This window comes from Crocuta crocuta, unplaced genomic scaffold (assembly GCF_008692635.1).
Source record: "Crocuta crocuta isolate KB4526 unplaced genomic scaffold, BGI_CrCroc_1.0 scaffold48, whole genome shotgun sequence".
In the NCBI taxonomy this organism is placed as follows: domain Eukaryota; kingdom Metazoa; phylum Chordata; class Mammalia; order Carnivora; family Hyaenidae; genus Crocuta; species Crocuta crocuta.
The window spans coordinates 8,266,710-8,410,888 of NW_027533089.1; the positions used below are offsets into that span (position 1 = coordinate 8,266,710).

General features: G+C 39.2%; 2 protein-coding genes, 1 long non-coding RNA gene, 1 other non-coding gene and 1 pseudogene across 4 annotated transcripts in view; 4 read left to right on the plus strand and 1 right to left on the minus strand.

Moving 5' to 3' along the window:
• Positions 1 to 6,218, plus strand: part of F3 (coagulation factor III, tissue factor) — an 11,462-nt gene extending 5,244 nt beyond the window's left edge. Inside the window, exons 3-6 of the mRNA XM_077746183.1 lie at positions 306 to 496; positions 3,004 to 3,182; positions 3,722 to 3,881; positions 5,229 to 6,218. Of these exons, the coding sequence (XP_077602309.1) occupies positions 306 to 496; positions 3,004 to 3,182; positions 3,722 to 3,881; positions 5,229 to 5,365 (667 nt within the window). The 3' untranslated portion in view covers positions 5,366 to 6,218. The remainder of the gene's footprint in view (positions 1 to 305; positions 497 to 3,003; positions 3,183 to 3,721; positions 3,882 to 5,228) is intronic.
• A 22,220-nt stretch (positions 6,219 to 28,438) lies between these two features.
• ABCD3 (ATP binding cassette subfamily D member 3) lies at positions 28,439 to 100,875 on the minus strand. Its single transcript, XM_077746122.1, has 23 exons — positions 100,656 to 100,875; positions 75,458 to 75,494; positions 71,109 to 71,207; positions 67,135 to 67,223; positions 60,252 to 60,321; positions 58,870 to 58,967; positions 58,400 to 58,523; positions 57,800 to 57,856; positions 55,774 to 55,916; positions 52,388 to 52,457; positions 50,316 to 50,385; positions 50,133 to 50,230; positions 49,931 to 50,022; positions 48,260 to 48,351; positions 48,103 to 48,178; positions 47,910 to 47,973; positions 42,416 to 42,493; positions 42,252 to 42,317; positions 42,066 to 42,155; positions 41,469 to 41,588; positions 35,403 to 35,507; positions 32,305 to 32,361; positions 28,439 to 29,905 (listed from the first exon to the last, which is right to left on the minus strand). Exons 1-23 carry the CDS (start codon positions 100,763 to 100,765, stop codon positions 29,828 to 29,830), a joined length of 1,983 nt encoding a protein of 660 aa, XP_077602248.1. The 5' UTR covers positions 100,766 to 100,875; the 3' UTR covers positions 28,439 to 29,827.
• On the plus strand, positions 85,238 to 85,340 carry LOC144216760 (U6 spliceosomal RNA). Its single transcript, XR_013330745.1, has one exon. It is a non-coding gene; the product is annotated as a U6 spliceosomal RNA (small nuclear RNA).
• A 12,026-nt stretch (positions 100,876 to 112,901) lies between the features above and the next one.
• LOC144216650 (poly(A) polymerase alpha-like) lies at positions 112,902 to 121,951 on the plus strand (annotated as a pseudogene).
• A 17,883-nt stretch (positions 121,952 to 139,834) lies between these two features.
• The window catches only part of LOC144216736 (uncharacterized), a 10,213-nt gene continuing 5,868 nt past the window's right edge, over positions 139,835 to 144,179 (plus strand). Inside the window, exon 1 of the long non-coding RNA XR_013330732.1 lies at positions 139,835 to 139,952. This is a non-coding gene — a long non-coding RNA (uncharacterized LOC144216736). The remainder of the gene's footprint in view (positions 139,953 to 144,179) is intronic.

The following is a 144,179-nucleotide window of genomic DNA, read 5'->3' on the forward strand; positions in this document are numbered from 1 at the left end:
AATAAAGACATTTAACAAATGGTTAAGAGCACAGACCCAGCGGGCAAAGTGCTGTGTGGCTCAAAGCCCTGCTGTGGGACTCTGAGCTGGTCACCCAATCTCGCCTTGCCTCAGTTGCCTTACCTGGGAAAACTGAGTAATTACAGAGCCATCCCCAGGTTGCTGTGAGGACTCAGATACATCTAAAGGACTCAGCATAGCAAAAGCCTCCTCAAACTACTTGTGGGTGGTATTCATGGAACACGGCCCCACAGCCAGAAAGCATCTATCTCAGATGCAGATCATAATGCTCTTCCTTCCTGCAGCTCCAGGTTGGGAAACTGGAAAAGCAAATGCTTCTACACCACAGACACGGAGTGTGACCTCACCGACGAGATCGTGAACAATGTGAATCAGACATACCTGGCACGGGTCTTGTCCTATCCAGCTGACGCCACTGATTACACCGGGGAGCCTCCATTTACAAACTCCCCAGAGTTCACACCTTACTTAGAGAGTAAGTACCCAGTGTGTAACAGCCTTTCATCCTTGGTCTGAATCTTTTTGTGAGCTTGTGACTCGCAGGGGCCATTCCATAAAGAATACTCATCTGTTGAATCGCTGGAATCTACTCCTAAAATCCTTATAGCACTATATGCTAACTTACTTGGATGTAAATTAAAAAATAAATAAATAGGGGCGCCCGGGTGGCTCAGTCGGTTGAGCGTCCGACTTCGGCTCAGGTCATGATCTCACGGTTCATGGGTTTTGAGCCCCGCTTTGGGCTCTGTGCTGACAGCTCAGAGCCTGGAGCCTGCTTTGCATTCTGTGTCTCCCTCTCTCTCTGTTCCTCCTCCGCTTGCTCTCTGTCTCTCTCTCTCTCTCAAAAATAAAAATTTAAAAATAAATAAATAACAAAGAAAGAAAATTCATCCTTAAACGCAACCTCTTTCTCAGAGATCGGTAAGTGCCACAGCGCCGTTGGCTCAGTCCAGGTGTGCTAGGAGGTTCACAGAACGTGAATGATAAAGCTGCTAACGGTGTCATTGAGTAACTTTTTTCTGTCACTGGGCCCTGCTAGCAACTGGCTGGCTGGAGGCGCAGGGGAGCAGGAAATCCACCAAAGCTGGAGAGTCAGGGTCTAGGAGGATATTTAGGAGATTATATATTACAAGTGCTTCTAAATCTCCTGAATTTTCTCTTCCATTATCAGACCAGAAGTCCCCGTTCAGGGTTTTCCCCACCAGTCATAAATCCAGGGGGCAGGTCCGGTATCCCTCTGAGTCCACAGTCAGGCTTGCAGACCTTTTTTTATTTAACTTTTTTTAATGTTTTATTTATTTCTGAGAGAGAGAGAGAACGTGTGAACAGGGGAGGATCAGAGAGAGAGGGAGACACAGAATCCGAAACAGGCTCCAGGCTCTGAGCTAGCTGTCGTGGACCTTTTTAAATGACCTGACCACGATCTGCGGCACGTGACTCTGTGCCGGGCCGGCCCTCGGGCCAGCTCGAAACCTGCCTCCTTCGTGTCGGTTTTGAAAACGAGGAACGCTTTCCTCCCCAGCCTTTGTCCCAGTAAGCTGACCTGAGCATCTAAAAAGGGAATGCACAGGCTCACTGCCAAGTAGGAGATTGCAACTTTTTTTTTTTTCCGGTCAGGACTGTGGTTCTGAACTAGGTATTTTAAATAAACAGACACAGCACATCGCACTGGGTGAGATCAGCTGTGCTTTTCAGACGAATTAGAACGAAAGGTTAGAATGGACGTGTGTCATGTTTTTTTATCTGGTGCTTTCGTATTACCCCTTCGGTGGCCCAGTGAGAAGGCTCTCTCCCAGCGGGAGGGTAAGAGAGTGGAGGAGCAGTCAGCCGCCTTACCCCTCCGGTATCTACTTGGAGGGTGGAAATAGGGCGCAGCCTGACCCCCAAGCAAATCTGTCTGCCTTCCCTGATCCCCTCTTTGCCACAGCCTGCCTTCAGACTCCTCTGTGACCTTCGCTCCCATGTCCCCCCGGGCCCTCAGCTGGAGCGTGGCCACCACAGCCACTGTGGTGACGGTGCAGGCTCAATGACACTCTTTCCTCCTTTTATATTTCCTGAGTTTTTTTTTTTTTTCTTTACAAGTCGCTTCAAATCCTTTCTTGGTGTAAGATAGAAAGTATTTTATATATTAATTTTGCATGTGTTCACACAAACACACATGTATAATTGCATATAATTCGTGTTAAATTACTGGGATTATTTGACTGTCCTTCCTCCTAAGCACAGGAGGTAGCAGTTACCACTGGGTCCTTCAGGTACCAAGGACATTTCCTGGGCTTTCCCACAGCCCCTAAGTTACTGTATTTCAAATATGGAACTGGACACAACTGTATGTTTAATACAACAGTCACTAGGGGCGCCTGGTTGGCTCAGTCAGTTAAGCGTCCGACTTCAGTCCAGGTCATGATCTCATGGTTTGTGAGTTCGAGCCCTGCATCGGGCTCTGTGCTGACAGCTCGGAGCCTGGAGCCTGTTTCAGATTCTGTGTCTCCCTCTCTCTCTGCCCCTTCCCCGCTCATGCTCTGTATTTCTGTCTTGCAAACATAAATAGATGTTAAAAAAATTTTTTTTAATACAACAGCCACTAGCCACATATGCCACTGAGCACTCACAGCTAATGCTGTAAGTGTAAGATACACACCAGATTTTGAAAAATATCTCCAGAATTTTTGATATTGATTACATGCCAAATGATAATATTTTAGCTCTTTTGGATTAAATGAAATGTATTATTAAAGTTAATATCAGCTGTTCCTTTTCACATTTTCTAATGTGACTACAAGGAAATTTAAACATCTGTGGCTGTTATATTTGCATAGGGTGCCCCGCCCTGCAGCCACTGAGTGCCCGCCTGCAGGAAGCCAATTCTACTCAGCTGCTTTACGAGGAGGGACTGGCTTGTTATTAACCGCCATAACTAAATGCGATTCTACCTAGCATAGAATTCTTTGGTTCCAATGAAGTTCATTTTCTGTGTTTTAGCAAAGCTCGGACGGCCAATGATTCAGAGTCACAAGCAAGTTGGGACAAAACTGAATGTGACCATACAAGATGCACGTACCTTAGTCAGGATGAACGGCACATTCCTAACCCTCCGGAAGGTTTTTGGCAAAGACTTAAGCTACACACTTTATTATTGGAAAGCTTCAAGTACAGGGAAGGTGAGGATACTTTCATTTGGTTTTTGGACTTGTTTTAAATTGTGGATCCTTGACTTTACAGCCCACTTCTTCCCTCAATTGAAAGGTGCCAGAATGGGGTGGTTGTGAGAGCAGTGTGGTGGAGGGGCAGGGGTGCCTGCTCTCCGGGCTCTACCTGTGACTCTGGGCGGGGCCCCTCGCCAAGGGCTGGACCAGGTCATCTCTGAGGCTCCTGCCAGCTCGCCCATTTCTTCCTTTCTTGAGGACCCCTGAGACAAAGTCTGTTTCCCGTTCACAATGAATGCTTCCTTCTTTTGTCCCTTTATTGCAATATCTTCTAGAGGAGCTAAATCGGGTTGGATGTGCCTGAGTTGGGTATTTTTGATCTAGGAAGAAGCATCCTTAGCCATTATCAGGGGGCACTGATCAGCCAAGTCACATCTAATCCTTTATATGTCCGGTGTGCCCCTGTAGGCTTTTGCTTCTACAGTTGACTTTAGTGAAGGTGAGAGAATTCACTCTGAGCCCAGATGAATTAAGAACTCTTGGTCTTTTCACAGAAAACAGCCAAGACCAACACAAATGAGTTTTTGATCGATGTGGATAAAGGAGAAAGCTACTGTTTCACTGTTCAAGCATCGATTCCATCACGGAAAACGAACCAAAAGAGTCCAGAAAGTCCCATCGTGTGCACTAGCCAAGAGAAGGGTATGTCCAGAGGTGAGTGGCTCTGCCCGTTATTCTGCTGGGAGGCATCAAGACCTTGCAGAGTTCTGGCTCCGCCCTCAGAACCAGGAAGTCCTTTTCTTCTTTGGGGAGAAACAGACTTGTTTTTTTGTTGTTGTTGCTGTTTGTCTGTTTGGGTCATGTTGCTTGCGGGATACTCTTACAATTTGTGGCATCTGAAAATGTTCCAGTGTTGTTCCCTGGTATGAGCTAGTGTTTTCTTGAGCACCCACCATGTGCCAAGCTCATGGCTGAGCAATGGACACACAGTGCGTATTTAGGATTTAGCATCAAATCACACATTTCTCTGGGTATTTTTTTCATACTTCAGTTCTGATCCTGGGAGTTATGGGGGAGTTCTGGACCAGCTGCACCCACTAGACATTTGTGAGCACCTGCTATGGGCTGTTGTCACAGAAGACAGGATGTTTAACCCATGAAGGGAAGGGATTGCATCTAGCAGATAAACCTTCATGAGTGTGTGTGCACACACGGGGCCCAGACCCCTTGTGAGGACTGGTTCCTAACTGGAAATGCTGCTGGGGGTTCAGACTCACCCGTGAAGCTGAAAGCCCGAGTCTCCCCACAGCTTTATAGGGAAAGTCCTTTGAGGACAGTCTGGGATCTGAAGAATCACAGGATAGCTCCTTGCTAAGATGAGATTTGAAAATTTAAAAGCGCTTTTAAATAAGTGTTCTCCTGTTGCTTGACCATGACGGAAGAAAGAGGCTGGCCTTCCATCTGGTCCTGCTCCCCTCCAGACCGTCCTGACCCACGGTCCTCACAGCCATCTCCCTCAAGACAGCAGGAGTTCCGCTGCCTCTCTGTCTTCATGCACACCCAGATCGCTGCTTCCCTGCCTCTGCTCCATCTACTAAAATGTCTCCTTTGAGGACATGTCACATGCCTCCTCCACCAGGGAGCCCTCCCTGTTGCCCCAACCAATGATCACCTCTATGTCACCTGAACCCTGCCAGCACTGTGCATCTTGCTCTTTGCACTGACCATTCATCTTCTACTATTAAAATCGTTGCGAGCAAACCCAGCATTATTTTTAGCCACTTGTTTCCAACAGCTCTTCTTGCTCCCATTTCCTGGCTGTGAACATTGTCCGGTTTATTAAGTTAGCCCATTAAGTGATTTCGCCACTGTCAATTGCCCGAAAACATCTAGGGTTTGACCTTTCTTCCCTAATCAAAATATGTTGTGGAAAGAGCGGAGGAAAGAAATTTCAAAGTACACAAAAGCAGGCTGGTGTAATTTGTAGTTACACCCTTGGTTCTGCCCGCTGATGAATGGGATTCGGGCTGTCAAAGTTGACTGGGACCTTTTGTTTTCCAGAAATGCTCCTCGTCATTGGAATAGTGGTGCTTGTGGTCATCGTCCTCACCGTCATCCTGGCGGTATCCCTGTACAAGTGCAGGAAGGGGCGCCGGGGGCAAGGGGGGAAGGAGAGCTCCCCACTCAACGTTGCATAAAGAACACGCCCTTGGAGCCGCCGACCACAGCACAGTTCGTGTTGCACTGCGACCAAGAACTTTCAAGAGCATAGAATATATGCACTCACAGACGAGTATTTGGGAGCATGGAGACTCTTGGGCTCAACGATAGCTCTTTATGTGACCTAGTCTCACAATTAGCATTCTGCTTTCAACATCAGCATTAGACATTGTGAAATGTCATGAACGGTACGACCAATTACAGGTTTTTAAAATTTCTGTTTTAACACCATGGCGCCTTTTGCACATATCCTGTTCTAGAATATATATTCTGTACCCAAAATGAAACCAGGTTGTCTAATCAAAAACAAATGAACAAATGCCTTAAAGAAAATCCTGGGTAGACTTTTGGAAAGCTTGTGAGAAGCTGACTTCAAATCATGTGGAGAGTAAAATGGAAATTGGGTGGATTTGTCTAACCTATGTCTCTCCTTTTGTGATATATGGTGGTTAGGGTCTTCTGCTTCTTTTTTTGAGCTCTCTTGGAGGTTCAAAACGATTGGCAAACTTTTATGTGAATGTGTGAAATGCAGAAGATTTGTGTTTGGGGCACATTCCTAAAGCACCTTAGGGGTTAGCACTTTGACTTACACACTATTGATTAAGCACTTGACAGCTAACTACGTATTTATAAGACTACTATACAAACCACAGAGAGTTTATGATTTAAGGTACTTATAGCTTTTATGGTCAATACTGTATATATTTATATAATTTTTAAAGAGGTTTTATACATGGGGATTTTCTATTTATAGAATATTGTTCTGTTTGTATATATGGAGATAATTTATTTAATATACTTTTATATAAATAAAGGTGACTGGGAATTGTGGCTATTGTCTTGATTATATCTTCCATGGATTGTTTATGATTTGGCCTTTGTATCAGTTGGCGCTGCTACAGTAACAAATGGCCCGAAAATTCTCAGTAGCTCACATGGCATTACCTTGAATTCTCTCCTACATTAGTTTGGTGGCTGCAAGTTTACCATGGCTCTTCTTAATTAGGTTCTCATTCTAAGGCCCAAACCAGAGGCTTCACTTTGTGCGTGCACTTTCTCTCTCTCTCTCAAAAAAAAATTTAATTTAAATTAAAAAGAAATTGTTAAAAAAAAAATTCTGCCCCCATGCCACTGCCCCATCAAGACACCTGACCACGCCTGACCATACTTTGCCTGCAGGGAGGCACCGCCCATCACATGGTAATGGCAGGGACTGTGGTGTTAGAGGGAAGAGAGAAAATTATTCAATTGACTACAGATTTAGAGGATGCGATGTCTTCCTATGGGCATCAGTTTGAGTTGGAGAAGAAAGCTGGAGAGGAGAAGGGAAAAATTCTTAGGATTATTGTCTTCAAAGAAAATTGGATGAAATGACAATATAAGATGGAGAAGTGGAGTTTCTCGAGGTTATTAAAAGCAAACTAAATTGAGGGGCGCCTGAGAGGCTCAGTCGTTTGAGCGTCTGACCTTTGAGCATCCATTTGAGTGTTCAGGCCATGATCTCACAGTTCCAGAGTTCAAGCCCCGCACTGGGGGTCTCTGCTATCAGCTTGGAGCCTGCTTCGGATTCTGTGTCTCCCTCTCTCTTTCTCTCTCAAAAATAAAAAAAATAATAAAAATTTAAAAAGCAAACTAAATGGAGAGCTCTTTGTGGGTGGGATTGGGTCCGGCTCACGTTTACTGCCCCTTTATAGTGGCGGGGCCAGCAGGCTCTTAGTCGTGGCTCCGTCCAATTGACTGCATTACCTCCGTCTAGAGTAGAGAACTAGAAATATTCAAATATAAATAAAACAGAGCAGAACAGTCTTGATCTCACTACTGTATTGGAAGAGGATTCTAATCCGCGATGGAGGTGAGGTTCCCAGCATGTGGCAGGGCCACATCCGCTTCCCATGTGAAAGGCTGGGCCGGGCGGTCTAGGAAAAGCCTCCAGATGGCACACCCACCTGGGAGGGGCCCCACCAAGGAGACCTGAGCAGACACTAAAATAGCTGAAGAATCCGTTCACTGTCCAGCTGTTGATAAATTTTAAGTTCATCTGTTCCTCCTCTCCAAAGAACTCAAGTATTGTCAGAACACTCTAAACATGAAAGGTTTGCTAGAACAGCACTGTCTATGGAAGAATGGGCAAAAAAACCTGTGCCTTTCCCCTACACATGGCAGCCTGAGAGCAACATGGACGGTAGAAACTTTGGAGAAATCAAGGAGAATAGGGCTAGTTTTGTTGGGCTGCTTGCCTTCAGCCGTCTGTATGGATGCTGGAGAGGCTGAATGGCACACTTGGCAGCCCTTCCGTTGTGCCAGTGAAAGAAGGGGGTGCGTGTGCAGCAGAGTCAACAGCGGGGAGCTTGCCAGCGGGGCATGTCCTGAAGTAAGAGGGCTTGGGCCGATACCGGCAAAGCCTGCTCACGTGGACAGAGAGCTTAGCGCACTAGATGGGGGGCAGAACACGACCCAGAGAGGGCATCTGAAGGAGTGTTTCCATCAGGCTGCTCTTTCCCCGCCAGGGATAATCACAGCACTCCGTGACTGCAGGGCCTCCTAATCTAAGGAATTTGAACGGTCCCGCTGAAGAGTGAGCACGGGCTGAGTGAAAGCAGGTCTGGGTACTAATGAGGTGTCTGGCTGTTCACAGGGAAGGAATTTATGACCGATCCCAATGAGGCCACGTTGCAATGCTCGGGAGGCTTCATTCCGCACATTGCAGCCACGCCTCAGGTTTCCCCACCTGTCCTTTCCGCTGAGACTGAGCAGCTGCTGCTAAAATGAGCACAGTAGTTAGCGCCCTGCGGGGGGAGGAGGGGCAGAAACCCTCCAAGTCATGGCTGGCAGCTCTCCGGAGACTACTGCCCCCCAGCGGGCCAAAAACACATTACTTATCCCAGCCCTTAAAGCATCATAAAGCCAGTTGTTACTAAACTCAACTTCCTGGCTTTGAAAGAGATTTTTATGGTCTTAAATTATGGTCTTAAATGATTGATGAAGTTTAACTTGAGAACTCCAAAGGCATTTTTACCCTAGTTACAGCCGATGGGCTTATAATCTAAATCTCGGTCTCTTCATAAATGAACAATGATCTCTGTCCGTAAACTAGGAAATAAACTCATTCCCAAATGCAATTTTTACCTGTTCTAAGACATGTGTATTTAACATGTTATTGCTTCTCCAATGACTACCTGAGGTTTGTTACTGTTGCAATGTGACTTCCATTCAGAAGCTTATAGTGGATAATTGTTCTTCATTTTTCTTAACACTTGGCTTCGTTTTCACTTAGGCTCCCTTTGCAGCAGCTGGCAGAAACCATCTCGGGTGATGTGGCGATTCCCCGGGACATCCACTTTCCCCCTGGACTGGTGTCCACTGCCATTGTTCCTGCCTCGGATCCCTCCCCTTCCCGTGTCTAGCCTCTCCCTCCAGCTCCGGAATGTTCCCTGGGGGAGGGTGGTAGGCTGGAGGTGTGAGGAGTCTCGCCCCTTCCCGTGGCCACGTCCTCCTTAAATCTGCTGTCTGTGCACTAGCCCTGGCTGTCCAGACTGTCCAGAACCAGAGGAAACTCCACTTTTCTCTGCTTTCGGCTCGTGTTATCTCTCCTCGAGCAAGGATCACAGGCCTGCGGACTGACTGTACGGGGAGAAGGGTCAAGGGTATTTCAGAGCACATCATCCCACCGTTCCAACTATAAAAAAAAAAAAAAGGATTTAAAAATCATTTACATTAAGACGTCAGTGACTCATCATAATATTTTACCTAGAGACATACTCTTAAAAAGAATGAGAGCGCACTGGTGGCATTTCACTCATCAGCTGTTGTGGAGGCAGAAGAGGCGCTTTCTCTTTCCTAAATCGGGCCCCACGCAGGTCTGCGGCTCTGTAGGGCAGTCCCAGGCCCTGCTGGCATCCCTTCATAATATGGCTTACACTTTGGGGCACCTGGGTGACTTAGTCAGTTAAGCCTCAGACTCTTGATTTCAGCTCAGGTCATGATCTCAAGGACTTGTGGGATCAAGATGGTGCAGAGCCTGCTTGGGATTCTCTCTCGCTCTCTCTCAAAGCAAATAAACAATTAAAAGAAAAAAAATACTGCTTACACTTTGCTCCATGCCTGAGTTCCCACTTGTCCCCATTTTTAAAATCCTCCCTGGACCAACGGCTAAGCCACACTATTCCCTTTTAGAAGGCAAAAGATTTATACGATCTGAAGAGAAACCAGAGTATCACACTATTCCCTTTTAAAGGGAAACTGTCTGGATGTTGGCACATCTGATTCCCTGAAAGAAACTGTATTCATTTCCTTCCAAACCATTGCTGTGCTCCAAAGTTAGCTCCATCCAATGGCCCTCCAAGTGCGGGGATCCCCAAACCAGAGGTATTAGCATCACCTGAGAGCTTGTTAGAAAAGTGATTTTCTAACCCTGACCTCAGACTTACGGAACTAGAAATCTGCAGGTTTTTTCTCACAGTTTTATTGAGAAAGGATTGGAATACATCACTGTATGCATTTAAGGCGTACAGCGTGATAGGTTGATTTTCACATGTTGTGAAATGGTTGGCACGCTAGGTTTAGTTAACATCCACCATGTCACACAGGGAGGATGAAAAGGGAAAATAATCCCCTTGTGCTGACTGCTTCTAAGACCGACTCCCTTAACAACTTTCCTGTGCGCCTCATAGCCACGCTGCAAGTCATCCTGTTCCAGCCCGACCCTAGTGCACCTCTATCTTCTAACTGGACCTCTGTGCTTTTGACCACCTTCCTCCAATTCCCCTTTCTTGCCAACAACCCCCACTCTGGTAACCGCAAGTCCGATCTCTTTCTGTGATACTGGTGGTGGTGTTCTTGTGAGGGTCCACGTATAAGTGAGATCATACAGTATTTGTGTTTCTCTGACTTATTCCATCGAACATAATGCGTTCAAGGCACACCCATGTTGTTGCAAATGGTAGGACTTTCTTGGGGTTTTGCTTTTGTTTTTACGGCTGAAGACTATGTCATTGTACCACAACTTCTTTATCCATGCATCCATCGATGGACACTTAGGTTGTTTCCATATCTTGGCTGTTGCAAATAACCGCTATGAACATGGGGGTACAGGCATCTTTTCAAGTTAGTGTTTTTATTTCCTTTAGATATGTTCCCTGAAGTGGAATTGCTGGATTGTAAGGTATTTGTATTTTTAATTTTTAGAGAATCCTCCGTACTGTTTCCACAGTGGCTGCACCAATTTACATTCCCACCGACAGTGCACAAGGGCTCCCTTTCCCCAGCATCCTCACCTGCATTTGTTTTCTCCTGCCTTTCTGATGATGGCCATTCTGACAGGTGTAAGGTGATATCCCGCCATGGTTTGGATTTGCATGTCCCTGATGACCAGCGATGCTGAGCATCTTCTCATGTACCTGCTGGCCATCTGTGTGTCTTCTTTGGGAAAATGTCTATTCAGGTCCTTTGCCCATTTTTTTTTTAGTTTTAGTTTTGTTTTTTGATGTTACATTATATGAGTACTGTATATATTTTGGAAATTAGTTCCTCACTGGATATATAGTTTGCAAATATTTTTTTTCTCATTCTGTAGGCTGTCGTTTCCCTTTGTTGATGGTTTCCTTTGCTGTGGAGAAACTTTCTATTTTGATACAGTCCCACGTGTTTTTTATTTCACTGCTTGTGCTTTAGGTATCATTTCCATTTCATTATGAAGGAGCTTTGTTCCTATGTTTTCTTCTAGGAGTTTCATGGTTTGAAGTCTTACATGTAAATTTGTAATCCACTCTGAGTTAATTTTTGCAAGTGGGGTAAGACAGGAGTCAGCAATCTGTGTTGTAACAAGAAGCCCTCCAAGTAATTCTAATACTGGCCCAATAAAGTTTGAGAACCACTGGCTTAATCTATTATTTACTGCAGTTAGAGTAGCTCCAGACCCCAACGGGGCATTCCTAGCCCTTGAAAAGGTCAGAATGCAGCCTGCTGTGCAGCCAAAATCAAATTAACACTTACAGCATAGATAAGCTTTTCCATCTGTAGACTATACTGCCTCAGAGAACATTTGTTACATAGGAGTCTCTTAAGATTTTTCCTGTTGCAAGGAACAGAAACTCTTTCAAGAGAACTTAAAGGACACTGGGAAGCCTGTTTTCTCTTTTATCAAGTGTACTAATTGGCCTAAAGCTCTTCAGCTCCTTTTAGCCTAAATTACATGATTATACGTTATTAGAGCATCAATAATTAAAAATAACACTCTTCCTCTGGGGAAATGAAAATACTAACAAAAAAACAAAGCAGGAATATTGAAACTTCTCTTGAACGTGCAGAATTTAATAAACTTTTAAATAAGGTTCTAAAACAAAGCTTTAAGGAAAAGGTTCTTGACCTACCATTCTTTCTCCAACTTGCTTTTCAAACACCGCCAAAAAACTATGCTCCATCTGCAAAGTAACTTTTGTTCTCCAAGCACGTATCAGGCTAGAGAATAAGAACCAGCACATTCAGAGGGGCAGGAAAATGCTTTTCCCTCGCAGAACTGCAGATGGAAGTGTGGTTTATAACTAAGATTGTGGCGCCACCTTCAGTTCCTGAGGAGGATGGACAGCATGACCAGACTGCTGATAGACTGGGTGAAGATGGGAGTGGTAAAACCAAACACCTGTAAATGCAGGAGGAGTGGCCAGAATCACTGAACCACGGTACCTTCTCCAAGCTGCCGCAGCTCTACCTGGGACGGTCTCTGTGGTCCAGAGCTAGAGCCCCACCCCAGATTCTGCTACTTCAAGTGCTGTCGGGGAACAGCAGCTTGAGCATGCTTTGCGATCTAGTGAGAGCCCTACCTCAGACCTACTGAATCAGAATCTTCAGTTTCCAGGTGATGTGTACCCTCACTGAGGTCTAAGAAACTCTGTTCTATGTGCTTTCCCAGCCACTGAGCCCACTATTCCCGATTTCACAAAAGCAGGTTAGGGGACTTGGGGTGAAGAAGGAAGACAGACCCTCATCGACAGATAGAACTGTACAGTCTTGATGAGAGGATGCCATTTATTAAATATGATCAAGTTATTAACCCATTCCAAGAGTAAAAGTAGAGCCATGATATTACAAATGTTACACTTTCCAACGATGCACTTTGTTATTTTCCAAAGACAATCCCTTGAGGACCTCTGCCTCATCCGCAGTTGTCTAAAGGTCAAAAGCTTTCCTGCCTCAATTCCACTGATTCATGTGCCTTGCTTCTACCAACCCACCCTTCAAGGCAGTTCATAATATTTCCTGGATGTCAGCCAGAAGCTTTCTTCTCCTGGATTCCCAGCCCTTCTCCCTACCACCCCTCTACACCCTTACACTCCTTCTCAGGATGCTTAATGTTGTACAAAATAATTATTTACTTGTCTTGGCTCCTTTTCTAGATCATAACTGCCTTGAAAACAAAAAGCCATGATTATGCATTTGAACCTATTAATTTATTAATTTATTTGACTACCAAGCACCTAGTATGTGCCAGGCATTATGCATTTGATTAAAATACAATGGGCACAATCCCAGCACTTACAGAGCTCATATATTTGTAGAGTAAAATGTCAAATAATGATAAGAGAGTAATAGGGTAGGTAATCAATAATATGATGGGGAAAGTATAGGGTGTTTGGGGGCCATCAAACTTAGACTTGGAAGAGCTATTTAAAAATCTTGGCTAAAGGGACACCTGGGTGGCTCAGTCGGTTAAGTTTCTGACTCTTGGTTTTGGCTCAGATCATGATCTCGCAGTTTGTGATTTTGAGCCTGGCATTGTGCTGATAGCACAGAGTCTGCTTGGTATTCTCGTTCTCTCTTTCTCTCTGCCCGTCTTCCCCACTCAAACTCTCTCTCTCCCTCCCTCTCAAAATAAAGTAATTAAAACAAAATCAAATCAAATCAAATCTCCAGGAAGGGATTCAGAGTTAATCAGGCAAAGGAGTGGGGAGACAGGAGACTGGGAGAAGTACTCCAGAAAGAGGGAAAGCTTGCATCATTAAAACCATATGTCAGGCATCAGATAATGCCAGAAACAAAGTGTGTTTGACAATACTTGGCATTTGTGTTGTCTCAAACATCCAAGTCAAAGCCATTTGGCAAAATGGCTGAATAGAGTTAATTATCTTTAAAATATACCTTTTTAAGAAAAGGCAGCTCTTAAAGCATTGGCTGTAGGTATTTTTTACTTAGGATGATTGTTAATGTTTTAGAAAGTATTTTCAGAGAACCAGAATGATCAGATCATTGAGCTTGCTCTCCCATTCTAAGAACTAGCAAACGGAGCTTTACGCGAGGCAACAGTAAGTTCTATGAAACTGAACACCATGAATCTGCTGTACATCATCACTGTGAAACATGATGTTGCAAAGAACATCCCAGAATCAAGGCCCAGTCATCCACTTTGAGTTTTCATAAATATATTGTTCCTCTTATTGCTAAAACAAGCNGAGAGGACATGTGTTTCTCCTGTCCTTCCCAAGACCCCACTCATCTGACACTAAGTTAACTTAAACTATTTAAATCCATGGGGATGAAGAGAAAGATAAGAGGAAATTAATGGACTAATGATTTCAGTAAATCAAAGGCACAGAAAATGGTTTACATGGAAAAGGAAGCCATACTGTCTGTGTGCAGAGGAGGAAAGGGGAAGAAGAAACTTAATCTGTCTTCCTAGAGATCTGAAGAGACTCGGACACTGGGACTCGCCAGATATGGCAGGGGAGGATCTTGAGGAGTGTTGGGGTGGGGAGACAGGAGAAAAATCCTCAACAGCAAACTGGATATTAACAAAACAAATACAAGAGGCTGATGAATATACACATTTTTAAGGCAAAATGATCTTCAGCTTAAATTCAGCATTCCAGCTGATCATCCCACCAGGACAACAGAATAAGGATATTTTCAGACATGAAAGACTTCAAAGAATTTTCCTCCTGTACACCCTGTCCCAGAAAGCCACTGTAGGATGTGTTCCACTCTAAAGGAGTAAACCCAGAGTAGAGGAAGACATGGGATTCGATGCAGAGAGCCCAGCGTCAGGCTGGAAGGAGGAAGCCGGAAGACCCCAGGAAGAACACCTCTGGAAAGTAATAAAACACTGATACGGTGGCACAGCTGGAAATAAAGATTATCTGTTATGATAATTACGGCAGATAGAGCAAAGTTTAAAAAAAAGAAGGCTATCAGACACTAGAGAGAAAAGACAGTAAGAAACAAACACAGTTCTCTGCTTGGCTCTGCAATGAACCCTATGATACATTCATCAGAAAGCAAATGCCGATTATTCATTCAGAATGATTTAACTGAGGGCCACCTAGGTGGCTCAGTCAGTTGAGTCTGTGACATTTGATTTCAGCTCAAATCATGGTCTCGCGGTTCCTGTACTGATAGCCCAGAGCCTGCTTGGAATTCTCCCTGCCCCCCCACCAATCTCTCAAAAATAAAATAAATTTTTAAAAAATTAAATGATTTAACTGGAACTTCTGCTGCATTCTATTGGTTGCAGAAGTTCTCTATAAATGCACCCAAGATGGTCCCTCTGAATTAGTCTATAATGGCCCATTGTTTCTTTCTTCACAGCAAACTAGGACCATTAGTCCAAAGCTCACCAGTGCCAAACTCAATCCTCACAGCTCCATTTGCTTTAAATATAGTCCAAAAAAAAAAAAAAAAAAAAACACCCTCCCATATTTTTAGCTAATTGGAGCCTACTTACTGTACGTACCCCATGAAACTGCCTTGAACATCTGCCAACCACAGACAAGACAATACTACAGCTGTAAGAGACCCAAACGACTGCTGCCCTTTGGAGCAGTTGCTGCTGAATGCCATTACCTAGACACAGGAGTCCGTCTGATTTCCCCTCCACACACTCCCGCACCAGGAGACCCGTTGTCCTGGTCACCTCGTGGGTGCTGGCCCCACACCACCATCTCTGGAACTAATTTTCCCTTAGTTCTGTTGGTCTTATGGGTTTTGACCCTGTTACTGGAAGGAACTTCCCCTCTCAGGCAATTCTGTCCAAGCGCCACCCAAATAAGGCTTTTGTGTCACTGCCTCTCCTGATCCTGTCTCCCCGACCAACTTCCAAATCTCCCAACTTATCACAGCAAATTACAAAGGTTTCCAGGTTCGAGAGGAGGGAATATGGACCTCACCTCTCCACACTGTAAAGAGTATGTGGGATGGGATGTATATTCAGGGAACCATCCTTGGAAAAATACAGTCCATCACTAAGATCAATATACAAAAATTAACTACATTTCTATTCAGTAGCAACAATTAGAAAAAGAAGGGTTAAATAAGTCCAATTTATACCAGGAAGAACAAATATCAAATGTCTAACAACAGAGCTAATGAAAGACGTATACGACCTCTACACAGAAAACTACCAAATGTTACTGACAGACATTAAAGAAGTCTTAAATAAATGGACAGGTCTATCATATTCAGGGATTGGAAGAAATCTACAGTAGCCACGTACATAGGTCAGTTAGGTCAAGTTGGTTAACTGTGTTCAAGTATTTCTGTGGGGTTTAATTTGGTTTTTTGAGAATTGCTCATTGCCCTAAAGTCTATGCTGTCTGATCTTACAACATTTTTCTAATAAGGGACTCATACCTAGACTATATAAACATCTGTAATATCACTAGGACAATTTATAAAAGGCGGCCCAAAGATATACATGATCACGTCAAAAAAGAGGATATCCAAAGGGGCATAAACATGCAATGGAAGTTCAGCCTCATTACTGATCACGGAAATACAGAATGAAACCACAATATTTGCTTTTGATGGCTAAAAATACATAATTAAAAGAAAAAAGTTTTAAAAACACTAGCAATTAAAAACACTGGCAAGGACTGGGGAAACTGGAATTCTCATATACTTAATGGCGGGAGTGTAAAAACGGTACAACTACTTCAGAGAACAGTCTACAATACATAACAAAGCTGAACTCGTTCCATTCCAAAACTGCACACACATGTGCACCCAAAGATGTGCATAAGAATGTTTATGAGGACTATTTGTAATAGCCGCAAACAGGAAACCAATGCTCATCAATGGGAAGATGAAGAAAGCATGATCTATTCCTATGATTAAATATTACACAGCAATAACAACGAGGAACCTCTTGGCACATCTACGACGGATCAGTTTCACAAGGTTGAGGGACAGAGTCATACACACAAGGGTATCTAATACACATGCAGGTCAAAAACAGCCAAGTAATTTACATGATAAAACTAAAAGAATAGTGGCTTTTAGGGGCTGATAATTAGAAGTCAACGGGAGGGTGAGATGTAAAAGTGTTCTCTTTCTTGATTTGGAGGGTGGTAATGAGCATGCACGCTTTCTAAAAACTCATGGAGCTTAAGATTAATAAACTTTGCTGTCTATGTATTATGCTTCAATAAAGTGCTTAAAATTCATTTTAAATGAATTTAAATGACTTAAATGATTTAACTCTAGGTGGAGGATGTGGCGGACCAAAGTGGGTCCGCTCCTTGGTGAGCTATGGACACCAATTTCAGGTGGAATTGCCTCACAAGGTCACGTTATCTGTACAAGAAAGGAGATCACACGGAATGATGATTCCCCGAACTCACTGAACAAGGGAGAGCAGGCTCCTTTTATTAGCATTTGGGATGAAGATTCAGAGGGTCATTGTAACATTATAAGGCTGAGACACTTTCTGGCACCTTCTGATTCTTCTGCTCAGGTGCTTTCCTCAAATGTTTTTCTGTTTTCCAGCCATTTGTTAGTTTCTAAAAGGTAAGATGGACAGGCAGAAGCTTCTAGCAGTTTCCCGAGTTCAGGAGGTCAGGCTGGTGACACAATCCCTCCTCTAGTTTTATTCTGATCCTCGTCCTTAAGGGGCCAGGGCAAAGGGCCGTCTCCCGCAGCTACTTCCTGCCTGATGTGTGTGACATACCAGGGGTAAGTAGAGGAGCAGAACTGTTTTCCCGGCTAGACTGAGACATGTTTGAGTGTCCCAGGTTTCACTGCTAGCCGGTCATACCTTTGTGTTGTTACTACCATCTGCAGTTTTACAGCCTCCATACGCTTAATCACAAACTGGACCAAACAGCTGAGTATACAGGGTCCAAAAACTAATAAGAATAGCAGGATTACTGGTGGCCCCGGAAAGGAGAGGAACCATGTGATGCTGGCTGGGTTGGGCCATTCTGTCAGGCCTCATCCGGACGGTTCCCCTCTTGAGTTGAAGGTATGCAGCCAAGCTACCTGATCAAAGATTTTCTTAATGTTTACTTTTACTACAGCTGAAGTACTAACTCACATGCCTCGCGAAGTATTAATTACTGCACAGACCTTCCTCCCACTAACAGGTAGTATGCAGCCAGTCCAGTACCTCTTACTTAAATTCACCAGAGAATTTGATTTTTTTTCTATTTTATTTTATTTTTTAACAGTTTATTGTCAAGCTGGTTTCCATATAACACCCAGTGCTCATCCCAACAAGTGCCCTCCTCCATGCCCATCACCCCTCTTCCCCTCTCCCCACCCCATCAGCCCTCAGTTTGTTCTCAGCATTCAAGAGTCTCTCATGGTTTGCCTCCCTCCCTCTTCCCCACTGNTGTATTAAAAGTACAACCAATTTCCGTACGTTGATTTTGTACCCTGCATCTAGGCTGAATTCATGGATCAGTTCTAGTAGGCTTCTGGTGGGGTCTGTCGGGTTTTCTAGGTAGAGTATCATGTCGTCTGCAAAGAGTGAAAGTTTGACCGCTTCTTTGCCAATTCTGAGGCCTTTGATTTCCTTCTGTTGTCTGATGGCTGATGCTAGGACTTCCAGCACTATGTTAAACAGCAGCGGTGAGAGTGGACATCCCTGTCGTGTTCCTGATCTCAGGGGGAAAGCTCTCAGTTTTTCCCCGTTGAGGATGATGTTAGCTGAAGGCTTCTAATACATGGCTTTTATGATGTTTAAGTTCCTCTATCCCGACTTTCTTGAGGGTCTCTATTAAGAAGGGATGCTGTATTTTGTCAAATGCTTTTTCTGCATCTATCAACAGGACATATGGTTTTTATCTTTTCTTTTGTTGATGTGAGGTATCACATTGATTGATTTGGGAATGTTGAACCAGCCCTGTAACCCAGGAATGAATCCCACTTGATCTTGGTGGATATTTCTTCTTATGTGCTGTTGGATTTGATTTGCAAGTATCTTGTTGAGGATTTTTGCATCTGTATTCATCAAGATATTGGCCTATAGTTCTTTTTTAGCTGGGTCTCTGTCTGGCTTGGGATCAAGTAATGCTGGCTTCATAAGATGAATCTGGAAGTTTTCCTTCAATTTCTAGTTTTTGGAATAGCTTGAGAAGAATGGGTATTGATTCTGTTTTAAATGTCTGGTAGAATTCCCCAGGGAAGCCATCAGGTCCAGGGCTCTTATTTTTTGGGAGATTTTTGATAACTGATTCGATTTCTTCACTCGGTATGGGTCTGTTCAGGTTTTCTATTTCTTCCCGTGTGAATTTTGGTAGTGAGTGTGTGTTTAAGAATTTGTCCATTTCTTCTAAGTTGTCCAATTTGTTGGCATATAATTTTTCATAGTATTCCCTGATAATTGCTTATATTTCTGAGGGGTTGGTTGTAATAAGTCCATTTTCATTCAGGATTTTGTCTATTTGAGTGCTTTCTCTTTTCTTTTTGAGAAGCCTGGCTAGAGGTTTGCCAATTTGTTTGTTTTTTCAAAAAACCAACTCTTAATTTCATTGATCTGTTCAACTGCTTTTTGGTTTCTATGTTGTTTATTTCTGCCCTGATTTTTATTATTTCTCTTCTCCTACTGGGTTTGGGGTACCCTTGTTGCTCTCCCTCTAGTTCCTTTAGGTGAGCTGTTAGATTTTGCACTTGCGCTTTTTCTAATTTCTTGAAATAGGCCTGGAGAGCAATGTACTTTCCTCTTAGGACTGCCTTTGCAGCATCCCTTAGAGTTTGAATTGTTGTATTTTCCTTTTCATTTGTTTCCATATATTTTTAAATTTCTTCTCTAATTGCCTGATTGGCCCATTCGTTCTTTAGTAGGGTATTCTTTAATCTCCATGTTTTCGGAGGTTTTCCAGACTTCTCCCTGTGATTCAAGTTTCATAGCATTGTGATCTGAAAGTGTTCATGGTATGATCTCAATTCTTTTCTATTTATTGAGGGCTGCTTTATGTCCCAGTATGTGATCTATCTTGGGGAATGTGCCATGTGGACTTGAGAAGAAAGTGAATTCCATGGCCTCAGAATGTAGACTTCTAAATATATCTGTCAGATCCATCTGGTCCAATGTGTCATTCAAGCCCATTGTTTCTTTAGTGATTTTCTGTCTAGTTGATCTATCCATTGCTGTAAGTGGAGTATTAAACTCCCCTGTTATTAGCACACTCTTATCTATAAGATTGTTTCTGTTTGTGATTGTTTTATATACTTAGGTACTCCCATATTTGGTGCGTAGACATTTAGTTAGTTCTTCCTGATGGATAGACCCTCTAATTATTATATAATGCCCTTCTTCATCCCTTGTTACTGTCTTTAATTTAAAGTCCAGTTTGTCTGATATAAGTACAGCTACTCCAACTTTCTTTTGACTTCCAGTAGGATGATATATATTTCTACATCCCCTTACTTTTAATCTGAAGGTGTCTTCTAGTCTAAAATTCATTTCTTGTAAACATCAAACAGACGGATTTTGTTTTTTTATCCATTCTGCTACCCTATGTCTTTTGATTGGAGCATCAGCCCATTTACATTCAGTGTTATGGGTTTAGAGTCATTGTGTTGTTTGCTGGATTCATGCTTGTGGTGGTTTCTCTGATACCTTGCATTCCTTGGAACATTTCTCTCAGAGAGTCCCCTTCAGGATTTCTTGTAGGGCTGGTTTAGTGGTGACAAATTCTTTCAATTTTTGTTTATTTGGAAAGACTTTTCTCTCTCCTTCTATTCTGAATGACTGGCTTGCTGGATAGAGGATTCTCGGCTGCATAGTTTTTCTGTTCATCACATTGAAGATCTACTACCATTCCTTTCTGGCCTGCCAAGTTTCAGTAGATAGGTCTGTCACCACTCTGATAAGTTTCCCGTTGTAAGTTAGGGCCCTTTTCTCCCTAGCTGCTTTCAGAATTCTCTCTTTGTCCTTATATTTTGCCATTTTCACTATGATATGTTGTGCAGAAGGTCTATTCAAATTAAGTCTGAGGAGAGTTCTCTGTGTCTCTTGAATTTCGTCTACTTCCCCCACCAGTTGGGGAAGTTCTCTGCCATAATTTGTTCCAGGACTCCTTTAGCACCTTTCCGTCTCTCTTCCTCTTCTGGGATTCCTATGATATGAATATTGTTCCGTTTGATTGTATCGCTGAGCTCTCGAACTCTTCTTTCATGTTCCTGGATCAGTTTCTCTCTCTTTTTCTCAGCTTCCTTTTTCTATAATTGTGTCTTCTAAATCACGTATTCTCCTTTCTGCCTCTTCAATCTGTGCATTGGATACCTCCATTTTATTATGTATCTCATTTATAGCATTTTTAACTCATCATAACTATTTTTGAGCTCCGTAGTCTTTGTAGCAATAGTTTCTCTGATGTCTTCCATGCTTTTTTCAAGCCCAGCGATTAATTTTATGACTATTGTTCTAAATTCTTGTTCAGCTATGTTGCTTATATCTGTTTTGAGCAGTTCTTTAGCTGTCAGTTCTTCCTGGAATTTCTTTGGAAGAGAGTTCTTCCTTTTCATCATTTTTGTTAGTTTACTATCTCTTATTAATTTTAAGAGCTTGTTGTACACTCTGCCCCTGTGAGTTCTGCTGTATTAAAGAGGGCTCTTTGTTCAGGGCCTGTCCATTCAGGAAGTGTTCTTTCAATGGTGTCTCTTGGTTTCTCTTGTTCAGAGTTTGCTTATTTTGTTTCCCTACTCATAGTGGTATTTGGGACTCGCCACCATGTGTACTTTGGCTTGTTTCTTGAGGCAGCCCTGGAAAAAGAAGACAGACAACCATAGAGGGAGCAAAGGTACACAAACGCACAGACAAAACCAATAAACACGCAAACCCAGGCTCAGGTAAAAACAACGACAACAACACAGCTCTCTGGCAGGGATGGGTGTGGTTTGGTGTAGGCAGGTCTCGCCTCCACTGTGTCCACTGGCATCTCCCTGAGGCCCCGCCTGGGTGGTTGTGGGGAGAAGAATGGCATCGCCCCAGTCCCTTCTCAACCAAGCATTGCAAATCCCTCCTTCTGAGGACGTAGCCAAGGTGGGCTGAGTTCTATGCCCCACGCCCCCACCTCATTTCCCGGTCCCAGTCCGTGGGCTTTGTTTATACCGCCCGAAACAGTCCCTTGAGTTGCTGCTTCCCTGCTGCCAGGGGTTGGGTCGGGGAAGGGGGAAGTGTTGCAGCCTCAGATCTGCCGGGGTCAAGCAGAGATACAACCTGGGATCCAGGCCTCGGCGCCCTGCGTGTGTGCGTGAGGGGAACGCAGCAGCCTCACCTCTCCATATTCCCAGGGGTCAAGCCTGGGGAACGCAGCCTGAGGCCTGCAGCCCCCACGCCACTTTGCCACTTCGGGGATGGTGCCGGGATCGCTGCAGAGCAGTTTTTTCTGGCGCCTTCTGGGACCGGGGGCACCTAGTTCAAAGTCAGCACCCCAGCCAGAACTAAAAAACACTCCCTTTACAAGTCGAGGTTTTTCTCTTCTCCAGGGACGGTTCTATGAGCAATCTCAGCTTCTCTCTTCCTTTCCCCTGGACTCGCCGCAGCTCACCCCTGCTTGAGGTGGCTCATCACTAACCGCAGCTGCCGGCAAGTCATGTTCCCTCCCTTCTCTCTGTGTCTCCCGTCCCCTCCCTCTTTTATCTTCTCCGGTTCGCATGCACACACTTATGAGGTTTCCTTCCCAGTGTACTCTGTCTCTTTGTCTTCCCAAACTCCTGTGTCTCAGTGTCCTATGGCTTCAGGACTTCTCTGAGATGTGGGTGCAAGTAAAATGCACAGAGCTCTCTACTTCTGTGCCATCTTGCCAGCGTGGTCCCAAAATTACAAATATTCTTATTGAACATAGGTTCAAAGATACTCAACAGAATAGTTTCAAATAAAATCCTGCCGGAGGCCAGCTCGGCCAGGTCCAGGGGTCCCTGAAGGATGGACAGTGTCGAGGAGGGAGGGATGAGAGAACCATGGGAAATTCTTTCTGACCACCAGGCAGGCATCTCTGAAATTCACCAGAGAATTTAATTCCCAAGAGTGCCCCGGTATGTTGACAGTTTTAGATATCCCTAGAACGACTGTGACAAAAACTAATACCAGGAAAAGTGTTCATTTTGAGATCGTAAGGCTAAACCATCGTACTCAGTCTCTAGCACCCAAGGGACAGAGCAAAGAGAACCAGAAAAGCTATCCATATACCGGCTACCAACTATGATCTGTTGCATTCATTACTGAACAGTCACAGAGGAAATGATTTCACCCACTCAAGGGGTGAGACAAGACTGAAGAAACCACATCAGCAGAGCTAGTATTGCTCAGATTGACTCTCAGAGTACCAACTTGAGGACCTCTACCCATAGGGCCTTCACTTACCTCGCAGAGGCAGAAGAACACAAGTTACAGGCCTCTAACTGCCTCATACCTGTATTTGTTATCTGCTTTGGGAGTGCCTCCTCCTGAATTGCAGGTGTCTTTTTGACTCTGGAGTGGTGGATCCAGGCCATGACTCCCTCCAATTTTATTTTTAATGTCTATTTTTATTTTTGAGAGAGAGACAGAGGGGGAGAGAGAGAGAGAGAGAGAGAGCAAGCAGGGGACGGGCAGAGGGAGGGAGACACAGAATCTGCCTCAGGCTCCAGGCTCTGAGCTGTCAGCACAGAGCCCGATGCGGGGCTCAAACCCACAAACCATGAGATCATGACCTGAGCCGAAGTCAGATGCTTAACTGAGCCACCCACATGCCCCTTATTTTCAGTAGTCTTAATTACAATTATTAGAATTATAAATGCTTAGGGATTTTAATTTCTAGTAAAAACTAAGAAGTAAAGCAATTGTGAGCTGATTGTTACACCAGAACTATTTAGGTCGGCAAATTTCTGAAGATATTTCATTATTCCTAAAAACATTACTTTTCATAGTACTACTTTTCATAAAGCATAAGATATGTTTACTAACAGACCCAATTTATTGTTAGTCTCTCTGTAATAGGACAAAAGTAAATAAGCTTATTTTTAGTGATCAAAGCGTCCATATCTTATCCTACTTATATATCCAGTGAATTCAACCCGGTTTATCATCTAATCCCGCAAAGCTTTAAAGTTTTAGGTTACCACAGATTTTGGAAGCCAATTATAAGTTTACATACAGGCCTTTTTATCTCCAATCTATTTGTTCTTAACAATTTCCCAGACAAAAATGAACCATCAACTTAAGTCATTTTTATTGCCAAGCTGCACCCAATGCACCATAAATTCAGGCAGAATAAAAGTTGATTACTGAATCAAGTTTGACGTTGATAACTCCAAAAGATACGCTGATGCTCAACAAACTCGGACTTTAATTTCCAAGAGATTATCACAGATCATATGAACTTGAAAAGCACTTGGGTTAGTTTCTATTTTGGAGTTTTAGAATGCCCAATTTTTTTAAGTTGATTTATTTATTTTTGAGAGAGAACGAGCAGGGGAGAGGGACAGAGAAAATCCCAAGCAGGCTCCCCACTGCCAGCATACAGTCCAACACAAAGCTCGATCTGCCGAACCGTGAGATCATGACCTGAGCCAACATCAAGAACAGGTCATTTAACCAACTGAGCTACCCAGGCACCCCAGGAATGCCCAATTCTTACAAGCACTTGCCTTTAAATCAAATGGAGTTCTTTTATAAATTTCTTTTAGCAACCATCAAGAGGCCAAACATAGCACATTTCGACACAAACAAAAACCTTATTAAGATGTGTACTTACCCTTGATGACAAGTAACACTTTGGAAGTCACGGGCCAGTTTTGAACAAAGGTGCTTTGGTAATTTGGGCCCCGTTTCATAGATCAAAAGCTCTAGAAATCTTTTGGTCTCTTCTTTTCCTGAGACTCCCTTTATATTACATTTTTATTGGAATGGCTACCATCCTGGGTGATCCATGGAGAGAAGTTGGCTCCAGTATCAAGGAGAAACTCAACCGGCTCTTCTACTGCTAAGGCCACAGGTGCTCCGCATGGGAGATGAGGCTCTGATTTTCTATGAGAGGCACCTGAAATGATTTGGTTTTGCCCATTTCTCTCCCCTTCCCCGTGGCAATTTGGAAAATCCCATTCCCAGTGCCCCTCGTGCTTACAATATGCACACTGATTGTAACCCAATGTTGTCCTTGGTATCTTGGTCCCAAGACTGGTACTAGGGACACTTACCCATGGGGCCTCCCTTTCTTCTCCTGGGTTACCTCATGCAGCCTGGAGCTACTACCACAACAGCAGCTGGTCTTTTCATTTTCTTGTCTTCTTTTTCATCCTCTGTCCCATAGCAGTTATTAAACACCCTAAAAGCTGTCTCTGTCCACCGAGTGGAGTTAGCGTTGGGGCATATGGCCAATTTTTGAAGTTTCCTGCAGATATTTGGAGCACTTTGAAATATGAAATAGGTATTATGGGGTGCCTGGGTGGCTAGGTCGGTTAAGCGGCCGACTTCGGCTCCAGTCATGACCTCGTGGTCCTTGACTTCAAGCCTTAACACCAGCTCTGAGCTGATGCTAGCTGAGAGCCTGGAACCTAGGAACCTGCTTAGGATTCTGTGTCTCCCTCTCTTTGTCCCTCCCACCCTCGTGCTCTGTCTCCCTCTCAGAAATAAACATTAAAGAAGAAGAAATGGGCATTAAGGACCACTTGACTACCTTGGGCCTCAGGGTCCCAATTTATATGCCTTTTTACACAATCCCACCGCCTTTCTGGGAAGGCTGATGGGTTTTTAAACAACACAACAATGTCAGGTGTCTGACAAATAGGCCAACTAGGTACCCAGGCTCCACTCAAATGAGTCCAGAAAAAACTGTTCCCCGCTCCAGTGGGCCAGAGCTTCCGAGTCCCTAAACCGCCGGCTGCTGCAATCCTTCAACCCGGGGATGTTTAGGCTGGATTTGAAGGAGCATTCAATCCCCCCGCTTGACTTGAACAAACTAGGTGGCTAACGAGACTTGTTTTTCCCTCCCGAATTGCCCACATTTTGTGAGACGACTCAAAGGGTAACTCTTCTAGCTGTGCTGTGGGATCCGCAGCCACCTACCTCCACGGAAGGTCTGAACAAAAGGCTCAGCGCAGCGGCTGGGTCTCCCAATGGGGCAGCGAGGCCGCTCCAGCAACACGGGTGAGGCAGGGACTAGGGAACAGGCTCCAAGTGAAACACGTTATGCACCTGGGGCTGTTGTTAAACTGCTTCTGTTACAGAGCAGAAGGAGACGGTGGCCAGAATGGGGCCCCATACACAAGCCTGAAGACTCTTGCTCCAAAAAGCATCCACCTGAGTTCCCTGCCAATATCGACCAATCGGGACAAGCCCCTTCCAACCAATCAGCACGAGGCATCTTATTAGCGTGTCGGAGTGGAGTGGGAACTTTCTCTGTGTAAGCAGGGCCTTCCCCTTGGGGCGGTACCTCTCCTCAGCCAGAGCCCTAACGCCCGTTAAAACCTTGCAGGTGCCTTTGACTTTCGGGACCAGCCTCGTTTCTATGGAGTAGGGTAACACAGGCACTAACAAGGGAGAGTCCCCGCAAGGAGTCCTCATCTGGCCCCAGGAGCCTGGGCTAGCCGCTGTTGCCCACTGCTCTGCCCGTGGGAAACCAGGGAACCGGAAGGTGGAACCTCGGGACAAGATCCCATCCAGGTCACCAAGTCTGTCACCGGACCAACGTTGGTCCTCTTCTTGGTGACCTATAGACGGAGATTGCACCAGATAGGAGTTGCCTCACAAGGTCACCTTATGTGCACAAACAAAGGAGACCACAGGGAGTAATTTTGAAAGCAGTGACTCCCTGAACAAGAAAAAAGATAGGCTCCTGTTAGGTGGGCTTGGGATGAGACTGAAGCACTTTCTGATTCATCTGCTTAGGTGTCTTCCTCAGATTTTTCTTTCTGTTCCAGCAGTTAAGTTAGTTTTTAAAAGGCAAGACTGATGTAGAAGCTCCTAGGAGTTTCTTGAGTTCAGGAGGTCAGTTCTGAGTTCCGGGCCAGTGACAAAATGGGCAAGGGGAAATGTCTAAAATAGATAAATCAAAAAATAGCTGTAGGGCATATTATTTTAAAAATGAGTAATTACCACAAAACAATTAAAAATGGTTGCCCCTGGGGGTGAGAAGGGGACTCATTTTCAGTAATTTTTGGTAGTTTTGTTTAAGTGACATGCATTTGTTTATAGGTCAGAACATTTCAATGATTCGCAAAGGAAAAATGACTGATATAAGTAAAAATGTAAAGTTTCCTACAACTAACAATGCTAATGTCCATCTCACAAAGAATTCACTCTGCCTTTAGGCAAACTATACTTTTAAACACCAAGTTTCAAAGTTTAAAAATTATGTAAGGAAATGATACAAACTATAGTATCACTACAGTTGTAAAACAAATGCTAGTCATTAGGAGAAGAGGAAAAAGGTGAAGGGTGGCAAAATATGACGCTCCCAAACGTGCTTGCTTTGGCACAACCGCTGTTGTGATCTGAAGACACAAAATAAAAATAAAACAAACAAAAGCAGGTATAAGAAGGGTGCTCGGACTCTGCCCCTTTTCTTTCTGAAAACAAGCTAATACTTGTCATCCCCATTTGGAAAATGTATCCCTCAACCAGAAGGAAAGTACCATCCTCACTCAAGGGCAGGATGTTGAGACTGAGAAGATTCTATACAAAACCTTACTTCTTGGCTTCCTTTAGATTCCTCACATAGTTTATCTCCTTTCCCACAGTCGTCTCTCTTTGTACAACCTAGTATCAAAGCCTTTAGGTTATGCCACGTCTTTGAGTCATCTCCTTATGAGGTCTTCTGTGGCACCTAAAACTTGTATTAAATAAACCTGTATGTTTCTTTCCTGTTCATCTGTCTTGTGTCAACTTAATTCCCCGGCCCAGCCAAAAACCCAAAGAAGGTAGTACATATAAAATCCGTCCTCCCCTGCAGAGGCAAACCCTAGACACATTTTATTCTATTAATGCATAGCAAGCAACCTGAGTTGTTTACATCCCTATTCTCTGTTGTATAAAAAAGAGAATTATTTTTCAGATTAAACTCTTTCCCAGTGCAGCCTATAGACGACGTTAAGAGGAATTATGAGGGAAAAGATGTTCCATGTTCAATCATGTTTTAGAAATGTTTGGGGGCGCCTGGGTGGCTTAGTCGTNTCTCTCTCTCTCTCCTAGAAATAAATATTTTTTTAAAAAAATAGAAATGTTTGATTTCCTTATTGTAGGTCTTCTTAGAACCACCATCATGTTGATGTAGATGGTGACTCCCTAGGATATTCCTCTATGCCTCACATGGTGAGGCACCTCAATGTTTGTTAAATTTTAAAAGGAAGACAAAATTTAAAAAAAGAAACCCAAAATGGTTTGTTGATGGTAAGAATCCATTACAAAAGGGATCGAAGAGACAGCTATTAGTAAATTTAGGGTAATCTCGAAATCTGAAAATCTCAAACTTCCTCCACAACTTAAAAGCTTTCCCAGAACTGATAATATCTTTTAAGATCTCCTGGTTATCTGGTAGTATTTGTGAGGTACACTGAGGTTTGTAGTTTTCTTAACTATTTTTTTTTAAGTAATCTCTGTATCCAACACAGGGCTCAAACTCCCCGAGGATCAAGAGTCACATGCTCTACTAACAGTACTCTGAAGGTGTTATGTGGTTTTTCTAAATGAGAAATTCATTCTGTTAAAATCAAATTTAACAAAACTTTTTAAAAAGAGACATTGGGTGCTAAAAGGGATTTCTGAATGTCAACTTATTTTTGTGTTTTTCAAGTCAAGATTATATGAACTATGTGTGAATTACCCAGTTTTTAGATAGCAGAATAAAAAGAACAAGCAAAGGTTGTACAGGATATCTGATTCTTTTTAATCTGAACAGAAAATAAGTAAGTATACAAGTTTGCCAAAGAGAGTGGTAAAAACTGAATGTTATGTATTATTGAATCAGTACATCAAGTTTTACTTTGGTAGCCGGTGATTCTTATAGTTAATTCTGCAAAAAAACAAAATTGGTTATACAGAAATAAGAATATAAAACGCCCCTTTCTGAACCCTAGTTTGATAAAACTGACTTCTTATCTAGCTTATTGATAATATTCAGTTTCAGTTTTCCCTGTGCAAATACAAGTAAGTCATTAATGGTAGTTTGGTGAGCTGAGATCAATTTCTCTTAGGATAGTTCAACATAATAACCCAAATATAAAAAAGCTATTCAAGATTCACAGAGATAAACCAGTGCCTAAGAAACATAATTCACCCATGTGCGTAATCATATTACAAGATTTTTTCCAACATATCACGGTCAAAGACAGTGATAGCATTGCATACTCAGTGCATTCCTTTCTGTAGTGCATTCTTATGGCTCACCTGGAGTTTAACACCATGTAACCACCATACTTCTAATGAATGGGCTTCTAACATACACAGATCCATCCAATTCTTTTAAAAAATCTAACACTCTTAAAGACCTTGAGCTTGATATATAAGGACTTTGTGTTTTAATATTCCAAACATTGGGAAGATTAGGTGTGAAACATGGTAACCACCCCTTATAAGCAAGACTGCACATAAATTTTTGTTTTATCACCACAAAGAACCCTCAAAACAACTCAACACTGCAGACTGAGAGGGGCACATTTATTATTTAGCCAAAGAAAATTCAAATGGCTTTCCTGGAGTCAAATGTACCCCAAGACATATGCAAGGAATGAGTGTAGCAGTGGCAGCTAAAGAAATGTGCCACTGTGTAATAAAGGCTATTAGGCATTGATGTTGTACATTTTGATAATACAATGATCTGTTTCCCACTATCATGGAGCACAAGAAAATGAAACTATCTTGTTAGAACAGGATAATGATGACCCCAGTTTTAAATAGGGTTCTTCATTGAAGGAAAAGATAGAGCCATCAAAGTCAAATTAGCTGACTTCAAATGGTTTACATCCCAGGATGAATCAGGTTACACTGATTTAAGCCCAATTTAATTTAGGCAGGTTTTTAACCACAAGAATAAGGACATTCTTAGTACATATTAATAATTAAACCAACATATACACAATTAGCAATCTCCTATATAATATTAAATGTTTTAACAACTTGTTCTCAGTTATTTCATAGCTAATTTGTTGCTTTGTTTAAAAAAAAAACAAGCTCAACTTTATTTTACAATGTACTGTATATTTCTAAGTGTGTTCTGTAATGATCTCATTGAAGCAGTACAGCTCTCTGGATTCTAAGAGCCAAACTCAACTGTATCTTCTGTTATCTGTTTGAATTCATAATTGCCTCTGCCATCCATATGCAGGTAGAACTGTAGGAAAGAAGTGGGGGAGAAAAAGCAATGACCAAGAGAATTTCCTTTTTGTCAGGAATTTAATGTAGAGGTTATTATGCAACAACATGATTGGGAATTACTTTAAGCTTTACTAAAACCTTCAAAACTTTTATGCTCAGAAAGGTAGTAAGACTAAATGAAGAAGTCTGCTCTTTTTGAAAACAGCAACAATGTAATTCTGCTTGTAGTAGATATAGTACTTTGCTTTATGAGAACTAAAATACCAGAATTCCTCATTATCTTGAAGGAACCAAATGTGTACGCCTCCTACAAACCAGAATGCTTCTATAACTCCACATAACCAAGGATCTATCTTGGTTGTGTAAAAACAGGCTGATCAATAGGGCAGTCTTGACTACTTCCTTCATCTGGTTTCCTGGATCAGTCTGGAACCTCTAACTTAAGGCTTCTGTTAGTTCTTGGTCTTAGTGGAGGAGGAAAAGAGCTTTACAGAGTGCCTATATACCCCATCCACTGACGACAAATTAGGACAGCAGTTACAAAGGCTTCTGTTTTATTTGGTGGCTTTTTATTTACAGGAAAGACTTGTTTTTCTATCTCCTATGTTGCTATTTCTTAGCTACTGTGGCCTCTGACACTGTCATGGGTTCACCCCTCCTTCACATAATCACTTCTTGTTATTTTGCTGCTTGTGCGCACCACCAGAAAAAGAGGGGAAGTCAAGCCCAAGTCTTCTTATAGCCCTATGGTTGTAATGCCTATGAACTCCTGAGAAAAAACAAAGGCTTTGCCATTTTTTAAACTGCTTTGTTATTCACTTTCTCACTTGATTCATGAAAAAACTGGACAAATTATAGTATGTCATAAGATAATAAAACGAACCTTTTTTTAAATTTTTTACTGTTTTTATTTATTTCTGAGAGACAGCATGAGTAGGGGAGGGTCAGAAAGAGAGGGAGATACAGAATCCGAAGCAGGCTCCAGGCTCTGAGCTAGCTGTCAGCACACAGCCCGACATGGGGCTTGAACCCACGAACTGTGAAATCATGACCTGAGCTGAAGTCGGACGCTTAACCGACTGAGCCACTCAGGCGCCCCAATAAAAAGGACCTTTAAAAGTCACACAGCTAAACAGAATTCCATTATTTTTTTATTAAACACTTTCATACAGGCTCTCTCTCTTATCCTCACTGTAATCTAGGAGACAGGAGCATAATGATCAGAAACTTTATTATATGAAGAAAGGAACTGATGCCAGAAAACAGTGGTGCTTAAACCCAGGGTTTCTGACTTCAAATCCTACGCTCTTATTTGATCATTTGTACACAATCACCTAAACTATAAGGTTCTTGAGGGTAAAGACAGTACTCTGTAGGGGCGCCTAGGTGGCTCAGTCAGTTAAGCGTCCGACTTCGGCTCAGGTCACAATTTCACGGTTCGTGGGTTCGAGCCCCGCATTAGGCTCTGTGCTGACAGCTAGCTCAGAGCCCGGAGCCTGCTTCAGTTTCTGTGTCTCCCTCTCTCTCTGACTCTCCCCTGCTCATGCTGTCTCTCTTTCTCTCAGAAACAAATATTAAAAAAAAAAAAAAGACAGTACTCTGTATCCCTCAAGGACATTTAGCCCAATGCTTGGTGAAAAAGTTGCCCCATCAGGTTATGTATTTTAAGGCACAAGATACCATATACCATTTTTCTAGTTTTTCCCAAACCCTTTCTTTTACCTAAAATGTCTGTATCATTTAGGAAGGAAGAAAGAGAAAAAGAAAGAAGAAGGAAAATGAATTAACAGAGTTTAGTTTGGGGGTGTGATCACCTTTCATCACAAGCTGGAAAGAACTGCCACTGCTCAAGCACCAGAATAAAGTGGGTTTTGTGCCAGTGCGAACGTCACGCAACCCCAGTGGAAATTACGGCGACTAAGTAATGATTCTATTTTATTACAGTGCAATGATAAACATGGCAGACATTATTCAGTCTCCCCTCTATAGCCATGATCTCACTAAAAATGTCCCTAACCCTTCTGCCATCTAATCCTTAAGATTCTTTCCCCTCCTGTCAATACTGGGTGGGGAGAAAAACTCTGCTTAGCCAAAGCTGTGATAAGGTTGTGTAAGTTTTAGTCAGTTATGATACAACAGTCATTTATAAAAACAGAGAACCACATAGTTCTCTAATATCTCCCAAATACGATGAGGGCTTGTTTATATGTGTTAGAACTTTCAAAACTGACAGCTGCCATAATATTAAGAAAAACCTATTTGATTTTATATAACTGAAATCGAATCACCTTTTATCCTTCAAGGTAAATATTTATAAGGGAACATACACCAAGAGATCTAAGAGCATATAATCACCTGAATGCACATATCTAAATAAGATAAAATTCCCCCATACCATTCAATGTTAATACAAACCTCATGGTGTTTCCAAAGAGACTTTCTATGTGACACAGTGAAGAGAGTGATGCCGACCTAGTAGAAAGAACATGATTGACGTTTACATCGATAACACAGAATCACAAATTAAACCAGTATATATTTTTTAAGCTATTAAAATGATGGTCTTTAGAAGCTACGGTTAAAAATCAATGTGAAAGAGAAAAAATTACAGTGGACACCAGTGTTCAAGGTAATGCAAAGTACAGACCATCGACCACATAATAAAAACAAACAAGTTTAATAAAGTCTTTAAAAATAAAAAAAAACAACTAACAGGTACTAGCATTAAGTGTACTATTTTGTACGGGGCAGAAAATATACATCCCAACACATTTCCTATTTTACTGTGAAAAATATGTGAAAAGAGTGCAAGAATAGTAAAAATAGCAAAAGGTCAAAATCAGGAAAATTAAATCAATATAGTGCTGTCTACAGTCCATTGGGAGCCCCTGTTTTAGAACAGGTCTTGGAAGTCAGATTTTGGAAAAGTAGCAGTATCATCACCGGAGGGTTCTGGGGCAGAACGTGTAATGAAGCACATGAATGTTTCTGTGGCGACACGTGACAACACTGAGACATCTAAGAGTTTAAATATATTTTGTTAATTCAGGCAGGGTTTGGCTACCCAATTGAGCTTGCTGCAAAATAATGAAAAACCTTACGGTTTTAAAAGCTTACTGGTTTTCATTTCTTTATTTTGTTTTTAAATTTTTTTTGAGAGAGAGAGCAAGTGAGCGACAGTGAGCATGAGTCGGGGAGAGACAGAGGAGGAGGGAAGGAGGGAGGGACAGTGAGAGGGAGCAAAGGAGGGAAGGAAAGAGAGAGGGAGAGGGGGAGAGAGAGAGAGAGAAGGAGAATAAGAGTATCTTAAGCAAGCTCCACACCCAGCTCAGAGCCCAATGTGAGGAGGCTCAATCTTCACACACTGGGATCATAACCTGAGCTAAAATCAAGAGTTGGATGCTTAACCAACTGTGCCACCCAGGCACCCCAAAAAGCTTATTGGTCTTTAAACTGTAAGATTTAGAGGTCTGTAATAAAGATTAAAAAAAAAAAACTAATCAATATAACTATAGGTGCTTTGGCTCTGTAGTTCTCAACTGGGGACAGGGGAGGATTTTTGTCCCTTTGGGAACACCTGGCAATGTCTTGGAGACATTTTTGATTGTCACAACTGAGACAGCTACTGGCATCTAATGAACAGAGGTCAGAGATGCTGCCAAATATCCTGTAACACAAAGGACAGCCCCCCACAACCAAAAACTATCCAGCCCAAAATGCCAGTAGAGTGGAGACTGAGAAATTGCTCTAGGGGCACCTGGGTGGCTCAGTCAGTTAAGTGTCTGACGTCGGCTCAGGTCATGATCTCTCGCGCTTTGTGGGTTCAAGCCCCGCATTGGGCTCTGTGCTGACAGCCAGCTCAGAGCCTGGAGCCTGTTTCAGATTCTGTATCTCCCTCTCTCTCTGACCTCCCCTGCTCACGCTCTCTCTCTCTCAGAAATAAATAAAACCTTAACATTTTAAGAAATTAAAAAAAACCACTTTCAATGTGCCATAACTTTGGATGTCATGTGGAAAGGTTCTCAAATTGGTCAGAAACTGTATGACAAAGTAAGTTACTAATAAAATATATTTCAGTGGTACAACATTTATTTGATTTTTGAAAGCTCACTTCAGAAATTATTTATTTTTATGATTCCACAATAATTGGATCAGATCAACTTAATGAAAGCATTCTTTTTATTAGAATTACTTAAGATACATAAACAAAATTCAAAATATACGGTCTGGACTGCAGACTGTATCTTTCCATAATTAAAATCCCAAACTGGTGGTTTGGTTTCAGCAGAACAGTATTTAGAGGTCTCTTTAATGTTACCAACTTGAAACTGTGTTTTGTCTTCTATTTAATTTGTAAATTTACTAGCTTTGTGGCTGTAAATCAGCTCTAAGTTCAAGGGTCTCATACTTCGTTTCGTACTTATACATATTCAGTTGCTATTATAGTAATATAAGTTAAATTATCTTATGGGGTCCCATAAGAACTTTTTCTTTTAAATGGAATCTATGCTTTCTCAGAGAATCGCATCTTATGTGGGGACTTACGGCCTACAATGAGGTATAAGGGGAAGTCACATAGTCAAAACTACCAGCCTCTAAAGCATTAATCAAATGGACTCCAATACCTATAGCCCTGAAAGTTTATATGAACAAACACATAGAAAAATTATAAATGATCAAAACTGACTCAAGAATAGAAAACAAACCATTACAGAAGTAAAATCAGTAATGCAAACCTTCCTGCAAAGATGAATGTAGTAAATGCATTGTTTTGTCATTATGCCAGTGCTTCTCAACCTTCTCATCTGAGCCCTCTGGGAACCTTGTGAAGATGCGGATGCTGATGCGGCAGGGCCAGCAGCTCTGTGCCCTAACAAGCTCCCGGGAGATGCTGCTGCTCGATGCAGCACTGAACAGCAGCAAGTCACACTGTCCACACGCACCATGACCTTTGATATGGACTAAAAACCCCCAAAGAACACTTACAAATTGCTAAAAGACTCCTGTACTTCATTCACGTACACAGGAGATACTGCTCATAATTACTCAACAGTTACTTAAAGAAAAGGCTACTAAAAGAAACCCTGGTAAAAGGTTGTCCAGGCCAGAGAAAAAAATGGGCAAATTGAAATTACCACATGATTATTGTCAAGTTTTCTTGATTAAAAAAAAACAAATGATATTTAGGTAAAGTTAACAGAACAAATTAAGAAAATATCAGTTTATGAGAATAGGGAAAGATGTAAAAGGGACATAAACTGAAATATACTATTTGTTTCAAATCTGAGATATGGCTAAAGAATTATGTACAGAATTCATTTACACTTGTTTTTCTTTTATTCATATCTGTTAATTATCATCTGAAATACTTACTAAAGAAGATACATCATCCTTTGATAGTAATTTTATTACTTAATTGCTTGAAATCTTCTCTTTGGATGGATATTTCGTTGGACACAGAGTATAAGAGAAGAATGACACCGAGCCTGAAACTGGGAACCCGAAATGCTTACCTTTCGACAATGACTGTAAATGTAGCCTTCCACATCCACACTAACCGCACTTGTGCACTCATCCAAAATGGCAAACTGGGGCTTATGATAAAATAATCTTGCCATCTGAAGCATAAAAAAAAAAATTTTTGTGTAATCACATGCAGAAATTCACAAGCTAAACTTTACTTTAAATGAAATTTGCACTTAGTCTTGTAAAGCAAGTATGAAAATTATTTTAACTCAAAAAATCTATTTCCCCATAACAGAAACAATATCAAAAAATCTAATTGTTTTTACTGTCTTCCCAGAGGGGAAAATGTAACACACAGGAAAGGCTGTTAAGAGTTAAAGCATTTAAGACTGATGTGAAATGAAGTTGAATTTTAAACTATTAGAGAAAATTCTCTAAACAAGATGAGAGGGTACATATTTTAGCCAAATCTTAGAATTCAGACTCTAGATGGCTCAAGTGCAAAAACATATTTCTAAATATTCTGTCACTTAAGTCATGTCAATTAATATTAAGCTCCCAATTAAGATTTCCACCAATAATTTTTGAGTGCACCTGTTTTATATCCCTGGGTCAGTACTGAGTGTGCTCAGTTTTTAAAGGCTCTGCTAACTTTATAAGTAAAAATTAACATCAAGATTCTTACAACTCCCATTTCTTTGGCAAAACTGTTGAACATTTTCTCATTTATTTTTCATATATATTTTATTTTCTGGGAATTATTTACTCTGATCCTTTGTCTAACAGATATTCCAATTGGTCATCTGCCCCTAATAACGATCGCCATGTTGCAAGACCAATGGACACTTTTCCATCCTTACCCAATTTATCTTCTCTGCTACATACAACTCAGATGACCACTTCCTCCTTCTTGAGAAAATAACAGTGAAACCATAGTCCTAACGTTTCTTCTCACTTCTTCAACTGCTTCCTCAGTTTCTTTTCCAAAATTTTCTTTTCCACTTGACCACTGTTAGGGTTACTCTGAGCCAATTCCTAAGTCCTCTCCTCTTTTTCTTATATTGTCTCTGAGTGATCTCACTGAATCTCATTATCTCAAGTATTATTTACATTTGTAAACTCTCAATATATATCTCTTGCCCATCCTTCTCTACTAATTACCAGATTGGTAAATAAAAATCCCTATCTGATATTTCTACTTAGTTATCTAATTTTCCCCTTAAAATCCATTCATTTACCCCATCCCCATCTTAAACATTTCAGAAAATCACACTATCAAACAGCTGCTCAAGCTAGAAGGCCAAGAGTCCTCCTTGATCTTTCCCTTCCTCTCCTTCCTTTCACACCCCTACCCCTAATTTTTTTACTCCATTCGAGTAAGTCCTTCAGTCTTTGTAGGCCGCTCACTTTCCCGCATCTCCGAAATCATGCCCAGAATACAACCCTCTCCTGCCTAGAGGACCACAAATAGCCTCCTATCTCCTCTTTCACTCCTCTCCAATCCATTCTCCCTGTAACCAGAAAGGATTCTTCAGAAATGTAAATCCGAGAAGTTCACTCTTCTGCTTAAACCCCTTCAACAGCTTCTCACTTGACTAAGAACAAAACTCAAACTCTTTAGCATGGCCCAGAGGTCCTGCATAACTGGATTCCTACTTACTTTCTAACCTCAACATTCTAGCCAAGGGAATGCCCAGGACACAAGCTGTCTTAGGCCAAAGAGGCTTAGCACATGTCATTTTTCTTATGTCTCAAACACCATGCTCTGCTTCTTGTATCTTTGAAATTTCTGTTTAGGCCACCTCCTCAAACCTACCCTGACCCCTCCCCACAACCTAGGCGGGTCATTCCTTACCATCTCTGCAGTGCTTCATATGTTTTGAACTGTGTGTTGTCTGTTTCTTTGTCTACTCCCCTAGGCTATTACACTCACATAAGCAGAGACTGTATTTTAATCACTACTATACACCCAATATTTGCATGAAGGAAACATTTAAATATTTGACAAGTTAATGGCCACAACATAGGCAGCGCTCTTGGGGTTTGTATCTATTTGATGAGGTGAGAAGTCGGGAAGCATCAAGTATAGACTATTAACAAGTTCAGCTGTGCAGAGAATGAAACGTATGGACTACAGAGGACCTGTGGTTAAGGCTGAGTTTGCTTTTTAGATCAGGGAGACCTGAAATGTCTTTCTGAAAGAGAAGGACCAGAAAAGATTAAATACAGGCTGCGTGTGTGTGTCTGCACATGCGCATAACCGAAGGAAAGAATAGGAAAAAGTCAGAGGAGAGAGGGTCCAAAAACATGGAGACATTTAGCCTTTCTCAACAGGAAGGATGACACATCCTCCACAGACAGACGAGGGAGGTCAGGACAGCCTAGTGCGCACTTAGTTAAGAGGACTGGTTATCTAAAGACGTCCCACAAACGGCCCCTCCTGTGTTCCAGTGGAACTCTCTGCATACCTCCCTCACCACACCTGGCACATCATGTAGCAATTTTCTCATGTGTCGCTCCCACTCTGCTGTCAGTACATGACACCACAGTACAGGATTGTGACGTGAATAAGTCCACGAACACCGCAGCTGTCCTGCCTGAGCTTGACATGCCACCGCCTACGCCTCAGTAGCAACCTACACCCCCAGCCTTGCTTGGCAGCCTACCTCGCTGTGCCCCAGCTCACTTTGCTCTGTACACGGGGTGCTCGACAGTCCCTGCCTCACAGGACTTGTGAGAACTGAATGGAAGGGGCTTAGCCTACTGCTTATCATCTATTAAGCACTCAATAAAAACGAGCTCTCATCTGACTGACATAACAGCTTCTCTTCTTCCTTTAAGTAGGAGGTGAGTTGTTCTGCAGGTCATGGAGTAGGCTATGGGGCAGAAAGCTCGAGTCGATAGTTTGTAAATGATAATCATGAAAAATGAGAGAGAGGGGCAGAAGTAAGTAAATGACCGCCCGACCATGCTGTGAGCCCCTGGAAGACTGGAAGCCATTAAAGTGTGGTGGCACCAACCCCGTCACCCGGATCTTTCAGCTGTGCTCAGGAGGCTACGTGCACAAATGCCAAGGCAAACAACTGCTCATGCGCCGAGGCTGAGGTAGTAAGAGGAAACAAAATGTGGGAAAGGAAGTGAGGGGAAAGGATCATTTGTTTATTCCTTTAAGAAATAATACCGGAGTACCTTCTATGTGCCACGCCCTGGATTACTAAGTCTGTACTGAATAGGAAAGGAGGCAGAGTCAGAAGGGGACTTATCAATAATAAAAAAAGGGAGGGGTCAATATTCAAGATATCAGTGAGTCTGAAGAAAGGAGACAGTTGCCAATTAGGTAAAAGAAAAAGAATTACAAAAATGGATTTTAAAAAATACTAAAAAATTTTATGACAATGGTATCTCTGGTAAGGGGGGTTTTGGGCTCTTCTTTATACTTTTATAAATATTCCAACTTTTGTATCATACATACTTTTTCATAACTTAAAATTTTAAAAAACTTTATTAAATATGAAAAACAAGAATACCAGAGTGGGAAAGTAACTATCAATCAGAGAAGTAAGATACTGCAACTTACAATACTGGGTAGAGCAACCCTAGCTGGTAATAGCTGGGCCCAAACGAGTGCAGTAGACCTAAGGCATACGTTACTTGAGACTTTGACAGACAGCGAGAGAAGAGAAATGGATAGACAGCCCACCTCCACACTGGAGGCTGCCTCAGGTACTGGTCAAGAGCAAGAACTGTGGGGGCGCCTGGGTGGCTCAGTTGGTTAAGCATCTGACTTCAGCTCAGGTCATGATCTCACGGTTCACAGGTTTCAGCCCCACATCGGGCTCTGCGTTGACAGTGTGGAGCCTGCTTGGGATTCTCTCTCTTTCCCTCTCTCTCTCTGCCCCTCTCCCACTTGTGCGCTTTCTCTCAAAAATAAATGAATAAATTAAAAAAAAAAAAAAAAAGAGCAAGAAATCTGGTGTCAGACCCATGTGCACCTGAATCTCTGTTCTGTCCCTCGGTAGTCCAGGGTATTAGGAAGCTGCTCATGCTCCTCGAGGTTCTCCCTGGTCTACATCTTAAGTGACAGGCGTGTCAGGAGAGTTACAGAGTCTGCCACTCAAAACCAATCCTTCCCTCATGTGATCCCAGTGCACTGTCTTTATAGTTGTCAATGAAGATTGCCTTGTGTGAGACTTAGTTGAGAATATCTAGATCTCCTAATTAGATTATCAAGGGCAGGCACCTATCTCAGTGCCTGCACAGAGTAGACTCCCAGCTAATAGTGAACTCTGTGGAAATTACACCGTAATTTAGTTTTTTCACAAGATTATGGAATAATGATCTTATTTCCCTACATTTATACTGACTTTTTTCAAGGAACTTTTAGAAATGTGTTCACCAGACCTCCCTTTATTCAAAGGTATTATTCTGTTCCCTCAAATTCAAATCTGACTTTCTTCACCCAAAAGTTCCCTTGGTTCATCTATTTATATCAACCTTCACTCTTACAGAGTCACTGTTTGGGGTGGTTAGACCTTTCAAGCTTATTCCTCCTAAAAAATTATAATTTTTACAATTTATAAAAATTATGTCTTCTCGTCCCTCAATTTTTTACTTTGAAAATTTTCAAGCCTACCCAGAACTGTAGAACAGTAAAGTAACCACAAAGTCTTCACTCAACTTCACCAACATCAACATCTATTGCATTAGCCTTCTCTCTCTCCCCACAAACCTTTTGAAGGTAGCAAAGCAATATGCTGTTTTAAATTTCACAGTCCATTTGGCAAACACTGGTCTACACAGAATGCACCTGCCAATGGGTAGGCCGTGCAGCACTGTCATGGGTAAATTCCATTTCCCAACCAACTCTAGAGTGGCTCATCTGGTTTTACAGGGCTCCTTCTTCGGCTCTTGCCCTCTCCCTGACATATTCTCTCTCTCCTCCGGACCTTGAACTTCTTATCTTCAAATAAGAACTATCTCCTCTGTGCCCTACACATAGGAGTTCTTAGTTAAGCACATATTTTTCTTTCTCTGGATTTACACTGTGTCCATTTGTGAATCTTGACTTACCCATTTTCTTTGAAGTCATGGTAATAGGAATTTAACTTTGTTCTAGTGACTTGCAGTTATCTCTACAGTCACTTACTAAATTGATTCCAAAAATCCCAATCACTTCAAATACTCACTCCTACCACCCAATTTCCATTTTGGGGATGGCTGACATCTCTTTTCTTTTGTTTATGAGTCATTCTTCATTCTATAAATTAATCTCATGCTATATAGCACTAGCCAAATCATTATTAAGTTCATATAGAACTGGCATGTTCTAGGAAAAATAATATGCAGTATCGAGGAATAGGAGGCAACAAAAAAAGCAAAGAATATAATCTAAAGATAATGACTAAGCAATTCAGCAATAAGCCATTTCTTTTGCTGTTTTTCCTTAGCCACAGTTTTCTCTAATTTCCACAAGGTTAACACTGGAAGAAAAATCTCTCTGGATCTGCTCAAACTATGGTATGCATAGTTAGAAAGTGACTCTTTAAAAGCTATCCCTCTTAACAGAGTACTCAAGGTATCACTTTTAATATGCAGTGTCCTGTACTCAAGTTTGATCAGGAATAAGTTTAGACAATCATAAAATTAAAACAGTTTCTTTCAAACCCTTCAATTTTAGGAAGCAGATACTGAGCCCTGAAACCAGGATATATATAATGGTAGAGGGAAGGGCAGGAACAAAGTTAGAGTTGATCATCTCTACTACCTTATGATACTTCACAGAGAACAGCTTCAGTGAGATGTCAACAGGAAAAAAATACTAAGACATCTTGGACTACCAAATAATTAAAGTTTCCCCAACTTTAATTAATTCCCAATGGATTAATAGTAATATAATGGGGAAAGTTATGACTTTCTCAAAATTCTAAATGTACACTGAGGTTATATATTTTCAAGCACTTTTATTATCATTTAAACTAATCCACACAATAACACTTGCTAAATAAAAGATTAAAATAAAACTGTGTGCCTTGATTAACCAAAATATTAGACTGTAAGAGTGACCATATGCAACCAGTTGCACTGTGATGCAATGTATTCCGAGAATAACTTACCGCCATTCTTTGTTTTTCTCCACCACTGAGGACATCCATCCAATCCTGAACACTGTCCCAGCCTCCTTCACGTTCAAGGATATGACCCAACTGGACATTATCCAAGTATTCCTTTAGTACCTTTCGGCAAAATGATTAATGATTAAATCAAACTTAATGTAAACCAACATTCACTAGCTTGCTTTATTTTTTAAAGTAGAATCACTATAATTCTACTGCCAATAGTACTTAAAAGGCACATTTCACAAAAGAATGTGGCACAAAGAGCCCTGAATCCTTTACTTCCTATCTATACTAACTTTGACAAAACATATCTGGTAGCTTAAAGAGAATAACACTATCGCACATAATTAAAAGGTAAGGGCAATGAGAAAAAAAAGTCATAGGGTAAAGACAAGGTTAAATACTCAGCAAACCACATTTAAGCAAAGTAGTTAACATCTTACCTCAGCTTGCAAAGTTATAATTAATGACAATGTTTTGGAAGGCTTTACAGGTTAGGATAACCTACCTGGTGGTTAAAATGCTTAACTGATTAAGATAAAGAATCTGATATAGAGGACTGCCAGCAGGTCTAGTCCATAAACATTTCCTTACTAGGTCAGATATCCCCTTCCTTTTCTGATCTTCTCTTCCATCTGGATATATCACTTGGTCTCGAAGTGTTCCAAGGGTCATGTAAGGTCTCTGATAGTGGCAGAGCAAAAATCATTATAAGTGAATTCTTTAAAAATAAATTAAAAGATCTTTAAATCAAAGATTACAAAATAAACAATGTCCTACCTGAGGAACATAGAATAACTTTCCTCTCTCAGGTTTAGTTAGACGTCCTCCAAAAAGAGGCCATAACTATAAAAGGAGAAGGAAGGGGGAAAGGAACAATTATAAATTTCACCATATGGTAGACTGTGTGGCAAAACAATATCTCAAGGCCAATTTGTACTTACTTCACCAAGAACACGGAAAAGTGAACTCTTCCCACAGCCATTTGGACCACAAATTAAAACATTGGCCCCAGATCGAACCTGAAAGAAAATCAGTCTGGAGTTAATAGTGAATATATACTCAATGAACATTTCCGTTGAGTCAAATCATTCCTTGCTAATGATAAGCTTTCTAGTTCATCTATAATGTAATAATAAATAATAAGTAGAAGCAGTGGAGGGTATGGTTGACTTTTCACTTTTGTTTGCGTTCAAATTTTACTCACTTAAAAAAAATTTTTTTAATGTTTATTTATTTTTGACAGACAGAGACAGAGAAACAGAACATAAGTGAGAGGGGCTGAGAGACACACACACACACAATCTGAAGCAGGTTCCAGGCTCTGAGCTGTCAGCACAAAGCCCAATGCAGGGCTTGAACTCACAAACTGTGAGATCATGACCTGAGCCAAAGCCAGACGCTTAGCTGACTGAGCTACCCAGGCACCCCGAATTTTACTCACTTTTTTTCATTTAAAGTCACTGGTTTACATCATCAACTTAATTAGAATACAGAACTACAGCTTATAAATTTTGAGAATACTTGAATACAAGTATGTGTGTATGTGGGATTTTTTTTTTTAATGGACTCATACTATGTACGTTCCACATATTATTTAATAATATATCACAAATATTCTTCCAAGTCAGTATACTCAGATTCCTCCCATTCTAATTTTTTAATGTCTACAGTGTATTCCACTCTAAGAATGCACCATAGGGGTGTCTGGTGGCTCAGTCGGCTGACTTCGGCTCAGGTCTCATGGTTCATGGGTTTGAGCTCCATGTCAGGCTCTGTGCTGGAGCTAGCTCAGAGCCTGGAGCCTGTTTCATATTCTTTATCTCCCTCTCTCTCTGACCCTCCCCTGCTCACGCTGTCTCTCTCTCTTTCTCTCTCTCTCTCAGAAATAAATAAAACATTAAAAAAATTTTAAAAAAAGAATGTACCGTAATTTATTTAACGACTTCCTTTTTGTTAAATATTTTTTTTTAAAAAAGAATTTTGCTTTGCTTTTTTAGATAATACTGCAATGAACTAGAATCAGTGAGTAAATTTATGCATTAGGGAGAAATGTTTCTACAGGTCAGATTCTTAGAAGTATATATACATTATTAATACTTACAAGTGCCACCAAATCGTTCTGCAATGATGTAAAGTTAAATGAGAAAAATGTAATCAAGAATGGTTAAGTCCTGAGCTATGGTCTCATGTAAGTGTTAATCAACCCTGTGAAGAAGCAGAAACCTGGGTTTCTGCTCACAACATTATAGAGCAATGTATCACAGCAGGAAAGAAGACAACAAAGATACGAGTTACTCTACCTGTGGAACCTGCCTCTGACAAATTTTTTTAACTGCTGAGGCCTTACGTGTTGAACGAACACTTACTGAATGCTCAGTGTCAAGTTCTACTCTAGGTAATGGAGCTATACTAATGAATAAAAGAAACAAAACAAAACAAACAACACCAGCTCTTACCAATTTACATTCTAGTGGTAGAGACATAAAATAAAGAATACACACAATAAATGAGTAAACTAAATAGTATCTTGAAAATAAGTGCTATGGAGAAAAAAAATACCAAGTAAAGGAAATTTGGAAGCGGGTAGGGGAGGTTACGTTTTTAAGGTGGCCAGACCAGGACTCAATGGAAATGACAACTGGGCAACTTTGAATGGAGTAAATTAGGAGTTTATCTGAAGGAAGACTGTTCTAGCCTAACCCTACCCACAGAGAGCTGGCTCAAAGGCACCGAGAAAGGAATGTACCTATCCTTGTCAAAAAACAGAAAAGAGGTTGAAAAAACTGAGAGGGAGGACAGAGTAGTAGGACACGAGCGGAGAGAGGTAAGAAGCAGGGGAAGGCAGTGCAGGCAAATCCTACAGGGCACTGGGAGCCACTGAAAGAATGGCCTTTTACTCTGATGAAACAGAGCCATCAGCATTAGTCACAAGAGCACAAGGCAGCAGCAACCCAGGACGATGAAGGGATAAAGAAAATGTGGACCATATATACAATGCACTAGGATTCAGCCTTGAAAAGGAAGGAAATTCTGACAAGTGCTACAACATGGATAAAACTTCAAGACGCCACGCTAAAAGAAATAAGCGAGACACTGTACGATTCCACTTATATGAAGTCCCTAGAATAGTCTTACCCATGAAGTAGAATAGTAGTTACCAAGGGCTGGGGAGAGGGGGGAAATCAGGAGTTACTGTTTAATGGGTACAGAGTTTCTGTCAGTCATGACAGAAAGTTCTGGAGGTGGTGAGTGGTGACGGCTGCACAACACTGTAAATGAACTTAATGCCACTGAATTCTTTAATAAAAAATGGTTAAAAGAGTCAATTTTATGTTATGTGCATTTTGCCACAATAAAAAAATTTTAATGGTAGAAAGAGGTAAATTGTATGTTATATACATTTTACCACAAAAACAAAATGAGCTTCTAAAAAAAGTTGAGAATGACTAGTCTACCACATAACTGATCTATAATAAAATACCACATCTTATGTACTTCAGTGTTAGAAAATAAACTATACTGAATGATTTTTCCAGAAAAATAAACTCCCTTTTTTTGAAGAATTATTTTTTAAAATGTTTTATTTATTTCTGAGAGACAGAGCGAGAGAGAGAGAGAGCGCGCGTGAGCAGGGGAGGGTCAGAAAGAGAGGGAGGCACAGAATTTGAAGCAGGCTCCAGGCTCTGAGCTAGCTGTCAGCACAGAGCCCGATGCGGGGCTCAAACCCACAAACCGTGAGATCATGACCTAAGCCGAAGACGGACGCTTAACCGACTGAGCCACCTAGGTGCCCCAAGAAATTATTTTAAAGAATCTTTTTGATGGACTTCCTAAGGAATTACTTATTACATTTTCCTGTGAAACTGAATATAGTGAATACTTCTGATTATATATTATAATTTTACTTTACTGTAACAGTGATTCCTTAGGAGCTCCTAAAGTTCAGAGCTGCTAATTAAATGGTTTCCTACTATTATGCTTTGAGTCATGTCAACCATATATATTTTCTTCTGTTCCTAACTGTTCATTGTGGTTTTCACTGATATCCAATACTCCTCAACGCTATTTGGTACAATATGCCAGGAACTCCAAAAACCAAATTTATGATGACATACAAAAATAATAACTAGACTTACAGACATATGTAGGCATTCTCTTCTGCTCAAACATCTTAGATTCAGCATTAACTTTACCTCCATGGCTTTAATAATGGTGGGCAAATTTTCATTTATGACATCAGTCATGAGAAGCCAGCGATCATTTTTCCATGGTAAAGATTTATAAAAATGGCCCTCCACCCCAGCTTAAATGAAGACTAAACGACAAGGGTAACTTTCACTTATGGCCTTTTATAGTTATGTGGTTCTTAATAACACTGTTATTACTGAGGTACCTGGGTTGGTTTAAGGGGTCAACAAGTGCTTTGTACCACTATATTTTTACCAATTAAAATATTCCCCCAGATATAAGACTTCATCAAAAACAGTTCTACACATAAAAATGATTTAAGTAAAAAAGAGATCATACAAAAGTATGCTGCTTATGAAGATGCATAGGCTTCTTCAAACATTATAAATGTGCCTTACTAAAAAGGTAAAAATCTGAATAACTTACAAAGTATTATTTTAATGCCTACCTTATAATTCACAACTCCTTTATCTCTTAGGGTCTCTTCAGTCTACATCTGGATAGATAAAGACGTCTGTGCTGGGAGAGTTTATAAAGGAATGAGGTATAAAATCTCCTATCCTAAAGAGGTATATACTATTTTGTTATTATGTGACCCAAAACACAAAATAATCATAAAGCATTAAATATTTATTTTTTTGGTGGCCAAGTCTGTTTTATTATGCTTCTTTCCAGGATAAAGGAATCTTTGTTTTCAAGTAAGCCAAATGGGTAGAAAAATAATTGAAGGTTACAAAGAAGTGAAGGATGTTTGTCAAATAAAGGAAGGCTACATTAAGGAAAATGACAGACAGAATAAACGAGAAAAAGCCAAGTCTAACTTACAATAAGTCAGAGAGAGACAGAAGAAGAATACATTACAGTAGGCCCAAAGATTAGAAATCAAAGAAACAGTTTCCATTGGAAGAGAAAACAAAATAAGAATCATCAGGAGAGTTCACAGTGGTATGAAACATGGTCACAAAGTAAAAAACTTGAACAAGGAAGGGGAGACATAGAATCTGAAGCAGGCTCCAGGCTCTGAGCTGTCAGCACAGAGCCCGACGCAGGGTTCAAACTCATGAACTGTAAGATCATGACCTGAGCTGAAGTCAGATGTTTAACTGACTGAGCCACCCAGGCGCCCCAACTATCAGCTGTTTCTAAAATAAAAGTAGTTGGAAAGTAGCTCCACATACAACACAAATTATAGAAGGCCACTTATGTAGGCATGTGGAGAAGAATTCTAGAGCTGTGCTGTCCAATATGGTAGCCACTAGGTCAGTCACGTGTAGCTATTTAAGATCTAACTTATAAAATTAAATTTCAAGTGTAACTACTATATTGGACAAAGCAAACACGGCACATTTCAACCACTGCAGACAGTCCTACTGGACAGTGTTGTTCTAGAGAAATGGTATCCAGACCTGGGGAGAGGGCCTCCACGAAGGAATCTGTTAGTAATCAATAGGATTTTCAGATCTGAACTATTCATAAAGTCGTAATAGACATATAACCTAATAGTAATATTACTATTACTATTCTGGGAGTGTCTTATAAATCACAAAACTACTCATCTTGTGCTTCTTTTTAATGGGGTCTGCCATATTACCATTTGATTAACAGACCACGCTGAATCAGTGTCACTATTCACTTGGCATGAAATGTCACTGCAGTGCTACTGTGCTGCTCTTTCAAGTTTTCAGTTCTAACAAAGTCTGTAGTTTGTACTTTGTCTGTATACGTATAGACCCTCCTGCACAGTCAAAACAATACAATACCAAACCATAATTTTTTTTAAAACTTAGACTAAAATTATATTGCATGTTTAAATATTCATTCCTTGGGGCACCTGGGTGGTTCCGTTGGTTGAGCGTCCGACTTCGGCTCCAGTCATGATCTCACGGTTCGTGGGTTCGAGCCCCGTGTCAGGCTCTGTGCTGACAGCTAGCTCAGAGCCTGGAGCCTGTTTTGGATTCTGTGTCTCTCTTTCTCTNNNNATAGATTACAATTAACTATATCTTCTATGGCTTTCTTGAGACAGACTTTCTTTGCAGAAGATTTTTTCATAGTAATATTTGAAACTTTAAAGTCCTGACAACTAAGAAAAATAGATTTCTAAGTGTTTCAAAGAATTATTTTTAAAACAATTTTGCAGATTCAGAGACTATGTCAAGCATTACAGTTATTTTAAATATTCAGAAAACAGTTTTTCATTTCACATTCTGAATCTGATCTAAGCTTTTACATGATCATTTAAAAACTTACTTCAAAATTAAGGTCTCGGATCAAGATATCTCCATTTGGCGTTGCTAAAGGAACATGATCAAATCTATAGAGAAAATTGATTAAAAGAAATTAAAATTTTACATTAAACACTAAGCAAATGTAGCTGAAAGAGAAAGGCTACTATGCAGTTTAACAAATGTTTATGGTGCTAAAGACCTTTTTCGATACATACTTTATAATGTTATCAGCATTGATGATCTCTCCAGCACCAGGTATCAAGGGAATGACTTGTGCTCCTTCATCAATACCTTAAAAGGAAAGTAAGTATTAAAGCACCGCATTATGTCAGCCGAAATTTAAACTATGTGACCCAGTGCATTCATATTTACCCCTTTCCTGTTGTGAGACCATTGTGCGTTCATATTTGCCTTGATTTAAATCCTTTAGTACTTGCGTTAATTCTGTAATCCGAGCAGTAAAACTGAAATTAAAAAAAAAAAAAGTCCTAATGAAAACTCCAAAGGTCATCATATCTGTTATTTGTTATTTATCTGAGATGTAATTGACATGACATTATATAAGTTCAAAACTTTTATTCAAACTGAAGTTTCCAGAAATATAATTTAGTTTAAATGAAATAACCTAAAGAAGTCTCATCATCAGAAAGTATAAGTGATAATAGGGTATGCATGCTTTATTATCATCTTTCAGTAGGACAACAGGAACAGGATAAGGGAAGAGGTTTCATAGGATCTCCACCTCAACACATAGTTACTTCCTTTAACAGGTGAGTCAAGAAAGTTGTATGCCACTAGAATTTTAATGAAGTTTCTAGTAGATACTAGACTAGTAGAATAAGGACTGGTACTAGTGCAGTCTTTAGACACAGGAAGTATGGACCAAGTTCCTGCTAGAATGAGCTATAATGCCAAGTAGAAAGTTAGCTTCCATCTGAGGAAGATATTTATTACAAGTATGCCAAATGCCTGCTACCTCTCTACAAACTGAACAAATATGGAAGATTCCTCTCTTTCCTACTTTGAAAAGGGAGAAAAGATGAATTGTTCTTAATATTAGATGGAAATCACTGTGGCAATAGAGAGAAATCAAAACTAATGCCAAGACGTTAAGGAAATAAAAATAACATGGTGGTCAAAGAGAAAGCAATCTACATCAAAGCAGCAAAAGAGTGAAAATCAAGCAGAAACCTTCCAAAGGAAGAGAAGCACCCCATCTACCATGAACCATACAGGCATGAGAAAAGTTATTAACAAACAGGAAGAATGTCTGCATTCTCAATAGAAAACAGACTCCTCATAGTAGTTGATAATCTCTATCTCGCAACAGAGCCCTAAACTGCCATAGACGATAAGGAAGAATAAAGAAAAAGAAATATGCAGATGAGTCACAGGTCTGGGAAGGATCTGACATGATTCAATTTCTTCAGATGTACTTTTTCCATCATGGTGTGTTTTATACCACACCAAGCCCTTTATATTAGAGCTTAAAATACTGAAATATTTCATTCCATTTTACAGTCTAAGAACAATTTCACTAAATAGACAGTATGACCATAATTACAACTGCACCCACAGATACCACGAAGCAACTTTTCACTTTTTGCCCATTAAAGTCAACTTCATCTGTGTCTAGCCTTTGCCAGGTTGTCAGTAACAAGACCTACGTGGAAAAAAAGTACAGCAGAGGACAAAAAAGTTCAAATGTGAAAATTCTCTTCATTAATTTAATTTTCTGTGAATTAAGAAAAGACTGCCATGACTTTACATTTCCTAATTTATCGAATACAAGTGTCCATGGAGCAGACAGCTTGAGAACCACTAACCGGTTTGAAGGCTCAAAACAGCTGTCTTAAGGAAACATGAAAAGTTCACTATCAGAGAAAAATGTTCTGTAATGGCCCTATCAAAATCAGCATCCAAGAGTAGGAAATGGGGCTTTAGTTGCCCCTTAGCTTAACGTCAACTGGGCACAATCATGAAATATTACACAGTTTTAAAGCTTCTTCTCTGCAACTGTTCATCATGATTAATCTTACTCACCCAGCCAATCTCGTCATCTCACGGCCAGCCAAAACTATCCGACCCAGAGCTTGAGACATTCGCAAAAGCATTCTTCCACTTTGGTAGTAATCCTTAAAAAGAAATATATACTGGTTTTTATTTATGTTTCTAGACAAAAAGTAGCTTTTGTTTTTATATTGAAATTTTCCATTTATTCTAACAACTATCACTAATACATTACCTCTAGAAGTTCTGAATGTGTACTCTTGAGATGTCGGGGATGAGACAAATCTAGGAAAGGACGACTGACAACCAGGTAACCGACGACAGTGGCAAAATCTGACACAAGACAGGAGTAAGACATTAATAACACTTCAGTTCTTCCACAAATCTCATTCCGCTATCTCTTTTAAAGCATACTTACATTTGGCAATTATGCTATCAACGAAACCCATAGAAAACCGAAACAAAATGAAATTATGTAGGTGCTCCACCTGGCAGAAAGCAAAAACAAAAAATATATATTTTATATGTATATAAAAATACGAATCTACCCTGAAAATTAAAAAATTGTAAGATTGATTTATTCCACGAATATTTAGAGCACCTATGATCTCTGATCACAATGTACATCACACTTCCTTGTGCACAATGCTGATAACAGAGCAGATGCCACACAAATACTCTATGAAACCATTTTTATGCAAACAGAATGGGAATCACATCTAAATGATAATGTCGTATTATTTACATATAATATTGTATTCAGAATATGGTCAGATACATGCATGCTGAAAACGATCACTAATCAAAACAATAACAAAAAAACAGAAGGATGAGCTAATTTAGGTAAAACACTAGCTGTCTAGATTGGCACTCAGTGCTTTGCTTTAGTCGGAGACATCTGGTCTCTGCTTTCTCCAAGCATCATAGTACATTCTATATGAACCAAGTGCTCATGTAATCAGTGCTGCACAGCCCTTCTCTGTAGCTTTAATCGGAATTAAATGCAGTACCTTAAAACAACAAGTCTAAAAATGTTTTGTATTCCTTTTAATCAGATTATTCAAGGCCTTACATGATCTGGCACTGGGCTCTATACTAAATTTACTCTAAATTGCTCTTTCTCCCTGAGTTCCAGAAATACTGGTTCCTCAAACATGCTCCTGCCTTAAGGCTTTCCTTCTGTTCTCTCTGCCAGGAACACTACCTTCCTTGATATTTCTATACTGTGACTAACTTTCTCACCCCATGCAGCTCAGGGTGGCTTACTCTTATGATCTCTTGCAAAAGGTACAATGACTGTAACATTTATTCAGTGAATGCCATGTGTTACATGCTATGCTCCCTGAGCTCATGGAATTTACATCTCATGAAAGCAACAAACTAGAAAACAAATAAGATAAATGTGAATTGCAAATATATGCTTTCAAAGAAACAGATCGTTAAATCAGGAAGGCCATTTCACATAGACTAACCAGAGAAGGCAAGGCCACAATAAGTTGTTAGCTTTGGAGCTAAAATCTAAGGAGAAGAATAAGCAAGCCATGTAAAGAGTGAGCTGGTGAACAGCAGTTCCCTGGAAAATTATCTTAAATGTGTTTTATCAGTAAGCACTATCAAAGTTCCGTTATATTAAACATAAATAAGGCAAAATCCAATTTCTGAAATAATTAATTTAAAACGACTTTCCTTAACCTTTTTAAATCACTTCAAATATATATTTATTTCACAAACTCCCACTAAAAAGTAAGCTCCTTAGAGGCAGGAGTTTGTATGTCACATCCACCACTAATATTACTAGCACCTGGAATAAGCATGGGCACCCAGATGGCACTCAGTATCTTTTAAATAAATAAAATTCCTTGAATTTAAACTTTCCAAATGGCAAGAGAAAAAGAACTGACATATGTAGTTTTCACAAGAAACAAAGTTTATAACCCTACATCAAGTGTCAACCAACATATATGGCCCAAAGTACAAATCCAGCCTGCCCCTTATTTTTGTAAATAAAGTGTTATTGGAACATAGCCACACCCACTCATTTACATAGAGTATACCGCTACTTTTGAGTGGCAGAGCTGAATAAGTACAATACAGACAGACGGTCTAAAAAGCCTAAGCTGTATATGTACTATCTTGTCTTTTGCAGAAATAGTTTGCCAACCCCTACTCTAAATAATAATCATCATAATATCTTCAAGAATGCTACAGAAACCAAAGAATTTATCACTAAATAAGATGTCTGAGCAACTTCTAAAAATACACTGACAATTATTTTAATAAATAAATAATGTTTGCAACAGGTGGCTTAATATACTGATAGGATAGTTTTTATTCTTATGTTTTTTATAAAAATACGGCATAAAAATACTTCACAGCTATTTAAAAATGAATAGCCGAAAGGATTAGGAATATATACTTATAGATATAGATAAGCAGAGACCAAAAAATAATCTTTCCATAAATACATGAGCCTCAAGCATGTTATCTTACCAGTTTTCGGAAGACTGAGTAGATTGTCTGCTTTTCTCTCTTATTCCCATTGTAAAAGGCAACTTCTTCACTATTAAAGAAAATAATTTAGTAATTTTAATATTATCATGATTGAAAAACAACTGAGATACAATATTTGATGAATGAATATTTTATTTAAATGGAAATTTACGGGATGCCTGGGTGGCTCAGTCGGTTAAGGATATGACTTAGGCTCAGGTCATGATCTCACAGTTTGTGGGTTCAGGCCCCACGTCGGCTATATGCTGGCAGCTAGCTCAGAGCCTGGAGCCTGCTTCAGATTCTGTCTCCCTCTCTCTCTGACCCTCCCCTGGCTCATGTTCTGTCTCTGTCTCTCTCAAATATAAATAAACATTAAAAACAATTTAAATGGACACTTAGGACTATAAGCTTAATGGACATGTCTTGCCACAGTTCTGTGCTTGAGACCCCGCTCCCGGCTCAGCTGAGCAGAGAGCACAGGAGCACAGAGCTAACTGGACCACAGACTGAACCGCAGCCATGTGTTGCATATGCCATCTGCAGCCCAGGTAAAAAAGATGTGCCGGGCGAGTCCTTAGAAGTTTAATTAATTTCATTTCTTTAATAAGAAACAAGAAGGAAGCTGCTATGATATATAGGAAGGCAGGGCTTGGACAGCCTTTACAGACAGATGGAGTACAGAGCCTACATATAGGAGGGAGAGGAGAAACAGCTAGAAGCAGCTACCGAGCCATGCCATGACATACAGCCTTTGAAAGACTGACAGCAAACCAAGACCAAATGCCTTCACCATGCCAGCTTCCAGGAGGCCCAGCTGCACAGACGTTCTTATTCTGGGAACCCCACCATATCCTCCCAACAGCTCTCCTTTTCTTGAGCTGGCCTGAATGGGTCCATAAGGGCCACAAGAATCCTGACTAGAAGAGAAAGGGTATTCTTACGGATGAAGAAAGGTTCAGTGTAGTTAAGAAAATCTGTCAAAATCATACACCTAGCAAGTCAAGCAGATAAGACTGTAAACCATGTCTGACCCTCAAGTCTAGTCTTCCTACTCTCTATTCAGTATGATGTAAACATTCCCAGAAAAGTAACTCTTACAGCAGAGAAAAGTAAACATTTATAGAATCTAGAAGGCACAGTTAAAAAGCCTTCAATAAACACCCAAGATTTCCTTAAAGTCTCTCTTTCCCTTAAAAATGTATACGAATTGTATATTCTACTCCAAAATGTGCCTGCATTTTTTCCCATTATAAAAACAAGGAAGCGTTTGCCTCGGCCCCTTCAAGTAAAATTAACTTCATATGAAAATGAATCACGTTTGACCTGTGTTTCACCATTTCCTTGACACAATCATACAGAGCTCCAGGGTATCAGAGTCCCAGTTGAAAAACAATTCTGTACCTATAATTAGTTTTCTCACTTCCTTTTACTTCTTCTGCACATTTAAGTCTATGGAGGAAGATAAAGTGAACATTCTACTTCTGAGTCATTTTAGCCCCAATCTAAAAACCTGAAAGGGCAAAACTATCCTAGAACACGATAGCTGGCTATTTACCATTAATTCTCTTCCACATCCTTCTTCCTAAGAGAACAACAATTTTCTTAAAGTTATCTATCTCCAAGGAATGAGTTCCATTTGGCCTCAGGCAACCACTTTCTGTGACTACTTCAGACATGGGCAAGTGATAATTCTGGCCAACGAGAGGTGAAACGAAGTCAGTCGTGGGGCTTCTGGGAAAGTTTCCCTGCTCTCACGAACAGATGGCCTGTTCTTTCTGGCCTCTTTACAGGGGAGGAGGGCTGGTAAGATCTGGAACTGCTCTGCCATCTTGTGATCACAAGAAAACTTAGGCTGAAGAAAGAGGGAACATACAAAGGAGGGCTGAGCCAAGAGAACATAAAAGAAGAGCCAGAGCCCTGATCATGCTGTGCCTGGATCAGGCGCTTTTAGAGTTCTTATGTCAAGTAGTAAATGTCCTCATAGTTAGAGGCACCTGAGTCCGGGTTTTCTATTTCTTGTAAAAGAAAGTATTCTAGTTGATATCATCTCTCATTCACTGGGCAAATCACGTCTGTACTCAACCAATCATCTATTCCTTGGCCTCACTGTAGCACAAAATTCTATTTAAAATTGGTACCATTTAGCAATCCAAGGGAATAAAGAGGAAATTAATGAAAGAGTAATTTTCTTTTTAAAATTTTAAAGTTTATTTATTTATTTTGAGAAAGAGAGAGAGAAAGCAAGGGAGGGGCAGGGCGGAGGCGGGGGGGGCGGGGCAGAGAGAATCTAAGCAGGCTCCACACGGTCAGCACAGAGTCTGATGCCAGGACTCAAGTCCATGAACCGTGAGATTATGACCTGAGCTCAAGAGTCAAACGCTTAACCAACTGAGCCACCCCAGCACTCCTAAGAGAGTATTCTAAGTAACTTTGTAAATGCTTACAAAGTACTATATAAAGATTAGGATTCTCAAAATGAGTTAAGGTTGACAGATAAATACAGGAGAAAACTTACTGAGTACCTACTACATATCAAAACCTGTGCTAGAAACTTTGTATATATTTCATATTTAATCCTCACAACAGTCCTGTATTATCTATTATAAACAACAAAAGTGAAGCTATAACTAACTTGCCAAAAGCCACATAATATATAATTGATAAGCAGAGGAGGCAGATTTTGAAACTAGTCAGGCTGGCTCCAAAGCCTAATACTTTTTCTTCCTATTTTGGAAACTAGCTGAAAAACAAGAAAAGAGAGACAGATGCAGGAAGACTGAATTACTAAGTATTCCAAACACATCCTCAAAAGTATTTGTGGATAAGCTGAGACAGAATTTTCTTTGAAGAAGTATTATAAGTAAATCAGAATTTGAATTATATTTTGAGTATGCTTAAAGTGAAAGTTAGCAGAAAATTAGTCAATAAATGATACACAGAGGTGAACCAAGGATACTACACAGTTAAGAAAAAGTTAGAAATGTAAAAGATTACCATTTTATAAACTGATTATCTTTCATAACGTATATTTTCAAAAGAGGGAAATACACAAACACAATTTTAGTAACAGTGTCTACCAATACCTTTTGGAGTTAACTTCTATGACATCAATACTCATAAAAACACATTTTTAATACAAAGAAATTCTTTTATTTTTTAAAGATTTTTTTAATGTTTATTTTTGAGAGAGCAAGAACAGAGGAAGGGCAGAAAGAGAGGGGGACAGAGGATCTAAACCAGACTCTGTGCTGACAGCACAGAGCCTGACGTGGGGCTCAAAACCACAAACCACAAGATCATGACCTGAGCCAAAGTTGGACGCTTAACTGCCTGGGTCGCCCAGGTGCCCCACAGCTAAATTCCTTTAATACATTTCTCCTTACCTGTTTGTGATGAGCCGGGAATTAACATATCTATACTCTCCCTCATACTTTTGCTCAGTTACTGTCATCTTACCAATGGGTCTTCTAAGTCGAGTTAGGAATAGCCCAGAAACAATCAAGTAGGCCATCATAGTCGCTGGGCCCTATTATTATTGGAAGACAATACACAAAGTTCAAGCATATCATAATAAATTCACCGGATGCAACATGTATAACTTTTATAATTAGTATAATTAGCTCCAGTGGCTTTCAGAAAAACTGCTCTTTTGGTTAATTTTTTTCTCCTTAACTCTTTTTTGAGAAAGTACACACTGGGCATTTCATGCTTTTAACTGCTCATCAATTCCTCCTCCAACACTTAGTTCATCCCCCAGCTCTCCTGAATTTGCTCACCTAAAAACTCCTAACTGCAGTCCACACTCTTCCTAGAGCATCTAAAACTCTTCTGATGAAACTCTTCCTGATATTCCCTTAAGAATGCACAGAAAGCCTCAGACCTCTTTTTTGCCTTCTCTTGGAACGTTAATATTCCTTGAGGTTTCTTCCTTAGATCTCTTCTCCCAAATTTTTATCTCTACTCGAGTCCATCACTCTTAAGAATCCAAGACAGTATCTCCAAGTAAGTGCCACACACTTACACCTCACTAATCTGTAAGGCCTCAAGCAAAGTCCCCCCAAGCTAGCTCCAACTGCCCTTCCCTTCTACACCCTGCCTGCAGCTGCCACACCTTCTAACATCATGAGTCATCACATCACCCACTGACCAACCCATGGGAGAAGCTTTAAGCTCACCTCTCCAAGCTCATCACAGGCACTCCCTCACTCCCACCTATGTCCTATGTTCTGCCATGCTGAAAAAACAATTTCCTGAACACGCCATTCAATGAAGTTGTTCTCAGGCCAGGCAAACCTGACATATCTACCGGATGCCTACTCATCCTCCTCAGAGGAGCTCAAATATCACTTCCAATTCTTCCAGACACTAAAGATTTTATTCAAACTTCTGTTACTGAACTTATCACTCTACACTATAAAAATCCGAATATCTATTCTTTCATTAGATTGTAAACCTTCTTCAACAGGAACTTTGTTTTATTCATCCTTTTTATCCCTACCACCTAATACAAGATGTGTGGACTATAATGTGTATTCTACATCTTTTAAATTAAATATGATTGATTCAATGCAATTCAACAATTACCACAAGAATGGGCAAAGGAAAGAACTAAAACATAGTTTCTACCTTTGAGAATCAGAATCAGAATATAGGGATACATGGAAAAATTATTTAAGTATAAAAATGTAGTAAGTACCATAAAAATGTTGGAGCATATAGACAAGAGGGATTAGACCTATTCACTTGCTTATAGTAAAAACAAACTAGAATGATTAAAGTTGGATCACAGAGTAGCAAAAAGTTAGGAAGGTAGATAAGAAAATTCAAATAAAAAACTTTTTATTTGCCAGTATTCTGGCAAAAAGCTAAATCCACTATATAAGTTATATATTAATCAACTACAAAATGTATATATATACACATGTGTTTATATATATATATATATATATAAAACNTACCAACATGAGTTTCAGAAAGACAGGGTAATAAGGCTCATGAGATAGTCAACCATCTACATTTTATAAAATTATATATTATATAATAAACAGCTACAGCCATCCTAAAGGCTGTATTTCTGACACTTTAACATTAAAATTTCATATTAAAATGGCTGCCTCTAAATCTCTTTTTATGTAGACATTACTTTACAACAGTAAGTACATGTATGTCATTGCTTAAGCACTTCTGGTTATAAACATCACCGAAACTTTTCAAGTATCTGACTTAAGGAAAATTAAAACACCAAATTAGAATACTTTTTAAGTCTCTAGTACAGAATGATTTTATAAGTAGACTTTACTAGGTACATGTTGTAAAAGCACATTCTTTGAGATATATAAAAATTCCTACAAACACTCCAGCTATTTACAAGACAGTATTATAGCAATTTAAAAGATAGATTAAACTCACCTGAGCTCCTATTGCACTTGTTAACTTGAAAATATACAAAACTATGTCTAAAAATGGCTGAAAAGTAAATATTAGAAGGTAAGGAATTAAAAAGAACTAGAATGCATAGATTGATAGCTAATACAACACAATAAATATAAAATATTATTCAACATTTAACACACTCTTGTCAACACGCAGAGTTCCCACTATATATAACATACTGTAACAGTATACAGATCAAAAAATACATAAAAGAAACAGTTCTTCTTCTCAAGAAACTTAAAATAGAGACAGAATGACCAACGTCTACCGACCATCAAGTGAGAAAAACATGTATCACGTTTCATCAACTAAGGTAGCTCTACATGATAATTAGCTATTAGTAACTTAACTCAGTAGCTTCTCAATGTAAAGACACTGTATACAAGAAGCTAAGATGTAACCCCAAATCTAGTACCACCTTTTCTGCTTTCTATATATCTACACTTATAAAACAAGAGGCTCTTTCTACTGTAATATTGTTTAATTCTATTACTTTATCACAACATCCATATGTTGAAATAATTGAATGAGCCTATAATTTTCTGATACTTTAAAAAAGAAAATAAAGAAACTTACCTTACTAAGATTTGAATACAGATCAACTACACTGTTACAAAACTTTTCTACATCTTGCGTAAGCAGCTGGTCTGGATTGGCTATTCTGTTGTCCAGATTTCCCATTTTATAATATGTAAAAGCTCTAAAATAGCAGTAAAAAAAAAAATGGCATTAAAACAAAAAAAAAATCACATTTTAGCACATAGTGCAAATTCATAGAAACAGAAAAGTCTGGAAGTGGAAGAATCCCTAAAGATTGTCCTAATTTATTTTAGAGTCAAGGAAGAAAGTCCAGAGAAGGATGACTTGTCAATTAAGGAAAGAGCCAGGAGTAGAGTCTAAATCGCTGATGTCTTTCCCTATACGCTTCTGGGTCTAAGACCAATTTCCTTTGTATTCAATACAAAGATAAAACTTCTATATCTCAATATCATAAGCATTTCTATTCACATTAAGTATTTTCAATATAAAAATAGGTTATCACTTACTGGAGATACTCCTCATAGAGGTATTTAGTTAGTCTTACACGGAAGCACAGTTTGAGCTCATTTAACCCAAACTTCAAGAAGTTATTAACCAGAGAGATCTGAAACAAACACATATTAGTGGTTTTACTACATTTCTACTTATAAAATTATAATTCATTTCTCTTTCATTGGCTATGTCCCCAAATCCTATGATTTTTATAACCAACAGTCCAAATTGATATAATTCAGTTCTGTTTTACTTAGAGTTCACAAAGATACAAAGAGAATATGCTAAACCAAATACAATTGGCTGTACTACCCTGATATATTAACATCTAACTGTGACACTCAATTTTAGAATATGTTAGTATCATTAATTATAAGAAGCATCTTGCTACCTTTTTTGTAAACAAACAAAAAGCCTAATCTGTCACCTTTGTATCCAATGTAAAGGAGTCCTGACATATATGTTTATATTTTGTTTCCTACTACAAGCACTGACAACCCTAGACAATGAAATTCTATTTGCATTTGTTTAAAAAAAATACTCTAAGTTTCACACCAACTAATACCATTTCCAGAGTATTTCTAGAGTACTAGAAAATTCTAGTTCTAGCTATTCTTCCACAGTTCCAAACTCACATTTACACATTTTCTCAAGAAAACACTGGTTGTCTACTGAATCTCAGTCTTTTACTGATATCTATACTACTCATCTCAATTTTTTTAAAGGTCTAAAAGCCATGTATGTGTATCCTCAAGCTTTATTAAATTTCTGACATATTTTCTAATTAACTGGATTTTACAATCAAGCTTTTTTCTTACTCTGATATATTTATAATGTTAAAATTCTTACAGTGACAATAAAATAAAGAACCAAGCTAAGAAAATCACTTATGATTTAAACCGAACACTGACCTATATTTTTAATAAATTCAGATAATAAATTACCATTTAAAATAAATACATACATACATAACAAATTCCAATTTAACTTAAACTACATTAGTGGTTCAAGTTACTATAAATGGCCTAAAGCAATGGTTCTCAATCAGGGTGATTTTGCCACCGTGTCTACCCCCACCCAGCCTCCATGGAACATATGTCAATGTCCTAGAGAAATACTTGGTCATCAGAACTGGGGGAGGGGCACAACTGCCATCAAGTGGAATGTTACTAAACATCAGAGATACTCTGGCCTAAAGGTTAAAAAAAAAAAGTACACATCAATCCAATTATTTTTTTCTACATTGAAAGATTCTGCTGTAAGTTACAAAACTAAACTCAAAATAGAAACTTAGTATCATAAATCTTTAAAGTTAAGAAGTAAAAATCTTTGAAGATTTTAGTAAGATACAAATTTGTCTGTATGTAAATAAAGATTTTTAAAGAATTACACTTACGAGAGGCATGACAGCGATGAAGTTGAATAAGTACCTCTTGAAATCTTTCCTGCTACGACCAATGATACCACTGCAAACCACCACATGCAATGCATTAGTTGCAAAAGAAGCAATATTTCACACTAAAAAACCTGTAAGGCTCTAAAATTACTCTTGGAAATTTTCCCTGACTCAAAAGAATCAATAAGAAACAAAGATCCTGAAAAACATTTTCTTGCAAAAACATGTTTCTAACTTTTGAATTTAATCATTTTAAATAGGCTACCTGCAAATCCCTCTATAAATGGCAAAATTAAATAAGAATAATTTCCTTAGTAAAAATGGTAATTTTTTAAAAAGGCTTAAACTGCCACTAAAGGAGCTTAAATGGCAAAACAATTAACAACTTTATAGAGCGAGGAATGGGTTATTGTGGATGAAATAAACTACTATTTCTTTGTTTTTAAATATTTTAATACCCTGATTCTCATTTGTATGAACTAATGCCAGAGACAGACTAATGAGAGATCAGCAAACTCACTGTAAAAGGTCAAGAGTAAATATCTTAAGCTTTTGTGGACAGGAAGGTCTCTGTTCCAACTATTCAATTCTGCAATTGCAGAAGCAAAAATGGCCAAGAATGAGACTGGCTGTGTCCTAATAAAATCTTCCAAAGCAGATGGCAGTAGGATTTGACCTGCAGAGCCTTGCTTGCTGATCCCAGGACTAAATCATAAATCAGAGAGTAAATTAGTGAGGTTCCTCAGAGCCTCAGGATGCTTCTGCAGAGGCCTCAGATGTGTTAACACACTTAAACTAAACCAACTCTTCTTTCACGTGAATTTATTTTACATGTTTATCTGTTCTAAAAATATCTATTAAAAAACTTATTTAAAGTAAGGGTTCCACCACTGTTAAATAAGGATCTCTGAGTACCATGTGTCTATGATCTACTAAAAAGATACAACTCATCTGATCACACACTTTTTTCAAATAATACTTACTAGTATTCCCAAATATAACTAAAATATATTTTGAAAAACAATACACTAAATGATTTAAACCTAGCTCCAGGGGGCGCCTGGGTGGCTCAGCTGGTTAAACATCTGACTTGATTTTGGCTTAGGTCATATCTCACAGTTCATGGAATCAAGCCCAGAGTCAGGCTCCACACTGACAGCACAGGGCCTGCTTGGGAATCTCTCTCTCTCTCTCTCTCTCTCTCTCTCTGCCCCTCCTCTGCTCACGCTCTCTCTCAAATAAAATAAACTTAAAGAAATAAGAATGCGCTCCACACCACAAAAAAAATGATACAGTAATAATTTTATTTTTTTTATGAAGGAGTAGGTGAATAATGCCAAGTAATGTTAACTGGTTTTTTAGAGCAAAAAAGTTGCATGGTCAAATAAATTTGGGAAAATTCAAGTTAAACAAAGCTAGCAAATGTCTTTACCAAAGGTCTTCTCATAGCTCTTACTGTATGATGTAAAGAGAGAGCTCTGTAGCATGTAGCATCTACTCTGTCACAGACAGAACATACTGTGCAAAATGCTCCGTTAGACTGATAAAAAATTAATAGTCCAATTTTGGTAGAAGTGCTAAACAACTTGTTTTTTTAATTTTATGTTGAACTAGAAAAAGCTAAAATAGAATTACATAAAAATGTCTGTAGAAACAAAAATATTAAGAACAAGAAGCAATTAAGACAGTACAAAAAGTTTAGAGGTTTAAATTAAAATGGCTTGAACCAAACTTTACATAAAACCAAAACGCTTTAGTGCTGCCCAAGCTGTGAAACACACAAGATTAAAAAATCTGGTAAAGCACATGCTCTCATTCAGCAATGGTTTACCATTGGAGTAGCAGCTATAAAGTTAAAAAATGGTTTCTTGAATAAAGCCTTATTTCTGCTTATTATTCCACTGCAAAAGAAAAATAATAATAAAGAATAATTTTACAGTTTACATCACTTTACTTCTAAAACATATAAGCATCTTATAAATGATAATTTGGTGATTTTAAAATGCTGCCTGTAGCCAAATGGGTGAAAATAATATATATCTATATGATTCCATTATAGCAACAACAAAGAATGAAGGATTCTCCTTCAAATCATGGAATTACCAGTGTCTACATTAAAGAAGTCTGTCTTATTAAAATTTCCCTTTACTCCAAAGTCTTTAGCCCACTGCTAACAAATAAACCTAAAAGGTGTAAAGGACATTAAACGTACATTAAGAGCCATAATGAATCTTTTTGAGACTTTTTTTTTTTTTTTAAAGGAAAAATACGTGAATCTAAACTTCTTTGGAGAGGCAAAAAGGAAAAGACAGATAAACCAATTTACAATGTAGCATTAATAGCCAGTTAGAACAATGTGTTCTTTCTCAAATAAAATTTTCATATTATGAATTCACATGTTGAAAAATGTTAAATGTAACCACATATCAAAGATCTCATACACAGAGGCTCAAAAATACTTGTCAAGGAGAAAGTTAACAATTAACTCTAAAATTACCATTTCACAATTGATGAATATGGGTTAAGAGTATAAGGATGTTTCTTGCACTGTTCTTGCAACTCTTCTGTAAGTTGAAATAGTATCAAAATAATATGTTATTTAGAAACTTTTAAATAGGGTTATTTTTCTTTTTATTCTACATTGCAAAACTACATTTTAAAACTGAGTACCCAACAAATTGATTATCTAACAGAATTACAAGCTGGCTTATGCCAGATAATAACCTTCCTCCTGTCCATCGTCATCAATTAATGTACCACCTACTCTTGGCAATGCATTTTCTCCAGGGCATTAAGTCTGCGAGAAAATTATAATCAGTGTCTATTTAATCAAAGTTGGAAATCCCTAGTTTAGAAGAGTAAATATTATTCTTTTGGATTACAAAAACATGAAATCACAAAATGTGAATAAAAGGAAAAAAAAGTTTAAAAAACAAACTACTTTTCTATACTATACCAAGGTTGTGCAAGATTATTTATATATAATATGTAACTTTCTACACAGATAGCTAACATGTTCATAGTGGATATAACCTGCACACTTTTGCTATAGGTATTTAACAATGCTATAATTGGTGAACCTGTATTTTTATTAACAGATATGGCATTTAGATAATAAAGCCATCAAAGGAAAAAATATAAAATTCTATAATCATGTAGAAGGGTATAAACGTCTTCTCTACATTATACAAAAGACTCAAATTACTGATGTACACAGCTCATTTAAACAGAACTGAGCAATAAAATTGATCCTCCAAAGCTGATACGCTAGCAGCAATGAATAAACCCTTCAATTATGTTTATGACAAACTTCTTAGAATTTGTTAGCGAATTCCGTACTAGGGTACAAACACAAAAATGACCAGACTGTCTCTAAAACACTATTCAGGAAGACCCAACAATCAATACGCCCTCAACTTGGCTTTTACCAAGTTTCTCACTTTTAAAGGTGAATAGACAGACAAGAGTGACAGACTTGCTTACAAGGAACAACAAAGATGAGAACAACAAAGAACCAAGAAGTAAACAGAAACAATGCAGGCAGGCAGGCAGGCAGAGAGAGAGATAGTGAGAGAAAGTGAGAGAGAGAGAGAGAGAGAAGGAAGGAAGGATAAGAGAAAAGGAGAGGAGAGGAGAGAAGGAGGAAAGAGAAGAAGGAAGAAAGTCACACCCTTGAAAGAATGATTGCTCTAAAAATGAACATCCAAACAAAAGATAACTCTTGGTAATAAAATTATGACAAAAACAGATTCACTGGATGATACAGTAAAAAGAAATTTCCTTGAAAACGTCAGAGGTGAAAACAACAGAGAAATTATAAGAATCAGATGATCAGTCGAGTGTTCCAACACTCAGGTAATCAGGTAATAAGGATTCCAGAAAAAATACAGAAAAAAAAAATGGAGAGAAAAAAAATTTTTTTAAAGCACAAGAAAATTTCTCAGAACGCAGAATGAGTTTCTCAATAGAAAAAAGCCCACGTATGGAGCACCTGGGTGGCTCAGTCGATTAAGCATCTGGCTCTTGGTTTCAGCTCAAGTCATGATCTCACGGCTTGTGAGTTAGGGCCCTGCATCAGGCTCCATGCTGACAGTGCAGAACCTGCTTGGGATTCTCCCTCTCTCTCTGCCCCTCGCTTGTTTCCTCTGTCTCTCTCAAAAATAAATAAATACATTTTTAAAAAGGAAAGAAAAGAGCCCACCTAGTGGGGCACCAGGGTGGCTCAGTCAGTTAAGCATCCAATGAGCTCTCAGCTCAGGTCTTGATCTCAGGGTCATGAGTTCAAACCCCATCGTTGGACTCTGTGCTGGACTCTGCACTGGGTGTGAAGCCTACCTAAGAAGAGGAGGGGCAAGAAGGGAAGAGGAAGGGAAGGGAGAAAAAGGCCCATCTAGTGCTCAGAATAATGAAAAAAAAAATCACAGCAATATCTAGTAAAATTTCCAAATACCAACAATACGTGAATTTAAAAAAATGATAATGAGAGCTTCCACAGGGGCTTAAAATAGAAGTACTGCTAAAGACGGGCAATTGGCACAGGAATGGGCGCTGCACCCAACATGGCAGCTAGATCAGCAGTGTTTAACCACGGCTGCAAATGAGAATCACTGGGATGTTTCAAAAAGTAATGACTAATTGAATCAGAATGTCTAGGGGTGAGCCCAGATATTAATCGTTCTCAAAATTCCCCGGATGATGCAAATCATCCTGCAACCAAGGTTGAGAACTGCCGAGCTCTACAGAAGACAACAAACAGAAGATGCTTTCGAAATTCTAACAAAAAATGAATTTCAAGTTGGAATGCATTAATAGCTAAATTATCAGTCAAGTTTAAGAGAAAAAGAAAGACCTTATCAGATCTACAAGGCCTCAAAAATTTACTTGCCCTGTATCCTTTCTCAGAAAAAGACTGCACCTGCCAAAATGAGAAAGAAAACTAAGGAAGAGGGAGACAAAGGATTCAGGGAAATAGGTTATTTAATGCAAAAGAGAAAGATAAAGGAAATTCCCAAGATCATGATAAAAGCAAATTCAAACAGGACTGTGATTTAGTGAGCTTAAAGTGCAATCAATACTGATTAGAGCAGGAAGACAAGAAACTAACAAGAGGTATGAGGTGCAGTGGAAACAGAGAGATAAAAATCAAATCCTGGTGTGTAGGACCATATTATAACACAAAGATTTTACAGGGTTGTCAATAAGCCTGAGCTGAATCAGTAAGAAGTAGGCAAAGAACTAAGGCAAACACACAAAAACTTATAATTTTTAAATGCCAGGAAAAAAACCAAAGAGTTGTATACAAAAGAAACTACCAAAGCACAGCATGTACCTCAGCTGTAAACAGTCAAATTCACGTAAACAGTAAATTCTGACTTAACAATAAATACGGTAGAACAGGAGAGGGTAAGCATGGGTAGGAGTATAAAAGAGCAAATTCTCAGGGCGCCTGGGTGGCTCAGTCAGTTAAGCATCCGACTTCGGCTCAGGTCATGATCTCACGGCGCGTGGGTTTGAGCCCCGTGTCGGGCTCTGTGCTGACACCTAGCTCAGAGCCTGGAGCCTATCTTCAGATTCTATATCTCCCTCTCTCTATGACCCTCCCCTGCTCACACTGTCTCTCTCTCTCTCAGAAATAAATAAAACATTAAAAAATTAAAAAAAAATAAAAAAGGAGCAAATTCTCATCTTCCAAAGTAGGAAATAAATGCATGCTCTCTAACACTGAAAAATCTAGGACAGTAACATGAGTAAGTTACACTGAAACGCAGAGACAGAGATGAAACAGTAAAAAGAAAAGAACATGGCTCTGGGAACGACAGTTAAAGTGGAAGAACGGGGCACATGACTGGTGTACATATGATGAAGACCAGTTCATGTATTCCTTCTTAAGCTGTTCATGTATTACTTTGATTACAAGAAAAAGGCAGGAGACTGAGCACAGGTTTCAGGGAGACCTGTGTCTACTCCAAGAGCCTACACAATTACACATTACACGTGTTCTGAGACATGTAGTTGGGGCTTGAATCCTATGCATGTAACTTTCTGCATTCTCCTAGAGAGCAGAGTCAGAACACAAGTGCATAAAGCATTCTTCCTCATCCTTAAGTCCTAAGAAGCAAATCAAGACTATGAGGGGAAAAAATTATCAACCCTTATTTCACAATCTGGGAGCATTCAAAACTTCTAAGTACTGTCATTCAAAAAGTTTTTAGATTAATTACTTTAAGAAATTCTCTGATAAAATATTGCATACTAGAAAACAGAATTCCAAGAAAAATGTTTTACTCTGATGTTCAAATTGGTATCATGAGGAGCAAAATCTTTATCAACGGATATATTAATATCCCAACTGTTATTGTAAGTTTTTTAAATTCAAAATTATCAAGTGTAGCAATAATATGTAGAAAGACTTAACTGAAAAAAAAAAAAAGCACTAACTTCAGAAATTAAAAGACATGTCCAAGAATTGTTTTCTTCCTTCCAGTAAACATTCTCAGTGTGATTCCCCGAAATGCTTTGATCTGTTCCTCCAAATTATCTCATTAGTTTCAATATCCAACTTGGTGACTTTTTTAAATCCCTATTACAGCATTTAATATACTGCCTTTTAATTTGTTTACTTGTCCTGAACCTCTATAAACTGTCAGCTCTGCAAGGCTCAGTACAGGGTCCCTCCTGCTCACCAGTATATCCCTAGCACAGAGCAGCATGGTGCCTGGCATATGGGAAATACTCAGTAAATTTCTGTTAAGTTAATGAACAAACACAAAACCTAACTTAAATATTTATATGTAATTTAGAATTTCTTTCTTTCTTGAGATAATGTTAAATAGGAGACAAAATAGTATTTATACATACAGGAGGAAGGTGAATAGAAAAGTACCTTTCAATGAGTGTCCCATTTTGAATCATCCAAACATCACAGTACGTTCGAGACACCAGCATAACAGCAATAAGTATCAAGTAACCTGTCTAAAATAAACCAGTATAGCAAATTAAATAAATGCATTTTTAAAAGTTAAAAGAAACATTACCTTGGTAAAGATTTTTGGTTTCTAAATTCAAATCTTTATTCTAGCCTTAATACAGTAGCTGACATTTTACCTACAGGCAATGTTTAAATATAAAGGAGTTTAAAAATATAAATGAAAAAAGCCTTATAGATCATTTAATCTAACTCTTGTCATCCAGAATTCAAAAGTGAATCTCAGCAGGTCAAACGACCTGCCTGCATATAATCTGCCAGTACCAGAAGGTAGCGGCATAACTTAAATTACCTACGTCACAGTGTATTGTGACTGTCCTGTATTTTGAACATACAAGTGTAATAAAGAAAAATGATAGTAATTGATAATGTACAGTTAAATAACTAACAAATATTTAAGGCTAAACATTTGCCTAGTGGAATAAATTTGGTTCAATTTGTTAGAAAAACCTCTAATACTGCCCCTGCCCTCGATTTAGTTAAGGCAAGATTTACACATAAAATAAGAAATAAAAAATAAGAAAACAGAGCATAGTAGTTAAGTATATTTGCTTCATTTCATGTGAGAGTGGTAGGACAGGAAGGGCTGGGGTGGCAAAAAGAGAATTATGACATTAGAAATACATTAAATAGACCAAGTAAAACAAAGAAGAGAATGAGGATTATGAGTAAAGAAAGATGAAAGATTTCATGGGAAACAGAAAGTGGATTAAAATCATATGAATAATGGTATTGTATATCCAGCAGAATTTAGCAATATTAAGCTACTGCAAGCTTTTAAGTAGAACAAAATGTTAAAAGGTGTCATTTAGGGGACATTACTTAAGCAGTGCTGTGGAAGACAGATCACCGAGAGGAAAAGACGAGAGACTGAGTGAGGAGTCAATTCTCTGTGAGATGAGAACCTACCCTCCAACCTCCAACACACACATACTCAAAGCTGATCCTCTTAAACCTTCTAAACTGGAAGAATAAAGACAGTAACATAGAAGCTCAAGTCAGGGAAGAGGACATGTGGCAGCAGGCACATTTGTTGGATAATGCATTTAAAGTCAAAGTTACAGAGTTGAGTGGCAACTGCAACTATTATTTATGTAATTTTTGCAAAACAAATCCTTTTTTAAAAAGGCGAAGGTACTCAAAATACAGCGTTTTATGTGAAGACGAAGCAGGGAGTCATAAACACAGAATAATGAAATCACAAGAAAGACACTGTCAAAGAAAGTCTGTGTCTGAACAGTGAAAGCTGTTACCCCAACGTTTGCCAGAAAGCAAAGATACCATCTTCCTACACTATCCACCATCTGAAAGTTAGGTATGCAACTGGCAACAGAGGAACCTCTTAATTTCAATAAACACTATCTGCAGATGTCACATTCACTGTAAGGCTAACTTTCAATTCAGATCTTAAACACGGTCTCAATCCTAAATTAATCATTGACATAACAAGGTAACACTAGACAAAGATAGTTTCTTTTTTCCTTCATTTTATGTCCTGGCTTAATTTTTCCCTGAAATATGTACCAACTTTACTTGGCTCATTTTAGCAAAATCTGGCAAACTTTGGTTACTGACACTCCTGAAGCACCTTTCTACAAAAAAAGTTCTTAGAATCACTACTATTCCCACATTTAATGGGTCTGTGACTATGTCAGAAACTAAGATCTACACTGACTTAGGCAGTCCTTTACCTCATGATATATATCAACTCCCATACATTCATATGCGGTATGATCATTTCTCTATTTCCTAAATCAGTTAGTCTCTCTATCCCTACCTCCAATCTCCTGTGATTTTTATGGGAGTTTACTTCACTTTGGTGAACTGGGGTTAAACTTGGATTTTTAGATTTCTCAAAGACGGTGTGTAAAATGACTGCAGCATGGCTAGGCCTAGACAAAGCTGGGAGGGTGAGCAAGTTAGGCCCTTCTACCTTCCTTACTAACCCCCAGAGATCTATCCAATGTCTCACATTCGTTTTACACTCAGCAAACCCTTGCTAAAAGGTCAAATGAGCACGAGCTGCTACCTGATAAGAGGCGAATATATAAATCTTTCCAGAGAAGCTGGTATTTTAAATAAGAATTCTTCAGTCAGATGGGTTGTGGAATGAGAACACTTCACCAAGAAGGTAATGAGCATTAAGCTATTTTTTATCAATATCTGTTTTCGTTTGGGGTAGAAGGCAGGGTGTCATAGACACGAAGTCATGAAAACACAAGAGCTTAGAGCCTGACTACAAAATAGCAAAGAACATTCTAAGCAGATGATACTGAAAGGAAAGCCAAAGTCAAGTTGTGATTTACCCTACAAGAAAAACGAAGCCAAATGTTTTTATTAGATTTTTAGAAAAAAGACTACTAAGAAAAGGAGAAGAGGCAAAAGGACCAATTAAGAGATAATGATAATCCAGGTAAGAAAGATACAGTGAGAACAGCAGGAACAGAAAGGGAGACAATGAAAAACTCAAGGGCAAAACATTTAAAAATAAAGAAGGGAGATTTAAAAAGTGTCAGTGTGATCTCATTTTTATTAAAATATGTGCTACACACCAAAATAACAACTGAAGTTCTAAGAGATTAATAGGCACCAAGAAGAAAAAAATCTAACTGCATTTTCCAATTTTTCTTACAGGAGCATGTATTATCTCTATCTTATTAGGAGGAAACATGTTACTAAATTATTTTTTAGAGTTTCATAAGTGCAGAATCCACAAGCCATGATGCCGAAGCGAAGCAGAAAGAGAGCAAGTCCAGAGTGACAGAGGAACGGACATTCTCTTTGGGTGTTACAGTGCATTGGGAACATCTTCTCTTTTCTTGCTATTCACAGATTACAAGGCTAATGGTTTTTAAAATGTGAACAACGGAAAACATGTTTCAAGAAAATAAATTTAGCAGAGAAGATTAAAAAAGGGGAGCTTCTTTGAAATGAAACTAAGGAACACTACAATATCCAGGTTAAGAATATTTAGAATGAAAAATGATCCAACCCCAGTGACTGAAAAGATGAATTATGGGGAGAAGAGTGAAAGGTGATGATATTTCTAGTTGTATAAAAGGTGACTGAAGATGGAGAACACAGCATTATTCTATTTTTTAATCATTAAAAATACTCCTCAAATAATGATAAAGGTAATCTTGATTAAAAAAGCAAAGGAAAGGAGAATAAAACTTTATTCCTAGAACCAGTTCACTTCCTGAAACTACCAGAAGAATTTATGTATCATTTTGGGTATCTCAAAAACATATTCAGTCAAATATAAAAACATAACCCTTAAATATTCCATATCAACATCTCAATAATATAAAAAGGTATGTCTTTCTAAATTTAATCTCGTTTTTATTAACAGAATTTAGCTATAATAAAACAATACAGGGGAACCTGGGTGGCTCAGTTGGTGAAGCATCGGACTCTTGACTTCAGCACAGTTCATGGTCTCACAGTCATGGGACTGAGCCCCATATCAGGCTCCTCCAAGCTGGGTGTGGAAACTTTCGGATTCCCCACACCCCCCACCTCTGTCTCCCTCTTTCTCCCTCTGCCCCTCCCCAGCTCACGTGCACACATGTCCTCTCTTTCTCTCTCAAATTAATTAATTAAAAAATACAACACCACCATTTTAGGTATCTGCAGTGAAGCACTCCAGTATTTCACACAAATATAATGAACTAATATTTCATAAATAAGAGAAAACTATTTAAAAACTGGCACCAAACAACAAGAGCACCTGCATGACAGGAGATGATAAAAAAAAATTTAGTTGTCTTCATTACCTACACAGAAAACATCTGACCTGTAGAATAACAAAAGCTATTGTTCTGATCTCATGTAACCTTAAAAGTTAAACAATATAATTTCATAAGACTTACCTCTTTACAAAATGTTCTAGGGACCATGATTTTCAGAATCCGTGTGAGTCTTAAAAAAAACACCTTGTCCACCACAGTTCGCTCTTTTTTTCCCTCTTTCTACATTAAAACAAAAAAAATTATGACATTTATAACAAATAAAATTAAAGAACCACATTTCATCTAAGTCAGTAAGAACAACTATCAAAATGGAAACTGCATTCAGAGAGTGCAAACTTGCACTGCTCGTCAAACGTGCTTTCAAGAAAATAATATGTTATCAGAAACTGAATAAGGAAGTGAGTTCTGGGGCCATGTGAATATCCAGGAGAACACTGCAAACAGAAGAAACAGCAAGTGTAAAATGCCAAGGTGAAAGCTCATTTAACTGCATGAAGAACAACAAAATGGCCAATCTGGCTGGACCTATAAGCAAAGGATAGAAGCAGAAGATGAGATCTGAGAGACAGCTAAGAAATGGCCAAGCACTTACTATTACCACTTTCTGATTAAGAGTAGAAATTTTTTAAAATCCTGAACAGGTATTTTCCTGATATTAATTACCAGGAACTTTTAGTTTCCTATATTTATCATTTAGCATTTCCAATATGCATTCTACCAACTCACTCTCTCCTCCTCATAAACTCTAAGACAGACCAGATCCTTTACTCCTACAGCTCACATTCTAACAGGAGAAATACAGATAAAAATAAATGAATAAATTGTTACAGATACACTAGGCAGGGCCATAAGAAAAAGATGGATCCAGATAGTATGAAAGCAAGAGCTCTTTGGGGAGGTGAGACTTAAGCTGAGATACAAAGTGAAGTCATGTGATAACCTTGGGACGGGAGAGTAGTCAAGCACAGGGAATACCAACCACAAAAACCCAGCATTGAGAAGTAAAATTAGTGCATACACTGAAGAGAAAAAGTGTAGAATTGCTAAAGCAAAGGGAATAAAAACGAAAGAAGCTGAAGAGGTTGACAGGGACTGCAAAAGACAGACCCTTGAGGCCACAGTAAGGATTTAGAGTTTATTGCCAGTGTAGTGGGAAACCACGGAAGAAACTTAAAAGCAGTAATTAATCTTATCATTCTCAGACATTTCTTCATTTTAAATGTTTGCAAGGAAAAAGAAAAAGTGAGATGAACTGGGTATGGTAGAGGCTATTTACTTTATTACCCCTGGACTCTTTGGAAGAACATCCAGGATAAACTTCTTGCAGTAGGCGGCACATACCAGAAGGACCCCATCCCCTGCCTAGACCCTTCCCCAGCTCCCATAATCACAGTTACTTACTTGTTAACTACTAGGCTCTTGATAAACAATACCCATGGAATAGTAAATTCTACAGTTAGATAAACTTTAGTGTAAATATGTTTCATCTAAGTTGATGAACCTGAAATCAATAGTTTGTATACGGAATTAGAATAACAATAAACTTCCATCTGTATGTCAGACGCTGTGCTAAGTGCTTTATATTCATACAATCCTAACAGGCACTGAGTGCATTACAGAACTGTAAACCAAGAAAGGAAGTCTGAAGGCACAGTGTTTGTACAGTTACATCAGGAAGACTAAGATGGATAAGAATCAGCCTACCCTGTTACTACTGGAACAGAGCTTACGTCTTTCAAACCTTACGAAGGTTGCAAACCTCATTCTACTCAGTTAAAGGCCCAGTCTACCATTCACACATGCATGCAGTCAGTATTCACTCAGTCCCAGGCACTGATCTGAATGATGCGGAAAAACCAGTTAATAAAATAGACCAAAAATGCTACTTACAGTCTATTTTTAAAAATATTTTTATGCATTTTTGAGAGAGACAGAGAGAGTGCGAATGGGTTTGATGTTTCTTATAATATTACTGTGGTCCTTAATAAAGAAATATGAACCAGATTTTGTTATAGTTGGATATAATCATAGCCAAATAAACCATAACCGAAAACAAGCAAACAAATAAAGATTAAGAGATGTTGGAGTAACTTCCTTAGTCCTAACTACTACATAGTCAATACTATCAGCAATTCTGAAGAAGGAGGAGAAGGCCAATTTAAATTATTGAAAATGGTGCAAGTGGATGGCCCAGGTCATGCTCTCACAGGTCATGGGTTTGAGCCCGCATCGGGCTCTGTGCTGACAGCTCAGAGCCTGCAGCCTGATTTGGATTCTGTGTCTCCCGCTTTCTCTGCCCCTCCCCAGCTTGAGCTCTCTGTCTCTCTCTCAAAAATACATAAGCATGGGGCACCTGGGTGGCTCAGTCAGTTAAGCCTCTAACTTCAGCTCAGGTCATGATCTCACAGTTTGTGAGTTTGAGCCCCACGTTGGGCTCTGTGCTGACAGCATGGAGTCTGGAGCCTGCTTCCAGTTCTGTTTCTCCCTCTCTCTGCCTCTCCCCTGTTCATGTGCTCTCTCTGTCTCTGTCTCTCTCTCTCAAAAATAAAATAAACATTAAAAAACTACATAAGCATTAAAAAAATTTAATCACGGATAATGCCTTCTACCTGACATACTAGACATCAGAATTACATTCAAAATTATACTAACAGTACAGACATACTATAGTATAGACGAATAGTACATATCCAATAAGCTGCCATATATAGAAATAAGTTAATATTTATTTAAAAGAAATCAACTAAGTTACCATATGATCCAGCAATTCCACTCCTAGGTATTTACTCAAAAGAAATGAAAACATCGGTTCACACAAATATTTGCACATCAATGTTCATAGCAGCATTATTCATTATAGCCTAAAAATGAAAACAACCTAAATTTCCCTTACTGGGGCACCTGAGTAGCTCAGTCGGTTGAGCGTCCGACTTTGGCTCAGGTCACGATCTCATGGTTTGTGGGTTCGAGCCCTGCGTCAGGCTCTATGCTGACAGCGAGCCTGGAGCCTGTTTCAGATTCTGTGTCTCCCTCTCTCTCTGCCCCTCCCCCATTCGTGCTCTGTCTCTGTCTTAAAAATAAATAAACTATAAAAAAAAAATTAAATTTCCCTTAACTGATAAATGGATAAAATGTGGTAAATCCATACAACAGACTATTATTTGGCAATTAAAAGGAATGAAATACTGATACATGCAACAACACAAATGAACCTTGAAAATATACTAAATAAAGGAAGCAGTCACAACATACCACATATTACATGATGATTCTTTTTACATAAAATTTCTGAAGTAGGCAAATCATAGACATAGAAGTTACTGGGGTCTAAAAGAAGAGGTTAATGAGGAGTGATTGCTAATGGTTATGGAATTTCTTTTTGGGGAGAGATGAAAATTTTCTGAAATTCGTCCACACAACTCTGTGAATATATTGAACTGTATCCTTGAATGGATAGATCTTATAGTCTGTGAATTATACCTCAATAAAGCTATTAAAGAAGAAATTCAACTGGTGAATACAGATGTAGGGAATCTGTCAATAGAGTTGTTCAACAGAAAATAAGTGAAGGCGGGATGCCTCAAACAGTTAAGTGTCCAACTTGTCTCAGGTCATCATCTTATGGTTCCTGAGTTTGAGCCCCAAGTTGGGGTCTGTGCTGATAGCTCAGAGCCTGGAACTTGTTTCAGATTCTGTGTCCCCCTCCCTCTCTACCCTTCCCCCTCTCGTGCTATCTCTCTCTCTCTCTCTCTGTCTCTCAAAAATAAACATTAAAAAAATTTCTTTTCAACGGATAACTGAAGGTTACAATCTACCAAAAAGTCAACTCAATGTAAACAGCAGTTAGGAGTAAAGAAGAAAATGTAATTCTAGGCTGAATTTTAGCAATACAGCTTTCATATTAAGAGAGGTGACAGTGCTGATGTATTCCATGCTAGCCAAATGTTCTAGTCTAAGAATAATGTCTAGAGAAACTAACCAATGCCGGTCCAGAAGAACGTATATGGAATTGAAAAAGGATTAGAAACCATGACCAATAAGAAACAAGTGAAGGAATGAGGGTTGCTTAGCATGGAAAAAAAGACTTGGAAGATAAACTATCTTTAAACAATATGAAAGTCTATTAGAGAAAATAGAGCAGGCTTGTCCTATATGGCTACAAAAGACAAAAGAGAATCAATCACTAAAAGAGTAGAGGGGAAGATTAATCTGATTATGGGTCAGAACGACAGTAATGGCTGCCTCCTATGTGTTACTCCTCATCATATGAACAGGTTCAGATAAATACTAGAAGTCACCTACCAAGGAATCCTAGTTCAAAAAGAATTCCTGTAATATACAGTGGACTGAATAATTAAATTCCCTTCTCATTCTAAAATTATGTGATTTTATCTTAATTCAAATTTCTGTAACAAAATAAATGAAATAAATACATGAAATCCCAAAGAGTAGGTTATTTAAAATTTTACCTCATTGTTCTGTAATGGTGGTTTTCCACTTTTCTTACTGCAGAGGAAAAAAGAAAAGAGAGGGAGCTTTATTTGCAAACTGTTCCCATCATAAAAATTATTTTAAGACATCAGAAGAATATACCAAATTCTCCAAATGAGTTCCTTCTTTTTCATATCAAAGATAGAATGTATTAAATATAATAGTCCAGCTGCCCCTTACTAAGTATTAGAGAAAATGCTCAATAAATGTTAACTACTACTATATCAAGCATTGTATTATTAATTTTTTACGCACACACTCATTTCATAAGTTTTCCCGTGGAGAGGCAGAATCTATTTCTCCATCTTTGAATCAAAGATTGGCCATGCAAAAAACCTGCTTTGGCCAATGGGATATTAGCAAATTGACAGAATGAGGGCCTGAAAACTGTGCCTGAAAACTGTGCACTGGGCCCTCTCTTTTTTGCTGCAGGGAATCTTCTCCCAGCCATGTGAGCAATTCCAGGTTAGTAGCCGAAGGACCATGTGCCATTCCATGTTACAAATAAAAAACTGGCTTGGTAAGTAAGTGGCATGGTTCACGCTACTCAAAGCGATTCATTTGGCCATTATACCCATGTCTGACCACTAACTTAGGTTACCTCCCTAAGCAATACAATAATCAGGCTTGGGTTCTTTTTATAACACACTACCATAGAACCCTATGATTCTGTACAACAACGATCACATTTTAAATCTCTTATTTGATGAATACTTCCTCCCTATAAGTTAGTTTCATGAGATCAGGAGCTACTGCAGGTTGGTCTCTCCAAAGCAGACATGAGGTGGTGCTTGGAGTATAAAATGTTTATTGGGGATCAATGCCTATGAAAGGAAGGCAAGGAAAGCAAGTCTGGACAAAGCTCAAACTGTGATGCAGGCCCAATCAAATTTCAACCAACTAGGCAGGAAGCCCTGTAGCAGGTACTGTACCTGCTCTGTGAAAGGTTGACAAGGCTGGGTCTTTCTACCTTCTCCTTGTTCAGTCTACAAATGCATGCTGGTCCAGAGAGGTCATGAGCTTGGGGAAGGTGACTCTAGGCAGACTCTAAGGTGCAGGCAGAGGGGTTACTTGGTGATCCAACTCCTCACAGCTGACAATAAGCCCTTCTTTGAAGGGGAATGTGGGTAGCAAACTGCCATGTCTACTATAGGGGGCATATATTGTACAATACTCTCTGTTCAACACTTATCTGAGTTCCAACAATCTAAAAAGAACACTTTCTTTAATAATATACCAGATCACTGAACAAGGCTAGCAAGTCAAACTTAATTACAGTTTAGTAAATGCTCTTATTCTAAGAGTACTTGGGTTTATTATTTTTTCTATTTTCAATTGTATTGAAGGACTGCCTTTCTGTTTTAAATTTTTTATGAGAGTTTAAAATTGTTTCAGAAAATGCCTTTATATATATGTTCAGGCAGGTGTAATTAATTATGAGCTCCCTTTTATAAGGATTTCTTTTAATATTTTTTTTTTAATGTTTTATTTATTTCTAGGAGAGAGAGAGACAGCGTGAGCAGGGGAGGGTCAGAGAGAGAGGGAGTCACAGACTGAAGCAGGCTCCAGGCTCTGAGCTGGCAGTCAGCACAGAGCCCAACGCGGGGCTCGAACCCACGAACTGCGAGATCATGACCTAAGCGAAAGTCGGACGCTTAACCGACTAAGCCACCCAGGCGCCCCTATAAGGATTTCTAAATTCCTTTTTTAAAGAATTCTTTAAGGAGTGCCTGGGTGGCTCAGTAGGTTGAGCATCTCACTCTTGATTTCGGCTCAGGTCATGATCTCAGTTTCATGAGTCTGAGCCTGGCATCAGACACTGACAGCATGGAGCCTGCTTGAGATTTTCCCCCTTTCTCTGTCCCTCCCCCAGCCGCAATCTCTGTCCCTCTCCAATTAAATAAACTTAAAAAAAAAAAAGATTTAATGTGTTCCATGAATTTTCTCAATATTGAAGACACTAACTACATAAATATATGTAGATCATTTAAGATAAAAGAGAATAGTATGCTGGAATCCTAATTATTGAGTTACATTTTTTTCACTTGAAATGTCATGCCACAGCCTGGAAAGAAGTTAATTTACTTCCAAAACATGATCTACTTACCAGCAGGCAGATTCAATTCTAACAAGTATTCAGTATTTACCTTTTCTTGATTTTTATCCTATGAAACCAAAAAAAGGCTCTACGACAGATATGTCTTCTACTTTTGTGTATTCTTTGGCTACCAAAAAGATCTTACAAGCTAAACGCATTACAATAAAGTTAAGTATGTTAAAAATATATTGCTGATTTTTACACTAATGGCAAGGAATTTGTAATCTACAATAGTCATTAGTCATTAGTTGTCTTATTACATTTCAGGGTACAACAAAATTCTTTTAAAGATAATATATATATTACATGTTAAATAAAATTTTTATAAAAATAGCTATATTTTCCCAAACAAAAAAGTTAGTTAGGAAAGTAGCCCTGTCTTGTATTTTGGAAAATCTCATTAATGCCTGACTTAATCAAAGAAAACTGGGTTCTCATATTAGAGTCATTCTTTCTATCTATCATCATACAGATAGTTGTCAAATGGGAGTATTTTCATAACTGGGGATATTCTTCCCTGATACTGTAATGTTACAGTGCAGTATGAAATCAATGAACCTTTGAATCTATACAATAAAATCCATTGGTCTATATTACATTACTTTCAGTGGATCTCTTATCCATGCAAAATTGTGTAACATGTATTAGTCTTTTGTGAAATACTGACTCACTGAGTTGTGTAGCAGACCTTCCAAATGTAATAAATTTTATTATGCAACATTTTGAAAATGATATGTTAATAAAGCCACCAATCTCACCAGAAAAGTCTTTTGTTTTTAATTTGAGAGAGAGAGAGAGAGAACGCGTGCAAGTGGCAGAGAGGGGCAGAGAGAGAGAGAGATTCTTAAGCTGGCTCCACACCAAAATCAAGAGTCAGATGCTCAAATGACTGAGCCACCCAGGCACCCTTAGCATCTGACTCTCCATTTTGGCTCAGGTCATGATCCCAGGGTTGTGGGATCCAGTCCCACACCTGGCTCCACACTGAGCATGGACCTTGCTTAAGATTCTCTCCCTCTCTTTCTCTCTCTCCGTCCCACTTGCACTCTAGAAAGAAAGAAAGAGAAAGGAAAAGAGTCGGACTCTCCATCAACTGAGCCACCCAAGAGCTCCCAGAAAAGTCTTAACCATTGAAAAGGCATCCAGCTCATGGTGGCAAAGACAAGCTTTCCAAATCCTAATTTTCATATGAAAGCTCCAATTGTAACATTAGCAACAAACATTGCTGTTTTTCCTTGACAGTACTATAAGATGTCTGCATCTTATAGGCCAACGAATCACAATTATTCTGTCATTCTTTCAGGTAAAAATAATGATGTTCTAGGGAAAAGTGGCTAGTTCAGCTCAGGATTCAAATGTCTGCAAGTGCACTCCCTCAGAACAACCTCTGCATTTTGGCATGCTGCCAGAAGTGCTCTGTGCCAACTTCTTTTTATTTGGCAAACATGTTAAAAAAAAAAACAAAACACCAATAACCAACTACTTACAAAAAATATATAAGAGATTTATCCAAGAAATGGAAGTTCAGGTTCACATCTGAAAATCATCTTAATTCATCCATATTAACAGTCAAAAAAATAATAACCATATGATCCTATCAACAGATACAGAGAAAAGGCCCTTGACATATATATTCCAACACCTATTCATCATAAAAACTCTTACCAAACTAGGAATAAAAAGAACTTCTTCAATCTGATAAAGGACATAAACAAAAACCTACAGCTATTATCATACTTATTAATGAAAGAATGAATCTCTGTAAGACGTGGCACATGGCAAAGATGCCAACTTTCACTACTTCTATTCAATATAGTTACTGGAAAACACAGTGCAATAAGATAAGAAAGACAAATAAAAGGCACACAGTATTGAAAAGAAGAAGTAACACTATCTATAATCATGTATATAGCAAATCCTAAGGAATCTATTAAAAAGCTAAGTGAGTTCAACCAAGCTCCAGGATACAACATCCTATACATAAATATCAATTATATTTCTACATATATGCAAAGAATCATTGGAAATTGAAATTCTAAACATATCATTTACAAAAGCACCCAAATATTAAATATTTCACAATAAATTTGGAAAGGAGAAAAAGATGTGCAAAACCTATATGCTGAAAACTACAATACACTGTAGAGAAATTACAGATAACTAGATAGAGATATGCTCATGGATCAAAAGACTCAATATTGTTAACATGTCAATTCTCTCCAAATTGATTTAGAAATTCAATGCAATCACAATCAAAATCTCATCAGGCTTTTTTCCAGAGAGTAACAAGGTAATTTTAAATTTCACTTGTAATTGCAGGGGTGCCTGGGTGGCTCAATTAGTTAAGCATCTAACTTCAGCTCAGGTCATGATCCCACAGTTCATGAGTTCAAGACCCACGTCAGGCTCTGTGCCGACAAGCCCAGCGCCTGGAGCCTGCTTCAGATTCTGTGTCTCCCCCCTCTCTGCCCCTCCCACGTGTGTGCTCTCCCTCTCTCTCCCTCTCTCTCCCTCTCTCCTCTCTATCTCGCGCTCTCTCTCTCTCAAAAATAAGTTAACATTTAAAAAAGTTTCATTTGTAATTACAAAGGACCTAGAATAACCAATAAACTTTGGAAAAGAACAAAGTCAGAAGAATTGTACCTCATTTCAAGGCTATAATAATCAAGAAAGTGTCATATTAGAGTACAAATAGGGATCAAAGGAACAGAAAAGCCCAGAAAGAGACCCATACTTATATGGCCAATTGATTTAACACAAAGGTGCTAAGACAATTCAATGCAGAAAGAATAATCTTTTTAATGTAAATTTTAATGTTTTATTTATTTTTGAGAGAAAAAGAAAGAGCACAAGCTGGGGAAGGACAAAGAGGGAGATACAGAAATGAAGCAGGCTCCAGGGACTAAACTGTCAGCACAGAGCCCAACATAGGACTCGTACTCACAAACCACCAGATCATGACCTGAGCCGATGTCAGACAGTTAACCGACTGAGCCACCCAGATGACCCAAAAACAATTGTTTTAACAAATGGTACCAGATCAACTGGATAGCTATATGTAAACTAAATTAACCCCAACACTTATTGCATACCATATACAAAAAGAATTAACTTAAAGTGGAACACAGACCTAAATGTAAGAGCTAAAACTATGAAACTTCTAGAAGAAAACAGGAAAAATAATCTTAGTAACCTTGAGTTAAAACAAAGATTTGTTGGGGTGCTCAGACAGTTAAGCGTCCGACTTCAGCTCAGGTCATGATCTCACGGTTCATGGGTTCGAGCCTTGCATTGGGCTCTGTGCTGACAGCTAGCTCAGAGCCTGGAGCCTGTTTCAGATTCTGTGTCTCCCTCTCTCTCTGACCCTCCCCTGCTCACGCTGTCTCTCTCTCTCAGAAATAAATAAAAAAATTAAAAAAAAAAACCCACAAAGATTTGTTAAATAGGACACACAAAGTACAAGCTGAACCAGAAAAAAAAAAAATCAATACCTTGGACATCATCAAAATTTTAAATGTTTGTTCTTCAAAAGATGCTAGTAAGAAAATATTTATAAAGCATAAGTCCAGAGACACCTGGGTGGATGTTGACCATACAACTCTGGACGTTGGCTCATGTGGTGATCTCAGGCTACCAGTGCGGAGCCTGCTTGGGATTCTCTCTCTGCCCCTCCCCACCTCATGTGTTCTCTCTCTCAGAATAAATAAATAAACTTGAAAAGAAAACAAAACATATATTCCAGAAAAAAACATACTCAGAATACGTAATAATCTTACAGTCAAATAAGAAGACAATTCATCTAAAGGTTTAAACAGACAATGTGCCAAGGAAAACATAGGGATGGAAAATAAACACGAGTCAAACTCAAATGTTCCCTTAGTTCTTAGAGAAATGCAAGTTAAGATCACAGTGAGAAATTACTACACACATCTACTAGAATGGCTCAGATTAAGAAGACTGATCATACCAAGAGTTATCAAGGATGTGTAACAACTGCAATCCTTCTATATACTGTTGATGGGAATAGAATATGATACAATCACTTTGGAAAACAGTTTCTTAAAAAGTTAAACATACACCCACCACACAACCCAGCCATTCCTGTTTGCTCAAAGGAAATGAAAGCATATCTCTGTACATATACTCTACAAAAATGTTCACAGCAGCTTTATTTTTAATAGTCAAAAACTGGAAACAATCCAAATGTCCATCAATAAACAAGTGGTATTTCCATAAAATATACTCAACAATTAAAAAAATAAACTATTGCTACACACAACATGGATGAATCTCAAAAGCAATGTGCTGACAGAAAGTAGCTAGACACAAAAGTATATAACGTATAGTCCACCTAGGGAATTCTACCTAGAGCAACTAAAACCAATCTATAATTACAGAAGGCAGATTAGTGGTTGCTTCAAGGGCAGGGAGGGGACTGACTACAAAGGGTCACAAGGAACTTTGGGATGATGAAAATGTTCATTACCTTGACTGGAGCAATTATTTCAGAGGCGTTACATGCCAAAATTCATCAAGTTGTATACTTTAAATATCAGCAGTTTACTGTATATCAGAATGTTTCAATAAAGCCATTAAAAAAATACTAACATACCTAGGTACATTTCGTTCATTCTTTATTTTTGGAGAGGCGAGGGAGATAGAAAGAGTTAGCTGTTCCTTAATACTGCCAGCAAAACATAAAATTAGCAGGCAGGAACTTCCCCTAAAGATGGGAGGAGACAACTGTAAGACTAGGAAAAAGAACTGTCAGTAATTAAAATAGAGAAGTTTTTAGATAAGAGCTTTCAAAGTAAAAAAGGAAGAACATAATTCTGAAAACTTTAATCAGGATTTATTTAACCAGAACAGTAATTTTGTCCCTAAAGCTCTTCTCATCTATTTAATTCTTCCAGGCCAGTATTTCTCAGACGTGGGATAATGTATGAACCTCTTCTGAAGGAAAAAATAATTCTTACAGATCCCATCATTACCTTAAATGAAATTGGTACTTCCTTAAATATGCAGAAGCATGAAATTAAGCATATGCTACTTTTTTTTTTTACAGCTCTTCTACAAGTTTATCATTTAAAAAACAGCCAAAAATTTTAAGGTCAATAAAAATGGAATCAACATTCACTTACAGTGATAGGTGAAATAATATTGCTACAACTAATCACCAGTGCTGGGGGTAAAAGACTATAAAGAATTATTTATTCCAGTTAATGTCCAAGATTTTTTTATATTAATTATTTTTCTTTTGTAAACAGTAAATTGGTTTTAAATCATTGATTCATTAATGTTGATGGAATAATCTATCACTATATTCCAAAATAAAATTCTAAAAGTTAAATAATATTTAATACTTCTGAACTTACTTTTCCACCTCAAATCTAGTCTTTCATCTTCTCATACTGAACCTGGGCTCTAACTCAGTGAATGCAGCTTCATCTGAACACCAACCAAACCACAAACGTGGGAACTATTCTTAAGCATTCTCCCTTTCTCATACTCTTCATATCCAATCGCTCTCTTATGCTCTTCTTTTCATCTGTATTGCCAGGACTTCAATTCAGGCCATCAAAATTTGTCACATAAAGTACTATACTCTTCCTACCTCCTTTCTAATTAGTTTCCTTATCATCTCTAACCTCTTTCAATTCAGTTCCATAGCCATATCAAATAGTGTGTGCATGCGTGTGTGTGTGTTGTGTGTGTGTGTGTATATGCGTGTGTATACATAGCATACACCCAAATTAGGCTAATTAGGGCTCAAAGGTGAAGACCTGAACATAGGCAGCTGCTATGGGAATGGAAAGAAAGAGGAAAACTGCTAGAAATGACAGAGTGAGGGAATAGATCAGAGCTGGGACTACAGCCAACCCTCAACAACACAGGTTTGAACTGTGCGGGACCACTATACACAGATTTTTTTTTACAGTACAGGACTACAAAAGCATTTTCTCTTCCTTACGATTTTGTGAGTAATGGTTTTTTTTCTCTGTCTTACTTCATTGTAAGAATACAGTACATAATGCATATAACACACTAAATATGTGTTCATCGATGTTTATGTTACCAGTAAGGCTTCTTCTGGTCAGTTAATAATAGGCGATTAGTTAAATTTGTGGGAAGTTCAAAATTATACACAGATTGTCAAATGCGTGGGAGTTCAGTACCCCTAATCCCTACATTGTTCAAGGTTCAAATGAATATGGAAATAAGTGGAGAAGAGCACAGACTTTAAAAACTGTGTAAAGATGGAGGAGATGGTAGAAACCATCAGCTCCAAACTGATGCCATGAAAGGCAAAGATCATTTTCCTCAGGTTTCACCAACAATTTACACCATGAGGAACTAGAGGACAGTGATTCTGTTAACCATAAAAAGAATAACAGTAAAAAAAGCATTCAGAGGGGCGCGTGGGGTGGCTCAGTCGGTTAAGCATCCGACTTCAGCGCAGGTCATGATCTCACAGTTCCTGAGTTCAAGCCTTGCATCAGGCTTTGTGCTGACAGCTCAGAGCCTGGAGCCTGCTTTGGATTCTAGATCTCCCTCTCTCTCTCTGTCCCTCCCCCCACTCAAGCTTCAGAGTCTGTCTGTCTCTCTGTCTCTGTCTGTCTCTCTGTGTCAAAAATAAACAAATGTTAAAAAAAAAAAAAGCATTCAGGGAAATAAGAAGTGGACTCATTGTACATGTCCAATTTCAAGTCTCCATAAGATAATCATGCGTAATTGTCCAGAAGACAATTTTTTTAAAGTTTACATTTGAAGTTCGAGAGTAGTTATTAATTTGAAAGACATTAACATGACAATAATGTGATACATAATGATATGACTCCTCTGGGAAACAAAAATATAGACTCTGAAATGTCAGTTCTGCGTCTGTTTATTAAAATGCAGTACTAAAAATTTTAGACTGTGCTCTTAAGGAATTTGGTTTAAGTTGTAAACCTGAATGATAATGCCTCCAGCTACTGTAAAAAGCAAACTTTTCTCTTAAAGGAAAATGTGCTTACCATAAGCCTCAAAACTATTCCTACAAGTAATTTTAGTTTTTTTTTAACTTTATTTATTTTGAGAGAGAGAAACAGAGAGTAAGCACATGAATAGGGGGAGGGGTGGAGAGACAGAACCCCAAGCAGGCTCCAAACTGTCAGCACAGACCCCAACAGGGGGCTTGAACCCACAAACTGTGAGATCATGACCTGAGCCAAAGTCAAGAGCTAGATGCTTTACCAACTGAGCCACCTAGGCACAACCCTATATGTAATAAAATGTCCAGAGTATAATCAAAGTAACCAAGCACACAGCAAACTGACTCCATAAACAGGAACCAGAAGAAATTAAAGAAAACAGGAGACCCACAAAGATTTCAGATGCTGGAATTTCCAAACACAACCTAAAAGAAAATGACTACATTTAAAGAAATACACAAAATAAACATATCTACCAAACCAAGTAAATTATAAAAAGCAACACAAACCTAAGAGAACCAAATGACATTTTAAAAAATAACACATACAAGTGAAATTAAATATCTAATAGTTTTAGAAGATTTCACACAGCTGAAGAGACAAATTATAATCTCAGAGCTAAATCAGAATTTACTATCCAGAGTATAATGAAAAGTAAACAAAAAGATGAAAAACAAAATAAGACATTGCTCACATGAGCAGCACACGTACTAAAATTGTAATAACACAGAGAAGGAAGATCAGCATGTCCTCCACACTAGGATGAAACACAAATTTATGAAGTGTTTTGAAAGGGGAAAAAAAAAAAGTAAGAGACTGTGGTTATAATGGGACTATCTTAGTTGGTGTCCAGGAAGAAGATAAAAAAAGAGAACAAGGCATATGGCTGAGAATATTCCAAAATGGAAGAGAAACCAATCCATAAAGTCAAAAAGGCCCAGCAAATCCTAAGCAGGATAAAAATATCCACACCTAACCAAATCATAATCAAAGATAAAGATAAATCCCTAAAAGCTGGAGCTAGAGGAGAAAAAAAGACCCATTACCTTCAAAGGGGCAACAGTTACAAATTGGTAGCTGACTTCCCAATATTAATAATGGAAATCAGAAAATGGTGGAATCAAATATTCAGTGGATAGAAAGACAATCACTGCCAATCAAGAATTAAATTTTCTAGGAGCACATGGGTGGCTCAGTTATTAGCATTTGACTCTTGGTTTAGGCTCAGGTCATGATCTCACAGTTTGTGGGTTCAAGTTCCACCTCAGGCTCTTTGCTGACAATGCAGTCTGCTTGGGATTCTCTTTCTCTGCCCCTTCCCTGTTTGTGCGCTCTCTCACTCTCTCTCGCTCTCTCTCTCCCCCCAAAAAAATAAAGAATTATATATCCAGGGGGAAAAAACACTTCCATGAATGAAAGTAAATAAAGATACTAACTGACAAAATGGAGAAAGTTCATTATCAGTAGATTTGTACTAAAGGTCATATTGCTGGTGGTGGGGAGAGTGACTCTGCTTAGAAGGTGCAGATTGCAAAAATGAGTGAAGAGCAAAAAGTAGTAAATATAACTCTAAATGAAAATTACACAAAACAATGTCTTTTAGTACTTTAAAAAAAAAAACCCACCACACCAAATGCATATAAATGAGGAGGAAACTAAGTGGAGCCACTGCTCTAAAGTCATTTTACTGCTTAGGAAAATGATAAAGTATTATTGACTAATGGTTAACCTTGAAATTTTTAATACATGTTAAAATTTCTAGGGTAACCAGTAAAAGAAAAAAATTAAAATAAAGAATAATTTCCAAACTACTAGAAGGAATAAAAATAATGAAAAAAAGAAATACTAACTTCAAAGCAATTATGTTGTTAATTACATTGTTAATTAAATAAAAAGAAAAAATACAAGAAAACTTTCCAAATGTCCTCAAATTCTGGTAAATTAAATACAAGACACATTCTTTGTGTTCTTAAAAAGGAGGAATCTGTCTTCTCATCCTTGAATCTGGGCCAAGCTTGTGGCTTGCTCTAACCAAAAGAATGTGGCAAAAACCTTTCTACTTTTACTTTTTCCTCTTGGAATGCTGACCTGAGACTACCACATGAGGAAAGTGGTCAAGCCTACTGGATGATAAAAAGTTACTTAGATGAGAACCAAGGCACCTACGCACCCCGCACCCCCCCCNTGAGTGACGCCATCTTGAATCTTCCTGTGCAGCCAATCCTCTAGTTGAATGCAGCCTCACAAGCAAACTGACAAAACCAGCAACCCACAGAATTGAGGCAAAAAGCCATTAAGTTGTGGGGTGGTTTTTTATGCAACAATAGATAACTGACATAAGTAAAAAGATAGACTTGTGAAAAGTCATAGGTCAGCAAAATAAAAATATTTTTGAAATGTATGATATACACATGAAATATGTTTACAAAACAGTAAAGTTTATAGATCAAAAAACCTGTGTGCTGCAATTAACGAGTGCTTAGAGAGGACTTTATAACCTTAACTGCACACTTTAGAAAAAAAAGTCTGGAAATTCATATCTCTCAGAACATTAGAAAAATAAAATTAACTGAATAAAGTGTGAAGAATAAAAGAATACAGAAAGAAGGAAAAAATAATGAAGTAAGAAACAGACACTAAATAGAGGTAAAGCAAAACTGAAAGCTGGATTTTTTTTTAAAACTTCACACATCTTACAAACTTACTGCAAGACTGATCAAAAAAGAAAAAAGAAGGCAATCATACACTGATCCAGATCAGAAACAATCCTCATCAAAATCCCAACATGCTGCTCCTAAAATTTATAGAGAATACATAGTTTAATAAGTTGATAACATTTTATATTTCCTTTATAAGACCCAGTACATTCATAAAACAGGGTTTTTCCAAAGCACGTATAAAATCAAGGGCATTAAATAGATATTTACTTGTAGTAAATCAATAGGTTCATAATGACACTTAAGAACGACTCATTGGTCACCATCAGAGAACAGGGAACTGATGGATTATTCTGAAAACTGGCAAATTAAGAAGAATAGATCTAGCTTACCTTTCCTAATTGAGTTGGATCACTGGGTAACCAAATAGTAAAGAAAAGTTTCTTTTTATGGAAGCATTCTACCTTATAAATGAAGAATAGCAGGATTCAAATAATCACCATTTTGCAAGGCATAATAAATGTACTGATCAAGGCATCAAGCAATAATAGTTGCTAAAAAATCCCAAAAAGAGAAACGAGGCACTACATATATCTTGATGGAGAACATACCACATCGACACCTAGAAGTATTCTTGTCCAAAAAAATAAATAAATAAACAAAATCTAAACTTTGATCAAGCTTTTAGATCCAACTACTAATCTACAGGAAATACAGAGAATGAAGAAAAATTTATGCAATCAGTGTAATCTACAAACTGTAAGAAAGAAAGGAGCAAGACAAACGGCATGTGGGACATGTAGATTAAGAGAGAGAAACAAGAAAACACACAACTAAATTACAATGCATTAGGAATGCACGTTTGGGCAATAAAATTAAAAAAAAAAAGTACAGATGCAATTACTCTAGAAGTTAGGATAACCATTATACAGCAAGGGAGAAGAATGGGCTATGGCTGGGAAGGGGCACACAGGTTTCCGGGGTGGCTGGCAAAGATGTCTTTCTAGACCTGGGTGGGAATTACAAGGGTGTTTATCTTAAAAGCAAAAAGTCATTAAGTTATACGTATTTTTATATAATTTTCTTTATTTGTAGGATAATATACAATAAAAAGGTATTAAAATCTTAGACTATTTCGTCATGACTCCAATATTTTAATATTAACATATTAACATAAAATTTTAACAATTAGCTTTGCATTTACCCTAAGACTTTTTTTTTTTAACTCCTGATTACTCACTGTTCTTTTGAATCTAAGCCTACCTGAAGGATTTGATAAAAATGCTTTATTCTGTCTTTTACCTTCCACATGGTTAATTCAAACTTAAACACTCTCATCATCAGGTACCATTTTTACCTGACTCCTCACGGTTAAAACAAAGATAATAAAATAACTATCCCAAAAGACCGTTTGTGAGGAATAAATATAAAATACTTAGAACAATGCTTAAAATATGGTTAAGTGCTCAATAAATAGTTAATAGTAATACCTCCAGCTTCATGTCTTCGCAGTCCCTTCTCAGATCATAACCCCATTAACTCCATGCCTTTTTCAATGCTGTTTTCCCCACACAGAATGCCTTCTACCCATTAGCAAAACACTAAAATCTCTTAAAGTCAGACTCAAATGTGAAGCCTCCCCAGGTAACAATAGATACCAAATTGACTGAATATGCTTTGATGAGCTTTATTTTCAATTCTGTACTAATTTAATTGCATTAATTCAGGACTGCAAATCTAGCAAAAGGATTACTAGTGCATGTTTCTAAAAAAACAAAAAACCAAAACACTTAAGGGCGCCTGGGAAGCTCGGTCAGTAAAGCAGTGGGTCAGTAAAGCGTCCGTCTGATTTATGCCTCAGGTCATAATCTCACGGTTCCTTGAGTTCAAGCCCCATGCTGGGCTCTGTGCTAATAGCTCAGAGCCTGGAGCCTGCTTCGGATTCTGTATCTCCCTCTCTCTCTCTGCCTGTACCCCACTTGCGCACGCTCTCTCTCTCAAAAATAAACATTTTTAAAAATTAAATAAATAAAAACAAAAATAAACACTTTTTAAAGACACTTGCTATGGTTTTACTTAAGAAGACTTCAAATTCTCTCAATATGCACAATAGTTCCCACTGAAGGGCACAACCAGGCAGTTAGCTAAAGAATTTTATCCTTGCATTTACGAAAGGCTGTATCATTGACAGAAATGCCTAGAACAAAAGTGGTTTCTTCATAAAAAGACTGTCATAGGAGTGCAATGTTCTTAAGCAAGGTCCTGATAAGAAATTTTTTGTAGAAATTACTATAAATGCCATTTTAAACAACTCTAACATTCCATACAAATCATTCCAAAAGAAATAACAACAGAGAAATACAATACCCATTTTTATGAAATTTAATTTGGCATATATATAATTGCAAAGAAAACTGTAAAGAGCCTATCTTCCTTCTTTATAATTCCAGCTTGTATTCTATTGTAATAGATTAGAAGGTAATAATATTCATCAGGTCATGGATGAAAATGATAATGATCCTGGGAAAAAAATTACAACTTATTTATCCAAATGGACAACATGGCATCAGTACTTAGAGGTGGTAAATTCTAGGAACAAGCACAAGTTCACCAAAAAGTCATATTGTACCAAATTCATTCCCTTCTCTGAAGGGATCATGAAAATTCTGTAACCTTCATTTATTATGGTACAAAGCATTTGACGATGGCCCAAATCAGGACTTCTCCACCTTTTCCACTCAAAAGACACCTAATGCCACATACAGCTCTAAGATCTCATTTTCACAGCTCCAAAACCAGAAAAGAAAGACCCTCCAGCAGTAACATCTCAAAGGACTTTAACTGGCCCAGAATGGATTAGATTCCTTGCCCTACTATCAGAGTGCCAGGGCGCTGCCAGAAGGACAGGTGTGAAAAGTGCTAGGTAAGTTGAAGAGTATCAATTAACAGAAAGGTTACAGAGATATAAATACACTGTTCTACACTTGGTCCTGTCCAATAACTTAAATTTATTGAGAAAATATACAGAAGGAATAGTAATTAAATGTGCAGGATCAAAAAGAATTTAGAGGAAGTGATATGACCAAAGATAAACGTAAATACCTGCACCCAGTTTTAATTAAAAAGAAAAAAAAAATCAAACACAACAGGTTAAGGAAGGCAATGGAGGGAAAACAACTGTGTAGGCTAAATATGAGCGAAGAGTATGGATGATTGTCACAAAAATAAATGTAACCTCCCCTATTTTAACAAAAGCTTAGGATCTATAAAGCAGGTAACAGGCCATTCCACTCACATAAAAGTAACTTAAATACCTTCCAAACCCTGAGAGTAAATGATTCTATCAATTCAAAAAGGCTTCTTTAGGGAGATTTTCATGGGCACACTTGAGGAAATTTTGAGGAAGGCTCGACAGTTTTTAAGAACCCAATAGTGGCATGTTTTGCTGTCATTTTAGTTTTCCTTTAGCAAGTATAGGGAACTAAAGCTATCTTTTATTTATTGACATATGTTCCAGAGACTACTAAATTAAGGCATTTTCCAATTTCATCCTCACAACTGCTGAGTTAGGTAAGTATTATTATCCCTGTTCTACAGATGAGAATACTGAGGCTCAGAGGCTGAGTAAACTGTACAAGGTTACAGATCTAGTGAACAGCTGCATAAAACCTGAACCCATGTCTAACTCCAAAGACCATGTTTTATATACTAAGCCAAAATGTCTCCACAATGAAGATCAAGTTACTGCATGTAAAAATGTGCATTCTTGCAAATTAAAATAATCGTGTGACATTATTTTACACCTCTCAAGTTCTAAAAAAAATTCAAATACCCTTTAATGATTAGAGAATTAAATTTGCACTCATTCCATAGTATTCTATGGCATAACTCTTGAAAAGTAACACATGTACTTTGTGTAGCTCCAGAATGTTCACAATCTTTCCACAAACACTAAGGAAAGTTCATAAGCTTTAATTGTATAATCCCATTTCTGGCATTTTGTTCCAAGGAAATAATTCTGCAGAGACAGAAATGTTCACCTGCAAAAATATTTAGTATTATCTAGAAAAATTACAGAAGCAAACTAGATGCCCAAAATAAATTATGATAGTCACACAAAGGAGTATTTATGTACTTTAAAATTATAGTTACAGAGTTCATGATGAAACACAGGGAAGATAGCTAATTGTTAAATAAAAACAGCAAAACACATACATTATAATTATGTAAAACTATATGCATATAAATGAGAAATAAGAAGTAATAAAAATACTATGTACAGTATAGTGATGACATTATGGATGATTTAATTTTTTAATTGTATTTAATGTTTCCACTGTATTGTTAACTGTGAAAAGCAGATTATAAAACAATAATACCATTTTTATAAATTTTTAAGATTTGTTTTACCAATGCATAAAAAAGGGCCCAGCTCCTAAATACCTCATAATATACTTAACAGACATTTACATTCATAGCAAGAAAAACTTGTTATTTAAAAGTGACCACAGCCCTAAGAAATGAGCATCTCAGAATCAGTCATTCAACAAACTTTTCTGAGAGGCTACTATATGACAGACACAGTTCTAGCCCATGAGGCTGTTATCAATGAACAAAACAGACAAAAACTGCTGCCCTCATGAGGCTTACATCCTAGCGGTAGAGACATACAATAAATAAGATAAATATGTAAAATAAATATCACATTTGATGGATAAGGAAAAGCTGGGAAAGTGGGCAGTGTGTGAATCAAGAATGCTTTTTTAAACTGAATAGCAATGGAAAAATCTCCCTGAGAAGTTATCTGAGGAAAGACTGAAGAAGAAGAGAGGGTTGGCAATGTGAGTGTCTGGGGAAAGAGCATATCAGGCAAGGCAACAGCAAGAACAAAAAGCCTTGAGAAAGAATGCCTGGGGTTGCCTGGGTGGCTCAGTCGGTTAAGCGTCCCACATCGACTCAGGTCATGATCTCACAATTCATTGGTTCAAGCCCCACATTGGGCTCTGTGCTGACAGCTAGATTCTGTATCTCCCTCTCTCTCTCTGACCCTCCCCTGCTCACGCTGTCTCTATCTCTCTCTCAAAAAAATAAATAAATAAAACATTTAAAAAATTTTTTAAAAGAAAAAGAAAAAGAATGCCTGGCCACTGACACTAATGTACCAAAACCTGAGAAGAGTAATTAGTTAAACAGTTTGTATTCAGTCCCTGCCCAGAAGACCCCAGACAGCTCCACAGTTCGGGCCACTGCTTCTGGACTTGACCTGCATCAATTGGTTTCAGTTACACAGATGTTTTTCTTGGCAAATTCTTTCAGGTCTTTTGCTTAACCACCCTCGTTTTATTCTGAGGATCCAAATGGGGCCTAAAAAATCCATTCATGGTTTATCCCAAGAGTCTTATGCAATTCCAGCCCCTCACCTGACTCATGCTTGAACTCTGCAAAACATTTAGTGAGCCTGTCAAACTGAGCAAAGGGAAGCCAGACCCTTCTAATTTGAAAGGAGTAGATCTCGGGAAGGAAAGAAAGCTGAATCGAAGTATGTAGGAAAGTTGTAAAGTTAGTGGGGACAGAGTACAGGGAGTAGAAACTAGAGATGAGAATATCCAAAAGGTACAGAGAAGATCTAGCAACAGGCCACATGGCTGATGCTCTTGGAAAAACAGTCAACGAACTTACAACAGTGGAAATATCATAGGAATATATAAATAAAAGAATGTCTCCATTTTAAGCTATTCCCTATGCTGAGATATAATCCCTGCCACCACTCCCAAATTTTCGATAAAACTCTACCACAATTACCTGCTTTGTAGCTGATGCTTTATAGGAATCAAGGCAGATACTAAAAAGACTAGCTCAAGAGACAAAGATGAAAAAAATAAAAAAGACAAAATGAAAATGGGACCTAAAAGAGCAGAAGCTTTTGTAAAGCAAAGGAAACTATCAACAAAACAAAAAGGAAGCCTACTGAATGGGAGAAGATATTTGCAAATGATATATCTGATAATATACAAAATACATTTAAAAAAAGCTTCTACAGGGGCGCCTGGGTGGTTTAGTCGGTTAAGCGTCTGACTTTCGCTTAGGTCATGATCTCGCAGTTCATGGGTTCGAGCCCCATGTTGGGCTCTGTGCTGACTGCTGGCTCAGAGCCTGGAGCCTGTTTCGGAGTCTGTGACTCCTCTCTCTGACCCTCTCCTGCTCGCGCTGTCTCTCTCTCTCTCTCTCTCTCTCCTAGAAATAAATAAGACATTAAAAAAAATTTTTTTTAAAAAAAAAAAGCTTCTACAACTCAACGCCAAAAACAAAACAAAAAACAAAAAGACAAAAACAAATAATCCAATTAAAAATGGGCAGAGGATCTGAATAGACATTTTTCCAAATAAGACATACAAATGGCCAACAGACACATGAAAAGATGATCAACATCACTAATCAGGCAAATGCAAATCAAGACCACAAAGAGGAGCACCTGGATGGCTCAGTTGGTTAGTGTCCGACTCTTAATTTCGGCTCAGGTCGAGGTCTCAACGATTTAGGAGTTCTGGCCCGCATGTGGAGTTCTGGCCCGCGTGTGGCTCTGTGCTGGGGGTGTGGGGCCTGCCTGGGGTTCCCTCTTTTTCAAAATAGATGGATAAACATTTAAAACAAACAAAACAACAACAACAAACCAGAACAAAATATCACCTTACACATGTCAGTATGGCTAAAATCAAAACAACAAAAAATAACAAGCATTGTCAAGGATGGGGAGAAAAGGGAACCCTCATGCCTTGTTGGTAGGAATGTAAGTTGGAATAGGAGCTGTGGAAAACAGTATGGAGGTTCCTCCAAAAATGAGAAATAGAAATATCATATGATCCATTAATTCCACTACTGAGGATTTACCCGAAGAAAACAAAAACACTAATTCAAAGACATATGCATGGTGCCTGGCTGGCTCAGTTGGTTAAGCATCCAACTTCAGCTCAGGCCATGCATGATCTTATAGTTTGTGAGTTAAAGCCCCACGTCCAGTTCAGAGCCCGGAGCCTGCTTCAGATTCTGTCTCCCTCTCTCTCTCTGTCCTCCCTCACTTGCGCTCTGTCTCTCTCAAAAATAAGCATTAAAAAAAAAAGATATATATGCACCCCTATGTTTATTGCATCATTATTTACAACAGCCAGATATGAACACAAACTAAGCACCCACTGAAAGATGAATGGATAAAGATGTGGTACACACACACAAACACACACACACACACACACACACAGGAATATTACTCCGCCATAAAAAAGGAGATCTTGCCATTTGAAACAACATGGATGCACTCAGAAAACAGTATGCTAAATGAAATAAATCAGACAAAGGCAAATACCATATGATTTCACATATTTGTGGAATCCAAAAAAAAAAAAAAAACCACACAAATAAACAAAAAGCAGAAACAGACTCAGACATAGAGAGACCTGATGGTAGCCAGAGGGGTCAGGGTAGAGGGATGGGGAAAATGGGTGAAGCGGTGTAGAAAGTACAGGCTTCCAGTTATGGGATGAATAAATCACAGGGATAAAAGGTACAGCACAGGGAATATAGTCAATGGTATTGTAATAGCACTGTATGGTGACAGTTGGTAGCTATACTTGTGATGCAAAGCATAACTAATAAACTTGTAGAATTTCTATGTTGTACATCTGTAACTAATATAACACTGTATGTCAACCAAGATTTAAAAAATATATATGTTTGGGGCACTTGGCTGGCTCAGTTGGAAGAGCATGTGACTCTTGATCGCAGGGTCATGAATTTGAGCCCCACACTGGGTGTAGAGATTACTTACAAGTAAAATCTTTTTAAAAAATAAATTGAAAAAATATTTTTAAAATAAAACAGTGCAGAGACAAGAAAAAAAAGTGAAATAAGGCACAACTAAGAAAAACAAAAGCTCCCTGAAATTCAAAATATTTGGGGGAGAAAACGGTGTTCCCACCATCTATAGACTGGGCTTTGAAAAGGATAAAGGATCACACCATAAGTTGGTGGACTTAGCTACACCCTGATAGCTGACAACTAGTTCACACCCAGTCAAGCAGTTAATAGATAAAACAAGAAAAATGCCCAAGCTTTTGCAAATGTGAAGCTGTAGAGACCCCAGCCAGGCTGTGAGATGTCAAATCTCACTCTTTCCAGCCTACTGATCTTTTGCTGAAGCTCCTCAATAAAATGGTTTGATCCAAAAGAAAAGGTACCTAAATTCATGCTTCAGAAAGTTAAGAAGAATCATTATTTAAATCATTCAGAGTTGTTAAATGATGCTTCATGAAAAGGCTGACTCTAATCTAAGCCTTAAAGGATAAGAGCTGGAGAAAAGACAATACAGAGATATTCCAGGGATGGCTAATATGAATAAAACTTCAAAGCCTAGAACGAGTGTGGCCTGTTCAAAGAACAGAGCAAAACTGCCTATTTGGAACACAGAGTACTCATTGGCAGGCAATGGCATATAAGATTAGCCAGGTAAGGTGAGACCAGGTGAGGGAAGGCTCTGAAATTCAGGATGAGAAATCTGAACTTGATAAGCATTCATGGGAAGGGAAAGAAACTGCTTTGTTCTGTTTTCTGTGTTTGTTTGTTTTTAAGATCATAAAATACTACAGCAGTGCAGACTGATCTCTTTGCCCTCTAAAATTGGCTCAGAAGGGGTACCTGGGTGGCTCAGTCGGTTAAGCGTCCGACTTCAGCTCAGGTCATGATCTCACGGTTCGTGGGTTCGAGTCCCACATCGGGCTCTGTGCTGATGCCTAGCTCAGAGCCTGGAGCCTGCTTCAGATTCTGTGTCTCCGTCTCTCTGACCCTTCCTTGCTCACGCTCTCTCTCTCAGAAATAAATAAAACATTAAAAAAAAATTTTTTTAATAAAACTGGCTCATAATTTCCCACTATTTCTACTTATGTTTGTACTTGTCCTGATCTCCAACTATCAGACAATTACCCTTAAAAGTTCTTCAACTACCCTACATAATTTGTGTATACCATAAAACATTTAATTGTCTATCCCACAACATGTGCAAACTAGGAATTTAAACATGACACAATACATGCCCTAAAGAGATTCAGTAAACAATCTAGTATAATACAGAGCACAGAGTGTTAACTACTAAAGTAGAGAAAAGCTTAGAGTATCATCAGAACAAAGGACAAATCAATTTGGAAATCAGGAAAAGACAGAAAACATCTAAGAGAAAGTGCTCACTGGACTGAGTTTTGAAAGAAAATAAACACCAGAGGGTAGGGGAGAAGTGATGGGGATGACAGTTACTGCAATCAAACTGCAAAGGCTGAGCAAAGACTCTCACACTCAGAAACTGCTATTCCATATGGCTGGATGAGTATAAGAACCAGTAGGAAAGGACCAGATCATGAACATGATTTTCTCGTGCTAAGATTTTGTATTTTAGAGGGGCACCTAGGTGGCTCAGTTGGTTAACCGTCCAACTTCAGCTCAGGCCATTATCTCACGGTTCGTGGGTTCGAGCCCCGAGTCTAGCTCTGCACTGACCGCATGGAGCCTGCTTGGGATTCTCTCTCTCCCACTCCCCACTCGTTCTGTCTCTCTCTCTCCCAAAAATAAACATTAAAAAACTTTTCTATTTAAAAAAAAGAATTTTGTATTTTAGGATAACCAGAATACTTTAATGAAGGAGTAACATGATATTTGTGTTTCTTAAAAAGCTCTGGTGGCAGTGTACGATGGAGTTAAAGGGTACCACAAAGCATCTTCATATCACAAAATGCAGCAAAAATCTGATAAAAGCTGCTATTAACATTCAATTTATCAGCAATTATCCACTCCTACCCCATTCCTGGGCTTGGCTCATATTCTTCATAAAACCTTCCCTAAGTCTTCTCAAACACATTAATCTCCCCTTTCTCAGAACTTCTAAGGCCTATGTGTCTGTACACTGCATTCTGTTACCATCTTACATTTTTAACTAACTTGCATTTAAATTTCTTCTCCCTAACAAGTATGTATCCGTCCTAAGATGTCACATATTTTTTGAAGTCTATTTATTTATTTTGAGAGGGAAAGAGAAAGACTGCAAGCAGGGAAGGGCAGAGAGAAAGGGAGAGAGAGAATCCCAAGCAGGCTCCGCACTATCAGCACAGAGTCTGACAATGGGCTTGAACTCACAAATTGTGAGATCATGACCTGCACCAAACCAAGAGTCAGATGCTTAACTGACTGAGCCACCCAGGCATCCCTGTCATACATTTTTTAATGTGTGTGAAATACACACACACACACACACTCTCTCTCACTCCATCCCACATTTCCGAAACTGATACTTTCTTTCAGTTGAATATACTTGCTCCTTGATCCATAAGTACGGATTCCACTATTCCCCATAAATAATAAATTTTTTAAAATGTATGATTAAGCAAAATTAAGGTGAAAAAAGTTAGTATACTGTAGTGGGGAATGAACACAAGGCAACTTTCTAGGAAGATGAAAACGTTCTAATTTATGATAGGGATATGTTACATTTACTTAAAAAATGTGTAACCAATATTTATACTGATCAATACATAAACTTACCTAAAAATTTGTAAAAATAAGGAGTGGGAGCAAGGGCTATAGATGAAACATGAATGGCAAAATGCTGATGGTACTTCTTCGGTAAAGTGTATATATAGGTAGTTCAATATCTTATTCTGCTTACTTTGAAAAAACTGCATTAACAAAACTAAAAAAAGAAACTCAGAAAATTAAATTATTTACTCTCCTAATGTTTGGAATAATGTGACATTATAACTTTTCATTGGCTTTTCTAGCTGTATTACCTATTTGAATCTAAGGAATATCGTCTTAGACAAACTTATTGCTAAAAGCACAGATTAAAAATGGCCAAGCAGCCACAGGTTCCTCAATTAAGCACCAGACAGGAAAATTAATTAGCCCTGTTACAAGTGATACCCCCAAAAAGCCAGTAAAATATAAGATCAGAATTTTCTAATCTTCTAATCTTCAAACTGTGCAGCCAGAGATAGCATCTGAAAGATATCCAAAAGTTTGTGGACATATAACATCTACAAAAATAGACTCAATGCCACTCTTAATGGTTTTAAAATAATTCACTTAAGGGGCGCCTGGGTGGCTTAGTCGGTTAAGCGTCCGACTTTCGCTTAGGTCATGATCTCGCGATTCGTGGGTTCGAGCCCCGCGTCGGGCTCTGTGCTGACTGCCAGCTCAGAGCCTGGAGCCTGTTTCAGTCTGTGACTCCCTCTCTCTCTGACCCTCTCCTGCTCACGCTGTCTCTCTCTCTCTCTCTCTCTCTCTCTCCTAGAAATAAATTAAAAACATTTAAAAAAATAAAAAAATAAAATAAAATAATTCACTTACTTTATCTCAGCAAGTTACACATCATGCTTACCTGCTCTTAATTTGCATTCTCCTACCACAAAATATTTAATGTGGAAAAAAAAGATTTTCCCTACTCATGCCAATACACAAGGTTAACAATCTTTTGTTCAGTAAATTAACTGTCACATAATTTAATCCCCTCCAAAATTTACTAAGTTTCTCAAAAAAGATAGTTTTAATGTGTTTTATAATAAAATGTAAATGAACCAAAAAAACCCTAAAATTTAGTAAAACTATTTCTATTGTATTGTTTTGCTACTATTTCCCAGGAGATTGTATTTTAAACTTTCCTCACTCAATAATCTATAGTTTTATAAATCAGGAGCTACCTAAACTGTGACTGGAAGGGACATGAAGAGAGTTTCTGGGATGCTGGGATGCTGATAACATTCTTATCTGATAACGGATCTTACCCGGGTGCAGATCTAAGTGCTGATTGATGGGTGAGTTCTATCTGTAAAATTCTTGAAGTACACTTACATGTACTATTCTGTATTACAAACATATTATGCATATAATACTCTGATAAGACAAAGTAAGCCAGATCTGTTAGAGCTGTCCTCAAATCCCCTACCTTATACTAAAATACCTGTTCTATGCACTGAAACATTTCTCTAATAAAATTCAACGTTATTTTATAGCATTTAACATTTTCTGACACATTCCCAGATAACAAATAAGTTCCACTTTCAACTGGGAGCTAGGAAGCATACAATCCAATAGAAAAAAAAAATTGTTTATATTTTCCAGAATAAATCATTTTAAAAGCAAATTGAATAGGAAAAAAGCAAATTGGGACTGTATTGTCTGGACAAAGATGCAAATCATTTTCAACTTTGTTAATCGAATTTAGAAAGGAAAAGACAAGACCACCACTTCAGACCTCAGTAAGATAGGGAAGACAGGACAACGTTAGTAAGAACTTCACGTAACGGAAGGCCACTTCTTCGTGATTTAGTCCAAAGTCTACTACTAATCAGACATTTTAAGCAAAACAAAAAAACAAGAGGCAACAGCACCTTCCCAGGGAGACGAATGAATGAAATACAAGAAAGCAGTATGCCAAGATTTAATATGCAATATCCAATGTCTGGTAAGAAAGCTTGGGAACCTTTCCTCATTCATTTGCTGAAACCAAGTGTCTCCCAGTGAATAAAAAATTATGTCTGCAACCCCACAACACTAACTCAATACTCTCTTTTCCTTCCTCTTATCCTACAATCGCCCAAAGCTAAAGCTAAACCTTCAGGTTCTCTCGAGGACGAAGCAGGGGATTATAATCAAAAAGGATCTTGATCCTCGGCTAAATCACACTTTCACCTTCCACCTGAAGAGACAGGGGAGGAAACCTTGCTTTCCAAATACCACGGAACCACTTCAGCCTTTCCAGGTTCAATGGCCAACTCCATTGGGGAAACCACTTTATGAGGCAATCTTGCCAAATGGACCCAGGATAGTTCGTGGCAACCATCCTCACGACTTTCAAGACCAACTACTAGGGAATCGTGTCAAACCCCAGCCAAGTGACGGAGACAACAGCCTCCAGCCTGGCGAGTCCGATCCTCAGTCTTTAATCATACATACACGTCCACAAAGCAAACCCGCGGTCTCTCAGATGAGATGACAAAACTAGAACATACCCAGAAAGTTGACACAGGAGGTGGACTGTGGGCACCAGCCTCGCGGCACGGGCACGTGAATGCTAGCGGCCGCTGGGGAAAGATTCACGCTCCCGGAGGCAGTCAGAGGGCACAGAGAGCACTGGAAACGAGGCCTCGGGGCAGAGGCACAGGTTTGCTAGCGGGTGTAGGGAATCACATCTCAGAGGCAGGGTGCGGGGCGCAGGGAACACTGGGGACAGCGGCGCCGCGGCGAAACCCAGACACTCTGACACTGGAACCTGGCAGCAGCCGTGGCCGGCCCTCTCTACGCTTGACCCCGCCAGGCAAAACGGCCCGTCCACCCGGCGCCAGTAGAGACGGGAGAGCGCGCGGGGCGCGCCTGCTCGGGCCCGGGAAAGCGGCGCGGCCAAGGGCCTTCTTACCCGTGTAGGCCGAGGGCGCGGCGTCTCTTGTGAAGCAGGCAGAGCAGCAGGAGCGCGGCCCCGGCCAGCGTGGAATTTCGCGCCGTCAAGTACTTGCTGAAGGCCGCCATAGCACCGCCAGGGAAAGCGAGCCGGGAACGGGGACGCGGCGGCGGCGGATACCTTAATGTAGGAAGCGCGGGGGAGACTGGGAGGAGTGGGGCGCGCGGAGGGAGGGCGGTGCCGGCCGCGCAGGACCGCCCCCTAGCGTGCGCTGGAGCTCACCACTGACTTCAGCTCGGCGGGAGCGCGCGCGGGCGCCACGGAGGCCGGAACAGTCCTGGGATGCTCTATGCGCACGCGCGGACCCCCGCAGGGTCACCGGGATTGCCGGCGCAGTGTCGCTGCGGGTCCTCGGTCTGGCGCTCGCTACTTCCCCCTGGCCTGGTTGCTTCCCCTGCCTCACCCCTACTCCCACCTCCGTGCACACCCACCGGAGCTTCCCCAAGAACTGGAAGAGCGAGCCTGCCCTGCACCGGACCTAGTGGGACCTGCCGCTCCACCTCCCCCTCTTCCCCCTGCACGGTGAAGGGCCGTTACCACCCTCTTAAATGAGCGCAGGAAGAAGGGGAATGGCCCCATCACAGAGCATTTACACAAAACGGAAGGCACCATAATTATTCAGACGAAAATAACCGTCGGAAGCTCCGAAGAAATATAGGAAAATGTGGGAAGAATGACTACAAATCGAAAACCTTCTTACAAGCCAGTATTTCTAAGCCATAGGTTATAATCTCTAGGGGACTGTGAAATCAATTTGGTAGATTGAGACCGTGTGTGTGTGTGTGTGTGTGTGTGTGTGTGTGTGTGTGTGTGTGGGAGAGAGAGATCTCGGTAAGGATAGAAGACAATAGAAAAATCTCACAGTGAATCACGTGTAAATGAGTTGTTTTGAGAAATTTTTATTCCAGTCTTGTATCCGTGTGTCCCAGGCAGTGATATAAAATGTATTTCTTTAATGTGGGTCTGATCAAACAAAAAGTTTGAGAAACCCTGTTCTTTGCAAAGGGACATTCAGAAAAAACAATAGTGCTTTGTGGGAGTTTGGCCTTACTCCCAGAATCAGGAGGGCATTACAGATTACAGCAGTCTTCTGGCTGGCACTGTGCTGCAGAAATCGTTATCCCTAGCATTTAGAATGGCATATGTACAGTAACTTAGTGAATCCCTGTCTTCAGTTGAAGAAGCTGGAGTCAGAAAATAAATGCATAAAACCTTGTGTAATATAAACAAATATTGAAGTAGGCTAGGTGTTAAAGTAGCCCACAAAACTGGTTTCTTAGGTGTTTTCTCAGTATAAACTGGAAGTTAACCTAATACAGATTACAGTAATCGCAAGTGGGGGGGAGGGGATTCAACTGTCTACATTTTTCTAAAGTGGAGCTTTTTACTAAATTCTCCATTTGGCATGTCGATATTTCATTACCTGATTGAACAATTAGGCAGTTTGGTATGCATAGAGGATACAAAGATAAACGGACCACAATCCCTGTTCTCCAAAGGCTGGTAGAGGTGGGGAAATATGAAAAATATATACATTTATTTTTAAATCTTTTTTGATGTTTTATTTATTTTTTAAAGAGACAGAGACACAGTGTGAGCAGGGGAGGGCAGAGAGAGTTGGAGACATAGAATCTGAAGAAGCCTAAGCACAGAGCCTGACTTGGGACTCAAACCCATGAACCGTGAGATCATGACCTGAGCTGAAGTCAGACACTTAACTGACTGAGACACCCAGGTGCCCCTGAAAAAAATTATAAATATGTAAGTATCACATTAGAGATATGAACAAAGCACTTTGACAGCATGAAAAAAGAAAATGTTTAGTTTTGTCTAGAACTTTCAATTAGGGCTTGACAGAAAATGATTTTGTAGCTGAATCCTAAAGGACCAGAAAAACAGCTATGCAGGAGGACAAGAGGGAATATTACTAATTCACCAATAAATGGCATAGTAAAGTAAAAGGGTTAGGAACCATGAGAGAAAGTGACATATCATCTTGAAGGTTGTAGCAATGAAGGAAGATCATGCAAGTTTGAAGGAAAGATATATTTAGGAAATAGACTACAGATCAGAAGAAAGATAAGAATGACTCATTGGGCAAGATATTCTAACAGGTACCCTTGTTCAAAAAGCAAGGGCGATTCTAAAACATGAAATTAGTTAATGTGTGTTCAAATAGTTTTAGCTATTCATAAAGCCCAACAGATAAAGACCACCAGGGGCAAACCTGTAACCCAACAAAGTTATTGACTTGCTACAGAAAGGATACCACACAGCAGAAGAATTACGGGTGTGTCTCAAAAAAAAAGAAAGAAAGAAAGAAAATAATGGAGGTCATTATAGTAATAGAAGAAGGGAATTTAGGTAAAATCTAAATGAAAAAGTATTTTATAGGCTAAGAGCAAATCAGATCTGTTTGTAAAGGGGTTAATTATCAGATCTGAGTTGCAAAGTCTACTCTGAGTTCTGTTCCCTTAGTAACTTAAATTTAAGATTAATATAGACTATTGTGTCCAAAAACCCCTTTTTGAACCTCTGCACTATAAACTGAGGCAGCTTCTCCAAATCAAAGTGATTTACTTCGATGGGTTACATCTCCTTCTCACTCATATGAGTTCGAAACAACAGAGTTTCTGACAACTTAAGATTTTAGAGAACAAAGTTCCTCAATACTATGCCCTTTGATAATTAACCAAAACAATTTTCCAGGTCCACACTTTATAATAGTTAATAATAAAGAAAAAATGTAATTTTATTGGGAGATATCCAAGAGCTCTGATTTTTAAATCTCAATCAACAATTAGGCAATTTGGTATGCACAGGATGGAAGATAGAGAAAAGACAGGCACATGGAGTTTGGGAATCTGAAAAGCCTCTTTTTTTTTTTCTTTCATAGTTTACTGTCAAGTTGGATTCCATATAATACTCAGTACTTATCCCAACAAGTGTCCCCCTCCTGGAAAGCCTCTTGAAGAGATGTTATGTTAGTCAGCCTCCATTATCACCCCCAATCATCTTTGCTTTCTGGTATTCATGCCCTTGTACAATCTCCCTCACGTCAGGATTGGTCTTTGTGATAGAGTATGGTGAAGGTGACAGTATGTGACTTCTGAGACCAGATCATAAAAGGCATTGTGACTTCCACCTTGGTCTCTTGGGTTGCTTGCTCTCAGGGAAGCCACGTAGCACACTCAAACAGCTCTAGAGAAGAACTGTGGATTCCTATCAAGAGCCAGCACCTGCTTACCAGCCTTGGAAGCAGAATCTTCCATCCCCACAGATAAATGCAGCGTTATAAACCATCCAGAGCCAGAACACTCCACCAACATGCTCCTAAATTCCCAACCCATAAAAACTGTGAGAAAACAATGAATGTTCACCATTGTTTTACACCACTAAATTTGGGGGCAATTTATTATGCAGCTGATGTTACTGGAGCCAAACCTTGAAAAATGGATGGAAGGAAGGAGCTTTAGAAGAAGAACCTCCTAAAAAAAAAAAGAAGAAGAAGAACCTCCTATATGTTCCTATATGTCTCTTTGTCAAAATAAATAAACTTTTTTAAAAAGGAGAAGATATAACAGGAGCAAAGATACAGAGACAAGAAGGTACAATGCAGGATGATTAATTAAGTCTAGTGTTGGATGGAGGTTCACAAAGGGGTGTGAAGTGAGAGAAAAGCTTGAAATGTTTAATGGAGGTCAAGGTGGAAGATCTAAAACACCCACTCAAATAGGTAGAATTTTTTTCTGCATGTAAGAGAGAGGAGTCCAGGTTTGGGGGAAGAGTAATGACCTCAGCTTTTTTTTAAAAAGACCACGCCAGTGGCACTGTGTAGGATGGATTGCAGGAAGAAATACCAAGCAGAGAATCCAGTCTGAACACTCTTGAAATAATCTAGGTGAAAGGTTGTAAGCACCTGAGTCAGGCGGCACAGAGCAAACAAGAAGAAAAGCACTTTGTAGGTTCAAATCGAATGAGGATGGCGAGGTTGTTATTTAATGGAAAGGAAAATTTTAAATTCACTCCGAGATTTCCTGATTGAGTGCCTCAGGGGATGATATTATTTACCTGAGGTCAGGAGCGCAGAAGTGGAGCATTCTTGTCAGGAAAGATAATTAGATGCAGACAAATACTAGTTCAAAACTAGTTCCTAATCACCAAGGTAAATTCCAAGTACATCTTAGAGCACCTTACACAAAGCTAGTTATGATATAAGCCCTGCCTCCCTCTCTGAATTCCTATCCTGGCACTCCTCTCCTCAAACAGATGTATTCCATGTCTGCCCTAAGAGATAAATGCACACTGATATTCTGCTCTGTGGTCTTCCCTAGAATATTTTATTCCTTCTACCTGAAGTACCAATTCCTTTCTCCCCTAACATCTTCACTCCCCACTCAGTTTATCTTTTAAAATGAAGCTTTGATGGTCTCCTCCTGCAAACCATCTTTTCTGACCACGTTCCCCAACTTCCCCACCTCCTGCCAAGTTCATCACTCCCTTTGTGCTACCTCTGTTTCATATATAATTCTATTAACATAGAATCGGGTGTTTTTTAAGAGAAACTGGCATTCATTTCTCTGACAAGGTAAGCATCTTGAGTCACCAGGAAAAATTTGTCATTTTCATCTTTGCTTAAAAAAGCATCACTTGTTGGTGAGTTGCATTGTTGGTAGGAACACAAACTGGTGCAGCCACTGTGGAAAACAGTGTGGAGTTGCAACAAAAAGTTAAAAATAGAACTACCCTTTGACCCAGTTATTGCAATCCTGGGTATTTACTTCCTCCAAAACACCAAAAACACTAACTTGAAAGGATAGACACACTCCTATGTTTATTGCAGCATTATTTACAATAGCTAAACTATTGAAGCAGCCCACTGATAGATGAATGGATAAAGATGTGGCATATAATGGAATATTATTCAGCCATGAAAAAGAATGAAACCTTGCTATTTGCAACAACATGGATGGAGCTAGAGAGTATAATGCTAAACAAAATAAGTCAGTCAGAGAAAGACAAATACCATGATCTCACTCATACGTGGAATTTAAGAAACAAACCAAACCAGCAAAGGAAATGAAAATAGAGAGAGAGAAAAATCAAGAAACAGACTCTTAACTACAGAGAACAAACTAATGGGAGGTAGGTGGGGGAATGGGTGAAATAGGGAATAGAAATTAAAAAGTATAGTTATCATGATAAAATAAAATGTTTTTTTAAAAAATCACTTGAGAAGCCCCTCTTATTGATAAAGCGAGGAGAGTTAGGTACCCATTGAAATCTCAGCCTCTTTCCTTCTGAGGTTCAACATTATTAGAGTCCTAAAGAGAAACTCTTCAGGAGCGGTAGGAAGTCTGGGCTGGTGAGCTCATTCAACAACAGTGCCTCATGGCCACAGGGAGAGCTGGTTCTAACACAGTACATGGCAAAGCCAGGAAGGCCACCCCAGTTCAGACACCTAGGAACCACCCAAGATCTTTGGGAACAATGTCCAAGCATAGGGAACCCTTGACAGTTCATGCCTTGGCCACTCTACCACTTGTGCATTGGGACATCACGACGAAGGCAAGATCCTGGGGACTGAGGAGAGCTGGCTTGCCATAGCAACACCAGCTGGCAGCAAACGATTTTTGGTAGCCACAAATTTGGTCAACAATTACTTAAAAGCCGCAGTTTTCTCCCTTACCTGGAAACAAGTCTAACTTCTTTGGGCTGACTTAGCTCCTATAGTTTTAGTGAATTAGATGAGAGAGGCAGCCTCAAGAATGAGATACTGAATTTGCTTAAAAGTGCCTAAGCTGGGCAATTAATTGGACAAATAAATGACAGGAAGTGGTATGTGACCTTTACCTCCGATTGCTGCCATAAAACATTCAGGTTAAAACCACACACACTTACAATTGTGCTTTCTGTATACTTAGAGTACATATATCCTCGGGTCCTGTACAGTGTTAGCCAGAATCTCAGTAAGTGTCTGTTAAACTGAACAAATTGATTTTGAGGAGCTAAAAGAAATACCTGATGAAAATGGGCAGCAAGTAATCAAAAAAAAAAATTAAGAGCTAGTTTCAAGTTAGAAAGATCAGTACTAAACATTTATTTATATGAAAACATTTATTAATGACTTACTATATGCCAGGAGCTGGGGCCATGGTGATAAAAACAGAACAGGCTTTACCCAGAACAATCTAGTAGGGAAACACATACTAATCACATACTCATAAATATAAAATCCTGAATATAAGAAACAGTTTTAGTTATACACTCAGAAAAAATATATATGGACATAGAGATCTTCATATACAAAACAGAGAATCTTTGGAATGGAAAAAGAATTAAAAAGAAAAATGGGCAGTTAGGAAGTAAGATATAATCCTGTAGAGCACATATATTTGAGCGATGGAGGAAAGAAAGGAACCAGAGCAGTGAGAATAATTAAAGAGGCAATATGGGAATCTGGAGTCATGAGGATTTCAGAAGTCAAGATGGAAGAGAGTTTCCAGAAGAGTATAGGAATGGTCATTGAGATTGTCAGATTTTCAGTAAGTATTGTAGATCTATTTCTTTATGAACCCTTTTCTGGACTCTGTTTTCCTTCCCTTGATGTCCCCAATGCACTCTGTTCAGATTTCTGTCACAACTTCTATAATGCTTATTTATTTAAATGGAAGAAACCATCACAAGGAAAGAAACCAAGTCTTATTTTTCTTTATTCCCATATCATCTGAAAAACTATTAGGGTCCATAACTTCATTCTCCAAACAGAATAATTTCCAAATTGCTCAAAGAATGAATAAAAAGAAAAAAAAATTAAAGAAGCCATAAAACTATGAGAAAAAAGAGAGGGAAGCATTCTTCATGAAATAATTATGTTATAATCTTGGCATGGAGAAGACCTTTACAAGTATTAAAATCCAGAAGCTATAGGTGAAAAAAAATTGATGGGTCTGGCCACTTAAAAATAATTTCTTGGGGTGCCCGAGTGTCTCTGTTGCTTAAGTGTCCAACTCTTGATCTCAGGTCAGATCTTGATCTCAGGGTCATGAGTTCAACCCTGCATTGGGCTCCGTGCTTGGCATGAAGCCTACTTTAAAAAAAAAACAACAACAATTTCTTCGTGACAAAAAACACTGTAAACAGAGCAGAAAGAAAACTGTAGAGGAAAAAATTGTACTTCATTTCATAGACCAGTGGTTATTTTCCTAAAAGTGCCTTCAAATCAGTAAGAAAAAGGCCATAATCTGAATAGAAAAGTGGGTAAATAATGAGAAATATAGTTCATAGAATCAAAAATTAAAATTAATTTGAAAAGATGCTTTTCTCACACATAATTAGAGACAGAAAATAAAGTTTATTAAAATACTACTCACACCTACCAGAATGGCAAAGATCCAGAGTTTGGTAACACCTTACATAATTTTTGTTAACATTTCTGGGAGACTGTAAATTAGTACAAATTGTAGAACAATTGATCAATACCTTAAAAGTACTTAGAAATGCACACATCCTGTGACTCAGTAAATTACTTAAGGGAATTGACTCTTCAGATGTACTCTCAGGCAGCATAAGATCATAGATATAAGATATCTCTGTAAAAGCAAAGAATTGAGAACATTCTTAAATTCCCACCAGTGGAGGACAGGTTAGATGAATGTAATGGAATATTTACTATATGTACTAATATGAAAGGATCTGAAAATATAATTTTAAGCAGAAAAAAGAGACAGGAGCAGAATAGTATGTTAAGTACATTACCATTCATAAAAGGAGTAGAGAGGAAGTAACATATACTTATTTGCTTATGAGCAAATATAATATCTTCAGACGGATATTCAGGAGATTGATAATATTGACTGTAGGAAAGGTAACTGAGTGGGGGTAAGATGCAGAAAGAAATATTTACACTGAATAAATTTGTATCTTTAAGTTTTTAACCATGTAAATAATCATATATTACATTTAAGAAAAAATTCTACTGAGGAGAAGTTCACATAACAAAATTAAGTATTTTAATCTTTAAAAAAATTTTTAATGCTTCTTTATTTTTGAGAGAGAGAGAGAGAGAGAGAGAAAGCGTGCAAGCAGGGAAGGGACAGAGAGAGAGGGAGACACAGAATCTGAAAACAGACTCCAGGCTCTGAGCTGTCAGCCTAGAGCCCCAGGCTGGACTCAAACCCATGAGCCATGACATCATGACCTGAGCAGCCAAAGTCAGACACTTAAACAACTGAGCCATCTAGGTGCCCCTAAAATTAAGTTATTTTTAAGTCAACAATTCAGCAGCATTTAGAACATTTACAAGATTGTGCAACTACCACCTCTACCTAGATCTAAAATATTTTCATCATTCCATAAGAAAACCCATACCCATTAAGCAGTAGCTCCCCACTCTCCTCTGCTCCCAGCCCCGAGCAATTACCAACCGGCTTTCCATCTCTATGGATTTATCTATTCCAAATATTTCATGTAAATGAAATCATCCACTATGTGACATTTTGCGTCTGGATTATTTTACATAGCATAATGTTTTCAAGGTTTATCCACATTGTAGCGTTTATTAGTGCTTCAATCTTTTTATGGCTGAATAGTAATCTATGTTATGAATAGGCCACTTTTTTTTTTTAGTTTATGCACTCATCAGCTAATGGACATTTGGACATTGTTAATAGTGCTGCTATGAACACATACATAGAAGTATTTGCTTGAACACCTGTTTTCAATTCTTTGGGATATATACCTAGGAATAGAATTACTTGAACATATGGTAATTCTACAATAATTTTTTTTTTACCTAAGCTCTTCATGCAACATAAGTCTTGAACTCACAACCCTGAGATCAAGAGTCACATACTCTAGTGACTGAGCCAGCTAGATGTCCTATGTTAAATATTTTGAGGAGCCACCAAACTCCTTTTGACATCAACTGAATTATTTCATATTTCTACCAGGAGAGAATAAGGGTATTGATCTCTTCCATTTCTCATCGACACCTATTATTTGTTTGTTTGTTTGTTTTTATTATAGCAATCCTAGTAAGTGTGAATTGTGGTAATGATTTGCATTTTCCTAATGCCCAACGATGTTGAGTATCTTTTCATGTGCTTGTTGGCCATTTGTGCACCTTCTTTGGAGAAATGTCTTTTCAAGTAAAGTTCTTTATGTATTCTGGCTATTAGATCCTTATCAGATATATGAGTTGCAAATAGTTTCTTCCATTCTTTAGGCTGTCTTTTCACTTTCTTGATGATGTTCCTTAATTCACAAAAGTTTTTAATTTTGGTCATGTCAAATTTATCTATGTTTCCCTTTGCTGCTTGTGCTTTTAATGATGTATCAAAGGATCCACTGCCAAATCCAAGGTTATGAAAATGTATCCCCTATGTTTCTTTCTAAGTGTTTTATAGTTTTAGCTCTTACATTTGGATCTTTGATCCATTTGGAGTTTTTTTAATTAAAAAAATGTTTAATGTTTGTTTATTTTTGAGAGAGAGAGAGAGACAGAGTGTGCATGGGGGAGGGACAGAGAGAGGGAGAAACAGAACCCAAAACAGGCTCCAGGCTCTGAGCTATCAGCACAAAGCCTAATGCAGGACTCAAACTCACAAGCCCACAAGCCGTGAGATCATGACCTGAGCCACCGAGGTGCCCCTAGAGTTAATTTTCGCATATGATGTGAAGTATTTGTCTAATTTCATTCTCATTTCATCTGTGTCATTTGCATGTGCATCTCCAGTTACCCCAGAACTATTTTGAACCTATTATATTTTTAAAATGAAATTGAAATAGAAAACAAATAGATGAATTTAGTGTTTTTTCCCTTTGGGGGGGTGTCAAAGTTCTGGAGTCTAACACATCACAAAAGCTTTGTAGAGGCCCCTCCATTTATCAGTCCTCTGTCTGCACTAACTATGACTGGAGTGTCATTGTCTCAGCCTACACAGTTCCTTTCATGCCAGGAGATCTTGGATAAGGCCACGTGTTCTACCCTAGCATCCAGTTGGACCTCGTACACTACACAGTTAAAGATCCCCTGTCTCTTGCAGTCTCTGGCAGGATCTTTTCATTCTCCTCAAACCCCAGGCTCCCTTTTAGCTTTGACAATCACAAGTCACACAGCCCTCCTATTGAGCTCACCTGAGGCAGTGAAGCATAGAACTTGCTCCCAGAGTAGGAGAAGGGAAAGGGGAAACTGAAGAGAGAAAAGAAAAGCCGGCATCTCAAGAAATTAGCCTGCTACACGTGTATTGGGAATCTACAGGAAAATGTGGGTGAATTCTTCTATAATCTACATATTAGAAAAGGCTTTCTAACTATGACTAAAAAATCCTGATGCAATAAAAGAAAAAAATTATATAAGTAATAAAAATTTTAAAGCTTTGATATGTCGAAAAAATAGTATAAGCAATGTCAAAAGGCAAATGACAAACTAGAAGAATATATTTGCAACCTGCTTTGAAGATAATGGGCTAATCTCCCTAATTTATAAGCAATTTATAAAACTTGAGGAGGAAAAAAGACAAAGAAAAAATGGACACATGACAAAAACAGACAATTTACGAAAAGAGACATAAAAAATGGCCTCTAGATGTATTGAAAGATGTTCAACTTCACTCACAAGAGAAATGAAAAATAAACTCTACTGAAGTACATTTCTTACCTGTAACAGCAAAAATTCAAAAGCTTGACAATGTTACTGTGTGGCAAGACTATGGGGAAAACAGACACCCTCATACATCACTGTGAGAATGAAAAAAGTATGGGAAATTTGGCAATACAGAAACAAATACAAAATTATACATGCATGTATGCATTGACCCAGCAATCCTACTTCTAGGAATTTAGATACACATGGAAGTAGATACACTCCAGAAATTTAAAAAAAACTATAGACACAGGATTACTTCTTGCAGCATGATTTGAAGTTACAAAATAATAGAAACCAATCAGACTCAAACATAGGATATGGATTGAAAAATCTTTGGCACAGATATACAATGATTCTATGCAGCTATAAAAAAAATAACAGAAAAGAGCTCTAAAAACTGAAAGGAAGTTATTTCAGGAGGTCCTATTAAATTAAAAAAAAAAAGCAAAAGAGGGCAACTATGATCTCATAGTTCATGGATTCAAGCCCTACATTGGGTTACATGTTGACAGTGAGGAGCATGCTTGGAATTCTCTCTCTCTCTTCTTCTCTCTGCCCCTCCCGCCCCAAAATAAATAAATAAACTTAAATAAAAAGCATAAGAGCTTAAACCAGATGCTACCTTTTACATACAAAAGAAGGGGAAATGGGATACATACATACATACATTTGCTTATCTTAACAAAAAGACCCACTAACCAGCATACCAGAAAACAATGAAATTGGTGGCATACAAAGGGTGGGAAGAAAGAGGGAGGAAGGGATGTGAAGGGAGTATTAATTTTCCGAGAATATCTTTTTGCATAATTTCAGATCTTAAAGGCATATTTATTTTCTACACATTCAAAAATTAAATTCAACCACTAAGAATGGGACGATAATGAAAAACTGAAAGCAAAAGAAAAGACACGAACCTAACTGTATTTCAAATGAATACCATAACCATACTGGAAGGAAAAAGAATAAGCAAGAAAAGTGTCAAGGAAAGAAAGATGGAAGGAAGCCAAGTAACTTACAGATAAATATTTGACTATACACCCTTAGTTGTGGGCAGGGTGGGGAGTAGAAAAGAATTGCAAGTGAATCTTGGACTCATTTTAGAGATGTGCTCCTTATAGTAGTGTCAGCAAAGTGATTCTAAGTTACGTTAGAGCATATTACAGGACTGAGCAAATACACTGATATTGTTGGGAGCTAGAGATCTTGTGGGGAAAGACGGAGCAAACAAATAAGGAATTGGAAGAAGAAAAGAAAGAACGCTAAGGGGATGGATTGGAACTGGAGATATGGGCATGAGTTTATGATTTCTAAAATATCTATATGGTATGTGTCTGTATGCGTGTGTGTGTGTGTGTAGAAGTATGTATATGTATTTATTCGCAGGTGTACGTTTGTATATATGTGTATATATATTTGTGTATTTCTTAATTCTGTCCACTGAAAGGGCCAAGAACAAAGATGCTGGTAGCAGTAATCATGCCTAGTACCTATTAAAGATCTTGGTCTTCTTCAGTAAGATGAACCAGGGCTCCTCAAAGACACAGCTAATTCTAGGCATGGAGCAAGGTAAGTATGAGTCTGGGACAGCCACTTATGCCAGAAAATAAGGCAGTAGTTAAAAAAAAGATGAAGCATGTCACAAGAACATAAAAGCCCTCTGAAGAGACTCCTCTTGGCCAAATCTGGGATAATTTGGGCACCAAAATAAGTACAGTAATGAATTATAAGCCATTGAAGAAATAGAAATTAATGAGTTCATATCTATAATTAATAAGTAAATAAGCAAGCAAGCAAGGCTTGCCCAATCAAGAGGGCTCTTGATTATAGTTGAATGCTGAGGACTAACTGGTAAATGTAGAGCAGTAAACAAGCCGGAAGATCATTTTGCAATAATCATAGTAAAGATTGAATCAAGCAAAAACCACCAATGGAGGCTAAATCCAGGAGGAAATTTTGATAGGGAATGGGATATTTTCATAATCCTAAATTATCTTCCCATAGGCCACCTATTAGTTACAACAGTGAAAATTGGTGATTTTGATGAATAAATTGGACAACATTTTGACTGGGCAATTCAAATCAACATCACCAGGGTGGGACAGATGGACATCTTATGCCTCTAAATGTGCTATTCTGAGGATACAACATCTCCTATGCGGTATTTTGGTCTAGAATGGGTAATGCAAATCTAACCATGAAGATACATCAGAACAACCCAAAATGAAGAACAGTTTTTTAAACAAGAGAGGGGTACTGTTTTTGTGAAAAATGTCAATGTCATAAAGACAAAGAAAGGCTTTAAAAACATTCTAGATTAAAGGAGACTAAAAAGAGGTGACAATTAAAAGTAGTAGCTAACCCTAAACTGGATTTTGTTGTTTGTGGGGTGAGGGACCGTAGAAGATTTCCTTAAGGACATTGTTGGGTCAATAATTGGGTCAGTAACTGATAAAATTGGAATATGATCGATAGAGTATTATATCGATTTAAATTCACTGATATTGCTAACTATGTAAACAGTCCCTGACTTATATGGTTTGACTTATAATTTTTCAACCTTATGATGTAAAATCAATACACATTCAATAGGAACTGGTCTTTGAGTTCTGAATTTAGATCTTCTCCTGGGCTAGCAATACGCAGTACAGTCCTCTCTGGGAGGCTGGGCAGTGGCCACCATGACTTCACCGGCCATGTGATCACCAGGGTAAACGACCGGTACTCTGACAACCACTGTAACCATCCAACCCTTTTGTTTTTCTCTTTCAGTACAGTACTCAATACATTACATACAATTTTCAACACTTTATTATAGAATAGGCTTTGTGTGTGAGATGATTTTGCTCAGCTGCAGGCAAATGTAAGTGTTCTAAGCATGCTCAAGGGAGGCTAGGCTAAGCTATGGTGTTCAGTAGGTCATGGGGTATTAAATGCATTTTCAATTTACAATACTTTCAACTTCTGATGGGTTTATCGTAGGTAACCCCATTATAAGTTAAGGAAGATCTGTGTTGTGATTATATCAGAGAATATCCATACTTTAAGGAAACATACACTGAACTTTGTGGGGGTAAAGGGCCTTCACATGGTACAAAAACACACCCACATACACGCTCACACACACACTAGCACACACAGAAATGATAAAACAAAAGTTAAATATTTACAATCGATAAATCTGGATAAAAGTTATATGACTGATTTGTGTCGTTTTAAATTTTGCAACTTTTGGTAGTTGCAAACAAATTTTGAAATTATTTCAAAATAAGGCTTTTTAAAAAAGAAAAATATAGGGGTGCCTGGGTGGCTCAACTGACTAAGCTTCTGACTTCAGCTCAGGTCATGATCTCGTAGTTCATGAGTTTGATCCCCTCGTCGGGCTCTGTGCTGACAGTTCAGACACTGCTTGGGATTCTCTCTCTCTCCCTCTCTCTCTGCCCCTCTGCCACGCTCACTCACATACACGCTCTCAAAATAAATAAATAAACTTAAAAAAGTAAACTGTTAAAAAAGAAAAAAGAAAAAAAGAAAGACTGATTCAAGAATATCTGTAGCAGCCTTTCCCATAACAGCCCTAACCTGGAAAACTCCAATCTGTCAGCAAGAGAATGTGTAAACAGACTGTGGCATGGCCATATGATGGGACACCATCTGTAAAAAGGAAGAACTGCTGGTAAGTATAGCAACATGGATGAATCTCAAAACACTGAATGAAAGAAGGTACATACACACACACACACACACACACACACACACCATGCTAATTGATTGAATGAATATGAAGTGTAAGAACAGGCAAAATAAATTTATGATGGAAGTCAGAAGGTAGTTGGATTTTAGAAGTGGAATCAAATTGACTGAAAGATAGCATACTCCTATTTCTGGTGATGAAAATGTTCTGTATTTTGTTTTGGGTGGTGGTTTCATGGATATTTACAAATGCCAAAGCTCGGCAAACCAAACATTTAAGATCTGTGTCTTAAACTGTAACTCCAATTAAATGATGAATAAGCAAACAAGCTAATTGCTTTAAAGGAGATATCTAAAGGTAAATTCAGATCAAAAGAGACGTTCCATCCATTTAAACGTCCTTGGAATTTGTTTCAATGTTAAGACTGCTGTGTCCTGAGAAAGACATGGAATATCTAAAAATATGAATGGGAAATCATTTATTTTAAGAAGACCTAGGGTATTTGAAAATGTGCAAGGGAAATAATTTATCATGGCATTTCCTCAAATAACCTTTAGAATATTTAAGAAAGCCCTCTCAGATGTATAGTTAATTTCAAACACAACGAATGGGTTTGTAATCCCGAAAAATGCATATATTTCTACCCTTGGAAGGATCTCTAGATTTTGCTGTCTGGGGCTTTTGTTTCATATATGTAAGAAGTGGCATGTCTCAATTGAATTGGGGCCTGTTTGGGCACCATTCTGTCCTGGGCCTGTTGTCCTGGTCTGCCCACGCTGGGCAACCATAAGGGCTGCAAGTATACGTTAGTGGGTTCTACCCAGTTCAGACATCTATGTTTAACAGAATAAAGGAGTTCCTTTTACTCAAGCAATAGAAGGATTAGTTCAAGGAAACTAAATTACACAGTGGAAATAACGTAAGTTGAAAAACTGTGCCATATTTCAAGCATGCGTATTGAAATCACAGTATAATTTTAGTGTTGCACAGCTCCTATGCTCTAGATGCTGGTAGAGACTACAGCCAGGTAGCACTAGGGTGGCTGACGGCCTCTGCTGGTCCTGTGGCAAACAGCTCTACCTGTTCCTTCACTCCTTGACCCCTTCTCAGAGTGCCACATTGGTCCATTGGTGGGGGAAGAGGGGAGGGGCGTGCTTCTGTTTTCACAGCTGTACATATTCCAGAGTTTCTCATTCTCTTCAGTTCCTCCGGTTTCAAGGACACAGATTTTATCAATGATTCCTTTATTGTTCTAGAATCTGTGCTTCTAATTGCTACTGCTTATTTCTTTGCAAAGCAGGGACTTCCATAAGAAAATCCGCACTGATGCCTTCTGTCTATGAACTTGTCTCCTAATCCCTATCACATTCCTGCTGTGGCCAGAATGGAAAGATTTTTTTTTATAGTCCTCCATGGCATAACTTAGAAAATAAAAATCATCTGGATTTAGACACACACACAAGTGCCCCTTTGTCTACAGCAGCAACAGCTTAGGTCAAAGCTGCCTACTTACTACCTCATGGGTGTTTTACAAGTTATCTGGTTCACATTCATCTGCATTTGGGTGTCAGGTTGATCTGAGCTCATGTCTTTGAAAAAACACCGAGATGTGGAAAGAACAGTGGTCTGGGAGCCTTGAGTATGAGTTCTACCTCAGGTGTTGTCATAAATAACTGCATGACCTTAACCTCTGGTTCTCAACTGTCTCATATGGGAAATAAAGGGGCTCTCACACTGGTTACTTCTGAGAATGGGGCTTGGAACTACTACTGTGAGAGATTTCAGATTTAAAGGTTCAAGACTGAGCCAAAAACATACTGATAGAGATTAAAGGAACCACAGAAGTAGACAAGCTCTTACACCTTCACGCATGCTAACTACTGAGGGAGAATTGTTTTTTATATTATGGCTTTCTCTACCAGTAAACAAAAATGTATATATATTACTTTTACAAATTTTTTAAATACCAAAAATTATAAAATGGAAAAGTTTAGGACAAGTTGAATCCTAATATCCTTCATTGCTTAAAAATGCTTATTTTTGAAAACGCGATCATAAGATGTTAGGACGGTGGAAAGGAGTTCAGTATGAGGGCAGCACAAGGGAATTTTATGATGACAAGACTATTCTATGTAGTACCGTGGGGGTGAATTCATGACCCTCTGTGTTGGGTAAAACCCACTGAACTATACACCACAAAGAGTAAACTTTACCGTATGCAATTTGAAAAGCTACATCAAGATTGTTGGGGAATCCCAAGATAGAATGAAGACCAACCACAACAAATGAATCTAACTATATGAGAAAGTATGACATAACTGCACAGGAGTGGGGAGGAATAGTTGACCTAAGTAATTTTTATTGGACGCTGTAAGACTAAAGACAAAAAGAACAGACAAAAAACACTGTAGTCTATTTGGTAACCATGTTTCACATGCCAGGACAGGTTAGCTATTCTGATACTGCTTTACAAGGAGACTAGTGTTGAACAAATGAGTAAAGAAATCACAGATAATGGAAGTCATATTTCTTGCTGTCAGGGAAAATAAATTACAAATAAGGGAAGGCTAGAATGAACCTTGTGGAGTTGGATGAGTCAAAGGTATCATATCAGTATGAACCCATGTAGATAGGTAGATGGTACAGAAATATAAAGAGTTTTCATTGGCCAAACTCAGAACAATTTGAACAACAAAAGTAATGACAATAGTATTTGATTATAACCCAAGAATAGAATAAGATCCTATTAGTATATACTAATGTAAACAAATGATTAAACAAATAAATGGGGGAAAAGCAAAAATCCTTCCTTACAGAAAAATTCCAAAATTCTGAATAATGAATATAGGAGGAATGAGGGCAATAGAAAAGTTACCATTTAAGCACCACAGTAATAATTATTGTGGGCAAGATTTGGGATGAATGCTAAAATTAATGGGTAAAACTTTAAGAAGGAACAGAATAGTTGTATAGTATCTCCCCCAAAATAGTTATTAAAAGTTTTGGTGGTTTATGGGGCACCTGGGTGGCTCTGTTGGTTAAGCCTCCAACTTCAGCTCAGGTCATGATCTCTCAGTCAGTGGGTTAGAGCCCTGTATCGGGCTCTGTGCTGACAGCTCAGAGCCTGGAGCCTGTTTCAGATTCTGTGCCTCCCTCTCTCTCTGCTCCTACCCAGCTCGTGCTCTGTCTCTCTCTGTCTTAAAAATAAATAAACTATTAAAAAAATTAAATTTCCCTTAACTGAAATATAAACGTTAAAAAAAATTTAAATAAATAAATGAAAGTTTTGGTGGTTTTAACATATGTTCACAAATGGTTTGATAATCCTACCTCTATGAGGAGTCATTTATTTTCCCAGCTCTCGAGTGTTAACTGGATTTAGTAAGTGACTTCTAATGGATAGAGTATTAAAAGGCGGGGGGACCCAGTAATATTACAGTAGAGAAACCTGACAGATAGATACCACCTTAACCAAGTGGTCATGGTTTACAGCACTGTAGTAAGTTGATCAGTACATGTTGATATCATATAACCTTAATATGATGCAGTGAGAAAGGCATTTCTTCTCTATGACATTCTAAAACACCCGTAACTCCAGTCTGGTCATTGCAAAACATCAGACAAACCCAAACTGAGGGACGTTCTACAAAATATCTGGCTAGTGCTCCTCAAAAGTGTCAAGTTCATGAAAAACAAGGAAAGACTGAGAAACCATCACAGTTTGGAGGACACAAAAGAGATATGGTGACCAAATGCAACATGGTACCCTACTGAACCCTGAAGCCTGACTCGGGGCTCTGTATCACTAACTGTAAGATCATGACTAAAGCAGAGACAAGAGTCAGATGTTTAACCTACTGAGCCACCCAGGCACCCCTAACTAATTAGCCATTTGAATGAATGTATCTGACTTCTGCCTTCCTCACTTCTACCCAAGCTCCATAAAGATGATACTTCACACATGGTAATGCTCAGTATTCATTGATTGACCGTGTGCTGCATGAGCATTGGGCTGCTTTCTGTCTAATGACTGCTGGAAGAATACCTTCTATACTGTTACCAGATAGAATTAGTACCCAGTTCTGAACACCAGCCTAACAGATTGAAGTTCTAACCATCACCTCACTACTTTTTTACGAAGTCCCTTCTCTGACCCTGGATCCTGCTTTCCTCTGAAGATGGACTACAGCATGCTGATCAAGACTGATAATGGGATACTGATGATGGAGACAGCTCAGCTCAGAAGCTCCTGGTTTGTCCTTCTGCCCTTGCTACTCTGGTATCAAATTCCTCTTTGCTCCATTTCCACCTGAGAACCCTTTTCCTCCAAGGAGCTCCAACTGCTTCTTAGAGCACACACATTATGAGTCACATAGATGCTAAGAGGTCAGAGGACCACACTGTGCTGGATGTTGCCCATGTTAGACAAGTAGCAACAGTGTTTTATGGTAATTGATTATTTCTTTTCTTTTTAAAAGATCTACCAGTTTTTAATTAAATATTTAAATTTTTAAATGTTTATTTCTTTTTGAAACAGACAGACAGGACACAAGTGGGGGAGGGAAAGAGAGTGATGAAGACACAGAATCTGAACAGGCTCCAGGCTCCAAGCTGTCAGCACAGAGCCCAGTGCAGGGCTTGAACTCACGAACTGTGAGATGGTGACCTGAGCTGAAGTCAGATGCTCAACTGACCGAGCCACCCAGGTGCTCCCAAAGATCTACAGTTTTATATGAACAGCACTGGTGGCTGATGGTGGCCAATGTCTTAGGTTTCAGGTGAGAATATGACTGAATTGTTAACACCCAGGGATGCTGTAAGGAGCCTCCAGGTTGATTAAGATAATGGCAATGTGGATATACCTTTCTTTCAGCAAATTAAACTATTCTGATTATATATATATGTATATATATGTATATGTATATATGTATACAGTCAATACATGTTATGAATTTTAAAACTCCATATATATCTTCAATATCTTTCTTATATTCTTCCTTCTCCCTCTTTTTTCACTTGACTCTTTCTGAATAAGTGTATATTGAACATCTATCCTGTGGCATTCTAGTCTTCAAGTTCTTTTTTTAAAAATTGATTTATTTATTTTGAGAGAGAGAGAGCAAGCGGAGGAGGGGCAGAAATAAAGAGAGAGAATCCCATGCAGGCTCTGTGCTGTGACCACAAGCCCAGAGGTGGGGCTTGATCCCACGAACCCTGAGATCATGACCTGAGCCAAAAGCAAGAGTCGGTCGCTCAACCAACTGAGTGAACCAGGTGCTCCTAGTCTTCAAGTTCTTTTGTCAAAGAACTATGACAACCATCTGGACTTTTCCAGTCAGATTTGTTTCTCAAAAACAGCACAAACCTCTTTATAAAAAACAAATTTCCCTTGTTTTCAGGTTTTAGGAGAGAGTGCAACTATTTTTATCACAATTAAAAAGTGGTCCTCTCCTATCTGAGATTATCTTGTCTTTGGGAAAGACATATATAGAACAGGAACAATGGAGGTACAATCACATGAGATGGTCAGTGGAGAGGCAGATGTCAAAGTCCAATCACTCTACAAACCCAGCAGTCTTTTCAATGTGAGATGGATAGGATGCTCTGAGATTAAAGCAAAACATTAGAAACTGTCTCAAAATAACAAATATAATTTCTTGCTGATATATATATATATTTTTTTGACCTGCTGTGGACACTGTTCTAGATCCTCCTTACACAAAGACAGACTGATGGAACTTCCACCATCTGGTACTTTGCATGTCACTGCGGCAGGGCGAAAGAGACATAGCAAACCGTGCACTGACTTTTAAAGGCTTCCACTTGCAACAAACAAGCCATTTTCACTCCTGTCCCATTGGTTCAAGCTATGGTTGACTTCAAGAGAGTGGAGAAATAGATTTCTGCCATATGCTTTGCAGGAGAAATATTGTAGAAAGCACTAAACAACATCACATAGCAATTCAACAACCCATTCAGCCCCTACTTCCCTCCAGGATTCTGAACACAGTCACCAAAATACAAATAAAACACATTTCTGCCAAGATAAAACATTACTCGCGTTCCCGCCTTAGGACAAAAGGAAGGAGAAGCGCTTCAACAGGAAGGAGTGGTGCGGGAGTCAGGTTGGACTCGGGGCTGTGGCATCCTCACCTGCGTCCCTCCCGCCGACCTTGAGTTNCTCGCTCGACACCGTGCTGTGTCCAGTTCCGACCTCAGGAATCTCAGCAAACACAGCAGCCACAGCGGCTTTGTGACTACCTCTCCCATTAGCTTAGCAGCCCCCAAGGAGACTGACTGCCTACTTACACGAAACTAATTGAAACTGTGAAGCCCTTTGGGGTTTTTGAAGAGGAAAAGGAACGGCAGCGCCGCATTTTAATTTTGTGAAAATTAAATAATCTGGTAAAAGAGTGGGTCCCAGGAATCAGTGAAAGCAAGGGTCTCCCACAATAGATAATTGAAAATGTTGGAGGAAAAATCGTTACATTAGGATCTCACAGGTTGAATACATACAAAAGGCTGTTGAAGAAGCATCAAACTGTTTTGATGGGACAGAGATTTATATTCGGTTTGCAAGTTTAGCACTGCAGGCTACTCCAGAAGACTTGGATTTATGAGATGACAGTCCGCTTAAGAATTTAGATGTACGATGCATAAGAAGTCTTAACAGTTGCAGGGTAACCAAGGAAATTTTACGTCTAGTACCAAACACTGACAACTTCAGTTGTCTCTGAGAGCAATCAAACTGGGGGCCACAACACCCATTCTAACATTTTAGGTTTCCTCCGAGGTGTTTCCTGGACTATACTCATAGCAAGAACTTGTCAACTTTATCCAAATGGAACAGCGTCAACTCTTGTACATAAATTTTTCTTGGTATTTCCTAAATGGTATGTGTTTAGATTATATTGAAATAAAATTGAATGTAGTTGCTGGAAAAAAAGATTAAAAATTATTTAATCACTTAATGTTGTAACAATGGTTCCAGAATACACATAGGGGTGAATTTATACACAGTGAAACTTAGGTGTTTTTTTTCCTTCTAATTTTTTACTTTTCTGACTTGTGAATTTCCTAGAGTGACCAACTAGCATCTTTTATAATGGAAACCACCAATAAACTTAATTGTGTAAAGTGTACTTATCAGACTATAATAACTTAGGAAAGGTGCTGATGATTTTTTAGTGACAAGATTAATACATAAAATTGCATCCATGTTGATACATACATCCGTGGTCAGGGGCAAAAGAAATAGATAAAATGTGAGACTGGATGTATTTTGATGAATTTTAAAACTCCACAGCTTTTTAATATTTATTTATTTATTTAAAAAAGTTTCACATGCTCCTCTGACCAAGCCAGCCAGGTGCCTCTTTTTTTATTTTTAAATATAAAATAAATACGGGGCATATGGGCTGCTCAGTCAGTTAAGCATCCGACTCGATCTTGGCTGAGGTCACAATCTCAGTTTGTGAGTTTGAGTCCCACATCGGGAGCCTGCTTGAGATTCTTTCTCTCTGCTCTTCCCTCACTTGCATGCTCTCTCTCTCTCTTTCTCTCTCTCTCAAAATAAATAAATAAACTTATAAAAAAAGAATAGGGCAGAAAGTATGGAGGAATGCTGTTTTCAGGCTCTGCCTTTTTTCTAGAAAAGCATCCATCTATTACCCCCAGGGAGAAGACATCATCTGTCAGGTATTGCAGAACAGAGGGCCAGGAACAAGGGGACCTAGTTTGTAAATCTGACTCTACAGCTAACTGGTTTGGGATTTTGTTTAATTCATTTAACCTCCTTGGCCTTAGTTTAGTCATCTAAGAAATGAAGATATTGATCAAGATGACCTTTTTCATTTCCTCTGAGTTCTAATATTTGCTAGGCCATGTGAGGTACAGGGGTCCTACATGCCTGTATGTGAAACATGAATTGCCTTATAAAATGTTTCCTTCATTCTATCTCCAGTGGCCAGCATGAAAATTGTAGTACATAACAGATGTTAATAAATGCTTGATAATCAAAATTCAACTCACTGAATATCACGATCATCCTCCAGAGTAAGATGATCTTACAGAGGCTGAATTTACATGCTTAATAAAAGAGTACCATGATCTGTCTGCTCCAAATTAAGGCACTTTCTAATACATAAAGCAAATTAATTTCAACGTAACGTATCTGTTAAAATTCCTAGAAACAGGATCAATTTTAAAAGCAAAGCTAGAACATCGTTACAGTATTCTGAATTATGGAAAATATTTAGTCGTTGACTGTTTTGTAAGATACAGTAATTGGATCTGTGTTGTCTATTGAATAATTAGTACTTTGGCCTTTACTTGGAAAGACTTACTTTTCAGTTGAGAAAAAGGGTCTACATATGTTGCCTAACTTAAACTTGTCCAGGCACTCAGTGTGCAGTAAACCTATGGCTGAGAGCCTGGTTTTGAAGCCAAAGGAAGATTTATTATCAGAAAGGCAGCCCAGCAAGAAGGCAGGAGATCATTGCCAAAGCTGCCTTGCTATGTTGTGCTTCGGGACAGCTTATACACACAAGAGGGCTTCTTGAAACCTTAGGAGGAGGGCCTCGAAACCATCTGGAAGTATGCATTCTTCTGGACAATGAGGTTATTTGGGCCCTGATAAGATCAGATACTAGATAAGTTGGGAACAAAATGAAATGGGAAGCTAAGTTAATAATGCAATTAATACAACTATAGTTCTGCTTATGTTTTCAAGGCAGGTCAAGAAAGCAGGTGTCTGGCCTCACATATGTGAACCACGAGGAATGCATATAAAACATATTACAAAAATACGCAAGATTATAAGGTAAATGCTGATTATTATCTTTGAACTCCTTACCCTTTGCAGATGCCAGTGATTAGATACACGATTGATCTCCTATTAAACTGCTTTCACTAAAAGAAAAGACAATATTTACTTTGTGCTATATAATTACATTTACATCTTTCCTTTGAATCTTAGGCCCACCTTTGATACTGTAGCAGTCCCCTCTTTGTTCCAAATTTCTTAAGGTAAAGGTTATTTCCTCCCATCCCTACTCCAGGCAAAGAATTTTACTACCTGGGTAAGTTCTCCCCCAGGGTCAAGCCTTAGGCAACTGGTTCCCTCTCAGGAAAAATGCTTAAGATGGTGTCACAATTACTGAATTCTTCCTGCAGAGGGTTTAACTGTTCTCAAAACAGTAAGTCCAAATAACTTTGCTTAAACTGCTCGCAATACAACTAAACTATTGAAAAGGATATTTTGGGGCAAATTCCACAAATTCCTCAGTCCTGAATATTTTCCATTAAAATACAAATGGTGGTTTTCTTCCTTAGGCTAGATTTTAAATAATGTTTCAAAAAAAAAAATCACCAGACACACATAGTTCTAAATTCACTAAATTTTATTCACAGCTGCTCACCTGTTTACATACACAGACCAATCGCAGTGTCTGCATACGGTTGGGAATTACCATGGGCTGGAGGACTTTTTTCAGGAGAATCACTTCTTCAAGAGCTACACTGGAGACAAGGCAACCTTGACTATCATTTCAGTGAAAAGCACTGACGACCCATTTCTAAGCTTTTTTTTTTTCCCTTAGCCTAAATCTAAAAAAATGCATCTAAGCTCCTCTGCATATTCAAGGTCTTCTCCTTGCCTCCCTATATTGTGTCCTGACTTCAGCCTACATGGTCTGAATAAAATGTGACCAGTATGAACTCTGCTCCAAGGTATACTTAGACCTATCAATTCGGTATCCTCTTTTTTGTGTGCGGAGTATTTAATAAACTTGAATATAAATATTTACTGTGTTCTTATGTTATGATTTTATATTCTTTTTTTCCCCAAAGATTTTATTTTTTAAGTGATCTCTACACCCACAGTAGTTGTGGGCTTGAACTCACAACTCCAAGATCAAGACTTGCACACTCCACCGACTGAACCAGCCAGGCGCCCCAGGATTTTATATCTTTTATGAACGTCCCACATGGCACAAATCTGGGAAGCATTTTGGAAGAAGCAAGACTTAGGTCTTTTGAAGAATTCAACAGGTGACTCTGGGGAAGGAAAAGACATTCCTGGTGGAGGACAGTCCTACAGAGGAGAAAGCATAAAACATACTGGGCTAGTGATGAGTGTTTTGGGGCTACCAGATACAGAGGGGCAAAGGGACATATTCCAGAGGAAGCCCAGTGAGACCAGCAACCTCGTCTGGTGTTGCTCACCATTAGGGGCCAGCAGAGCCCCCGGCACATAGTGGACATAATATTTGTTGAATAAATTGAGGATGAGTCTGGAAACATGGTTGCAGTCAAGATTTAAAGGACTTTGAATACAAGATCTGAACTTCATTCTATATACGATAGAAAGCCATCTGAGGATTGCAGAGAGAACAACCATATTATGGAATCTATGGAAACATTTTCCTAGGCACCATTGTAGGAGAGGATCAAAGATGAAAGGAGATCTATGCATGAGGCCTGTGCGAAGGTAGTTGCTATGGTGGTAAGAGTAGAAAGAAGGAAAAATATTCAAAAGGTATTTTGGAGATGGAATCAACAAGATTCGACAAGAGATTTTTGCGTGTGGAGCTAGTAGAGGAACCTGAAGATTACACGGATTTCACGGTTGATTGCCTGGGAGGACGGTAATTACTCAAGATGATGGCCACAGAAGGCAGAGTAGAATAGGAATGCCAGTTGGGGGTTTCTTGGGTCAGATGGTGACTTCTGCTCTGGATGGCTTGGTTTGGAGATGCATGTACACCAAGGGAAGATGTTCAGCAGGAAGCCAGCAGATGCCGTCCTTAGGGGATAAATTAGAAATACCTACCTGAGCATGATTCAACTGGAGGATATAATCGAAACCATGGGACTAGAATAAACAACCTCAGATCATCAAATGAAAAAACATAGATTGTGTAAAAACACCTGAAATCAAATTCTTGCTCTGTATACAGACAGTACATTCAAATAAGCATGATGATGAGGCACCGAGGTGGCTCAGTTGGTCAAGCATCTGCCTCTTGATTTTGGCACAGGCCATGATCTCACGGTTCATGAGATCAAGTCCCACATGGGGCTCTGTGCTATCTCTTGGGGACTCTCTCTGACTCTGTCTCTCTGCCCCGCCCCTGTTCATTCTCCCATTCTCTCTCTCAAAATAAATAAATAAAACTTAAATAAAAAAGCATGACGGGCTATAAGAGCGAAAGTTAACGTTATCCCACACATTCTTTTTTCATCAAAATCTGGGGAAGATCTTGTGAAAAATATAATATGCCAACATACATTTCACATCAGTTATTTTAGTAATAAATTCTTCCCTAAAATTATTTTTAAATGAAAAACATCTTTAGAAAAACTTAGAATACATCCAGAATAAATTGCTTCAAATTATTTTGCAGATACCCTTGTATGAACATGGATTATCTACAAAAAGTGAATATCACATACCTTTGACAATGTCACTTGACACCTTCATCCATGCAAAATACAAGTTGCTCTTTTCTCTTATAAGGTTTGATGAATACCTGATCCTATATTTGCATTGTGAATCGAGTATCTTAATGAGTAAGCCTTTGCAAAAGTAAACTGAAAACTGAGTTTGTGGAAAGGGCTCAAGAAATGGAATTGTTCTTCATAAAAGAAAAGTTTGGAAATCTTCAGGGAACCCAGAAAGGACGGGGTGAAGTGAAAGGGGGAGCTGGAAGGAGCAATAAGAGAGACAAGATAAGAGCCTGATGTCATGCTTGACGGAACTGGGGCTCCAAAAATTTATAGGAAGAGAAATGACTAGCTTTCAGTGTTTTTGTTTGTTTGTTTGCAGACTGCCACTTCCAGTCTCTGCCAAATCAACAGTGAGTAGTAAATGACATACATTATCTCAACCACTCAAGGCCCATTGTTGTTGTTGTTGTTGTTTTTAAATGTTTTTTATTTATTTCTAGGAGAGAGAGAGAGAGACAGCGTGAGCAGGGGAGGGTCAGAGAGAGAGGGAGTCACAGACTGAAACAGGCTCCAGGCTCTGAGCTGGCAGTCTGCACAGAGCCCGACGCGGGGCTCGAACTCACGAACCGCGAGATCATGACCTAAGCGAAAGTCGGACGCTTAACTGACTAAGCCACCCAGGCACCCCAAGGCCCATTGTTAAATAAAGGCTCATAAAAGTGAAGTGACCCACCCAAGGTGACAGTGGTAAGCGGTGGCATCAGTAGCATGCCCACGCTGTCTTACCGAGCGCTTGACAGACACGTTCAGGAGGGCATCAGACTGTCCTTAAATTGTGAAATGGAGATTTAGTCTTATCTTAATAGAATAAGTTTCACATAGAAAATAAGTTTGGAAATATAGAAGCAAAGGCAAATAATTTATCTGAGCACATCTACTGAAAAGAAAATGTTAGGAAATCAAAGAACGAGTTACACTCCTCGTAGCAGCTCAAAATAATCATTACAGACTGTGCGAGATGCTTAACTCTGAAAATTAAATCAAATGGAAATGTTACTCACTAAAAACCCTACTTGTTCCAGTGAATTTCTTTAATGGGTAAAGATTCAATTGGCTACTTAGAAAACCCAAAGTGTTACATTTATATCCTTATAATGATCCCAAAGTATTAAATGTATAAAACGTTACGATGGACCTCCTACAGCATTTGACAGTCTTTGCTGAATTGATCACATTCCAAACTGTGATATTGTTATTTACATACTTACATTTTCTCTTCCACTGGTTTGAAGTTCAGCTTTGCATTCCTTCAAACTGCTCATATATAGTAAGTGATGAGTACGTGCTGAATTGAATTGACAGGCTTCCCAGTGCTAGCTACATATAATAGAAGAGAATAAAATCTAAGATATCTTAGTAATTTAACATTTGCCTTAAAAAGGATAAACCTGTGTTTATGAAACTTTTAGACTTTTATTTTTCTATTATCAAATTAAAATAGAGTTTAGGATCTCTTGAATTGATATCACACCTTTGTTCTAAGGAACTCACTGCTCACCATGGACTTCAAGGCCATCCATCCTTTAAGTCGTAGATGGCCATTGCCAATCCCACAAAGATTTCTACCCAGTCTCTGGCCCACAGAGAGGTATTTTGCTTAGAAGGGAGAAGAAGCTTCTGCAGAGAGAGAAAGGGGGAGGCCGGGGGGTGGGGTAGAGATTGACTGTAAAAGTAAGTAACTTACATACTTCTAAAAATTTGGAAACTACACATACATATTAAATGTGAAGAAAAAATGAATATAACCTCTGTCAACATTTTGGTGACTATCCCTCCAGTCCTTTTTTTCCTGAACTTTTTTTCTTTTTTTCTGTTTTATTCTTTTTTTTTTCCTTCTTCTTTTTTTTTTTTTAAGTAGGCTCCACACCCAGTGTGGAACCCAACATGGGACTTGAACTCACAACTGGGACATCAAGACCTGAACTGACATCAGGAGTTGGATGCTTAAATGACTGAGCCACCCAGGCACCCCAGAACTTTTTTCTTAATTATGATTATGCAGTATAAATACTATTGGTATCTCTGTGTGTGTGTGTTTGCATGTGCACGTGTGTGTGTGTGTGTGTGTGTGTGTGTGTGTATGTATTTCCCCACTGTTTATGAAAATTCAAGACAGAGCCTTAGTAACATTGATTAACATCTCCTGAAGTTGGATTAGGGTGATATTTCTCAACTTGTGGGTAACAGTTGTTCCAAGATTTATAACTTAGACATAGGGGTGTTGAAATGTAATGATTTGGGAAGATTATTATAAATATTTCCCATGGCCAGGAAAATAGAATCCAGAGTGCCTTTGTGCCATCAGGTGCCTGAGAGTCAAAGAAATATTGATGGGGGGAGGGGATGGGTGACAGTGGCAGCTCATCAAGTGGTAAGTGCTTCGTGTGAGAGCATGTTGACAGTTCTCTGGCCCTCTTTCTTAACTACTTCACTCCAAGCATGGTCTCCTGATATGTTTGTTCCTCTCTTTTCTTCTCAGCTTGCTCTTTTCCTCTCTGGTTTGTATTATGGAATCACCTCATGTGTTGTGAAGTCAAAGGTCTTATTCCAGCCCATAAATACATTTTACTTATGCAAGAGCCCTTCTAGGCCAATTCCAAGAGAATCTCCTTCATTCTCCAACACTCATGTTGAAGTGTAACACTTGCCCTCTCCGTAGGCTCAGAGCATCCACAATGCTCTTCTCCGGAATAAGCCTCGCGATGTTTCAGGGAAAGCAAGATCCAGTCTTCCCAGATCTGGTTCCTGCTACAGGAAAAATTCCACTCTCAGTAGCTCATCTCTGTGGCTACCACTTTGCTTTCTGTTTGTGGCTGCTGCAAAGTCACCCACAGTGGCCACCTTTTTTTTCTTAACCAAGTTCAGCCTCTGAGCAATGTACCTGGTCTTCATCTGATTACTGCCTTTTAAGCCTGAATGAGGCAATGACTTCTCTGCCCTCATCCCTCCAGCTGCTGTGAACTTTGGACCAAGGTCCAGGGATTCCACCATAACTTTGCTCACCACTGCTTCCCCTTAGTGCTCTAAGAACCAATTCACACCTCAGAATGGTTATCTGCATTGAGTGGAAACTACCTCTGAGCTGAGAGAGCCTCTTCTCTCGCTTCACTGGGCTTCTAGAATCTTCCCAGTACAGCTGAGACCACAGACCCTAGGCAGCTGAGTTGCACCATCCTCCTGAGAAATCATGGTCTCCAGACACCATCCTTCTTGCAGAAACACTCATGGCAGTACAGGGATTAGCATCTGCTTGAAGCGAAAGGTCAGTTCCAGAAATGGACTCAGAGTGAAGTTAAGGTGGCAGTGTTGCTCAGGACAAAAAAGGTTTGTATGAACTACCACTTGTTGCGTCCCCAGGATGGGCCATGTTCTCAACATGTGTTATTTCATATTTACCATCACAAAAACATGGGAACGTAGATATTATTTATCCTAATTACAGGTGAGCACAAACCAAGAAGATTGAGTGACTTTTCCAAAGGCACACATACTAGTAGGTGGCAAAACTGAAGCTCAAAATCCAGGGCTGCTGACTCCAAATCCAGACTCTTAGTCATGATAGCTTCCTACAGAGAAAATCTTCAGACCCACTCCACTAAAGTAAAAACGTGGGCCACATTCATGGGAAGATGGTTATTTAAGAACTGTACCATGCACTGGATGGTTTACAGGGTCCACACGTGTGTAATGTACGTTGGCACACGTGGTGAAGAACAAGCCAGACTTATGACATGGTTCTTCCCAGAGCTGGAGAGAGAACATCAAAGTGGATGTCAAATAAAAAATGCAATACAGGGCAACAATGCAAGAGATATCACAAATAACACTTAACAGAGAATTTACTATGTATCAGACCCTACTTCTTTCTTTTTTTAAAAAATTCTTTTATTTATTTCTGAGAGAGAGAGAGAGACAGTGTGAGCAGGGGAGGGTCAGAGAGAGGGAGATACAGAATCTGAAGCAGGCTCCAGGCTCTGAGCTGTCAGCACAGAGCCTGATGGGGCTCAAACCCATGAAGCGTGTGATCATGACCTGAGCCAAAGTCGGACCCTTAACCGACTGAGCCACCCAGGCACCCCTAACCCACCATTTTTCTTAAAAAAAAAAAAAAAAAATTTAGGGGCACCTGAGTGGCTCAGGCCATTAAGTGTCTGACTCTTGATTTTGGCTCAGGTCATGATCTCACAGTTCCGGGAATCGAGCGCCATGGACACCTCTGTGCTGACAACACAGAGCCTGCTCAAGATTTTCTTTCTCCTTCTTCTCCGTCCCTCCTCCTCCTCCTCCTCCCTCTCTCTCTCAAAATACATAAATAAACTTTATAAAATTTAATTGTGGCATATTATATTTTTGGACTTTTTTGTTAAAACTAGCCATTTTAGTCATTTTTAAGTGTACAGTTTATTGGCATCAAGTACATTCACATCGTTATGCAGCCATCACCACTATCCATTACTAGAACTTTCTCCTCATCCCAAACTGAAACTCTGTATCCCATAAACAATAACCCCCTTTTTCTCTTTCCTCCAGCTCCTGGTAACTACTTTTCTACTTTCTGTCTCTATGTATTGGACTATTCTAGTTACCTTATTTAAGTAGACTCACACTATGTTAGTCCTTTTGTGTCTGGTTTCTTTTATTTAGCATAATGTCTCAAGGTTCATCCACATCGTAGCATGTGACAACATTTTGTTCTTTTTAAAGGCTGAATAACATTCCATTGCATGTATCTACGACATTCTGTTTGTCCATTCATCTTTTGATGGGTGTTTGGTTGCTCAAGCTCTTTCCTAGGAGTTAACTTAACCTGTGAGATTTATCTCCATTTTCAGATGAAGAAACTGAGGCTGAGATAAAGAACTGACCCAGTAAGTGGTGAATTTGAATCTAGAAGCCTAAGTAATGAGCCCGAAGTCTTAACTGTTACGCTGTGCTCTTCCTATGTGTTTGAGCAAGGGCTACAGGTAGCTCAGTTCTGTACTTGGGGGAGGAAACCCCCACAGGCTGGATTGGGATAGGAGGGCTTTGCGGCAGCTGTGGCTCTGACTCAGCCTCTCAAAGGAAATGAAAGATTTAAATAACCTGTGGGCTGCAAGAGCCAAGGCGTAAAAGGGCAGGGACAGGATTTGCTTTGAGGGGAAGGGTTATGTGAGGGCCTGTAGGACCAGATATTTTCCAGGAAGATCATGTGCTAAGCACACACCTGTTGGAAAAGTGAGGCAAGGACAGGATGCAAGTCTTGTCACGACTGTGCTGCCTTCGCCTCGGCCATCGGGTGCAGACGGGTAATGGAGTCGTGAAAACTGAAAGTACATTCCCCCCCCAACCTGTAGCACATTTAGCTTGTTAAATCAAATGATATTTTAAGCGACCCAGAAGGACTATTTAAAGAAACACGTCATTTTTTGTTAACACCATGCAGAGTACAGACCATTTCCTCACGTCTTACTCCACCAAGGCATTCATTCATCAACACCTTGGAAAGGCAATCCATCTTTTGACTGCTTTACCTCCTCCGCTGAGGGGTGAATAGGGGAAGATAACAAGACACGGGAGCAGTTAAGAATTAAACTAGTGTTGGGGTGCCTGAGGGGCTCAGTCGGTTAAAGCATCCAGCTTCAGCTCAGTTCATGATCTCATGGTTTGTGGGATCGAACCCCACATCGGGCTCTGTGCTGACAACTGGCTCAGAGCCTGGAGACTGCTTCTGATTCTGTGTCTCCCCATCTCTGGCTCTCCTCTGCTCATGCTGTCTCTCTCTCTCTCTCAGAAATAAATAAAAACATTTTTTAAAAAAAGAATTAAACTAGTGTTTAAATGGTAGCAATTGAGGCTCTAAGATCGTGAGGTGCTTGAGAGCAAAACACCCCTGTCTTCTTTCCCTCAGTCCCCCTCAGAGCCTAGCACAAAGTAGTCACCCAAACTTTGCAAATATGGTCTCCAAATGGCAGCGAACCAAAAGGCTGGGACCGCTTGGAATGAAGAGGAAACAGTCTCCTGGATTGGACTAAGCCACTGTAGTGGGGTGACCACTGCAAATTATTACATGTTCTGGGCATCAGTATCCTTATTTGGAAAATGGAAATCATAATGCCTAGCCGAGTTAAATAAATCAGTTGACATTTAAAAACTCATTTTTAAAGCCCTTATTAAGAACCATGGATCTGAGTCCATTTCAAAATAATCATTATAATAAGTGGCATTGGAGAATTTGAAGATTTCTATCACAAGAGATTCATTTCAGAGATTTCTGTCAGATAATAACAATATTGAGAGGCATCTGGAGTGATGATTTGTCCAGTGAAGTAAGAACTTGCCCTTTGTTTTCTAATGCTTGTCCTTCTCAGATACCTGGCATAGTCATCTCAGCTTGACACTCCATGGGACAAAGTTCACATTCTTGTTTTAACTAAGTCTCTCCTCACAGTCTGTGCATTAAAATGAATACATGTACCAATGTCGGAGCTCCAAAATATGTGAGAAAAAATTGATAGAACTGCAAGGAGATATAGACAGGTTTATAGTTACAACTGGAGACTTCAAGTCTCCTTTCTTTAAAAAAAATTTTTTTTAGTGTTTATTTATTTTTGAGAGGGAGACAGAATGTGAGTGAGGAAGGAGCATAAAGAGACACAGAATCTGAAGCAGGCTCCAGGCTCTGAGCTGTCAGCACAGGTCTCTAAAGGTAGCTCCCTTAAAAGGATTTACCTTTGGGGCACCTGGGTGACTCAGTCACTTAAGCGTCTGATTCTTGGTTTCTGCTCAGGTCATGATCTGACGGTTCGTGAGCTCCAGCCATACATCAGGTGCTGGAGTCTGCTTGGAATTCTCTCTCTCTTTCTCTGCTCCATCACCCCCAGATCTCTCTCTCTCTCTCTCAAAAGAAATATTTTTTAAAAAGGATTTACCTTCATATCCATCATCCAAGGAAATTGGGGCATAAACAGACCTTCTGTGATTTTGAGATTTAAATAGAAAGGTGATGAAAGTTTAGAACAGTGTTTTTCAAACTATGGATCTTGAATCACTAATGGATCACAACCAGTGTTTTTTAAAATGTTTTTTAATGTTTATTTATTTTTGAGAGAGAGAGACAAAGAGTAAGGAGGTAAGGGGCACAGAGAGAGGGAGACATCAAATCTGAAGCAGGCTCCAGGCTCTGAGCTGTCTGCATAGAGCCCAATGCGGGGCTTGAACCCACGAACCGTGAGATCATGACCTGAGCCAAAGTCAGATGCTTAACCAACTGAGCCACCCAGGCACCCCGCAAGCAGCATTTTTTAAATTAAATGACAGAATAGAGAAAGAATATGTCAATATGAATCACAAGTAGTATGTTCTGTGAAGTTTTTGTTTCAAACTTATCTAGAAGTGTGTGTGCATGTATTGGGTTGAATAAATGTATTTCTCATTGTGGGCTGAGACAATCATTTTAGGTGGACCTAGAGGAGAGCAAGAGGTTCAGAAGCTGGTCTGACCCAGTTCTTCTAGGGCTGGCTGATGCCCTAGGCTGTCCATGTAAGCTGAAAATATTGTACCCTAATATGTACAGGAGATAGGAACACTGAATGCCCTTGGCTCTGGCGACCTGGGATTATGCTTTCTAAAGGAACTGAGCACATTGTAATGGTGATTTGGGTCACTGAGGCATGAGGTCAGCTGCAGAAAAGCATTGCCTATGAGATCACGCAGCCTTTATTCTATCTAGCTGTCTATTATCTTCCTACCTTTTGTCTGACTACCTACCAAAATGTGATAGTGAAATGTAAATATCACTGTAACAGGCAGTTTCACTTTTAACAAGTTATAAAAAAAGACAATTACATATTTCTTGAGTAAATAAATGATTGACTTTCCTGCTGTGTGCTTTCCATTGAATTCTAATTCCACAAGAGCAGAGACTAAGCCTTGTTTTGTTTGGTGTTGCATCCCTGGTGTATGCATGTAGTAGGATCTCAAAAATATTTATTGTTTGAATGCATACAGAGAAGTGGATTTTTTTAGAAGTGTTTTTTTATTCTTTACATTAAACAGAAGTTCCTCTTAAAATAAGAAAAAATACTATTATACCATATTATGATATACCATCCTAAAATAATATTAAGAGAATAGATGAGTACTTATTGTCTAAAATGAGAATTATATTTTATTCCAAAAAATAAATACATCACCCTGCCCATCTCCTTGGTATTGAATTATTCTGTTAAGAAACCAGGCAGATTCTCAGAGAGCAAAGCATTCTAATAGAATGCACAGACTTTCATTGTTGTTCATCTGTTTTTCTGATACCTATGATCTTTTCTCTCTCTCTCTCTCTCTGGTCTAGAGAGAAGAATACTTAGATTTTTTTTAAATGTATGATAAATACTTTCTTCATACAAAGATAAATCCCAACCCTCTATGAACATTCTCCTCTTCAACTATCCATGTGAAAAGGAGACCTCTCGATATTCTGACATTTATCTTCAAAGCCCAGTGTGAGTTACAAAAGAGACTTTCTAGTTTTTTGAGCCCTAAATTCAGATTAGTTTGAACCATCTGCTTCATTTCAGATCTTTTTAAAAGGAAGCTTCAGATGTTTATAATACAAAAGCTTTTAGAGGAAAAGAGCCAAGTCCTCCACGTATAGATCTAAGGAAATCCTATAACATTTTAGAATCTCTCAAATGTGAACCCTTCCTCTCTCCATTTCACTCAAGGTCACACACCTTGTGGTTCAGAAAAAATGTGGAAATGAGTTACTCAACAATTCTACTGTAAAAATGTTAAGCAATAGAGCACTCCTGACTTAATCAAACAGATCTACCCACTGATAACTTCTGCTCCCAGACTTAGAACACCTTTCACTTCTGCCCTAGTTTCTTTGGTGATTTAAAAAAAATAATTTTGGAAATTTATATGATACAGTATTGATAGTAGTGATGGAGAGAGGTGGGGTTGGCAAGGACAATGAGCTGCAGAAATGATCAGTGCAAAGTCCACATTTTGCCTTGATCACAGGCTGGGAAGAATGTGACTAGCAACCAAGAACTGTCAATGAGGAGAGGGGAAGGAACTTTCTAGGACAAAGGGAAGGGGAGCAAGGGTAATTGCTGCCTGTTAATTGTGTCTCCACCTGCCCCATGTCATACATAGTGAGTAACTGTGCTGTGTGTGTGTGTATGTGTGCATCTGTATGTGTATATGTATATGTATGTTCGTGTGCGTATGTAGATATATGTGCATATATGTATGTGTGTATATATGTGTGTGTGTATATCACTGAGATAGGCTTGAGGAGCTGCTTGTCTGTTTCCTCAATGGGAGCAGGGCAAATATAAGAGGTCCCAGTTACTTATTGCCAGTCAGATCATAAGATGAAAGGGTCTCTCCTAAATGGCATTGTTTGGTCAATACGGCAGATGCCCTTTGAACAGGTTGGTCATAACAAGGTGCTTAAACAATGTTAAATAAGAGCTCACATATTAACTTTGGGCTGCCTTCCTAGGTGTTCAATTAGGAGATGAAGTTAGATATTAATGTTGAATCTCCTCTTCTGGGCAAGCAGTCGGCCCTTGCAGGTGGATATGGGAGGGTGAAACTGGTTTGCAGCCATAGGCTTGGAGGTCAACATCTAATTAGGCTTCTATTAGTAGGACTCAAACCAGTAAGCTGAGGCCAACATGTAGAATTCACTTCAATTATGCCTCCCAGGTTTCCAGACCCAGGCAGCTGAACAAATCCCATATATTATCAGATTCTACCTTAGAAAGTCTGGAGATTTTCTTTTTATATTTCTGTATTGATTTTTCCACTTGGTCTGAGACATTAATCCAGGAACTGCAGGATGTATTGTGATGGCACAGGTTTTACTCAGCCCTCTAGGAGGAAGTCTAGGCCAATTCTCTCATTCATAGCAACCCTGACTGCTCAGCTGAGGCCCACTTGAATGCTTCCCAGAGATGAGGCACTAGCCCTGATTACCTCCAATGCAGTCAGGGACTAATTTTTTGTACCATTTTTTTCTAACTGGATGAATCATGATATAGAGATCGTTATACACAGAGTGCACATAAATAACAAGTCAGTTATCTCTTGGGGAATCTCTCCTGAGAACCAAGGGTGGCCTCTTTTGGGAAAGATCTCTGAGTTGTGAGGGGTACATGATTTACTGGTGTTGCTCCCTTAACTACTTGAAGATTTCTTAAGACCGTGGCCAAGTTGCAAATCACTGTGTTTTCAGAAGGCAGGGAGTGTGATGCCCTAGTTCCACAAAGCAAGTATAGTCCCAAGGGCATATGTATATCATGACCGTGACAAGAAAGTGTTGTTTATAGTTGGGGCTTCCTAAGTAGGACCTATGTCATTTACAGGGAGATGCTGACAGAGCATCCAACATGACCTCTTGGCCAGCTGGTAAACCTTGAACTGCCCAGCTAAATGTAAATAATTGAGTTTAGTCTTTCTTTTTAGAAAGACTGCCTGAGGGTAGTCAGTCTTGTTTGCTCATACAATCAGTTGGGTGGCATTTATCTATCAGAAAAAATGACTTAGTGACAGTCGTAAGAATAGGGGTGGAGAAGACATCTGGAGGTGAAACAAGTATTATCTTTGTGGGAGGTGCAGGAGCTGGGACCATCCTCTGCCTTTTCCGATTGACTCCTCAGTAAGGGTAGGGTGACTAGCAGTCAAATCACAATCAGAGCCATCAGGCAGATGGTGACAAATCAAGCAGTCAGTTACATCAAAAGCCCTTGCAATGGTTTGGGAGAATCTCACCAGGGGTTTTCCTTCATGAGGAAGGCTCCAGAAGTGATTCTGAAAAACAAAGATCATTCAAATCTCTCTTGCTCTCGTTCTCTCTCTCTCTCTCTCTCTCTCTGTGTGTGTGTGTGTGTGTGTGTGTGTGTGTGTGTGTGATGTCTCTTGGGGTCTGAGATGCTCCATCTCATGTGCTACTGTTGCCTGCCTTCCATTGCCTCAAATTGCTACATCCACTTTCAGGGTTGATAATTTCACCTTTTCTTCAGTCATCCCATAATCACACTCAGATCTTTTATTCTGAAAAAAAAAAAAAACAAAAAAAAAAACCAACCTTGGACGTTTAACAAAAGTTACACAGACCCATTATGGCCTCCACGTTGGCCTGTGAAGGGAGATTGATGATAGTGTGCTCAACCAAATGGCAACTATCCTTATGATCTGGGACCATATCAGTCCAACCAGAGAAGCCAGGTGCCTGAATGAGAAGTAAGCCTGAGTCTCTCAGTCCCCATTTTGACTGGGCTGCCATCTGGAGGGTGTGCCACCCATGCTGACTTGGAGTCACTGTCAGGAAAGGTCATGGAGAAATTTCAGATTTTCAAAATAAGTCCACATCACTTCGTCCCTTTTGTCCTGACCATTACCCAGGAGGAAATGATCCTTTTCTAAGGACAGCTGTATTCAGTGACCAAACTGCCTTACTCAGGACCAGGATAAGGTGATGGGAACAGAGTCAGAAATTTTCGGGGTCAATGCCAGATGCCTGTGGACATTAAGGATCATGGAAGGTCCATAAAACATCCATACTAAGAGTAGCTGAGGCAACGATAGAGGGCAGAGATAGGGTTCAGGATGGCACAGGATGAAAGAGCCTCTGCAGGCCAATAAGGCTTTATATATACTTTTACTTTCAAACAGTATGGTGTCTGCTCATGGATCAACCAAATGAGCCTGCAATGCTTTTGGTTGGTTCACCAATGTAAATTGGGTGAAGGTCCTCATGGTTGATACCACCTGTCTCAGCCTTAGGAACCCCTTGACTCAGTAGCCACACCACTTTACATTCTGGCTAGTGTTACTGGGTTTGCACCCTTTTGCTGACTTGGGCATTGCTCACACAGTAGCAACTTTTTTTAAGGAGTCCACCTCAATCTGGGGCATTTGATGCCCCATTATCAAAATAACATCTCTTAAGACTTCATCTAGTTCCAGTGTAAGTTTTGGGGGGCTGAGAACTGACCATAAGAATTTATGTAGAATTCTTTGGGTCAGTTTCTCATTCTCCAGTGGATCACCTGCAGCGGCATTGTAAATCCGATCCCAGGCAGTAAGAGTTCAAATATTAGTCAAATTTCATCTGTGCTTTCCCAGGGAAGCTTGTCTCAGGGAAATGTCCCCCAAAGAGCCATGATAGTGGCTGGGACCGACTGCAAAACTGCTGAGACATTTTGCTCTTGTCTGAATGAATCTGAGGGTGGGATGATAGACCGTAGGAGGGACTAACGATCCAGTTGTTGCCATTCTTCTAAAAAAAAAAAAAAAAAAGGCCAAAAACTTCTGCTCATCCAGGATGAATATTAGTACTAGTTGTTACAGCAAGACAGACCTGAAACTGCTTGCCAAATTGGTGAGGGTCTCCCTACACAGAAATGAATTAGCAATGCTCTAAGCACTACTTCACACAGCAGACTTTGAACCTACCTCCTAGTCCTCAGCTTGCAGTTCTTCAATTCCTTCTTATAACTGGCAAAAACATGGAGAACCATGCCTCAGTGATCATAAAACTTGGTCAACATGTTCACTGCCAATTCCCAGGGACTTCCCTCAAAAATCTGCTAATAAGCCTCTTTGTCTACATCCCCTCTTGAAAACAACCAAGACTTTCAAGAACTGCTAAGGGTCTGAGATTTTACCATCCTATAAGTTGAGTTAGCCTGCCACAGTTTCATGGATATTGGGAGAAAACTCTTGGATCACAGACAAGGGACTTTATTATAGCAGCGGGAGTAGCCAGATATCAGTACCTGTGCCAGTGTCCCAAGCCTTAGTCTCCACAGGGCAATACAAAGAGAGCCAGATAACACCTGGACATGCAGTGGATTGTTGTTTCAAGAGTCTAGGGAACCCTTCATCCAGCTAACCACCTCTTCATGAATCTTTTATCCCAGCTCAGCATACCAGCATCTAGCTTTGTGCAACACACACACACACACACCCACTGATATCTTCTCCTTTCATTAATGTAACATAGCCTGTTTTACCTGTATTACCCATGGCCAGATCCCATCTCCCTTTCCTTTAACATTCTTCCTTCATGAACAGTCAGCCTAGTCCAATTCTGACTTTACATTTATATCCTTAAATAGTAAAGAACTGATTTAAAGGCCAAGTAAAGAGAAAGACTTTGTGTTTGCTCCTAAAAGACAAGTAATCCTTTCTATGACATCCCATTAATCACAGACTTCCAAGGACAGGGAGTTTACATGTTCCAAAGTGTCCTATTCCATTGTTGTCGTAACAACTATTTATTAGAATCTGGCTGTTGAGCCTGTTGTCCTTTAAGGAGACAGAGTAAAATAGGCCTCTTTCTTTTGTCTCCCATCTGCCTTCCTCTCCTTAAGACATATAACCAAGACTTCTTCCCTCATTTTCCTCCAAACTACAGGTAAGGGTAGTCCCTGGTTAAAAATGAAACCCCATCTTTTCACAAAAGGTGCTTTCAAAGCTGTTGTGGGGCTGTATGGCTAAAGGAGTGACCATTCATGGTCCATTTCTTATTCTATGAAGACTGAGAAGACACAATTTGAAAACATGAGATTAAGGACAGAAATGAATATATTCAAGAATGGGAAAAATGGGGCGCCTGGGTGGCTTAGTCAGTTAAGCGTCCGACTTTCGCTTAGGTCATGATCTCGCGGTTCGTGGGTTCGAGCCCCGTGTCGGGCTCTGTGCTGACTGCCAGCTCAGAGCCTGGAGCCTGTTTCAGTGTGTGACTCCCTCTCTCTCTGACCCTCCCCTGCACACGCTGTCTCTCTCTTTCCTAGAAATTAAAAAAAAAAAAAATAATAAATAAAATATTAAAAAAAAAAGAATGGGAAAAATGAAGAAGGGTCTGTGCTTCCGTGGGGTGAGCTTCTTCAAAGGAGACTAGACTCCGACTGCCCACTGAGGACTCTTCCACAGGGTTTGAGTATTGAAGGCTCTCCACACACAGCTCTGGGGGACTTTTGCGAAGGAAAGATCACTTCATTAGTGTGTCCTGCTGGAGCTCCTCTTTCACTTCACTATGCTAAGGAAAGTTTATTGCTAGAGGTAACATCATCCTGGAGGCAAGACTGACCTTGTGGACAGGTAGCAACACTTCTTTGGGAGGTTCAGGAAAGGAATCCACAGAGAAGAGGTAAGATAGTTAGAAGAAAGATACCAGCAGAAGGTGCCAGAACAGCATGGAAGTTTTTTTGAGTCTCGCGTCCGTGAAATGCAGCCAGATCAAGACTAAACCATCCTGCACACCTAGAAAACTGATTTGAGGATTAACACAACAATCTGCACAACATGAACCACAGAACTCAGCAGGTATGCGGCGTGAAGAGGTGAACTGGGGGAGAGAGAAGCCGTGGAGGGCAGGGAGATGTTTTGCTTGCGGACAGAGGATGGAGACCGGGGGCAGAGGTGGGGGAGAGTATGGGAAAAGCACCCTCCCCCTGAAAAGCAGCTGAAGAGAAAGTGGAAAAATGGAAACAGGCGCAGAGACTGAACAAAAAGGAATAGTAATGTATCCAGGTAAAAGTTACTAAGAAATTACTTGGAAAATTACTAAGAAAAATTTACTACATTAACAACTCAAGCGACAACAGATGTTGGCAAAGATGTGGAGAAAGAGGATCTCTTTTGCACTGCTGCTGGGAATGCAAACTGGTGCAGCCACTCTGGAAAACAGTATGGAGGTTCCTCAAAAAATTAAAAATAGAACTACCCTACGACCCAGCAATTGAACATAAATTGGTATTTATCCAAGGGTAATATACCTATGTATATACATATATACCACATGTAATATACCTATGTAATATATATATTACATATATATGTATATAATGGAGTATTACTCGGCAATCAAAAAGAATGAAAACTTGGCATTTGCAACTACATGGATGGAACTAGAGGGTATTATGCTAAGCGAAATTAGCCAAGTTAGAGAAAGACAAATATCATATGACTTCACTCATATGAGGACTTCAAGATACAAAACAGATAAACATAAGGGAAGGGAACCAAAAATAACATAACAACAGGGAGGGAGGCAAAACATAAGTGACTCTTAAATATGGAAAACAAACAGAGGGATACTGAAGGGGTTCTGGGCGGAGGCATGGGCTAAATGGGTACGGGACATTAAGGAATCTACTCCTGAAATCATTGTTGCACTATACACTAATTAACTTGGATGTAAATTAAAAAAGAGAGAGAAGAAAGATACCAGGGTAAGGAGTGATTTTAGTGACTAGGTGTGCCCACGAGGAACTCCCTATGAATGAATGAACCTCCTACTGGGAAAATCATATTAAACCCTCAGTGTAAATCCCTTTCCCCCACCATCCTGTATATAATTATTTCTACCTCCATGGCAATACACCCCCACTTCCCTTCCATCCCCAAAGCCAAAGTCTGATTAACCGTACAGGCACGCATGATGGTATTTCAGAAAATAAAGGGAGTATATAATGAAGAAAGTGTGGCCTACCCCACATTCACTCCTCCACTGGTGCAGGTGGCAGAGCGCTTTGGCAGGGGACCATGCCTAGGAATTCCAGGCAGGGGGCAGCCATGAGCACAGAAAGAAGCACATGACATTGAAGAACAGCTCCTAGTAGACAACTCAGGTGGAGTACAGACAAACCTTTCCATATATTTGAAGAGGAAGTAAACTTTTAAAGAGGGGAAGATGACATCTGGTGCACAAAGAGATTAGCATCTAGACATTTCACTTCACCCCAAAGTGAAGAAGTGAGTGGCAATGGATTTGTCAAGGTCAAGGCCACATTTTCTAGGGTGGGGCCTTAGGTGAGGATATAAAAACACTTATACAGAAATCATCCTTTTGTTTAACGTTTATTTATTTTTGAAAGATAGAGAGTGCAAGTGGGGGAAGGGAGGTGGGGGGGAACCAAGGATCTGAAGCAGGCTCTGCTTTGACAGCAGCAAGGCCTATGTGGGGCTCCTACTCATGAACCTTGAGATCATGACCTGAGTCAAAGAGGGAAGCTCAACTGACTGAGCCCCCAGGCACCCCTACAGAGAAGTCATCTTAAAAAAACCTAATGAAACTGAATAAAGGAATCCTCATAAAATGGACCAAAGGCCAAAAGGAATTCTCAAGCCCCATCACTCATGGTCAATTGCAGACCCTAACACGAAGAGACTTGCTTAGATTTCTGACAGGAAGGAGCCTATTTTACTACTCAGGCAGGAAGAAATGTTTCTTCTTGCCTGGCAACAAACTCAACCAATAAGAAAATGCCACAACCCAGCCAATGAGAAACCATCACCACCCGGAACTCCTACTTCCCTTATTTGGACTCTCATTCAAAGCAGTCACTTCCAGTGTTTACCTTCGCTCTGTAAAGGAGCATTCCTCTCCTTTGATCTCTGCAGTTGCCTATGGTTTGCCATGGCATGACTGTCCTGAATTGAAATTCTTCTGCTATTCCGAAATAAACCCATTTTGTTTATAAAGTAACTGGCTGTTTCACCTTTTTAAAAAATATTTATTTACTTTTGAAAGAGAGAGAGAAAGACAGAGTTCAAGTGAGGGAGGTGCACAGAGAGAAGGAGACACAGAATCTGAAGCAGGTTCCAGGCTTTGAGGTGTCAGCACAGAGCCCGACACAAGACTAGAACTAATGGACCACAAGATCATGACCTGAGCTGAAGTTGGACGCCCAACCAACTGAGCCACCCAGGTGTCTCATGGCTGTTTCACTTTTAAGAATGACGCTAAAAAACAACAAACCAAGATAGATGCTTCCACATCAAGTGACAAAGAATTAGGACCTTAACATACAGAATGCCTACGATTCAGTGAGAAAAGACAACATAATAGAAAATAAAAAATCATAGCACACTCAAGATAAAGCAGGGAAGCTTCATTTACAAAAGATTATTTGTATAGTTATGTATATAGGACAGCCACAGTTACCTGAGACTATTTGCAGCCAATCAGGAATCATTTCTCTGTGTGAAAAGTCGAGGAGAGAAAAATTACAGGAACCCAAAAAAAAGAGAAGGTGAAGAGAACAATGACCTTTTTTCTGAAGCCAAGGCCAGTCAGAGTAAATGCTTGGGGTTTATTTTCTTCCCACCTCTAATCTCCTGCCAGGCTCTCCATTGGCTAAACCCAGCCAGGCAGTAGGGCATTGTTAATGAAGGCCACAAAAGTCAAACTTCTAGGGGAGAGCAGGGCAGAGTAGGAAGACAGTGAATCTGAAGCACCAAACAGAAGACACAAGCACAGAAGGAGAAAACATGAATATGCAATTATAGGAAAAGAAATACTAAGAGTATAAGGGCTGTGAGACTAGGTCAAATTTTCCCAGCCATTTTTTTTTAAGTTTATTTATTTATTTTGAGAGAAAGAGGGAAAGTGCATGAGCAGGGGAGGGGCAAAGAGAAGGGGAGAGTGAGAAGCCCAAGCAGTCTCCGTGCAGTGAGCTCAGAGCCCAATACCCTGATGATCCCAGGAACCATGAGATGATGACCTGGGCTGAAATCAATAGTCAGACATTCAACCAACTGAGCCTCCCAGGCTCCCCTCACCAGCCATTTAAAGATCAGACTCCTAAGTGAGACTTCCTGAGACTATCTGGTGTACTATTCAATTATGTAATCTTGA

Bases quoted from the DNA above. Each gene is read 5' to 3' on its own strand.
- ABCD3 (XM_077746122.1), bottom strand. From the start codon at position 100,765: ATGGCGGCCTTCAGCAAGTACTTGACGGCGCGAAATTCCACGCTGGCC. The intron at 75,495-100,655 runs GTAAGAAGGCCC...TTTCCTCTGCAG, and splicing joins CGCGCCCTCGGCCTACACGG to TAAGAAAAGTGGAAAACCAC. The intron at 50,386-52,387 runs GTAAGATAACAT...GCTTTCTGCCAG, and splicing joins ACTCAGTCTTCCGAAAACTG to GTGGAGCACCTACATAATTT.